This window comes from Carya illinoinensis, chromosome 3 (assembly GCF_018687715.1).
Source record: "Carya illinoinensis cultivar Pawnee chromosome 3, C.illinoinensisPawnee_v1, whole genome shotgun sequence".
NCBI lineage: Eukaryota > Viridiplantae > Streptophyta > Magnoliopsida > Fagales > Juglandaceae > Carya > Carya illinoinensis.
Window position 1 is genome coordinate 27,107,574 of NC_056754.1, and position 144,179 is coordinate 27,251,752.

General features: G+C 37.8%; 4 protein-coding genes and 1 non-coding gene across 12 annotated transcripts; 4 read left to right on the forward strand and 1 right to left on the reverse strand.

The window, feature by feature from the left end:
* The first annotated feature begins 30,045 nt into the window (after positions 1-30,045).
* LOC122303995 (actin cytoskeleton-regulatory complex protein PAN1-like) lies at positions 30,046-35,082 on the forward strand. 2 transcript variants are annotated; one of them, XM_043116000.1, is made up of 3 exons: positions 30,046-30,313; positions 31,462-31,749; positions 33,692-35,082. In XM_043116000.1, the coding sequence occupies exons 1-3, from the start codon at positions 30,161-30,163 to the stop codon at positions 34,835-34,837; spliced, it is 1,587 nt and encodes a 528-aa protein (XP_042971934.1). In that variant the 5' UTR covers positions 30,046-30,160; the 3' UTR covers positions 34,838-35,082. The 2 variants fall into 2 exon arrangements, with proteins under 2 accessions (XP_042971934.1, XP_042971935.1); XM_043116001.1 differs by having other exon boundaries at positions 30,047-30,313; positions 31,465-31,749.
* Positions 35,083-38,144: 3,062 nt separating this feature from the next.
* LOC122303997 (callose synthase 12-like) lies at positions 38,145-44,100 on the forward strand. Its single transcript, XM_043116003.1, has 2 exons — positions 38,145-43,593; positions 43,821-44,100. Exon 1 carries the CDS (start codon positions 38,266-38,268, stop codon positions 43,585-43,587), a length of 5,322 nt encoding a protein of 1,773 aa, XP_042971937.1. The 5' UTR covers positions 38,145-38,265; the 3' UTR covers positions 43,588-43,593; positions 43,821-44,100.
* LOC122305931 lies at positions 41,228-41,307 on the forward strand. Its single transcript, XR_006241362.1, has one exon. It is a non-coding gene; the product is annotated as a small nucleolar RNA J33 (small nucleolar RNA).
* A 2,926-nt stretch (positions 44,101-47,026) lies between the features above and the next one.
* On the forward strand, positions 47,027-94,932 carry LOC122303998 (two pore calcium channel protein 1A-like). Of its 7 annotated transcripts, none has more exons than XR_006240885.1 (25): positions 47,031-47,441; positions 48,819-48,962; positions 49,107-49,214; positions 49,566-49,661; positions 50,457-50,587; positions 54,878-54,938; positions 55,349-55,515; positions 61,739-61,844; positions 62,035-62,112; positions 63,315-63,376; positions 72,467-72,539; positions 73,259-73,324; positions 73,429-73,569; positions 76,112-76,169; positions 77,213-77,320; positions 77,621-77,684; positions 80,280-80,448; positions 80,857-80,921; positions 81,158-81,248; positions 81,997-82,083; positions 83,113-83,190; positions 84,205-84,242; positions 84,340-84,427; positions 87,236-87,699; positions 94,531-94,932. XR_006240885.1 is itself a non-coding variant. In XM_043116004.1 (24 exons), the coding sequence occupies exons 1-23, from the start codon at positions 47,316-47,318 to the stop codon at positions 84,425-84,427; spliced, it is 2,205 nt and encodes a 734-aa protein (XP_042971938.1). In that variant the 5' UTR covers positions 47,031-47,315; the 3' UTR covers positions 94,531-94,932. The 7 variants fall into 7 exon arrangements, 2 of the variants coding, with proteins under 2 accessions (XP_042971939.1, XP_042971938.1); XR_006240884.1 differs by having other exon boundaries at positions 87,236-87,591; XR_006240887.1 differs by lacking the exon at positions 84,205-84,242 and having other exon boundaries at positions 47,029-47,441; positions 87,236-87,591.
* On the reverse strand, positions 69,696-71,923 carry LOC122303999. The gene is made up of 2 exons (XM_043116006.1): positions 70,190-71,923; positions 69,696-69,908 (listed from the first exon to the last, which is right to left on the reverse strand). Exon 1 carries the CDS (start codon positions 71,108-71,110, stop codon positions 70,199-70,201), a length of 912 nt encoding a protein of 303 aa, XP_042971940.1. The 5' UTR covers positions 71,111-71,923; the 3' UTR covers positions 69,696-69,908; positions 70,190-70,198.
* Positions 94,933-144,179: the final 49,247 nt, after the last annotated feature.

A 144,179-nucleotide genomic window follows, 5' to 3' on the forward strand; every position in this document is an offset into this window, starting at 1 on the left:
AGGCCCAATCTGTGCATCTTGCAAACTACATAATAAGTTCCAAATTTCTTTTCTATGACCAACCTTAGGGTGACCATAGATCATTGTACTTCGCCAAGTTAATGGCCTCTGAGCATATGAAATGCACGCATCAAAATGTTGCTTTAAATAAGAAGACAATACTAGATTTACTTCTGTGAGCCAAAATAAGCAGATCCCACCACTTCATCCATCACTAGCAACTGCTTAGTTACATTAAAATCCCAATTTGAATCTTAGCATTTCCGTGATGAAAATGAGATCAAAAACTTCCCTTCAGACAAGGTCACAAAGGGCACAAACTCCCCAAGGGTTCCCAAGCCCTCGAGAGTTTCAACTCAAGATTTTCAAGGCTGTCGGCAGGGTTGAATGTCAGTCTCTGTTGATAGCACAAGGGTTTCCACCAAAGACTCATCTTCCACAAATTTCTACTTCTTCATATAGGAATAGACAAGAGATTCCTTAATGGCTGGCTCTCGAGGATACCTATTCACTGGAACCATTGGTGACCTAGATTTTTCCACCTCTCAAAATGGTTCTTGAGTCTATCGATGGCAAGTCCCTAGTTTGGAGATAACACCCTCCAAGAACATATCAGCAAGATTTTAGACTGCACCCACAATAGGATATTGTCCCATCCTAGAAGAAAAGTTGGGAGGCCCATCTACGGCCCGTGAATGAGATCGTTTCATGATCGTTGTTTACTTATGCTCAACAACAAAAGACTAGTAACCACTTTCGCCTTAGAAACAGCTCTAGAAAACACCATCGTCGTAGTTGATGGTGACTCAATGACCATATGATGCATAACCTCTAAAAAAATGGGCACATCATCCAACTTCTCAACCAAAACATTTGTTTGTCAGACACAACCCTTAAAGGAGGAACTGCAACGCACATCCATGAGCCATAAGGGTAACCTTCCTTCTCAAACTAAGTCCTTTTGTTCAACCATAAGACACAATCTCTATCTCCATGGCCCAACTGCTGACAACAATAACAAAAGATAGGAAGGTGTTCATATTTGAAGTGCATCCAAATGACCTCAGAAGCACCCACCACTACACGTTTTCCTCGAGGCAGTTGCTTGGTTATATCTAGAGAAATCTGAACATGCACACATTCTCTCCAACTCGATTTATCTTTAATGAGATCAATATCCTCAACCAGGCCTAAAGTATCGGCAATTCTTTGGATGACATGAGAATGCATAAAATCTAAAGGGAGATCATACAAACGAACCCATAAGGAGGCTGTTAAGGATGTAGTTCACACCACCAACTGCACAGATACCTACAATGAGATAAAAGGGTGGCACTGGGTGCCCAATAAAACTCTGATGCCTAAGTTAGAGAGGTGATCTTGAGTAAGTATATGAATGAATGTAAATGTGTTACCTTCGAGTACTATTTATAACGGAGTTAAGTATAAAAGATAACCATCTCCTGAGTATATCTTGAAGGTTTTCTATATTAATTGGAGTGATCCCCTTCCTGATAAATTAGACATATTGCCTATCATCTTTAATATGAATCCATAATACTCATCTTCGTATTTGTACTTCGGCTATTAGGCTTTTATCATGACAGGCCCATGGGTACCAAATATCCCTTCCAGTTGCCCCATTAATTTTCTTCATGGCAATACATGGGAAATTAGACACATCATGTCTTCTTTCCTAACCCGCTGGTTTTGGACACATGGTAACCCTAGGATTTACCCCGTTAGCTTTACACTAACTAACGGGACACCTTATGTAGGTGAATTCCCTACACGCATCAGGCTTTAACAAGAGTACATAACTGTTCCTGCTCTTCACTCTTTGTTTTTAAGAATGATAATTGATGCCACACAAGTAACAATTCAACTTCCCAAGAATCTCTCAGAATCTCCCATCATTGCCTTCTTCCCGCTGTCTTTCCCTTTCTTTGACTCACTGCCATATAGAAGTTTTTTTTCTTTCAAACCTTTCAGTCTTTGCATTTTCTTTCGATTGTTTGCATTTCTTGTTCGAAAACTTACAATCCCTCACTTGTTCAAACTCATTCTCTTTAAAACAATCGTTGGATGGCTCATCACAACTCTTCCCATTACTCTCCGGTGGAGACCTCTTCTAAGGTTTCCAACCATTCTGAAGCTGAGTCCTTTGAGGGCCAAACGCCCCCTTCTTTTGAGGGGTTTATTTGGAGCTCCACCATTACCGCTCACGAATTGACAAAGTTAAGGATTCCATGCCATGTTCTTGATTCAGTGAAGTTCCTAATTCCTCCTGAGAATACTGGTGCTGTTGATGAAGAAGGTTTCTCTTGAAGAGTTGCTCTCATGGTTTGTGCACTGTCACAAGGATTATGCCTCCCATTCTACCGCCCCGTTCCCTGGAGTGGGTTTGAATGTTGAGAAGTATTGAGGAGAGTTGTGAATAATAGTAAAAAGTATATAAAAAGTAATAATAAAGTAATGAATAGTAATAAAAAGCAAGTAAAAAGTCAGGAATAGTAATAAAAGTAGATGAAAAGTAATAATAAAATAATAAATAGTAGTGAGAAGTGTTGAGAGTACCTGAGGTACTCTTAGTACCCAAACGCAGCTAGTTCAGATATCTTCCCCCAACTTCACCCACATGGTTGGTGCATGCTTTTAAGTTCCTGTGTGGTGCTCCGCATGGTTCTGGAGCCCCTGGGGAGAGAGATATCCAGATTTGACAACTCAAGAATTCTTTTCTTTCTACTCTATTAGCCAATTACAACTAATATTTGTAGTTTTCACGTTCGAACCAATTGTTAGCGATTGGTGACTTTTGAACCCCATTATTCCAATGCTATGGCTTGGACCAAGAAATCTTCCTTTCTTGCTTGGAATAGTTGGGAATTTCTCACCTCTAAGAAAGATATTCTTGATTTTCCTATTTAGGACAATTGGGGAAAGGTCCCCGATGACAAGAAAATTCTCATTGACCCTACCGGTCATGAACAAGCACAAATTGATGCAGTTCTTCATTGGGCCAAGGATCATGATGTAAAGGCAAGGAAGGTGCCTTGTGGATAGATAAGTTGTTGTCGCCCACCAATATAGATAGATTTCTTGTTGTACCCAACCCCTCCGATATAAAGGGGCACAAACTAAAGGCTGTGAAGAGGGCCTCCTCCAAGAAGAGGCATGCTTTGCTACCTTCTTCTGAAACTCTTGTGAAGCATCCTTGCCAAACGGAGGGCAAGATGCCTATTTGCCACCCAAGTGAAGGTGTTGAGGGTGCAGCTATTGACGTGGGTCTAAATAGGATCCCTGATTCTGGCGCTGAGCTAAATTTGGGAAAGAAGGTGCCTAATACACCCACATTGCTGCCTGCTTCTCCTAGGTTGGACGATCTTGATGGACTTATGGGCCAGGCCCTTATGAACTTGGCCACTGCCTTTGATTTTGAACTACTTGCTATAGGGTTGGATTCGATGGGTACTCCACCCTTCGAGTTTCCTTCCCCTCTTGCTTCTACGCCTAGAGGTGGTGACTCCAACTTTGAGATTTTCAACGCCTTCCATGAGTGTGGCTGGGATCATGACACTTAAGATAGCGCCCATTACAACTGGTGCCGACCCAATTTCCAGTCCCAATACTTTACCTACAACTATTCCTAGGGGCATAACCTTGTCGATAGACAATGAGCAGGTCTCTATCCCCTCGGCCCCCCCTCCTCCTTCAGCAGCGATGTGGAAACTTCAACCCTTAGGGAGGGGGGTGGGTCATTGGGGGGAAATCATGTGGTAGGTGGTTTTGAAGAAGAAGAAGCTAATGGAGGTAAAGAGGACCTCAACGCCACTCCAGCCTCTGCCAGCTCCTCATTCCTAAAGATATTAGCTTTGGTGTTTGTTTCTCGAATAGTTGTGTCAATTCAAGTTTTTGTAACCAAGACTTTTATATTCTTTTTGGAAAAATTGGTGTTGATATTTTATGATATTGTGTATATTCTTGTTTGATTGAACTTGTGCTTTGTATGTATGTTGCCTCCTTGCAGCTAAGTATAAGGGTCATGTGGTCTTTTGACCTCCACGCCCATTTGGCTGCACCATGAGTCTCTGACTCATCTTTAGTGGCTAAATGTAGGGGTCATGGGGTCCTTTGACCTCCACAACCATTTGGCTACACCACGAGTCTTTGACTTGTCTTTGGTGGCTAAGTATGGGAGTCGTAGGGTCTTTTAACCTACATGCCCATTTGGCTACACCGTGAGTCCTTGATTCAACTTTAGTGACTAAGTATGAGAGTTGTGGGGGCACACAAATTGGACAACCACTTGCGTTTATTGATCTGTATTGATTGATTACATAGAAAAATGAAAATTAAAGGTAAAAAGCATAAACTAAGAGTAAAATTTCTTCAAATGCTCAGCGTTCCAAGGATTCCGTAGTTCCTTTATGGGGCTGTCTTTGAGGCAGTACAATCCTAGTTTGTGATTGACTATCACTATATACGACCCCTCCTAGCATGGCCCAAGTTTCCCTTCAGCTTGTGTTGTCACGCCCATCTCTTTGAGGACCAGGTTGCCTACTTTGAAGGATCTAGGCTTGACTCGTTTGTTGAAGTGTTGCTTTGTTCTTCTTTTATGGAGAAAATTTTGGATCTCGGCTTCTTCTCTTTTTTCCTCTAGGAGGTCAAGGTGTTCTTCTAATGCTTCGTCATTCTCTATTTTATTAAAATGGCATGTTCGGTGTGTATACATACCTATTTCCATCAACGCAACTGCTTCGCTTATAAAAGCTAAGGTGAATGGTGTCTCGCCTGTCGTGGTCTTAATCATTGTTTTGTATGCCCATAATACTCTCTGGAGTTCTGCTTCCCACTCTCCTTTCTTTTCTGTTAGCTTCTTCTTTAAGATTCTAAGTCTAGGTTAGGTTTGGGAGTTTTTTCAAACCCAAAATTTTCATTTTATCTCATCTTATCATTATAATTTTTTCAAATTTTCATATAAAATATAAAAAAAAAAAAATTGACTTTTTCAAATCTCAAAACAATAATAATATTAAAAAATAATATTTTATTCAACTTTTAACTTTCATCTCAAACTAAAAATTCTTATCTCAACATCCAAACCTAAGAACTTGTTAGTTGACTCTGCCTGCCAATTGGCTTGTGGGTGCCCAGGTGATGAGTATTTGGCTTGAATTTCCAGCTCCTTGCACCATTCCTCATAATGCTCTGAGTCAAATTGTTTTTCATTGTCTGATACTATATTGTGAGGGATTCCAAATCGACAGATGTTGTTTTTCCACAATAACCTAGTGACAGTTTTTGTTGTTATAGTCACTAGAGGTTCCACCTCCGTCCACTTTGTGAAATAGTTCACGACTACTATACACCCCCTTCCTTGGGAGAAGAGGTCGACTAAATCAACTCTCCCCATTGGGCGAATGGCCAAGGGGCCATAATAGAGAATAACTTCTCTAGGGGGCGATGAGGGACAAGGGTGTAGACCTGGCACTTGATACAATTCGTCCTAAATTTCTTGGCATCCTTGAGGGCCTTAGGCTAATAATAGCCCGCCCGAAGTGCTTTTCTTGCCAAATATTTTCTGCCCAAAGAGTTCCCATAGATACCTTCATGTATTTCAGCTAGAACATATTGTGCCTCTTCTAATGAGATGCACCTTAGTAAAGGGGCGACAAACCTTTTTATAAAGAATTCCATCCACCTTGGCAAACCATGATGCACTTCTCTTGATCTTCCTTGCCGCCTCTTTTTCTTCAAGGAGCTTACTTGAGTCTAAATACTTAGAAGTTTCCTTAGCCCATTTTTGTTCTGCTGGCCCTAGGTGTTTCACTTTCATTCCAATCACTGGCATTTCTATTACCCTTCTATGTACTTCCCATGAGAGGTTGACTTCTTCCTTCACGAAGGCGGCTCTAGCCAGCCTATCTGCTATGGCGTTGTCCTCTCTGGGTATCTATTCCATATTAAAGTAGTTTAATTGGTCACAAATTTTCCATACTCAGTTCAAATATTGCTTCAACTTCTTCCCTTTGGTGGCATGGGTTTCATTGGCTTGATTTACCATAATTTGGGAATCTGCTTTTGCCTCAATCTCCATTGTGCCCAATGCTTTGGCGACCGAGAGTCATGCTATTAGGGCTTCATACTCAGATTCATTATTAGTGGGTTTGAATGTGAGCGTCATCATATAATAATGCTCCTTTCTGTTTTCTTCAATGATGTAAATTCCTATTCCTCTTCCTATTTGATGAGCGGACCCATCGAAAAAAACTTAACAGGGTTGCTAGTTAGGTGTGGCTTGAATTTCAGCTGGGAAGTGAACTTGACAACAAAATATGCCAAGACTTGCCCTTTGACTGCACTCCTGGGCACATATTTGATATCATACTCATTGAGTTTGACAAACCATGCAACCAACCTGCCTGCAGAGTCGGGCGGGCTTCTGTAATAGTCTCCCAAGTGGGTGCTCAATCAACACTTTCATGGGATTGGCTTGAAAATATGGGCATAACCTTCTGGCGACCATTACTAAGGTAAACACCAACATCTCCATTCTCAAGTATTTGGGTTTGGTGCCTCTAAGTGCGCAACTCGCATAGCATACGGTGCTTGGGCAGCACCCTCATCTTTTACCAATATTGTGAAGATGCATGTAGAGATATTGCCAAGTATATGTACAGGGTATCCTCATGATTAGTCTACTTTAGTAATAGTGGGTTGGAGAGGTATTGTTTCAATTCTCGAAAAGCCAAGTCACATTCTTCATTCCACATGTAGATCTTTCCCAAAACCCTGAAGAAAGGAATGCATTTGTCTGTGGACCTCGAAACAAACCTGTTTAAGGCTGCTATTCTGCCCGCCAGCCATTGGGCATTGTTGATGCTATAGGGTAGCTTCATGTTTAGTATGGCATCGATCTTTTTAGGGTTCGCTTCAATCCCCTTTTAGAGACTATGAAGCTTAAGAACTTTCATGACTCTACACCAAAAGCACACTTTGTAGGATTTAATTTCATCTTGTATTTGCGAAGTACACCAAAGGATTCTCGTAGGTCAGCTAGGTGCTGGGTAGGTTCTTTGTTTTGCCAGTAGGTTGTTGACATACACCTTCATAGTTTTTCCAATCTGCTGTTTGAACATCTAGTTGACCAACTTTTGGTAAGTTGACCCGGCATTCTTCAACCAAAATGGCATTAGTCAATAACAAGAAAGGCTATTGTTAGTGATGAATTTCGTCTTCTCTTCATCTAATTTGCTCATACGAATTTGATTATAACCCGAATAGGCATCCATGAAGCTCAACACCTGGTATTCTGCTTGGTGTCTATAATAACATTTATCCACAGTAGGGGAAAGCTGTCCTTAGGACATGCTTTATTCAAATCTGTGAAGTCAACTCACATCCTCTACTTCTCGTTTGCTTTCTTCACTAATACCATGTTGGAGAGCCACTCTAGGTAATAGGTTTTCCTTATGAATCATGCTGCCAACAAATGATCAATCTCCTTATCTATATAACTATGCATTTTTCTGTGCTGAAGGTTCTTTTCTTTTGATGCACTTTCTTCATCGTTGGGTCGACACATAGCCTATGCTCCGTGATTGCCTTTTCAATGCTTGTCATATCCTCGTGGCTCCAATCAAATATGTCCTGTGTTCAATTAACAACTGCTTCAAAGCCTCTTTGTATTCAAGTGCAAGTCTTGTTCCCACCTAGGTTGTGTCGTTTGGAAGGTTCCAATGGAGTGTTACTTGTTTTAAAGGTTCATCTGCCTCCACTTGCATCAGATTGGTCTCATCTCTAGCTTCAACATCTTGGTCGGTGATGACCAAGGGCGGGGGTGGTGACTTAGTGCTTGGATCCTCTACAACCAATATTGATGACGCTGCCACCTTGATTACTTGCACATAACATTCTCTTGCCAAAATTTGTTCTCCTCTTACCTCGCCGACACCTACCTCTGTTGGAAACTTCATTTTAAAATGGTAGGTGGAGGTGACAATCTTCAAATTATTCAAGGTTGGATGCCCCAATATGGCATTGTATGATGATGGGGCTTTGACAACCAGGAAATCTATCATCTTCGTAACCTTGCAGTCTCCTTGACTCATTGTAATTGATAGTGCAATGGCATCCATGGGCTGGACAGCTTCGTTAGAGAATCCCTTGAGGGAGGTGGGCGATGAAGGCATCCCAAAATAGAATGTCGACGGTGCTCCCATTGTCAACCAAGATTTGTCTGGTAGTGTAATTCTTGACCAATAAAGTGACCACCAAGACGTCGTCGTGGGGTTTTAAAACATCCTCGCAGTCTTCATCTCCAAGGGAAATAATGGAAAAGGACCCTACCCTAGGGTACTTGGAGGGCCTATCCGCCGAGTATACTTCATGACATTTGGACTGACGAGTGTGAGCCTTTCTGCTAGATGTCGTCATGCCGTTGCCAGCAAATCCTCCTGCTATGGTTTGGATTTCCCCCAAAGGGGCTTGGTCTTGATCGCCTATTTGGCGGCCACCCAGGGGGGGAGGGGGAGGTTTCTTGCCTATGTTCTCTATCCTAGCATTGTCTTTTTGGACTTCTGCTCTGTTTGGGCACACGCCTACGACCTTATTCCCTCATTGGCTTCACATGGGCTACTAACATCCATTCGAGCTCCCCGCTTCCCTCCAATTCGACTACTTTTTTAATATGGTTTAACAGTCTTCGATCCAATGAATATTAGATTGGTGATATTTGCAACAACACTAGGCCCTAGGGGGGTGGGCATGTATCTTTTCTTGCGGTCCTTGACTTTTCTTGCATGTTCAAGTTGTTGCAGATAAGGTGGGGCCCTTGATCTTGATGGGTGGAGTGTCTCTCACGCCCTCTGCCCTGATGACTTGACCCAGCTTTCCTATCTCTATTTGAGTTCCTAGATTCAGTCTTCAGTTCCTGCTTCCTTGGCTCCAACATAGTCTATAATGTGTCTTTTGCATTGACATGGTTGTTAGCCCTATCCATAAACTCCCTTAAAGTTGAGGGAGTTTTCCTAGCCAGTTCGGTCATGACTGGGCTTTGAGGCCAGATACCTACCAGTAAGGCGGCGAGTGTGATTTTTTCATATTGATTGTCGGTGGACAACCTCTCTTTATTAAATCTGGTCAAATAGGCTTTTAAACTTTCTCCTTTTCTTGCTTAATGATGAGAAGATAGGTTGTAGGATGGCAGCGTCGCTTGCTCGCCATGAATTGTGTTAAGAATTACTTGGCCACTCTTTGAAATTGTTGATGGACCCTGACCTTAGATTTCCAAACCAGCTGTGTGCAATCCCTCTTAAGGTCAGTGCGAAGGCACAGCAGGCAACTTCTTCTGGAAAACTATGGAGAGACATGTGTGCTTTGTGATCCACCAAATCCTTGGATCCATCGTACATATCAATATGAGGGACTTTGAACTTAGGCGAGAGTGGTACCACCATTACTTCGTCACTGTAAGGAAGGTCTGTTCGATTCAACAATTGCTCCAAGGAGGAAGAACCTCCCTTCTTTCTCACCATCTCTTCATATTTATTAACAAGGCTCTTCAGCTCATCGTGTAGTTTCTTCTTTTCTAGTTCCTCGTCATTGACCCTGCTTGCACTATGGGCAGCTCCTTCCATCTGTTTGTTATTAACTGGTGGCGTAGTAGCGTGCTGACACTTTAACTCCTCATTCTCTTTTTTGAACTGCTTTATTAGAGCCATTGCTTTCTTCAACTTATCTTCTATATCCTCCAACCTCGCTTCCATCTCTGCCATGTTCATCTCTTGGTCTTTGGTTACATGTGATTGTGTGGTAGTTGACATGTGAAAATCACGTTGAAGTCTATAAAAACTATCCCACAAACAGTGCCACTGTTAAGGATGTGTTTCACACCATCAATTGCATGGATGCCTGCAATGAGATAAGAAGGCGGCACTGAGTGCCCAGTGGAACTCCGATGCCTAAGTTAGAGAAGTGATCTTGAATAAGTATATGAATGAATGAATAAATCGGAGGCATTTCTTATCATCTTTAATATGTATCCATAACACTCATCATCATATTTGTACTTTGGCTATTGTGCTTTTATCATGACAGACCCATGGGTACCAAATATCCCTTCCAAAGGCAAACAACATTGGTACATTAGAAAGTTGGAGACTGCCATCATATTCTGTCATTACTACCAGACTCTAATCATATATCCAAGGGCCATTCTGCATGACACTTTCTTTATCACCCTCAATAGAAAACTCTGTAAGGGAAAGGTTATTTCCCAAGTCGTAAATATGAAAGCCCGGGATGGAAGTCATAGATTACTCATCATTGTTTTAAATGCTTTTCAATTAAAGAATTACATAGATAACAGTTTGATGAGAAAACAATGCTCAATCAGAGACATGGCACACAAAAACAAACTATCCTAAATCAAAACATCACCCCGTTCTACGTCTGATAATGTCAAAGACTTCTATCGTTCCAAGAGTTCATCATCCATTTTAGAAAAGTAAGAGTCAAACACCACCAACTGTTTAACACAAACCTAAATGATCAGGAAAAAGAACTTGTTTACACAAACTGTGATACCCCATATGATAGGTATAATAATAGCTGGTGTATGGGATCCCACATTGCTTGGAAATGATAAGTTCTTGCTCTTTATAATGTTTCAATGGGGCTCCAATTGCATTATTGATTAGTCCTTTTGGAATATAGGCCATGTGGTTTGAGCCTTCCATTAGGGCGTTACAAATGGTATCAGAGCCTATCCCAACCAGAAATGTAGGACTTGAGCCGTGCTACCTATAATGGACAAGCCTGACAAGAATGTTGAGAATTTAAGGGTGATAGATTGTGATACCCGATATTTTAAGTATAATGATAGGTGGTGTATGAGATCCCATATTGCTTAGAAATGAGAAGTTATTGCTCTGTATAATATTCCACTGGGGCTCAAATTGCACCATTGACTAATTCTTTTGTAATATAAGTCATATGGTTTGAGTCTTCCATTAGGGCGTTACACAAACCCTAGATCTCCAAGTTCAGAGATCATTCGCTTGCCAACCTCAACCTTACTCTAATCTCCTTATATTTGTACTCTCTTGCAACAAAGCCCTTGGATCCTTGATCTCCCTGCCCCCCAAATCTTTCTCTCTTTTCTTTCTCTTGTTCCTTTTTTAGTTCCTTTTGTGTGATAGTTTTCAAATGAGATTGTTCTTCTTCATTACTATGTTTTGTGTACTTGATTATGTATGTAACTCTTTTCTCTTTTTAAGTTGCGGTCTTGACATTCGAGAGCTTGATTATGACATTCTGAGCTGATTATTGGTGCGAAGACTTGGGTTCTCTTCGCAAAAGCTTTTTTTTTCTAACGATCTGGTTCTTGGTCATGACTACTGAGTTTTGTTTAGTTTAGGTTGAACTCAATAGTCACCAATGAGGTTGATTTGGACGTGATCAAGTGGATTAGTATGTGGCTGACTGATAAAATAGATGCTTTTTTTTTTTTTTTGAAAATTTTGGATAGAGTTCGAGGATCCAGATTCATGGGTACTGATCAGGTCATATAAGTCCGAGCAAGTACATATAGGGTCATAATCCAATTAGTCCAAGCGAGTACTTGGGTCGTATTGTATACTCGAATATGGGTATAGACATAGCTAGTACCCATAGCTAGTACCCAGACCGTACCTTGGTGAACCGTCATAAAATTTATATATTATACCTCATCATTCCGTTTCGTTCTAAATTATGGCCCATTCCAGTTCATTTCGATCATTTCTGTCAAAATTGGCATTCTGGGTACTATTCCATTCTGAACTGTTCTAAAATTTTAATGGTAGTTTTGTAATTTTTTTGAGTTTGGATGGCATTTTTATAAATTTTAAATCTAGATGGTATTTAATTAATTATAAAATATAAAAATATATTTATATAATCTTAGTTTTTTTAACTTTAAATATGTTCCATCATTTTGTCTTTTTTAAAATAGAATTCTTTTTAATAATTTCTCTATTTTTTAATTTTTTCTTTATTGTTTTGTGTCTCAACTCAAGTTTGTGATTTTTTTAATATTATCTTTTGACACTAATATATTTATTTTCTTAATATTTTCAATGTATATTTATTTTATAAATCATCAATTATTCCACACACACGCGCACACACACACACATGATGCACACTTGCATATACATGTACTTATTTTATTAGTTGTTAGTCTATATATACATAAACATTTATATATAATATAACTAATTCCAAAATAGTACACCGATATTGAAATATTTCGTTCCAATACTTAAACCGAAATGATCACTAAAATAAAATTTAAAACATTATGTTTCAAATTCAACTTAGAAAGATTACATTAATTGTCATTGATTTACTAAAATTTAGAGGTTTAAATCCCTCGTGCACAAAAGGTAGGTGTGAAAAAAAAAACCGGTGAACAAGACGAATCGGAGGTTCGGTGTTGGTTTCATTTTTCTCAAAACTAGTCGAAATTGGCTTGATTCTAGTTTTCATTTTTCCAACACCAGACCGATTGATATATATATATATATATTAATTTTTTATATTATATAAAATATTGTTTATATGATTTTTATATAATTTATATATAATATATATAATTTTATATAAAATAATTTTATATTATATACTAAATTATTAATTAATATAACATTAAATTTTAAAATTCTATTATTCATGTATAATAATAATTTAATAATATAAAATTAATATAACATTTGATATGACATAAAATTAATCTTATAAATCTTAATATAACACTTGGTGTAACCTTATCTTTAAAAATTTAAATTAATTGATCATATGTTATTAATATAAACTATATATATATTAAGGATAAATACATTTTATAGCATAATATATTATAATATATATTTTTTTTTAGAAATACATTTCTATACATTTGATCATATTATCACAAACATATATGTAACCAAGTATATTATCACTAACATATATAATAAAATATATAAATAAGTTAGACACTAACATATTATCACTAGCATATTATTATTAACATACATAATCAAATACTATATCACTATATGATAGTATTATATATATATATATACACACATGTACACCAATACCAATACTAATATTACTACTAATCCAAAAGCATGTTTAAATTAAAAAATATTTCAAAATACCACCTGGGTTCTAGTGAGAGAAGCTACAACATCTCTCTAAGAAACAAAACTTAGAAATTTGTTTGAGAGAGGTGGGAGCCTCAGCTTCTCCCTCCCTCTATCTCCTTATTTGGTTTCTACCTTTTCCTTGATTTGGTTTGTATATGTTAATAAAACGTCGTTGGTTGTGGTTACGGTGGCTTGAAAGCTTCACCACCCAGTCATGGATCCTGAAGCCGGCCACCATAATAAATCATGCAACTAAACGAGGTGATATTGCACGATGGAGGTGGAGGGTCTTGGCTTCATTTTGGCTGTGGGAATGGTTGTTTGAAAGCACGTAGCTGGGGGGCAGTGGATGTGGTTATGGTGGCTTGAAAGTTCCACCACCTGGTTTTGGATCCCGAGTCGTCCACCGTAATAATACACGCAATTGGGCGGGGTGATATTGCACGATGGAGGTGGAGGGGCTTGGATTCTTTTTTGGCCATGGGAACGGGTGTTTGAAAGCTAGTTTTTTCTAAGTTGACCACCATAACAATACCATTTAGCTGGTCCTGGTGGTAACATGGAGGGTTTCTGGTGTGGGCAAGGTTAGTGCGTCTTGCTCTCAAAGGCGAAGGAATGCATGTAGGCTTGGGGTGTACTCCTACAGGGTTTAAGGTACTCTATTTTATCCATGGAAAATAGATAAGGTTTTTTCGGGATGCATGCTGAGGTGCATGGGGGGATAAGGTGTTTTCTGGGGTGTAGCCCAATCATAGTTCACAGCGGATATTCTCATGGATGGTGATCGAAGAGGGGTGATGGCGACGATTGCTTACAGTTTTTGTTCGGTGTTTTTTCCAATCTAGTTTTAGTTTGGTGTTTTTTTTCCAGCATAGCTTTTTTCTTGTTTTGTTTGTTTACAGTTTCTTTTCGGTGTTTTTTCAATCTAGTCTAAGTTTGACATTGTTTGGGTGTCTATAAATAAGGTTTTCGGTGGTTGTGGTCATGGTCACGAAAGGAAGGTGCTGGCTATTTTCAAACTAAGGCTTTCCGTAAGCCATGTTCTGCTCTATTTTCGTCTACATATGGGTGTTTGGAATTGGGGGAGGCAAGGTGATGGTACTAGAGGCAGGGAGTGCGGGATGCGGTAGGCTGGCCCACTCAAGCTATGGTGGCGCTCGGGTTGGTGGAACTCGATTTACTACTTTTGGGGGAAGGTACGCATGCTCCCTGGGTTGGTGGGTTGCAATGCTATTGCTGGTGTTGGTTGGTTCTTGGTTGTAGGAAAACATGGGGGAAGGCAAGCGTGGTTGCTACCCATGTGCAAGCACTGTAGTCCCATGCATGTTTGCGTTGTGGGAGAAGAATGAGCATGTTTGCTGTAGGAGAATGTGGTTGTTTGTCACGCGCTATAACCAAATGGACAAGTGGGCAGAATGTGGGTGGAGGGCCAGAATGTTTGTCTTTTCTTCATTTTTATTTTAATGTTCTAGTCTTAAGGTTTTAAATAAATAGGAATAGACTATTGGACTTTGTTGTCCATAGTAGACTAATCTCTCTCCTCCAATGGAGTAGGAGGGTTGACTCCCTCTCCTTCTTTGGAGGAGGAGGTTTTGAGTTCCTCGCTTTCTTTGGATGATGATTTGTATATGTTTTTTTCAAACAAGCCGAGATTGACATCTATGTTGTTACAGAGTCTCACATCTTAGAATGGTCTTGTCACTAGAGAGTCTATTGAAGTTTAGACAATGTCAGGCATGAAAAAATTTGTGTGCGGGGGAGCCTATAACAGATGAGTAGTTGGCTTGTAATCAGGACTTGTTACCTAGATTTCTTAGTCACCGATATAACTTCCTTCTTTCATGAATGAATAGAAGTCTATTTCCCCTAAATAAAAAATAAAAGAATAAAATAAAATACTACTACTAATCCATTATATATAAATAACTATAAAAATTACTACAGTTTTAGTAGTTAACCATGTACATATTATTATATCATTATATCATTATCACTACAAGAAGACTGTTTAGTTATGACTAATTATTTCTTATGAAAATAACTATTTTTTTGTCAAAATAAGTCTATTTTAATCACAAATAGTCATTCTAATCACATATAATCCTTCAAACATTATCATTTTTTTATAATGTATATAGTATATATGTAGTATTAGTATAGTATACTAATACTATATATAATAGGCCATAATGGGTGTGGATTACTAATAATATATATTAATATTAATACTAAGTATACTATTAGTAATCCACTATATATTATCACTATAGTCAATAGTATTAGTATCAATGTTTTAAATTTCATACCGTACCGGCCGATATTTCTTGTACCGGAATAGTGACCAGTACAAAAAATATCTGTTTTGTATCGGGTCAAATACTAGCTGTACTAGCCTGTTTCGGTCAATACCGACTGGTTTTCGGTATACCGGTCGTAACGTACTTGCCGAAATTAGTGAATTTTTAAGATTAATGTAAAAATTTTATTTTTTCATAATTTTCATTCCAATTCTCACATCTGAAGACTTTTTCTTAACTTAGAAATATTATTAAGTTTTATTAATATATGTTTTAATTTTTTAGGACTTGCATTGATATTATTTTGAAATATAATTTATACATATATAATTAATTTATTATATATAGACTATTGAACCCAAGGTTTCAAACTTTGTATAATTATATATCTACACATGAATTTTGATGATAACAAATGAATTCAAAGAATAAAGAAGTTTCAAGCTCAAGTTGTCTACACAATGGAGTCAAGCACATCAAAGAAACAAGCATAAGCAAGAAGAGAACAAGTTCACATTAAAGTTATAGAGTAATGTTGTAAATCTCTTCAAAATTCGAAATTAGGATTAATGCTCAAAATTAATATTTTATCATAAATCATTAAAATACATTTTCCACATGTGTATGAATATTTTTAAAAATTAAATTTGAAAATTTTGAAACATGATTGATTATCATCTTTTACATGTGCATGCCTTGATTAAAGGATTAAACTTTGAAAATATTAAAGATGATTGATTGTCATCTTTCACATGTGCGTGTTTTATTTGAATATTTTTAAAAGTGATTGATACTTTTTTTGACTTATGCAAAAGGTAGATGATTTTTTTTTTAAATATTTGAAAAGTAAAGTGTGCTCCTTTTGTCATATGCAAAAAGTAAAAGATTAGGTTTGAATTTTTTGAAAAGTAAAGTGTGCTCCTTTTGTCATATGCAAAAAGTAAAAGATTAGGTTTGAAGTTTTTGAAAAATGAATGATGTTGTCTTTGACTATTGAAAAAGAAGAACCTTTTATTTGAATTTTTTTTGAAAAAGTGAATGATGTTGTCTTTGACATGTGAATCTTTTTTAATTTGAATATGAAGTTTCATATGCTTATAAATAGATCATTTGAGAGCTTCACATTCACAACATCCAGAGCATACAACATTTATTCAAAATTTTCATTCTCTCTTCTCTAAGCATTGAGCTTTAATCCTTGTTCATTTTGAGAAATATAGTTTGCGTTGTATTGTTCTTATTTCACTCATTGAGGAGTGTTTTCTGATAACCTACCCACTATCAGCTCTTGTATCAGAAAAAGGGTGTGTATAACTCTTGTGCGTGTAGAAAGTATTCTACACGGGGAATAATTAAATCACCACGTGTAAGGTGATTGCAAGTGCAGAGGGTGTTCTACACGGATCCTTTGTAGTGGTGTTGTTCAAAGATGTAATAGGTTTCTATCTCCACATGAAGGAAGTTGAATAGTAAATTTGGGAATCCTCAAGGGGTAACTTGAAGCGAGGACGTAGGCAGTGGGGCCGAACCTCGTTAACATACTGAGTTTGCTTTTCTCTTACCCTTACTCTTTATATTTATTGTTATTTCATATTTTGTTTATATTTTATATTATATATTTGATTTATAATTGTTATTTTTTTTAATACAACTCAATTCACCCCCCATCTTGTGTTAGTCATCTGGGCAACATAGACTATCCCAAAATAGCACCAGTACGGAAATATTTCGTTTTAGTGGCTTAACTGAAACGGTCACCGAAACAGTATTCAAAACATTGATTATTATAACTATATTATAACTATATCGCTATATATTATAATTTATCACTATATTATATATTATAATATATTACAATATATTACTATATTATCAGTATAATATATATGGTATATTATATATACTATATATATATATATATATATATATATATATAATATTGAAGAAAACCAGACCAAACCAATAAAATTGAAAGTACTGGTTTAAGGATATAACTAGTGCGGTATTAGTTCTTCAAATCTCAAAACCAGTATATACCCTTTCAATTCTAAAACATGTCCAAAATTAGATTGAATCAAACCGTTACACTCGTAACAAAAGCCTAGAAAGATTTCGTTCCAGTACTTAAACTAGAATGATTACCGAATTGAATTTCAAATTTAACCTTAGAGATTTAAATCCCTTGTGCACAAAAGCCCAAAAAAATTACATTAGGGTGTGGTTTGGATAGTGAGTTAATATGAGATGAGTTGAGATAAAAGTTTAAATTTGGATAAAATAATGTTAGAATATTATTATTATTTTGAGATTTAAAAAATTTAAATTATTTATTATATTTTGTATGCGAATTTAAAAACATTATAATGATGAGATATAATTAAATGAGATAAAACACTCCTTGTATCTAATCTGGGCCTAATGGTCAGTGATTTTCTAAAGTTTTCATTGTTGCAGGCTCATAGTAGAAAATACTAAAGGGATTCTTCGAAGGTGGAAACTTGCATTTGGAAGAAAGTGGCTAGATTTGTTGTGCGTCCATCATCTATTCATAAACAATAAAGAGCACGATCTCAGCTCAGTTCAAGTATAATTCAATCAATAAAAGATTTGTTTTTAAAAACTAAAACCCACCAATTAAAATGGAATTCAAAAAATAAATATTGTATGTGTATTATTATTTTTTATGCTTATTTTTATCACTACCCCTGCAGAAAAGAGTAAGGCTTACAGACTTTGAAGTTATGTATCTCCAAGGCACGCCTATACACTTTTCATATTAAAATGTTATACAAATATTGTTATCACAAATTATATTTAATTTCCTTTCTCAAGATGAAACTTAGGATAAAAAAACATCTTACTAAAAAAATGGCAAATTCTCCTGACTTTTATATTTCCCTTTCTCCAATGAAAATCATATAAATTATTTCTTTCTTATATAACAATCTACCCAAAATACTAGTTTAGTCAATACTTTAATTTTTTTTTATTTAAAGAAAGATGCTTTATTGCTCAAACAAAAATTCAAAGTTTCCTGCAAAACAATAGAATGGATACAATCAAGAACAACTTCAACATCTATTAAAGCCTCTAGGTGATTAAGAGCATCTTTGGCAAGAAAATGGGTTGCTGCATTGGCTTCTCTCCTTGTGTGATTAATTCTCCATTGAGCAAAAGAATTAAGCAACAATTTGGTGTCCTCTAGGAGCAAGCCAGCTGGACTCCAGCCATGCCAATCCTTCTTTAGATAATTTACCACTTGAAGAGAATCCCCTTCAAGAATATTAAATCTTCTATCCCCATCTCCATAGAGAATTTCGCTGCTAACTACACTGCAATAGATTCAGCAATAAAAGAATCTGCATAAAGGGCTCTAGAATCCCGACAAGATCCTATGACTTGGCCCATGAAATCCCTTATAATCACTCCTATACCAACCCTGCCTCTAAGCTTATCAATCGTTGCATCCCAATTCACTTTAAAACATTCTGCAGGAGGTTTCAACCAAATAGAATTCTGAGTAGTAGAACTTCTCGCTCTCTTGAGCATTTTGAAACATTAAAAGGTCCTCATTTGCTTTATGGATCAAGTAGTTAGGAGGATGGAATTATTTACCATGAATAAAATAATTCCTACTCATCCATATTAGCATAGTGATCACAGCAACTGCTTCTAGTTCCTCATTTTCCAGCTTTTGGACTAACTCACATCATATATATGCAAATCCATAGCTTTGGAAAGACATCTTTAGGAATCTTATACATCTTATACTCCAAACATCATGTGAAGCCACACAGTTCCATAAAGCATGCCTCACTGTTTCTTAATAAGTTTTGTAAAATGGGCATATGTCATCTTCCATAACCTTTCTTTTACACAAATTCAAAAGTGGGAATGACATCTCTAGATGCTTTCCAGATGAACATTTTAACAGAGTTGGGAACATTCAATTTCCATATGGACTTCCAAAAACTAGTGTTGCTTCTCCCTGTAGAAGTACCTGCACTAAGTCTGGTAGCAAGCTCTCTATGAAGATGGGAATCACTCTTTATTGTAAATTGACCATCCTTGGAATAGAACTATACTAGCTTGTCATCTCTTCCTCCTGAACTAATAGGAATTTTGAGAATCTGATTAACTTTCTGAGGCGTGAAGGTCTGAATTAATAGCTCTTCATCCCACCTTAGCATCATCCTATCCAAGTTCTGAAATTGAAGATTGAATGCTATGATTGAAAGGAATTGGTAGCCACTTGTATTTCCAAATCCTCACTGTTTCCATTTCCACTTCTCCAATATAAACCATTTTACAACAAGCTTCTAAGTTTCTAACTGCCATGATACTTCTCCACACATATGAAGGTCTAGGAGAATAGTTACCTTATATTATATTAATAATTAGTAGTACACTAGGGGATTATTTGGCAATCAATATTAATAATTCGGATGATGTTTAAATTCAAATGTGTAACATGCTGTGGGGATGGGTTTTGCAATATAATATTACTGAGAAAATGACCAGAAAATATTTACATAAAAATTATAAATTACTATAATTACACACGTTTTTCGTAAGTCTATCATCAAACACGTTAAAAGTGTCGTTAAGTGTTTAAGACAAGACAAGGAAGATTATTTAGAGCTATAAAATATTATGTATTTTCAATCTTCATGGAGATTGCCAAATAGACTTAATGATATCTGTGAATGGGTTAAAATGGGCCATACTGAATTCAATATCTCTTTGTATGAAATGGACTTGATTCTCGAATATTAGACTTGTATTTTTATATCTATGAAATATTGGTACCACCACAATCACTTCTATTGTACTTTATACTAAAGTCGTATCTTAGCACATGCATTTCACCATTTCCCAATTCCGCGTGCTCCATTAAACACATCTATTATTGTTGTCGTCGTCTTCGTTGTTTATCATTATTATCATCTGGACGGAACACAATCTTTCCATGGCCTACATAAATTAAAGCTTGCAAGAACTCTCAAAGGATGTTTGAAAATATATTCCATCTCATCTCATCTTATTTTATTCATAAATATCATTAAGATACAAATACGTTCAATTAATCATTATATTTTTTTTAAATTTTTAAATAAAAATAAAAAATAATTAAAATTTTTAAATCTCAAAATAAAAATAATATTAAAATATTATATTCTAACAATATTTTAACTTTATAATATTTTTAAAAAAAATTCTATACATCATACTAATATCCTACTTACATCCCACTAAGGAAGATATAGCACATTTACTACTATTGAATGATCATTTATTACATGTTTCTTTATCATCAAATGGTGATATATGCGCCAAATCTTATATAGTGGAATGTAAGTAAGATGGTGGTGTGATGTATAACATTACTCTATTTTTTATTGAACTTTTTCTATCTTCTTTCCTAAAACTCAATAAATACTTAACTACAGTCTCACTACTATTTACAAACTATCTTATTACTATTTACAAAATTTTCAACCCTTATGTTTCCATAAACATCCCTTAAATGGGACAAGATAGATAGAAGACTCGAGAAAGAAAAAAGTTGTAAAACTGGTGAAGCTCTGCATCCTGTGAACTCTCTCCCAAAACCCATCTTAAATATCTTTCCCCTCATTCTAAGGGGGGTTGAGTTTCGGCTCCTTCTTCCCTCCTATTCTCTGATTCCTTTCAAAGCTATCTAATGATTTTTGATTAATTTTTTTTCTTGTTTCTCAAAAATAACATAGATAGACCTATCTACTGCTGTTCGACTATCGGAAAAATTTCATCCATTCGAGTAACACATGAATCTATGCCGCACATGAGATCCATGCGCCACTTGCACCATGGTGTATGTTCTTCCACCATGTGTGGTAAAAATGGGATCATTTGCCTTAGATTTTGCATATTCAAACATCATCCTCTCACCAGAATTGAGGTATTGACCATCTTCCGGATGTTATTTTTTTATATTTTCGCTTCCCTTAACCAAAGATCAAGAGAAAGAGGAAATAAGAGTTTCTTTCAACCAAACTGAACTAGTAAATTGTAGCACAAAACAACCTAGTGCAACATTTTGTTATAGTATTGCAATTCAACTTTCAAATTGCAACAAAACCGTTTCAAGTGGCTTCTTCTTGTGAAAAATGGGTGGAAACTAAGTCATTGGTTCCAAATTCTATTTTTTTTGTTTCTTATATTGTATTAGCTGGTTTAAAATGACTGTTGGGACCTCCTACCCATTTGAATATTGTATCTTATAAGTGTTTTGATATATAATATGCTTAGAAAAAATTAATAAAAAAAAGACAATAAAAGAGATATGGAAAAATTGAAGAAAAAAGGGGGAATGATAGATTACATGGGATGTTCTTTTTCTTGTACTCCTTCGTCTCTTCAATTGAATATTCCTCACCCATTTTCTGCCATTAACGGGGATTTTGATTCTATTACTTGTAAGTGAAAAAACATGTGCAGACAAATAAATTTGGAATTAAACAAACCGGGCCCCGAATGGCCAATTCGTATTAAAAAATGCCTATCACCTACAAAGATAGCTTCTGGTTCACAAGGATGGGGAAATATTGTCTCACCGGCAAATGTATGGTAACTTATGGAGTCATATGAAAGCCATAAATGCAGTTAAAATGTTTCTATGGAAGGCTTGTACAAATGTTGTACCCAAATATTAAATTGAATTTCAAGGGGTCTAGTCTTCTCCCTTTTCTCTTTAGGAAAAGGGGTGAAGTGGAGCGAGGAAGCGGTTATAACAGAATTTTGGTGGTGGCCCAGAGCAGGAGTGGCTTTTTCTGAGTGGAACAGCAGCTTAGTGGTGGTGAATCTAAGAAGGCTACGGCGGTACGTGGTGGTTGATATCTCTGGAAAGCAGAGTAGAGCCAAAAGAATGCTGATGGATTCCCTTGAGGAGAAATGGAAGGGACTCAGACTTATGGAAGATGAGAGCACTAGCATAGAGCTCGATGAGGATTCCTCGACTGAGTTGGTCTACAAAGAGAAGAGAACAGTGCTGGGAAGAGCCTGTACATCGAGGACAATAAGCAAGGAGGTGCTGGGATCGACTATGGCAAAAATCTGGAGAATTAGCAAAGCTGCAAAGTTCATAGAGGTAAGCCCGAATACTTTTGCCATTGTTTTTTAAACAGTTGCTGATAAAGAGAGAGTTTGGGAAGGGAGACCTTGGTTGTTCGACAACCAGGTTCTAGTGCTGAAGGCATTTGAAGGGTATAAACCATTGCACAAGGTGTCATTTGATACCGAAAGTTTTTGGATGAGAATCCATAACTTGCCTATCTCTTGTATGACAAAAGTTAGAGGTGAACAGATTGGGGGTACGGTGGGCCAGGTAGAGAGAGTGGATGTTCAAGAAGATGGGAGTGGCTGGGGTAATTTTTTGCGAGTTCAAGTGCATTTGAATCTGACCAAACCAATTGCTAGGGGGAGAACTCTCACACTGAAAGGGAACAGTTTCTGGGCCCCCTTCAGTTATGAGAAGCTCCCAAAAATCTACTTCTCTTGTGGCTGCATAGCCTATGGAGTGGATGGATGTTGTGGTGGTCAAGGGAACAATGTGGAGAAGGAAGAGCAATACGGTTCTTGGTTAAGGGCAAAACAAATCCCTAGAGCTAAGAACTTTTATGGTGCCAACTGGTGGAAGGAGGAGGGGAGTAAATGGAGGCGTGAGAGTGAAATAATGGAAAAAAATGAGAGTACTGTTGGAGCAAAAGAAAGGAAAAATGGCATGGAAAATGATAGGGATGAGGGACAAACGTGTAAGGAAGGGCATGGAAGGGATGGGAAAGAGGGAGAAAAAGAAACAGAGGGAGAAAATGGGGGTAGAGAGAATGGAGAAATGAAGAATAGGGGAGAAGATAAGAAAGACAAGGAGGCAATAGGGGAGAGTTCAGAAAATGGGATGGGAAAGGCCTTAGAAGAGGTTTCTGAAAACATGGTGGAGGTGCCTATTAAAGTTAGAAGAGGATGTGGGGAGGAGAATTATCCAAAAAAGAAAGGAGAATGGAAGAGGAGAGCCAGAGCAAAGGGAACACAAGTGGTTTCCAACTTCCTTAATGCAAAAACAAGGAAAAGGGGCTGTGTTGTTCATGAGGAAGGTGAGCTAGGAAATATGAAGAAAAAAGGGAAGGGGGATATGGAGGTTAGATGCACTGATTTAGTGGCGGTGGCTGAGTTTTAGCCCCGCCAAACATTATGAAAATCCTTAGTTGGAACTGTCGAGGGTTGGGGAACCCTCGGACAGTTCAAGATCTCTACAGGATGGTAGAGAAGAATAAACCCAACTTAGTTTTTGTAATGGAAACTAAGTCTTTAAAGAAGAATTTTGACAGTTTGAGGAGAAGGCTACAATGTGAAAGTTGTTTTGTTGTTGAAGCAGTTGGCAAAAGTGGAGGTTTAATTCTGTTATGGAACTCAAGTGTGAAGGCTAAAATTGCTAATTACTCCCAACGACATATCAATGTGTGGGTAGAACATGCAGGGGAGAAAAGATGGTTGCTTACCTGCTTCTATGGACAGCCAGATACCAACAAAAGAAAGGAATCCTGGTCTTTGTTGAGTTCTCTTAAACCTGCAGCTGATGTGGGATGGTGCATAGTGGGAGATTTCAATGAAATCCTCACAGATGATGAGAAATGGGGTGACAAAGCAAGACCAGAAGGCCAAATGGAGCTGTTTAGGGAGGTCATGAATAAAGGCAACCTCTTTGATCTTGGATGGAAAGGGGACAAATATACTTGGAGTAATTCACATGGGGATGACACTTTTACTAAAGAAAGGCTAGATAGAGCTATGGCCTCTCATGAGTGGATGCAGTTACACAAAGAAACATGGGTGGAAGTTATGGTGACAAGCACTTCAGATCACAAACCTATACTAGTACATGCCTTAAAAAAGAAAGATAGATATTGGCATAGGCAGAAGGGTTTTAAATATGAGGCGAGTTGGGCATTGGAGGAGGAATGTGAAGAGGTCTTGAAGGGGGCTTGGAAGGACAAACAGACCAGCTCAGTTTCTGTGTTACTTCAGAGGAGTGGGGCTGCTTTACAAAGATGGAGTCAGAAAAGGAGAGTGGGAGGTGAAAAAGAAATAAAAGAAAAGACTGAGAAGTTACAAAAGTTACAAGCAGAAGAAAATAGTGGTAACATTCAAGAAATAAGGAGATTGAAAGAAGAACTGAACCTTCTACTTGAAATGGATAATATTAAATGGAAACAAAGAGCCAAATGTAATTGGTATAAGCATGGAGATAGGAATTCAAAATATTTCCATGCTTGTACTAATCAAAGAAGAAGGAAGAATTTTATTAGAGAAGTTGAAGATATGAATGGTAAAAGGGTTGAGGGTCAGAAGGAGGTTGAAGAGTCTTTTACAGCTTACTTTGAGAATCTTTTTCAGTCTACAAACCCAAAAAATGAGGATTTCGAGTAGTGTTTGGTTGGAATGGAGAGAAAAGTCAGTGTAGAGATGAATGAGTTTCTGAGCAGGGCCTTCTCTAGGGTGGAGGTGGAGGAAGCTTTGAAACAAATGGCTCCCCTTAAAGCCCCGGGACCAGATGGGTTTGGACCATGTTTTTTCCAAAACCATTGGGGGGTGGTAGCAGATGAGGTTTGTAAAGCTGCACTCTCAGTTTTAAATGGCTGTCCTTTAGAACCTGCACTGAATTACACTTTCATAGCCTTAATCCCCAAGGGTAAAGAACCAAAGAAAGTTAATGAGTATAGACCTATAAGTCTATGCAACGTTTTGTACAAAATAGTGTCCAAAGCCATCTCAAACAGACTCAAAAAGATCCTGGCCAGCATCATATCCCCAACACAAAGTGCCTTTTTTCCTGGTAGGCTGATCTCTGACAATATAATGGTGGCTTTTGAATTGCTCCATTCCATGAAAACAAGGAAAAGGGGAAAGGTGGGAAGCATGGCTATAAAACTAGATATATCCAAGGCCTACGATCGTGTGGAGTGGGATTTTTTGGAAGTAGTGATGAAAAAACTGGGGTTCAATGAGAAATGGGTGAAGCTAATCATGAAATGTGTGAAGTCTGTCTCATATTCTGTCCTGGTTAATGGAATCCCAGGGAAGAAGTTCTGGCCTAAGAGGGGTTTGAGACAGGGTGACCCCTTGTCGCCTTACCTATTCATAATGTGTGCTGAAGGTTTGAGTTCTTTGTTGAATTTCTATGAAGCTCAAAAGTTTACAAGAGGAGTACAAGTGGCAAAGGGAGGAACTAGCATTAATCATCTGCTTTTTGCAGATGACTGTATCCTCTTTGGTAAGGCCAAAATAGAAGAATGGAATAGGATTCAAGAGGTGCTTAGTACCTATGAGAAGGCTTCAGGGCAGTTTCTGAACAAGGAGAAGACCTCAGTCTTTTTCAGCAGTAATACAAGGGAAGGTGATAGGGGATTGATTATGGAGGCTAGTAACTCAATAGCCTGTGGCAATTACGAGAGGTACCTAGGTCTTCCTGCCTTTGTTGGAAGATCCAAATTCAATTCTTTTAGAAGTCTGAAGGAGAGAATATGGCAGAAAATCACAAGCTGGAAAAACACCTTCTTATCACAAGCTGGTAAAGAGATTATGATCAAGGCCGTGCTACAAGCCATACCAACCTACACAATGTCTGTTTTTAAGCTTCCCAAGAGGCTGTGTCAAGAGATAAATGGACTTTATTCGAGATTTTGGTGGGGTAAACAGCAGGAAGGAAATGGCATTATATGGAAAAAATGGGAGAAAATGGGTACACATAAAGGGCAGGGGGTTTAGGCTTTAGGGACTTGGAAAGCTTTAACATGGCTCTCTTAGCAAAACAGGGTTGGAGATTGCTCAAAGGTTCTAAGTCCTTGGCTGCCATTATTTTTAAAGAGAAGTATTATAGGCATTCAGACTTCTTAGAAGCAAAATTGAGTTCTTTGCCCTCTCTGATATGGCAGAGTATTTTATCTGCAAGGGAGCTAGTAAAGGATGGGTTAAGATGGAGAGTAGGAGATGGAAGCAAGATCAAAATATGGGGTTCAAAATGGCTGTCTTCTCCTTCTTCCTTTTCAGTACAATCACCTGTCTCTATTCTGCAAGAAGATGCCAAAGTGGAACAGCTCATTGATAAGCAGAAGGGGGAGTGGATTGAAGAAAGGATCCGAGCTATTTTCTCAGAAGATGGGTGATTAAGATCCTAAGTATTCCTCTAAGTAGAAACCAGGCCCAAGATAAGCTGTTTTGGGGGCCATCCAAGAAGGGTACCTTCTCAGTAAGCAGTGCCTATTTTCTGCAACTAGAAAGGCTTAAAAATATAAGAGGAGATTGCTCGGGGGGGGGAGGGGGGGGGGGGCTGCTATGGATGAGAGATGGAGATATATTTGGAATCTTGAAGTTCCAAGTGTAACTAAATTGTTCTTGTGGAAAGTTGGAAACAATCTACTACCTACAAAGGAGAACTTATTTAAAAGGAAAGTAGTTGAGACTACAAGCTGTCCAATCTGTAATGCAGAAACTGAAACCATTATGCATGCATTATGGGTTTGTCCAGCAGCCAATGACATATGGGCTGTGGCAGAAGGATATGTGCGGAAATGGGGACAAATAGAGGAGGAATTCATGGTGTTTTGGGAAAAGATAATGGATAAGCTGAGCATGAAGAAGATAGAAGAAATGGTTGTGTTGCTCAGAAGGGTTTGGCTTCGCAGGAATGATTTTGTTTTTGAAAAAAAGCTAGGATGTCCCAAGACATTGGTGAAGATAGCTATAGAAAGCTTACTTGACTACAAGACAGCTCAGTCACTTACAAAACCAGTGGCTAAAGGGCAGAGCAGCAGTGTGAGAAGAGGCATGAGATGGGAGAAACCAGAGGATGGGTGGGTAAAGGTGAACTGGGATGCTTCACTAAACTTGAAAGAGAGAAGGATGGGGGCAGGGATTATAATTAGAGATGAGCAGGGTGAAGCTTTAGTTGCTGTTTGTGATCAAAAGTCCAATGTTGATAGCCCAGTGGTTGCAGAGTGTTTTGTTTTGAGGATGGCAGTAGAGCTGTGCAGTGAACTGAACATACACAAGGCTATTTTCGAAGGAGATGCAAGAGTTGTCATAGAAGCTGTGCAGAATATTGAAGAGGAACATTCAAGTTTTAGTTCTTTAATTCATGATGTAAAGTTTTTCTTTCAAAATAGACCACACTGGAAAATTCAATTTGCATATAGAGAAAAAAACACAGTTGCCCATACCTTAGCAAAGTCAGCTTTAGATTTGTTAGAAAGGACAGTTTGGATAGAAGATGTACCGGATTTTGTTGTAAGAAGTCTGGAAAGTGATAAAAGTTGTATTACTTGACAATTAGAAATGAAATACAGAGGTATTTTTCAAAAAAAAAAAAAATTGAATTTCAAGGAAACCAAAATCATAGATGACTACTCCCCTTTCCCAGTTTTTAAAACAAAATAGAAGACAACGATACATAAAGTTATGTTATATACAGTCATTTTTACTTATTCTTTATATAATTCATTAATGTAATTAGTTGAAATAGTTATTTTATATTAAAAAAGAGTGACATAGTTAATCACATTAGTAAAATGTATAAAGAATATGTAAAAATGACTATACATAAAATTTTTGTAATGTATATATTATGAGGACTTGTCCCTCGACGCAAGAACAGAAGTGCTAGATGCAGTCGGCACATGTAAGCTGGATGTAAACGGTTGTACGGAATGAATAAAAAAAGTTATAAAAATAATTTTTTTTATATGGATCCCATATTAATTTACTTTTTTTCAAAATGATTGTACGCCACTTGTACAACCAAGACTGCAAATATCATTTCTCACGCAAGAAACATGTTGATACATGAGGTCAGTCTTTTTCACCCAAATATTCTCTATAAAAATGCCGTGTAGTCTCTTCTCTAGAGACTTAATACTAAAAAAGGGCAATGGAAGTAGTAAAAAATAAAAAATAAAAGAATTAATAAAAATTGGACTACAAAATCGAAATGGGAGGTCCTATTAGAAGTAAGGATTAAAGTTACTGACTAATAATAGACACGCCTCTTTTCACAATTATTTACAATTTTATACAACTATAATTTAAAAGAATAATGCTATTTTACCTTTTTATTTTATTCCATCATTTGACTGTTCACGTATTTAATATTTTTTAAAAAAAATTCTTTTACTTATTGATTAAAGAATTAATTATTAGTGTATTGATATTTTTTATATTTAAAAAAAACTAAAGTGTTAAAAATATATAAATAAAAAATAGAAAAAAATTAAAATGTGAGTTTTGCGTGGAGGGCATGCTCGGAGGTCACTGTTGGGCGGCACCCTTACACCACTCATTTTAAAATGAGAGTCTATTTATAAATTAATAAAAATCTTATGTTATTTTGGAATTTATATAAAAAAAATTAATTTTTTAATAGTAAATTCTATTTTTTTTTCAAAAGGAGTATGTGCGACTTATACAATCTATGATTGTATCTAACATTACTTTTTTAAAAAAAAGTCTCATTTTAAAATATAAAAAATAATTTATACAAAATTCTACAATTACAAAAAAGATTCCACAAAAATAAATCTATAAACTGACGTCGATTCATATTATACGTTTGATTTATTTTATAATAAAAATAATTTAACGTACCATATCAATCCACGTTAGTTTATAAGTTTATTTTTATAAAAAAATTTTGTGGTTAAATTATTTCTCTTTATACAATTATAGATGCAAATCTCACACATATCCTTTAAAAAAGTAAATAAATCTGATACTTAAAAAAAAAAAAATACTTTCTAATAATATATCCAAATTTAAAATATATATATACATACAAGACTTTCACACTTCATAATATTTCTCTTAAAACATAATTATATAAAAGCCATAAAAATTTGTATTTCGTATTTTTTAAACTTTTATGAGAGCATTGGCATTGGATTGGCCATCTCAATATCTAAAATTTGAAGAATATGTCATTTTTTAACTTTTAACTAATCATTCAATACTTAAAATTTATATTAAATTAGTTATCATATTCTCTATAATAATAAGTGCTTTTATATAAATAATAATATAAAAATATTCTCATATTATATAAATAAAAATCTTATATGAACAATCTATAAAAATTCTATATATATAATATAATAATATCAAATATAGGATGAATGTGAGAAAAAATAATAAAATGCTAGTTTGAAGAAACTATAGTTATTTTCATATATGAAATGTGGAATAAATTTAATCTAGTTAAAATTTTATATAAAAAATATTTAGTTAATTTAATGTAAATTTAATTTTATTAAGATTTTTTAAAATATAAAAAGCAATTACATTTAGCTAACCCAACGCAAGTATTATGAGAATCGAGAAGTTGTATATTTAAATACAAGGGGTATAGGCTATATAGCTGCTATAATTTAAATACAAGGAAATCAAAGGGTATAGCTACAAAAAGTAAGCATGGTCGGTGAGCGTCATCCTTATCCGACCGCAAACCCCAACGCAAATGTTCTGCCACTGGGATTATTATTCTATAAATTCCACGAAAGTCCCCTTACCCAAACAAAGCTCAACAGACTCCTCCCCTCTCTCTCTCTAACCCTAACTTTCTCTCTCTAGAAAGCCACTGGCCTATCTCGATCCTTCTCTCTACTAATGGCGTCCGGTTCTTCGGGTCGGGCCAACCCGGGCTCAAAGGGATTCGATTTCGGATCCGATGACATCCTCTGCTCCTACGAGGACTACGTGAACCAGGACTCTTCCAATGGCAGCCACAGCGACCCGGTCATCGGCTCCAATTCCAGCAAGGTAACTGGTGCCGGCTGGCTCTCTAGTGTTTCAGTGATTTTCGATTGTAACGAAACTTTTTCCCGTCTCTCAGAGGCATTTGAGGAATCTGGGATTGTTTGAATTGTGATAGGGGTTTGGTGTTGTGTACATGGTTCAAGAGATTTTTTTTTGGCCTATGCCGTATGCTGCTATTTGTTCTCTCTTGGTTGAAGTGTAAATATGAGGTTTTTCATTTGCTATTTGTGGTTGTGGAATCAAAGCCCTGGTTCCTATATACGGAAAGACTTTTAATTTCCAAACCCTAGAAGTTTCCCATTGCTGACCTTCGTAACAATTGGGGTGTTTTCATCTTGAACAAACTCAAGAAGCAAATAGCATTCTTGTTCCTCTTGCTTTTTTGGTCTCAAATTTTAGGAGTATGGGGATGGTAGTAGTAATACCTCGCGTGGTAGACATATTTTTTCCTTTCCTTTTAGTTGTTCTTCGTAACAATTTGGGTTTTTTTTCATGTTGAACAAATTCGAGAAGCAGATAGAATTCTTCTTCCTCCTATTTTTTTCTTGGTCTCGAATTTTAGGCGTATGGGGAAGGGTAATATCTCGCGTGGTAGATTTTTTTTTTCTTTTTTTTTTTTCCTTTCTTTTACTGATTTTTTTGTAATTCATACCCGTAAGCGGATATGTATGGCTTTGAAAATGATGCAAGCTTTGCCCATTTTCTTTTGTGGAATATTTCTGTTCCTGTTGGAGATGTAGTTATAGTATTCTTGTGATGCTACTTTTTCATCCTTGGTAGCTTTTTCCGTTTGGAACTTCTCAGATATTTTTTGGGCAAGTAACAATGACAAGAATGCACCAATAACAATAGACAATGCTTACAAACATAATGGAAGATCGTCTCAATAATTAGATGATCTTCTAAGATTTTGCTTACGTGGTTAAAAAAAAAAAAAAACCAGAGATTTTGCTTACAAGGTTTTAAGGGTTTTATGTCATATTACTTTGGTTCAGAAAACAACTGGCGGTTAATTCTCTGTCATGTGCTCATTTGGCATGCTTGGTATTTGCTTAAAATTCTAGTTTGTTTTATCATATACTGTTTTTTAAGTGCCTATAATGGAAGAGCGTTGACTTCACTTTCTAGAATCTGCTGTGTTCTTTTTGAAGCAGGATTTCCAGAAAAGCAGAATGGCAAGATCAGCAATGTTTCCTGCAGTCTATAACCAGCCTGAAGATTCTTTCAGCCAAGATGTGATAGCAACTGTTGAAAGAAGTATGAAGAAATATGCTGACAACCTGCTGCGCTTTCTTGAGGGTATCAGTTCACGGTTGTCACAGTTGGAATTATATTGCTATAATCTTGATAAATCAATTGGGGAAATGCGATCGGATCTAGTTCGTGATCATGGAGAAGCAGATTCAAAGCTTAAAACTCTTGAGAAGCACCTTCATGAAGTGAGTTGCAATTTCTTAAGTTCCAGCGATGAGATATAAAATGCAGCAACTTTGTATGTTACTGTTAAATGGCCTTTATGATAATACAGTCTTGCTTTAGTGTTTTGAAATTTTGTGGTTACATCAAAGGATCGTTGGGTTCTAAACTTATTCTGTTGTCTGTAGGTAAATAAAGGTACTGGAAAAAACCTTTTTCTACCATTGGGGGTAGTGAGGGTTAATGTCATATTTGTTGGATTCATTAGGTTGAATATATGTAATGCCCTAGCCTACATTGGGAAAAGAACTGATGCACATAAAATCGATTAGCTATAGGGATATCCATAGTTGTTGAGTCCCACATTTGCTACTTGCTAGGTGATATTTTACTGTATAAGTAATTCTATGTAAATTTCATATTGACTAATATTTTTGTGGTTATAGCACATGTGTGGGCTTTTTGTGGTTAGCACATATGTGGGTAGCACTGTCCCTAGAGGTCTTTTAATATGGTATTAGAGTCAAGTCGTAAGGTCAGTAATGTGATACTAGAGCATTTGTATGACATGGCTTTGACAAAGAAGTCAAGAGTTTAGTTTACACTCCGCTCTCGCATTGGGAAAAGGAAAAACTCGTGTGTTAAAGTTTTCAGGTAGTCATGGGTGCTAAGTCCCATATTGACTACTTGGTGAAATTGGGCTTTATAAGCAATTTTATGGTAGGTCTGAATTGACTAATCTTTTTTGGGGTTATAGCATAGATGTGATTAGCATTTTTCCTAGGTTGTTGCAACATATTTTCCCAATCAGAAAAATAGTATTTATTAATAACTCTTAATCCCTAGGGTTGGCTCAAGTGGTAAAGACCTTGGGCTTGGGGGTGTGCTCCTCTTAAGTTTAAGGGTTCAAATCCCCTAGAGTGCAAACAATCTCTAGGAGCCATCAGACTAGGGGATTTTCCATTTAAATTGCCCGAGGTGCACTTACGGGAAACTCCTTGTTGAGGGCCTACGCACCCCCATGATTAGTCAAGAAGAGATTCAACACTCTAACTGGACAGAGGATCGGGACAATGAACACAGAAGTTTATGCTTGATATGGGATGCAGGCCATGGTAACTGTTATTTATGGAAATATAATTAGATATTTCTGCTGTATATGACCTTATCTTTTTTGGGTTGAGAGAATATGGTAACCTCTTTTCTTCTCTACATGGTCTGGTTGGAGATACAGTTTTACCTCTTGAAAGTATAAGGGCCCGTGCTTTATAGAGTTTTTTCTGGCCTAATGAAAGATGTCCGTGGGACTGAAGTTTGGGCACTACACTATTGTTTATTTTTCCACACTCATTCTTTTTGCCCGTCGGCATGGTGTTGTCCATCTGCTTCGCCAACCCCACACCCTTCTTTTCAATTTGTTCGTTCAGATCCCTTAAATTTAAAATTTTCCTATGTAATTAGGCTTATGCCTTCAGCATTATTTAATAAAATATTCAATTACTTATAATAAGAATCCTTGAATTTAAAATTTTAATAGCACCTCTGAGAGATGGGCAGTGTGCTTTCCAATTTATATTTCATAGCAGCCACTGGATTGTAAAGGGTCTATCGGAAGAATAACTTTCAAAAGTTTTCTTTTCCAGAAGCCTGCTAGTGCCATCCAGATACCAATCTTTTGATCTTAGTACCTGTTTTTTAAAAGCAAATCAGATTGTATCAGGTCTTGTCAAATTAAAAGCAATTAATTCTTCTTTTTACCCTTTTCAATTTGAACCTCGTAAGAAGCCATATATATATATATATATATATATATATATCCTAGAACTTTGGTGCTTGGGAGGTTCTTTGCGGTTCATTAGCAGGCTGAAGTCATTTCCGTGATGATGCTCCTTGATCTTCAAGTACTGCTACATCTTCTTGCCATTTGCCACAGGAGATTAACTTATTTGATATTTCCCAATGCAGGTCCACAGGTCTGTACAGATTCTAAGAGACAAGCAAGAACTTGCTGAGACCCAGAAAGAACTAGCCAAGCTTCAGCTTGCACAAAAAGAGTCGTCTTCGTCAAGCCACTCGCAGTCCAACGAGGAGAAAACTTCAGCAGCGGCTGTTGATTCGAAAAAGACTGAAAACACATCTGATGCACATAACCAGCAATTAGCTCTTGCCCTGCCTCACCAAGTGGTACCCCAGCAACAGTCTGCACCCCCTCCACAAGCACTGGCTCAGAATCTAACTCAACAACAGCCCTATTATCTGCCTCCAACTCCATTAACAAATCCACCTGCACAAACACAACACCATCCTCAGAGTCAGTATCAGCCTTCTGATTCCCAGTACCGAACACCCCAACTGCAGGACATCTCCAGGGTGGCACCCCAACCAGCGCAGTCTCAAGTAAATCAAACGCCACCAGTACAACCATTCCCACAGTATCAGCAGCAATGGCCCCAGCAGTCACCCCAGCCAACACAGCAGTCCATGATGCAACCCCAGATCAGGCCCTCTTCGGCGGCAGTTTACCCTTCCTACCCACCAAGTCAATCAACGAACCCATCTCCTCAAGAAACGCTGCCTAGCAGCATGCCAATGCAAGTGCCATTTGCAGGAATCCCTCAGCCGGTGTCGAGCCGTGCTGATGCCATGCCATATGGATATGGTGGTGCAGGTAGAACAGTTCCGCAGCAGCCTCAGCAAATCAAGAGCAATTTTGGAGCACAACCAGGCGATGGCTATGCTGCTGTTGGGCCCCAGCAAGTACTTCCTCCAGGGAGTTCTTATATGATGTATGACAGTGAAGGGAGGGCCCACCATTCGCCTCAACCTCCTCATTACGCTCAAGGTGTATATCCTCCAACAAGTGTCTCTCTTCAGAATCCACAACCATCAACAGGCCCAAATATTTTGGTCCGGAACTCGGCCCATTCACAATTTTATCGCAACCATCCTTATAGTGAGTTGATTGAGAAACTGGCGAGCATGGGTTTCAGGGGTGACCACGTTGCTAGCGTGATTCAGAGAATGGAAGAGAGTGGGCAACCTGTTGATTTCAATACCGTTCTTGACAGGTTGAATGTGCATTCTTCTGGAGGTTCTCAGAGAGGATGGTGAAAGGTGAATAAATTACCCAAATGCTTGAACTTGGAATTTCAGTTACAATCATTGCGTGTTTTATTATGCATTGAATAAAAGGATTGATGTAATATGCACGGTGTTCTTGTAAATGTGGTTTGAGAGATACAAAGATTGATGTATATCTGCGACCTCATTCCAATACTACTTTGGTTATCTATCCTTTCTCTGATAACATCCTCTACTTTTGTACTTATCAAAAAAAACATCCTCTACTTTTGTTATTTTGTTTTTATCTTTGTAATGTTTCTAACTCTCCACCATCTGGCTAACGGAAAATCTTCAGCATGGTCGAAGTTAAGTAGCCTATAGCCACTGACCATCGAATTAAAATCACAGCCCTTGGCTAACTTAGAATTTCTGTGTTACTTGTCTAAGCACCTTCATTGTCATGTATCTGCTAAAGGGGCTTATTTTTGCAGGAACAGGCTCAGTGCTGCCTAAGCTGGCATTAAGGCTAGGTTGGTTCTTAAAATGTCTTGAACAGTATACTTATTAAAAAAAAAAAAAAATTGTCTTGAATGGTATATAAACAGTAACCCTTCTTCCATGCAAATTATTTGTGTTGCATGATTCTTTTCTCTTGGAGGTCTGTCATTCTCAATGAATCGTAAAACTAACGGAAGATTGGTACGTGGCATTAGAATGTTAGGTATTAGTCTTTAATTGGTTATTGTGATATTAATATTTTAATAATGAAGGATTGACAAAAATATTTAATTACAAGTTTTTTAAATTCTAAATATCAATTTTACGAAAACATCAAACATATACCCCTTTTAAGAGAAATATTTGAACCATAAAATATTTATATAAAAATAATTTTATATATTGATATAATTTGATCTTATTCATCAGATTATAAAGTTTTTTATTTATTATAAAGTAAATCTAACGGATTAAATAAAGTCACGTCAATTTATAAGATTATTTTTATGTAACTCTTTTATAAATATAGTAGTACTCTTTATAAAAATATAAATAACAGAAGTTAAAACCCAATATATTTTAATCTTAAGGGTGTGCTTTGGGATTTTTCTTTTTTGTTGTTGGATGAATTTTGTGGTGACTATTTGGTTGAAGAGTAATTTTACTCATTACCTTAATTTTTATCATTTTTTATTATCTTATGATGTGGTATTTTAGATAATGAGAGATTATTCATTATATATTACTTAGAGCATCGTTAATGGATTATCTAAATGTAAAAATAAAGTCTCATTTAGCTATTAGAGATGAAAAATTGCTTGCAATAGATTATACAAACTCAAATTAAATAGATTATACAAACTCAAATTAATTGACTTTAAGCTGCAAATCAAATTTACTTATTATTGTTTAAATAGCAAATGTTTATTTTATTACTTCATATTACTCATGAATACTAATTTAATTAGAATATGATTACTAATAAATATAATAGTAAAATATGATGGAATAAAATAAATTAATAATTAAAAAAATTAAATATTTTTTAATTATTAATTACTCATTACTATATAACAAATAAATAGATAATCTATTGTAGCGATTTGATATGAATAGTCAAAGTCAAATTTATCTTATATTATTTTATTGTTATATAATGAAAAAATTACTATTCCAACTTGAAGATTTATGCGAATAGAATAGTCAAAAATTAAATTCATCTTATATTCATAAAAAATATCTTTTTTTAATTTTAGATAATTTATTGAAAATATTTTTATGAACTTAATATCTAATATTATTTTATAAAATAATAAAAAAATGATGAAAATTAAAATAATAAATAAATTTTTTCTTAATTGCATAGACAAGAAGACCGTCCTTTAGTGGTCAAATACTGCTTAAAATCAATCGGGAGGTACCAGATCGTAGGAGAGACGTTGCCTACAGATTGATGCTGACTGTTGCATTTAAAGACGGAAAATGTTAGATCCTCGCTCCCGCTCTGAGTGTTTATTTATTTATTTTAATAAGTAAGAAAAATTTGTTTAATATTATTATAAATTTTTAATTTTTTAAAATGTTTAAAAATATTAAAAAAATAATGTGAAAAAAAAAAAAAAAAAACTTTTAAACCTAACAACAGCTCGATGGCCGTAAAAGGCTCCAAACGGATCATGACCCCATCGCTGGACCCACCCATCCTCCCCCTCGAAAACCGGTCATTTCAAATTCAAATCTTTGCTTTCCCATTTTTTGAAAAGGAATCGCTTATATTTTAGATTTGCGCGTACGTTGAGTTTGACTTCAACAGCCGCGAACTGGATCTACACGTCTTAGCTCTTTATTGGTCCCTAAGGCCGCATAATTTGGTTATTTTCGCCGCAAATCGTACGCAAAGATTTCCTTCCTTATTAAGGCACCCACGGGCCACGACATTCTCTTTCCCCAGATTTCATAAGGTGCTACTATACCGCCTGAATATACTGCTAGCCGTATCGTTAAGTTTAAATTTTTTAATTGTTAAATAAAAATATATATTAATATATTTAAAATTATTTTTTTAATTATTAAATAAATGTTTTTTCCTGAACGGTATACTTAACAGTATCCCAAGCGACCAAGGAATTTTTCTCTATTTCATAATACATATTACCATAATTATTCTATTTTTAAATTTCAATTTAAACATTTGAATTTGATTATCAATATTTAAATTTAAATATATTATTTATACCGATGTATAAATAAAATTTTTTATATTATAATAAATATAGTGTTATATGTATTTACACTTTTATTTATATTTATAAGACTCATTTTACTATTTTTTTAAATTTAAATTTTATGATTTTCGATATATTTGACATATAAAAAAAAATATTTTTTATAAATTTTTGTTAAGTACATTTAATATTTTTCTTATAATAATACTCTATAGTGCCACCTTTTAAATGCTCATGCAATAAGAAAGATTTAGAATCCATTTGAAAAAATATTGGAAATTTCCATTATTATATATTATAATACCACTTTCTTTTTGTGTATTTTAAATAATTAGATTTTCTACATGTTACTGTGTTAATTTATTTTTCATTGTTGTTTTGCATAATTCTTTCTTGATTTAATATTGTAATATATTCCACTTTAATAAAGGAGAAAAGATTCTAAATAGACCTTTTAGAAGAAAGTCTTTTTTTTTTATAAGATTGGTATGAAATTAGCATATATTTTCATGTACACTAACAAAATTGATTTATTTTTATTTTATTTATAAAAGGTAACAGAAATACATAAACAAATATTAATATAGCAAAAATTATTTAATTTTCTAATCAATTAGAAAGCTAAGAAAAAAAAAAAAAAAAAAAACTGCAAACACGTCCCGTCCATCGGTTTTCACTGTCTGCCTGTCGTTCCGCTGTGCTGGTACTCCGCACTCATCTCAAGAAACCTCCACTTCGATATCTCCACCTGCGATGAGTCTCCCGCAGCGGCCGTCTTCGGCCCAAAGCCGGCATACTCCACGACCACACTCCGAATCTGAGATCTACAACATCATCCCCATCCACAATCTCCTCGCCGACCACCCTTCCCTCCGTTTCCCGGAGGTTCGCGCCGTCACCACCGCTCTCCGAGCCGTTGGAGATCTACGCAAGCCCCCCTACTCTCAATGGGCCCCGCACTTGGACCTCCTGGACTGGCTCGCCCTCTTCTTCGGTTTCCAGAGCGACAACGTCCGGAACCAGCGCGAACACCTCGTCCTCCATCTCGCCAACGCCCAGATGCGCCTCTCCCCTCCCCCAGACAACATTGATGCCCTCGACGCGACCGTTTTGCGGCGGTTCCGCAAGAAGCTCCTCCGTAACTACACTGCCTGGTGCTCCTACCTCGGCAAGAAATCCAATATCTGGATCTCTGATCGCGGCCAGGCCGACTCCGAACATCGCCGCGAGCTACTCTACGTCTCGCTTTACCTACTCGTCTGGGGTGAGTCAGCCAACGTCCGCTTCGTCCCCGAATGCATTTGCTTTATTTTCCATAACATGGCCATGGAATTGAACAAAATCCTAGAGGGTTACATAGACGAGGACACCGGCCAGCCATTTATGCCCTCTATTTCGGGCGAGAACGCGTTCTTGAACTGCGTTGTGAAACCAATTTACGAGACGATCAGCGCCGAAGTTGAAAGTAGTAAGAACGGGTCTGCGCCGTACAGTGTGTGGCGCAATTACGATGATATAAATGAGTATTTTTGGAGTAAACGGTGTTTTCTGAAACTCCGCTGGCCGATTAAGTTGAACAGTAATTTTTTCATGACGACTGGTAGACGGGGAAAACATGTGGGGAAGACTGGCTTTGTGGAGCAGAGGTCGTTTTGGAACTTGTTTAGGAGTTTCGATAGGTTATGGGTGATGCTGTTGTTGTTTTTGCAGGCGGCCATTATTGTTGCATGGGAGGGGAGGGATTATCCGTGGCATGCATGGACGAGTAGGGAGGTGCAGGTGCGTCTTTTGACTGTGTTCTTCACGTGGAGTGGCTTGAGGTTCTTCAAGTCCTTGTTGGACGCCAGCATGCAGTATAGTTTGGTCTCCAGGGAGACAATGGGGCTTGGGGTGAGGATGGTGATGAAGAGCGTGGTTGCTGCCGCGTGGATTGTGGTGTTCGGGGTATTTTATGGGAGGATATGGTCGCAGAGGAATGCTGATAGGAGGTGGTCTCCCGAGGCGAATAGAAGGGTGGTGACTTTTCTTGAGGTAGCGTTGGTTTTTGTGTTGCCGGAGCTTCTGGCAGTGGCACTGTTTATTCTTCCGTGGCTTAGGAATTTTCTTGAGGAGACGAATTGGAGGATCTTTTATATGTTGTCATGGTGGTTTCAGAGCAGGGCTTTTGTGGGACGTGGGTTGAGGGAGGGTCTCGTGGACAATATTAAGTACACTTTGTTCTGGGTTGTGGTTCTTGCTACGAAATTTTGTTTCAGTTACTTTTTGCAGATCAAACCTATGATAGCCCCAACAAAAGAGATGTTGGATCTAAAAGTTGTGCATTATCAATGGTATCAACTTTTCAAAAGGAGCGACAGATTAGCAATTGGGCTATTGTGGCTTCCTGTTGTTTTGATTTACCTCATGGATATCCAGATTTGGTACTCCATCTACTCATCTTTTGTTGGGGCAGCGGTTGGGTTGTTTCAGCACTTGGGTGAGATTCGAAACATTGAACAATTGAGGCTGAGGTTCCAGTTCTTTGCGAGTGCCATTCAGTTCAATCTCATGCCAGAGGAGCAGCTGTTAAATGCAAGGGGGATGAGGAATAAGTTTAATGATGCCATCCACAGGTTGAAGCTTAGATATGGGCTTGGTCGACCATATAAGAAGCTTGAATCTAACCAAGTTGAGGCAAATAAATTTGCTTTGATATGGAATGAAATTATTTCAATTTTCAGGGAAGAAGATATCATCTCTGACAATGAACACGAGCTGTTGGAGCTGCCCCAGAATTCTTGGAATGTCAGGGTCATCCGCTGGCCTTGTTTCCTTCTCTGTAATGAACTACTGCTTGCACTTGGTCAAGCGAAAGAGTTGGTAGATGCTCCAGACAAGTGGCTCTGGTACAAGATATGCAAGAATGAGTACAGGCGCTGTGCTGTGATTGAAGCTTACGACTGTATCAAGCACTTGTTGCTTGAGATTACCAACAGCAGCACCGAAGAGCATTCCATCATGACCATCCTTTTTCAAGAGATCGATCACTCTATTGAGATTGAGAGGTTTACTAAGACATTTAATATGAATGTACTGCCGCAGCTCCATACCCAGTTAATAAAACTTGTTCAGGTATTGAACAAGCCTGTGAAAGATCCTAGCCAGGTGGTGAATTCACTTCAGGCCCTTTATGAGATTGCTAAACGGGATCTTTTCAAGGAGAAGAGGAGCATGGAACAGCTGAGGGAGGATGGTTTAGCCTCTCGCAATCCTGCTTCTGCTCAGGGGCTGCTTTTTGAGAATGCTGTCAACTTGCCAGACCCCGGTAATGAGACCTTCTATCGGCAGGTCCGGCGGTTGCACACAATTCTTACTTCTCGGGACTCGATGCACAATATCCCAGTAAATCTTGAGGCAAGACGCCGAATTGCTTTCTTCAGTAACTCCCTCTTCATGAACATGCCCCATGCCCCCCAAGTTGAGAAAATGATGGCCTTCAGTGTATTGACCCCTTACTACAGTGAAGAAGTACTCTATAGCAAAGAACAACTTAGAACGGAGAATGAAGATGGGATTTCTATCCTGTATTATTTACAGACAATTTATGCTGATGATTGGAAACATTTTATTGAGAGGATGCGCCGAGAAGGAATGGTGAAAAATGAAGAAATATGGACAACGAAGCTGAGAGATCTCAGGCTTTGGGCATCATACAGAGGCCAGACACTTGCCCGCACTGTAAGGGGAATGATGTATTACTATCGGGCTCTTAAGATGCTGGCATTTCTGGATTCTGCATCAGAGATGGACATCCGGGAAGGATCACGAGAACTTGGTTCAATGAGGCGAGACAACTTGGATGGTTACAATTCAGAAGGGTCGCCTTCTTCCAGGAATTTGAGCAGGACGGGCAGTTCAGTGAATTTGTTGTTCAAAGGACACGAGTATGGGACTGCTTTGATGAAGTTCACATACGTGGTTGCCTGCCAGATATATGGGACTCAAAAGGCAAAAAAAGATCCCCGTGCTGATGAAATATTGTATCTGATGAAAAACAATGAGGCCCTTCGAGTTGCCTATGTTGATGAGGTTTCCACAGGGAGGGATGGGAAAGAGTACTACTCTGTCCTTGTGAAGTACGACCACCAAAAGCAGGAGGAAGTGGAAATCTACCGGATAAAGCTGCCCGGTCCTTTAAAGCTTGGGGAGGGAAAACCGGAGAATCAAAATCATGCCATCATCTTCACCCGTGGTGATGCTGTTCAGACTATTGATATGAACCAAGACAACTATTTTGAAGAGGCACTCAAAATGCGCAATTTATTGGAAGAATTCAGGCATTATTATGGCATCCGGAAGCCTACAATCTTGGGAGTTAGGGAGCACATCTTTACCGGATCCGTTTCATCACTTGCTTGGTTTATGTCGGCTCAGGAAACGAGTTTTGTCACCTTGGGACAGCGTGTTCTGGCAGACCCCTTGAAGGTTAGAATGCATTATGGCCATCCAGATGTTTTTGACAGGTTTTGGTTCTTGACTCGTGGTGGCATCAGTAAAGCTTCCAGAGTGATTAACATCAGTGAGGACATTTTTGCTGGCTTTAATTGCACATTGCGTGGAGGCAATGTAACCCACCATGAATACATCCAAGTTGGCAAGGGAAGGGATGTTGGGTTGAATCAAGTATCCATGTTCGAGGCCAAGGTAGCAAGTGGAAATGGTGAGCAAGTTCTTAGCAGAGATGTCTACAGGCTGGGTCATAGGTTGGACTTCTTCAGGATGCTGTCATTCTTTTACACTACCGTGGGATTCTTTTTCAACACAATGATGGTGATTCTGACTGTATATGCATTTCTTTGGGGACGACTCTATCTGGCTCTCAGTGGTTTTGAGGATTCTGCTTTGGCAGATAACACAAATAGCAATGCAGCACTTGGTACAATCTTGAATCAGCAGTTCATCATCCAACTTGGTTTGTTCACTGCCCTTCCTATGATAGTGGAGAACTCTCTTGAGCTTGGGTTCTTGCAAGCTATTTGGGATTTCCTTACAATGCAGCTCCAGCTGTCATCTGTTTTCTACACATTCTCTATGGGAACTCGTGCCCACTACTTTGGCCGGACTATTCTTCATGGTGGTGCAAAATATCGGGCCACTGGACGTGGTTTTGTTGTGGAGCACAAGAATTTTGCGGAGAATTATAGACTCTTTGCTCGAAGCCATTTTGTGAAGGCTATTGAACTTGGACTGATACTGATAGTTTACGCGTCGCACAGTCCTATAGCTGGCAACACATTTGTTTACATAGCCATGACCATCACTAGTTGGTTCTTGGTTGTGTCCTGGGTTATGACCCCCTTTGTGTTTAATCCTTCTGGATTTGATTGGTTGAAGACTGTTTATGATTTTGATGACTTTATGAACTGGATTTGGTACCGTGGCAGCGTGTTTGCAAAATCTGAACAGAGCTGGGAAAGATGGTGGTATGAGGAGCAGGATCATCTTAGGACGACCGGCTTTTGGGGAAAGATAATGGAAATTATCTTAGACCTCCGATTCTTCTTTTTCCAATATGGGATAGTGTACCAGCTAAATATCGCTGCAGGGAGTACCAGTATTGCTGTTTACTTGTTGTCTTGGATCTATGTGTTCGTGGCTTTTGGCATTTATGTGGTAATAGCATATGCTCAGGATAAATATGCGGCAAAAGAACACATCTACTATCGTCTTGTCCAGTTCCTCGTGATTATACTTGCTATACTTGTCGTGATTGCCCTGCTGCAATTCACGGATTTCACATTCATTGATATTTTCACTAGTTTGTTGGCATTTATACCAACTGGGTGGGGCATGATTTTGATTGCCCAAGTATTCCGGCCCCTTCTGCATCACACTATACTTTGGGAGACAGTTGTTTCTTTGGCCCGACTTTATGATATAATGTTTGGAGTCATTGTCATGGCTCCTGTGGCTCTACTGTCATGGTTGCCTGGTTTTCAATCAATGCAGACGAGGATTCTTTTCAATGAAGCATTTAGTAGGGGTCTCCGCATTTTCCAGATTGTTACTGGGAAAAAATCTAAGGCTGACTTGTGATTGGAGGTAATTTCCTTGGCCTATTTTTCCATCGAAAACTTTTATAATTTCCCAATATTTTTTCTTATTTTCTGCTTACCTTACAAGTCTTTAGCTAACAATGGAATTTCGGTCATACGGTGTCCATGTTAATTTCTTCAATTACAAGTTCCAGTAGAGTTTGATTTATTTTTTGTATCTAAAGCGTATGAAGTTTTAACCTGTTTCTGAGAAGGTTGCATCATGCTTTGCAGGTTTCATTTATGAGGTGTAGAAGAACAATAGAAGTTGAGAGAGAGGGATGATTCTCATTTTTGCTTGGTGCAGGTTCTTTTGTGCGTATGTCAGGTCTGTAGGCTTGTAGCTTAGCTCGCATTATCACATACCATTCCACTTCGATTGACATCACAATTTCGGACAGATACTATTTGATTCTTCACCAAGGCTTCCTTTTTCCTTATACGATGTAATTAATAATTTTCTTTTTATCATATTTGGTTGGAGAGCACTTAATTATTGTGCTTCGCTTCCCAATTGCCCATATTTCAAAAGGTACAGGCTCTTGGCATAGTGTCTATACCGAGTATGGAAGGAGCATATAAAATTAATATTAATATTTTTTAATTCAAATACACCACAGTCAAAGCAATAGTCAACAAGTTTTTTTTTTTTTAAAAGAAAATAGTGTTTCATTAAGTGGTTGTACACGACTTGTCGTGTACTAATTGATTCCCTACCATTTTTGTTATTGGATTATTTATTATTCTTTTGGTTAGAAATTGAGCTACCATTCTTGCTATACATTAAATGATTAAAAATTACTTATTATGTTTTACTTTTAAATTTATTATTTAATATCACGTTAAAAGATATTGAAAGAAAGATAATAAAAATATATTTCTTTTTTGTTTGATTTATTCTATTTTTAAATTGGTATGTAAAGTATATCATCTATATATTTAAATGAAAAGATTTGATATGAAAGATTTAAAATAATCAAATTATAGCGTGTTAACATTTTATTAAGTGAGAGAATATAAAATTTATTTTTGTTTACTTATGAGCTATGCTTATAAAAACGCTGAACAATAGAGCAGATATTCTGTCTGTGGTGCCATCTTTATTCCTTTTTTTTTTTCTTTTTAATCATTTGGCTGCTCTTCGATGGAACACAACACAAGCTTCTGAGCAGGGACTTGTGTATTGTCTTAACAATAAATAAATGAAAGAATATATTTTTTCCTTGGATCGATGGTTGGTTGTTGTGGGCCCTTAGTTTTGAAAAGGAAACAGCTGGGCCCATCTCTTGAATTAACTCTTTATCCTTATCCATCCTCTGCCGACTGAACAACGAGGGATACATCCAGAATCTCACACGTCATTCATTCATTTATTAGTAGACAAACGAACCACCGAATATTTATAGTAGGATCCGATGTTTGGAAAAAGCAAGCTCCCTCTGGAGCTTCCCTCTCCATTTGCTTTTTTTTTTTTTTTTTTTTTAATATATTTTTTATTATATTGAGAAAATATTATTTAATAATATTATAATTTTTTTAAAAATATTATAAAATAAAATAAAAAAATAAAAATAACTAGCAAGAGCTCTTAAAAAATATAAATAATATTATATATAGTCGTAAAATATATAAATATTATATATTTAATTTAAAAAAATAAAATTTATTATTAATTTTTTTACTGTAAATTTTATATTTATTTATTTATTTTTAAAATAATTATATGATATTTATATACTCATAACTGTAAATGTTATTTTTATTTTATAAAAATTAAGTTAATTATTTAGACAAGTCACTGTCACAATATATTCTATAATTATATTTTAAAATAAAATATATTTTTATAAAATATTTTATAAAAATAATATGAATTCGTTATTATTTTTTTAATTCAAATACACTACACTTCAAGCAATAGTCAACAATGTTTTTTATAAAAATAGTGTGTCATTAGGTGGTTATGCCCTTGTCGTGTACTAATCTACCATTTTTGTCATTAGATTATTTGTGTTAATTTTTTGGTCAGAAATTGTTACGTGTATTAAATAATTAAAAATTATTTATTATATTTTAATTTTAATTTATAAGATTATTATTATGTTACATTACGAGATATTGAAAGGATGACAATAAAAATAATTTTTTTGTTTAATTTATTTTATTTTTAAGTTAGTGTATAGAGTATATAATTTATATTATTTAAATAATAAAATTTTATTTTTAAGATTCAAAATTTAAATTTAAATTTTAAATTAAATTAAGGTGTAAGTATTTTATTAAGTATGAGAATATAAATTTTGTTTTTGTTTACTTACGCTGACTAAACGGTGCCATCTTGATTTTTTTTTTAAAGCACTTGGCTCTCTTTATTGCCATTCGATACAATAAATAAAATGATCCGATTGGGGAATCGGGATGATCTGACTTTTGTATTTTCTTAAAAATAAATAAACAAAAGAATATATTTTTTTCCTTAAAAATAAGGGGGATGGATGGTTGGTGGTTGTGGGCCGTTACTACTTTCTGAAATGCATTGAACAGTATTGCTCCAATTAAAATACGCCACCAAAAATTTGGAAATGGATAAAGATGGTGCTCCGAGTCAAATAGATAGATAGATAAAGACAAGGCCGAGGAAAAAAAGAAAAAAAAAAAGAATAGATAAAGACGAGTTAAGATTTAAGATATGGCCCCAGCTGTGATTCATCAAATTTAACGCCGATTGGTTAGAAAAAATTAAAAATATCATACCAACTCAGCTATTTTCATTTCATCTTATTTATATAACCAAACGAAATCTATGTAACCGCTGCCAATGCTACGAGCTTTCTAATATCAGAAGTTAAGTGTTGTAGTTATGGCTGCAAACTATAGATTGCAAGTTTTAATTTTAATCCTACCATCTGTATTAATTAAATGCCAACAATAAGAGTCAATGTGTTACAAAAATAAAATAAATGGCACACAATGAAAAGAGTAAAGTCTCACTCTCCTCAATTTTAATCATTTCAATTGTGAAAAATTAAAACATTCAAATTAATTCATTTTTTTTATCAGAAAAATTCAATAATATGAGAGTTTTTTTTTTAAAATATATATAATTTCTTTGAAGTTTCTAGCAACAAAACGTGTTAAAATCTAAAAAAAATGGTGATGCTGGTGGCTCATGATAAGCGGGTGAGGCCGCTGAGACTGAAGTACCCACGCCTCTGCCGACTCTTTTTTTTTTTTTTTTTGGAAAGCTCTGCCGACTCCTAAACAACGAAGGGATCCATCCAATATCTCACACGTCTCTTCAATTATAGTAGGATCCGATCCATATCTGTTGAGAAATATCAGAGCGTAGATTCTCGTACTCAGCTTTCATGATTAATGATTGTATATCCCTAGTGGGTGTATATTATCACTCGTGGGTTTAATGTCTTGGACTCTTGGTTTTGAAAGGAGAGTGAAAGTGCATGGGAATAGGCATGAGGGATAGCTCATGTTAGTCCAACTCGGAACACGTAACCGCGGACAAACAGCTTCCAATTACACACGCTGTCTCAATCAGGGTGTCACGAGTGTTCATTACGTAACTAATCTCGCTGTTCGTCGGACCATCACCTTTTTCTCACACACACAATCTCTCTCACTCCGCGTATGAAACTTTGATTGGAAGAAACTGGTGATTTGTTGTCAATTTCTTCTCTCTCTCTCTGCAACTATCTTCCTCTCTCACAGATCATGGAGACGACTCTGCTCAGTGGAGAAAACAGTGGGACTGTCAATCGCCGGAGAGAGCCGTCTACTCGGTCTCATGCTATTGCTCACGGCTCGCCTTATGAAAAGGCTGCCGCACTGGTTGATCTGGTTGGTTCCATTCCTTGTTTCACCTGCCATACTGTCATATAACAAAATTCTTCTCATTGTTGTTCCCTTCAAATTTTAGTTTTGCCGGAGTTATGGTCGATTTAGCTGTGACTTGGTGATTTTTTGGTGAATTCAATAGTGTGTTTGTGTTTGATAATATTTGAAAGCTAATGAATGTTATTTGTTTGGACTTTTATTTTTGGTTGCGAAATTATGGACAATTTGAATGCCACTTGATATTTCTATTCAAGTTTTTTTTTTTTTTTTTTTTTTTGTTCTTTTAAAAAAAATTAATATAATTTTTTTAATTTTATAATGGCTTTACGTTAGGTGATATATGCACTGCAATGAACGATCTTCCTAATGGTTGTTTAGATTTATTTTGTTTGTTTTGGATGTTAAATTATGTTAGTGAAGTGAATTTCTATTGGGTATATGTTTCCATTATATGCAGCGTAATGAAAGATCTTTTGATAATATTGAAGCGAATTTTCCAATGCGTTTATGTTTGCTAATATATGCAGTCTGATGAAATATTTTAGTGATGTTTTTCTAAACTTGTGTTTTTATTTTTGGTTTGTGTAGGACGTTATGAAAATCTTAATGTAACTTGAGGATTCCAAAGTTAAATCTTATAATGGATTTGCTTTTGATTTGAGGAAGTTTGTTGAACGTTCTTATGTGAGGGTTTTTAAAGTTCTTTTTGTTGTCTTGATTGTGGACTGTGATGGATTTGGCTTTGAGCGTTAGTGTTAAACGTGAGTTTCATAATGGTACTGTTTTACAATAATCAATCGAGTTACCTAGTCGTTAACTTCTTTAGTGGATTAGTGTTGGGCATATATTCTCAATAGATTTTTCATTCTTCAGTTGGTGATAGAGATGGCGGCATATGTAATATTTTTGACATTTAGTGCATGCTAATTTTTTCTTCATTCTTCAAAATTGCCTTCTAAGTCAGAAGTGCAAATTTGCAAGATTTTGTTTAAAGATTGCTTCAAAGTACACAAGGAAATCAATAATATATTTTTAAATCTTTTTTAATAAGTTTGATGTGTAACTAACCCAAAAATGCTTCTCAATGCATATCTCAGTCTTTTTTTATCCTCCTAATGTTTCCATTGTATTATCCATGGGATAGAATCCACAGTCATGTCATGTCCGTCTCACTGAACTTCTATATAATATTGTTAGAGAGTCTTAAGCATTAGTTTATTAAGAATTTTATTTTCAAATACTCTCTCTGAACTTTTATATATTATTGTCTGAGTGTCTTATTGATTACTTCATTAGGAATTTTAATTCTCAATCTTTATTCATAATTCTCATTCTTTATTCATACAAATAATTAGTTTTTATCCGTTAAAAATGCTTCAGGCTGAAGATGGAATTGGTCTACCTGAACAAATTCTTGATCAATCAAACTTCCAGAATGCTGCAAAATTCTACTTCATATTTACTCGGCTTGATTTCATTTGGTTCCTTAATTATTTTGCATTAATAATCCTAAATTTCTTAGAGGTTAGTACAATTTCCCCTTTAATTTTGGTTTCAGTTTGCATTTCCGTTCAGTGCATTGGTTTATAAGGCCTTTAGGCAAAAAGAAATAGATATTGTATTCACCTTAAGTTGTTCATTTATTTTTAACTAGCTAACTGTGTGCAGAAACCTTTATGGTGTACCAACTATTTCAAGTATTCTTGCAACAATAGGGAGTACTTTTATCTTGGGCAGTTGCCCTACTTAACTGGTGCGGCGTCTCTTATATATGAGGTAAGAGGGAGATATTCAGTGTTATTATATAGGACTTGTAAACTATTTATGATATGTGCTGTTATTTTATCAATTTTATTTCTCTGCATGTTATTGGATCTAGTTTTACATGGATGGTGTAATATACGCATTCTTTCCTTGTGTCTAAAATGAACATGGCATTTATAGGCATTCTTTCCTCTTCTGCTCAGCACCTGTTCTTTCAATATGTTACCTTTATCTTATTTTATTTTATCATTACTGGCGATCTTTATGGTTGAATTATAATTTGACCTGATTCCAGTTTCTCGCCCTCCACAATGTGTGATTTAAACTTAAATTTATCATCATGGTTGAAATGTACTTATGCAGGCCACAACTCTCATCATACTCATCGTACATACTTTCTTTCCATTATCATTTGAAGGTTACCATCTCTATTGGAAAAGTCCCCTTAATCGAGTAAAGGTACTTCTCACCAGATTCTTTCTTTTGTAGTTATTCTTTTGTTTCATTTTTCAAATCTACATGATGCCTTGATTGACCACTTATACCTTAAAGAACTGTTGTTATAACTTTTTGGCATTTCTCTTATAGACTTCCCATATATCAAAATCATTACTTATATATAGAAAAATATTTCTTATTTGATGGTGGTTTAATGAAGGTAAAAACATTGATTATGTAATGCAGCCTTGATTTGCCTTTAATATTTAGAACTCCATATCAGTTGAATTTTCTATAACATAGAAGAAGGTCTACAGGAATGGTCTAGGATTCTAAGCTGTGCAGAGATAGAAATGAATAATTGGAAAGGAAACAAAATGAGTAGAAGTGATAAAATACGCTTCATGAATTAAGATGGAACCTCCTAAAGTGTGTTACCACTGATGTTTGGATTCGTTAAGAGCATTAGTAGTCGCATCAACATGAAGAATACTAAAGTGTGTTACCATTGATGTTTGGATTTGTTAAGAGAACCAGTAGCCGCATCAACATGAAGAATGAAAATATCAACAGTATACATAATGATGAGTAGCCAAAATGAGCAACAGTGTATCTTACAAATCATTTGATCTTTGAGTTTGTAATCCAATTCGTCAGTTCACCCTTTTCTGTGAAAGCTAGAGAAGAAAAAATTGACTGGTACCCAAATGAGGGGAAAAACCAAGTTGACATATTTGATATATCATTGTACAAGTATAATATCATTATGTTTTGTTCCTTAAGTCTGCTTTAACAGTTCCTTTTTTCATTTTTCAGGTGGCTTGCTTGTTACTCTTGGTTGCTGATATATTGGTTTATGCCCTCTGCTGGTCTCTCGAAGCCTATGATTTTCCTTCTTTTAGAATCTCACCATATATCAGAGTCGTGTTTTTCATGCTGAACTTTAGGTAATGAGTCACCATATATATATATATATATATATTCTTTTATTCATGAGAACTATCCATGCATGTTTCTAAATTGAGGAAACATAGCCATACACTCTGATTTGTAGATGATCTTATGAACTTATGTTTTGAGAGAAGTACATCATCATAGTGAGAAAAAATCTCTTTCCATTGTGAGAAAAGAAAGAGATAATAGAATGTGATACCCATATGATAAGTGATAAGGGTAGGTAGTATATGGGAGATCCCACATTGCTTGGGAAATGGAAGTTCTTGACCTTTATAATGGTTCCAATGGAGCTTCAATTGTATCATTGACTAGTCATTTTAGAGTATAGGCGAAGTGGCTTGGGTCTTCCATTGAGGCATTCAAATGGTATCAGAGCATATCCTAACTAGAATATGGGACTTGAACTGTGCCACCTAGAATGGACTAGCCTGACAAGGATGTTGGAAATTTAAGTCAGGGGGGGGGGGGTCCACCAAGGCACTCTGCCCACCCATGGCTGTTGGAAAAAAAAAAAAAGCACAAATTCACAACAAAGTGTCAAAATCCACAAAAAATCCAAACCAAAATACAAATCCACCTTCCACAATAAAAAAATCCTAAACTACTAAAAAAAAATTTAAAATCCTTACCAAACAACAAATCAGTCCATCAGAAAGAGAGAGAGAGAGGGAAGAAGAGAAGGAGATTCCGAGGAGGAGGAGGACGGCGTAGTGGTGAGAGGGAGAGAGCCTCTGAGTCTTGAGGGAAGAACCACGAGAGAGGAAAAAGAGAGAGGAGGAAGAGAAGACTGCCACCTACAATGCAGAGTTCAAGTCCCCCACCCAAAATGGCAACGTTTCGTTGTTTTTAAAAAAAAAAATGAATTCCACCCAAAATGATAACGTTTCATCATCTGTTTTAAAAAAATTAAATTCGTTACCCAAATGATGTTGTTTTGGTAACGATTTTAAAAAAATATATATATGCATGTATATATATGTCTATATAAATACATATAATTGGGCTAAGAAGCCTAGCCAGGGGTGTGGAGGGGGCGGGCCTGGGACTAGACCGCCCCCCGCCCCCTTGGGATTTTTGCCTACTGGCAAGGGCCCTACATGGGGTGGGCAGGGTTGCCCGTGCGGTCTACAACTTCGCCGCCCACTCCTAGTGATACATACCCCATATGACAAGTGATTAGGGTAAATGGTGTATGGGATCCTACATTGCTTGGGAATGAGAAGTTTTTGATCTTTGTAATCATTCAAATGGAGTTCCAATTGTATCATTGATTAGTCCTTTTGGAGTATAGACCATATGGTTTGAGCCTTCCATTGGGGCATTACATAAAATGAAGATGAGAGAAGTACATCACCATGTGTCTTCCATGCCTTTGATTTACAGGAGATTAGAGGTAAGATGAAGGGGGAGAGAGAAGGGAGAAGAGAAAAGACTTTCCAAAATTCTGCTGCTTTTATTTATCGGTTAGGCTTCTTCATTAGACTGGGACTATTAATTGGCTTTGTCAAACACTAGAAAAAGTAGAGAACTTCTAGAACTCATAAGAAAATTGGAGTATTAGCAAAAGTATAGCAATCTTTAGCACTATACTTTAAATATGAGTACTATTAGGTAACCTTCCATGGTCTTGCCAGGATCCATTTTTTTCTGTCAGTAAGGTAATCTAGCTGGAGTGTCATGTTGAAACAGATGCATATCATGAAGCTGTTGATGAGTGTGCAGTTACTTATGGCCTTTTACACGTTTCCAAAATTTTGAGCATTGAGGTAGGGTAATCAAAGGACCGGCTTGCTGCTTATTTCTTATGAGTAAGTTACAATGCTTTTGATAAAACCAAATAGAGTGCTACCCCAGTACACAGGGAATATAAAGTAGATACAACTAAACAGAAAGAATGGTTGGTGCTCATGCTGCATCTAAATTGAATCTTTGGTCAACGGATAGGTGTTGTATTTACACAAGGAAGTGCTTTTGTTCCTAAAGTCATTGATGCTGCATAGGCAAAGTGGTTGCTTGAGATAAATAAATAAAAAGTTCCCCTAAAATTGTTAAGAATTCTAACTTTTACAGGTTTGATAGGAAATGTAAGATAACTATTTATATTTTAATTTAGCAGTATTGCTGCGAGATTCTTTCTGAACAAATTGCCACATATGGTGCCAAATTAGCCTTCTCTATGGTTTTTTCGTTTATTGTTATGGGCGCAAGTTGTGTTCATTATTTTATCTATATTTCAGGTGCAATGGTTGAAGTTTAGGACTGACTCATAAGGGAGGGGGGTGCGTTAGAATATAAATAAAATATTTAAAATCACATCTTCCTATTAGTTTAAACTCTAGATAATTGGTGACTTAGCGTGGTCACATTGCAATTTCAATATTATGATTTGGAAGAAAGTTCCACTTTCTGTTATGAGGTTGATTTTGCGGGAAAAGAAATAATTGTAAACCCCTAGGGGTTGGCTCAAGTGGTAAAGGCCTTGGGCTTGGGGGTATGCTCGCCCTAGGTCTAAGGTTCAAATTCCCTTGGGTGCAAACAATCTCTAGGGGCCATTGGACTGGAGGATTTTTTTCTTTGAATTATTTGAGGTGCACTTGCAGGAAACTTTTTTGCCGATGGACTGTGCACCCTAGGGATTAGTCAGGATGTTGTTTCGGACACCTGGTGCCGATAAAAAAAAAAAGAAATAATTGTACATTTAATGATATAGAGCCCAATGGACCCTCGTACCCTCGCTAAATTCATTTACGTAAAGAGAAAATCTAAAATTAGGACCTAGTATAAACCGGGTCCTTTACACCCTCCAATAGAAAGTTGATGAATAGAAATCTGGGGAGGCTCCAGAATGTCCAAAACGGCCTAATTTTCCTGCACCGATGCCTGGGTGGCACTGGATCTGCCGGACCCAGCCACTCCAAGGCCAAATTCAATGCCGGAAAATATTTCAATAGGCTACGACTGCCGCTCTGAGTGGCGGCTACAGCTAGTACGTGGTCAGCCTGCCAGCCAAAGCATCGGCTGGATTAATTTTTTTGTGATGATCCCAACTGTTTCTCGGTGTGGCAACCACCACCTCAAGTGACAACTGGAATGGTGTTTGGTGATTGTCTTAAAATTAATTAGCATTAGGGATTTTAGAAATTTAGGGTTAGATTTTTCCTTTTAAAAAAACTAATTCAGTGTAGTTGAGCTTATTATGAATTATTGAGAGGCTGAGGTGGTGCATTAGGATTAGAAGGTGTAAGACCTGGGTTTTACACCCACAGCACCTCCCTTTCATAAATCCTTGTGTGATTATATGTGGATTAAAGGCGGTACTCATTGTGATTCATTCCTGCATTTTATTTAACTTTCAAACTTTTAGTTGTATTTTGTTTGGGGAATTTTTTTTTTCCCTTTCTATTTTATACTTATTCCTTTACTTCTTATAAAAGAAAAAGAAAATCATTGTGGTCTTAGAGTGATTAGGTGATTGAAATTTTAATTACTGAGATCTAGAGTAGTTAGACAAAAATGAATTATTATGGAGGAAAATTTTTTGAGGAAAAGTTGGATCTATACGCCTAAGATGTGTAATATAAAGTCCAACTCTGCCTAGGATAACAATAAATGTGAGGTGCTAGTAAGATTGACTGAAGTGATACCTGATGGCCAGCACAACCATCCAATTATTCGATTGAATGTGTACAAGAAATTATTGATAATATCTCTTAATCTGAGAGGTTGTCAACTTTGAAATTGTAATTCAAATAGAAGAAATGGCTCCATTGAACTGAAAAACCATGGAGATGGAATTGGTTGATACATATTAGTTCTGCATCTTCACTTGAATGTTGGTCACTTGATACTCCTGGATTAAGGTTTCATTTATGGTCAATCCAGTTCTTTGATGTGTCTTTATGGGGTGAAATAAATTTGAATTTTTCCTGTATCATTATCAGATCCCATACTTGATTATTCCTTGTTTTAAATTCTTTATGAAGTATAAGGCTGAATCAGTTTGAGATATGCAGTGTTGTGGGGGAGTCATTCCATTTCCTCAAGGACTAAATTAAAAGAAGTACGACTGTAATGTTTTATTGGAGTAAATTAATTCTTGATGGGCTGAGGGCCCGACATTGATTAAATGCACCTGTAAACCATGGATGATGCTAAAGTTTTGGGATCAGAACTTTCATAATATGTTTAAATATCTGTACACGATAGTCTTAAACTGTATGTTTCACTGTTAAAGCAATTTATGTTATATTCGTTTTCATGTTTTCATATTTTTGTCTTAGGGAATTAAGAGCAACCATCATAATCCTGGCTGGAATGCTTGGCACATTCTTAAATATCTTGGTAGGCTTCCCATCTTATAATTGTACCTTTATCTATTCTGTTTTTGAGCCTGCGAAATTTTCTGACTTCTAAATATTAACATTAACACACTATCAAGAAAAAAACCATCACATTGATTGCGTTGATTTTTCTACCGTTGTGAAAAATATCTGTGATATTGTGTATGAGTGGTCAATTACTATCGGCAGGACTTCTATTCGTTCAGTAGACCTTTTAGATGTCTTAAACGGTAGTTTATGATTCATTGGGGGACTGTTTTTACACTTTTTCCATCCTTAAGTGCCCCTTCCCCTTAGTAGTAAAATTATTTGTTTCCTATAACAAAAAACCTCTTTTTTAGCATGCCACTCTCACTCACATTTGCATCTTTTTTCTTGTGCTTATTTCTGAATGATTTTCTTCGAATGCAGGCTTTAGGTCTATTGTTTCTTCTGTTTTCGAGTTGGTTAGCCTTTGTAATGTTTGAAGATACCCAACAGGGAAAGACAGTATTTACTTCATATGGCACTACTCTGTATCAGATGTTTGTTCTGTTCACCACAGCCAACAATCCAGATGTCTGGATTCCTGCATACAAGTAAGTGGAAGTTTTGAAAGTCATTAAGATGCCTAGAAAAGATATATAATTTGTAGTAAATTTCCAGCTTGCTATTGGTGAATTGAAGAGTGTCCATTTAATGCAGTTTGTTGCTTGAAAAGATTGCATACTCACTTTGAAGCTATTTATACATTAGATCTTTGATATTGATAGTGCCAATAAATACATTATCATAATAGAAATGCAAAATAAAAATCTTGTTTTTCAGGTTCAATTGTACGTGATCTGCCTTGCGGAACTTTGTGTTCGTGATGCTATAACTGGTTGGTCTATTGGTACAGAGTGTTTAAATTTTCAGCACTCTATTGTGGTCTATTGGTTCTTATTTGATTCGAGTCAGGTTTAAGAATGAATGGAGTCCTAAACTAGGAAGGACTTATAAATTTTAATGAAAAGTTTCAGGTCTGGTTTGCTGCGGGCAGCAAATCAGGTCTGTAGAAAGAAAGTTTTAGTAACATCGGTTCCAAAAGCTTAAGCTATTAGAGAGTAGATTAGTAATGTAATTCAAGCTGAAAGATACATTTACCCTAAAACTTCCCCTCCTGATTGGCTCACCCAATGACACTGAAGGAATTGCACGCCTAACATGTTCAGTACAAGTAGAAGAAACCAAAAAATGGAGACTACAAGTGAATCTAGGATCTCACGCACAATGGAGGCTCTGATACCACATTAATAACTTAGTTCTAAAAGCTTAAGCTATTAGGGAGTAGACTGACAATGTAAATCAAGCTTACACATATATTACCACCAACAGAAAAAAAGAGGATGAAACAAAAAATTGGCCTAGGTCATTACACCAAGAACTTAGGAGAGATAGAAATCACAAGCTCAAAGAAGCTTCAATAGCTGCCGCATTGATCATAACATCTTCAGTATAGGCTGTTGCCTTCAATTCCTAAGAGGATCTCATTCCTAAAGACAACAGAATAAGAACAAGTAAACTTGGCTAGAAATTACTAAACCAAATAGGAATGACACAGACTAAGAATAAGAATCATGTTTACTGCTAGAGGCCATTCCGGCAATGCTGGAACCAGCAGCATATGGCCCTAAAGGAAACATATGCTAAGACCCCAAGACACTACAAAACTAGAAAACTCCGAAGGCATTGCATTGAATGTAAACCAATTTTCTAAATTTTTCAGGCAAACTGGTTCAACCAGCCCGGATAAACCACTTCTAGCTTTGGTTTCACCCCCACTTTTTCCATCCTCACCTCTGCCCTCACCTCCGCCCTCTTTGGTCTTTAACGTGCTGTTCCTGAGTTTTTGTGGCTTGCACAATACTTTTCTCCTCATGCTTGGATGTGTATCGATGTTGAGAAATTTTATGCTTTTTTCTATATTAGATTAAATGTTGAGCATTTTCTATCGTAAGTGTTAAGAGGATATATTTGTAATTAGTATAAGTGTGTGACGGTATAAGTGTCAAGTTTATGTAGTGTATATGTATATGTTTGTACATCAATTAAATGAGAGTGAAGTATTTTTCCTCCATAAATGTCCACATGGTATCAAAGCTGTTGTTTGAGGTTTTGGTGGTTTTTTCTGAGCTTTCCGATCAGTTTGTGGTGATTGGTGGAAGTGTTTCCAGTGGCCCATAGCTCTTTGAAGTGTTTTTTGGCCACTTTCTGGCGTCATCTCTGGTACTGGGCACCGAGGGTAGACTCGCCGGCCTTTTCTGTGGTTACCGGAATAGTCATCGCTACTGGGAAAGGCCTCCGTCGCCAGCCAAAGGTTGAAGTTCGGGGCTGTTTGGTTGCAGGTACAAGTTGTCCAATCTTGAGTTTGAATATCCAAAACCTGGATTAAGAGTGTATTCCTATCTGGAATAACACCTGTTTGGTAACATGTATAAGATAAACCCAACTTACCTTATCCTTGGTTAGGAATAACCTATTCTCGTTTCAGATTAGTTTTTGAAGCCCGTATTTTGCCGAAACCCGATAAAGGCTGGTTTAGGCCAAAACAGTCTGAAACAAACCCGAAACAGGCCTGAAAGTGTTATTCTCACTAATGGTTCTCTTGTTAAAGTTATAGGCATTGGATCCACTAAGCTCATTGACTCTATATCCTTGTCATCTGTTCTATATGCTCCTAGTTGGACCTTTAGTTTGCTATCCATCAGTAAAATTACTCAAAGTCTTTAATGTTCAGTGACATTTTATCCCTATTCATGTGTTTTTCAGGAACTCAAGACAGGAAACAAGATTGGTACGGGGCATGAATCTGGTGGCTTGTATTATCTTGATGTTAAACAGTCACCCACTCAAGCCCTTACATCCTCCTCATCATCTGCTTAGGAATGACATTGTCGTCTTGGTCACCCCCCTCTTTCCCTTTTGAAGCATCAGGTCAAGAATTTAGGAAATGTGTCTCCCGTTCCTTGTGAAGCATGTCAAATTAGTAAATATCATTGTCTCTTTTATACCTCGAATTGATAAAAGAGCCTCGAGTCCTTTTGAATTGGGTCATTCTGATATATGGGGACAATCAACATTGAATCAAACACATTTCAGTATTTTGTTACATTTATTGATGACTACTTTCGTGTGACATGGTTGTTTATGATGAAGGCAAGATCTGAACTTCTTTCTATATTTAAAGTATTTTAGAAATAAATTAAAACTCAATTTAATAAAAGGGTTCAGGTTTTGCATTCTGATAATGCTAGAGAGTATCTATCTAGTGCCTTTGCTACTTAAGTAAAAGTAGCAAAGGAATTGTTCATCAAACTTCGTGTTCTTATACGCCCCAACAGAATAGGGTGGCTGAACACAAAAATCGTCATTTGTTAGATAACCCGAGCACTTTACTGCACATGCATGTTCCTAAACAATTTTGGAGTGATGGTGTTCTTATTGCTTGTTACCTTATTAACCGTATGCCTTCATCAGTTCTCGAAGGTTCCTCTCATTTTTCCATCTTGTTTCCTTCATCTCCACCATTTATCCATCCTCCAAAAATCTTTGGATGTGTTTGCTATGTTCATAACCTTGGCCCGGGTTTTGATAAGCTTGATCCTCGTTATACCAAGTGTTTTTTTGTTGGTTATTCTCGGACTCGAAAATGATATCGTTGTTGTAGTCATGTTCTTAGACTCTACTTCATTAGTGCTGATGTTACATTCTTTAATTCCATATCCTATTTTTCGGACACAACCTTGAGTGTTGAGTGTGATTTTGTACCATTACCCACTCTTACACTTTCTCCTCCTGTCGTTGGTCCTTCACCTCCACCCGCTCCCCTAGTTCCTTTACGGGTTTACCAGCATCGTTCACGGCTGCCGGCTTCCATGCCTTCACCAACTGTGTCTCCATCTTCGGATCCTGCATTATCTAGTACTTCAAACTCTCCACCTATTACTCTCCACAAAGGTACTCGATCTTGTGTTACTTGACATCCAATTAGTCAATTTGTCTCATATCATGCCCTATTTCCTCCATTCTCATGCTTTACCTCTCAACTTTCAAAATTTTTTGTTCCTAAGACAATTCAGGATGCTTTATCTGATTCGAGATGAAGGACAACTATGAAAAATGAAATGGATGCCCTTCATCATAATGAGACATGGGAACTTGTTCCACTACCACCTGGTAAGCAACCTATTGGCTATAAATAGGTATATACAATCAAGTTTCATCCTAATGGTTCGGTGGAATGTCTGAAAGCTCGTTTGGTTACTAAGGGTTACACTCAAACATATGGCATTGATTACGAGGAGACTTTCTCCCCAATTGTCAAAATCTCCTTGTTCAAGTGTTGATCTCTCTGCTGCTAATTTAGACTGGTCTTTATTTCAGCTGGATGTTAAGAATGCTTTCTACATGGTGACTTGCCTGAAGAAGTTTATATGGAGCAACCACCTGGGTTCGTTGCTCAAGAGGAGTATTGAGGTACTGTTTGCAAGTTAAAAAAGGCATTATATGGTTTAAAACAATCTCCTTAAGCATGGTTTGGGAAGTTTTTTGATGTTGTATTGGCATTTGGTCTCCATAGATGCCAAACAGATCATTTGGTATTTCACCTACGTAGTGATGCTTGTCACATTTTGTTGGTTGTATATGTGGACGACATTGTAATTATTGGGAGTGACTCTATTGGAATTGCTAGGCAAACAGTGTTTACATGATCAGTTTCAGACAAAAGACTTGGGCAAGCTCAGATATTTCCTTGGAATTGAAGTCAGTAGATCTAAAGAGGGTATCAACCTATCTCAGAGCAAATATGTTCTTGATCTTCTGGAAGAAACTGACATGTTGGGTGCACAGCCAATTGACACCCCTATGGACCCAAATCGTAAATTCTTGAAAGAGAAAGGGGAATTGTTTGGAGATCCAGGTAGATATCAAAGACTTGTTGGAAAATTGAATTATCTCGCTATCATTAGACCAGACATCTCTTATGCAGTGAGTGTACTGAGTCAATTTTTACAAACCCCTAGGGTCTCACATTGAGATGCTGTAATTCATATTTTTCGTTATCTTAAGCTAGTACCTGGCCTTGGATTACTGTGTCGACCAAATGGACATTTTAGGGTTGAAGCCTTTTCAGATGCTGATTGGGCAGGATCACCTTCAGATAGAAGATCTACTACTGGATATTGTACTTTTGTAGAAGGTAACTTGGTTACATGGAAGAGTAAGAAATAAGCAGTAGTAGCTTGGTCTAGTGCAGAAGCTGAATGCAGGGCAATGGCTCACATTACTAGTGAGCTGACATGGTTGCAACACTTCCTTCAAGAGATTGGGTTTCCAGCTCCTATCCCTCTCGAGTTATTTTGTGATAATCAAGCCGCAGTGCATATTTCCTCTAGCCCTGTGTTCCATGAGAGGACTAGACATATAGAGATTGATTGTCACTTCATTCGAGATTAGATATTAAGTGGTGACATTGTTACACCTTTTGTGAAGTTTTCTGATCAACTTGCAGATGTGTTTTCTAAGTCTTTGTGTTGGAGTCGGTTAAAACTGATTTGTTTCAAGCTGGGTTTATATGATATATATGCCCCAGCTTGAGGGGGAGTGTTAAAGAGGATATGTTTGTAATTAGTATAAGTGTGTGAGGGTATAAGTGTCAAGTGTATGTAGTGTATATATATATGTTTGTACATCAATTAAATGAGAGTGAAGTATTTTTTCCTCCATAAACGTCTACAATAAGAAACTCACACAGTGATTACTCATCCTTTAACTTATTTGTTATTAATGTGACTGTCGTTTGGGAATTAAATGATGTGACATCAGCATAAAGTATTGTGGAACAAAACCTAAGCCACATTAAAGAAGCCCATTAAATTGCCAAAGATTAGATTTTTAGGATACCACGCTCATTTTTTCCGCCTGTATTAAGTATTAAATATGCTAGCCAATAAGCTATACTTCTCATATAATTAACATTTTCTCCTTTCTGTATAATATTTTGATTTTTGAGGTGTTTGAAGATGAAACTCGGCTGTAGCATAATCCTGAAGTTAAATCTCTAATGAGTGCACTGACAAATGTTTACCTTATCCTTGTTCGGTTTCATGTAACAAAGGGTGTTTTAAAGTAGCATGATTTGGAATTTCCACAATGTCTAGTGTAAGCTATTTGGAAGGGAATAGCTGGACTTTTTTGAGTATCTAGCTACCTTGATATAAGCTTCTTGTTTTGCCTTTGGTATGATATCTTGATTCTAATATCTTTGTTTGATTGGTTGTCTGCTTTGTGCAGTATCCTTTCGCTTCTTATTTGCAATTTGTGGACCTTTTAATTTTAAGATTGCAACCTTTGTAGGGAACATTTTGTATGCTTGCATTATATATTATTTGTTTAAGTACCTTTTTTCCATATATAATTACATAAATCATTAAATATGGCCAAGAGTAGAGTGCTAATAAATATCTAAGATGAGAAGGTCAGCAGGAGGGGTGGTAAGTGTTGGTCAACAACCTGGAGTGCTAATTGAACTTGTATGGAAACTATGAGGGCTATCATGTATTATTATGGTAACCGTAGGGTATCCAAACATCAAAAGCCTTTCTGTAATTTGCTTACCCTTTTTATTTCCTTAAGTTTTACTCATCCTTTTTCTACATTTCTGTAATTTCTCGGACAGTCATTAGAACCATATCACTTCATTGATATTTCTCTTTTTTGCAGTCTCAAAAATTCTGTACCTTGATCTAATATTTAATCAATTTATATTTTCTTTTTAAGGGCTTCGCGTTGGTATTGTCTGTTTTTTGTTCTCTATATGCTATTGGGGGTTTACTTTGTCACCAGCTTGATCCTTGCTGTCGTATATGACAGCTTCAAAAGTCAGGTATGGTTTGTTTCATCTTTTAGCTGCTTTTCAAAAGTATAAACAACAGGATAGAACTATTGTATCTGTGCTCATCTATTCATTTCAGCTGGTAGTATGTTGTTAACTTGCTGCTTCAGATATAACCCATGTTTAGCAATTCTTGTGTCTCAAGAACATAAATGTGCATGCTCACATGTCTTTGTTGTAGCTTGTGAAACAAGTTTCTGAGATGGATTCTACGAGGAGGCGTGTATTGGGGAAAGCATTCAATCTCATAGATAAACATGTAAGTGTTGTGATCACGGACCTGCTAAATATCCTCTTAGCATGCTTCTGTGACAAGCTTTGGAAATTTTCTTCATCTGCTCATAAGGATGTATGTCTCTCTTATTCCTGTCATTTCATTTTCTCCTTTATACTTGGTTTTCACTTGTAGACAATTTTATTTAATAGGACTATTTATATCTTATAGGAATTTTTTACTTCTAGACTCCATAAGAGAAACTCTTTCTTAAGTACAAAAGCAATGAAATTTGATACTATGTTTGCAGCTGTTAACATCCCTAGAGTCATAATATTTAAGGGCCTGCATTATACATGACATCCACAATGTTAACAAGTGGTATTTTTCCAACAATTCACCCTCAGCATTTAAAAGGCTCCCCAGAGACCCCAATCTAGGTGAGGAAGGGATTGAAAGGAGACCCTACTGGTGAGTTGCTCCGGGCTGATCCCTAGTCCTTGCGAACAAGGCTCCACGGTGAAGGTGACAAATTTGCTGGCGGAGACGTCTTTTGCCTCGGGGATTAGTCGAGAACCAGAGCCTATTATTTAGCAGTGAAAGTTCTCGGATACCTCGTCATCAAAACAAAAAAAAAAAAGCATTTAAGCTATTAGGAAGTGGAGCAGCTGCTATGTATCTTAAGATCATAAATTAATCCTCACTTGCATTAGCCCAAAAACAGTGAACCAAACGAGTGAGCCTTGCGCCAAGACCTGAACCAAGGCCATGACAGACAACTAGGCTCTAATGTTTTGGACATAATTAAGGTAAAAAAAGCAGCTATTGGGTAGGTGGGCCAACAGTGTATCTAGCTCATATACACGCACTAAAATGGAATAACTCCGGTTCTCTAATTTTCTGGATTTGAAGGAAGTTTTCTTTTGTTTTTCATGTTCCCCTCAAATGGATGTTCCTTGTTGTATGCTTCTTGTGTACTTAGCTTGCGCCTCCTATGTGCTCTCATTAAGCTTACTTTAACATGTGTGTGTGTGTGGAATGAGTTATGCAGCCCCCTGCTTTTGCCATAGTCCTTGCGTTGTCATCCTAGCTGTTGGCAAGATAGTAATTCTTCTTTTTTCTGACATTATGATTACTTTTATATGATGATTTAGCTTGGTTTCTTATGCATTAAAGTATAGTCACGCTTATTGTTTTTTACATCAGATTTTTATTCTTTTTCGGGCCTTTTTCTTGTACTTTAACAGAATCGTGGATTTATTGACAAAGAGCAATGTGTTCAACTGTTTCAGGAACTAAATAAGTACAGGTATTCATGGCAGCACTATCTTTAACATGCTTTCAACTTTTCTTTTTCTTTTAAATTCTTCTGGTTAATAGAAAGATAGAAGGAGGTTCCAGTGAGGATGAATACTTCCTCCTTTTCTTTTTATTTATTTTTTTGGTGTCAAGCAAAATAGCCTCCTTTACTCTTGAAAACAAAAAAGGTTATCAGGAACTGATGACATTCTCAAAGAATAGCTTGCAGCTTTCTGGTTTTGGCTTTTGTAAATTTTCTCCCATCTCAGCTTCCAATAAACGAACATGTTGTTTTTCTCTAGCCAATTTGCATTACACACTACAGGTTGGGACTGCTCTGTTTTTCTTTTACTGACACATAGTGCATGTCAGTAGGTAGTAGATAGTACAAAAAGCCTGGCTCTGAGCAAGAAATTGGGATGACAGTTTACAGTTGTTCTTTTTTTTTTTTTTTTTTTTTTCTCCTTCAGGTAGAAGATCTTTTAAATATGGTTGACTCGACCAGATACATTCCAAAATTCCTCTGCTTTCCATAAACAAAGGTCGTAGTTTACCTACTTTTTGATGCGTAAATACAACCTATCCACATGTGTGGAGTGAATCTATGATTCCTTCTTCCACCCTTAGGGGAAAGATATGCCATTTAATTCAAGTTTCAAGCATTCACATTCAACTTTCAACTAGTAGAGTCTGCTTATTAAAAGGAGAGATCTTGTTATGAGTTGCTTTTCGGTGTTTTGTAAGTAAAATACTTGGATTCATTCAGATGTAGTTCAAAGTAATTAATCCGAGTAGGAAAGCACCGAGTAGTAGGTATTGTCATTTTAATTTATTTAATTTGAAAGCCATTCATGCAAGTTCTTGTCTGTGGAGACTGAGTTTCCCACATAATTGTTGTTGTCTAACTAGTAGTCATCCACTTGCAAATTTCCAGATTCCTCTGAATTTATAAAATCCAAATTTGTATCCATTTTTCTTGTAAATTTATATGATCACTGTTAATATTACCTTCATTACTATCACATCGCTTCCTTGTGAAGGAAATTTCCACTAGGAAACTTGCAGAGGCTTAATTGCTTTCATAAATTTTTGTTTTACCTAATGCCAGTTCCATTACCTAAGATAGATCCAATTTAGCTTCAACAAAATTTGTAATTAAACAATCTCTGAACAGCCCTTGACCTTTTCTTGTCTCATCATGGAGGCTTTCTTTTCAAACCACTTAAAAGTGTAAGGGTGGTTTATATTTTCACCGTTCATTGAATTTGTTCTATCTTTTTTATTCTAATAAATGAAAAGTCAGCCATAAAAATGGGACAGGGTGAGAGAGCACCCTAGATTGAGATTTAGGATGCACCCTAAAGGCAACAGATGCCACAACCTCTAGAGCATTGATGTTTGGTCATGGCATCCCAAAAATTGGATGCAGAGTAAAGAAACTCAGTGAACATGATGATTGGAAATTTACTGTTTTTATCCAACTATTAAATTTCTCTCTCTCTGACCTCTTGGGTTCATATTGGCATTTCAGGAGATAATCTGCTGTTTTTCCTGCCCTTATTATCATTTTATTGTTTCACTCATCTTTTTCTTTCCTTTTCTCACTTTCTATTTTCAATATGGATTCACGAAAGAATTTGTTGATCGGCTCTTAACATTTTCAAATTCCATCGTGAGAGAGGTGCGTTATGGTGGATTATGGAGAGAAGTCATTAGGTTACTAAGTTCATCGTTGTTGGTAACTCTACGGTGGAATAGTTGGCAAATGTGGTGGAAACTTGTGGTGCATTGATTGGAAGTTCTGAGTTTTACAGGATGTAGTGTTATGGGAATCAAGCTCTGTTGGCTCATCAGTGGTCAAATTGTTATGGTTGTTATCTGTCTTTAACCAAGTATGGGAATGAGGTGAGATGCGGATTCATTGCAATCCTGGAAGGTGTGAAGGGAGTTGGATGGCTAAGATTTGCCAGGATGCTCAGGGAAGTTTCTTCTCCTTACTCTGTTTCTAGGATGGGAAACGGAGGGAAAGGAGTCTCTAGAGAAAGGACTTCATTTGATATCGAGGGTCATGTGCTCTCGAAAAGTGATCAGTTTTCTGGAGTGTTTGAAGAAATCTCCTCATCTTCCAGTTTCCTAGGGCAGTTTTGAGGTGGGTGGTGGCTCACAGGAAGCTAGTGGGGTTGGTTGGAGGTGGGGCAGGAATGTTTGATATGCAAGGTGGTTCCCTTTCCAAAAATCTGGCTGGCGATGGTTGGTCTTTTGAGGGAGGTGTGGCAGAGGGCAGGGATTGTGTCCCGTTAATGGCCTTGCAGTGGGAGCTATTGGCTATTAAGGAGAAGATAATTCTCCCTAGGTCGAGTGGCAGGTTAAGTCTCTTACCGAGTCTGTTTCTTGTGTTTCAGGTTCAGCTTCTTCTTGGTTCGTGCACCATCATAGTTTGAGTTGCCACAGAACTTATTGCTGGTGGCCAGCGACCCTATGGTCTATGTGTCACTGCTGGAAATCTCGCTAGAGAGGGAGGATGTACCTGTCTTGAATCAGAATGACTCTCTGACTGCTATGGTTGGTTGGGATGAGTGGTTATTCTTGCCTGCTGGTGGTTCCCTCTCTAGTACCCCTTCTCTTCCTTGTGAAGGGTTTTAGGACAGAGGTGCCCTTTCTGTTGGCTTTTGCATTTGAACTCCCTGCTGGTTTCTTTGGGTTGTCGGGAATGAATGGAGGAAAGTGCTTTGTCTGGTCCTCTCGTTGGGGATCCCCATCACCCCATCATTCAGGATAGGCTCGGGAGGTGGGTGCTCTAATGAGGCGCTTTTTTTTTTGGTGGGGGGGGGGGATGTTATGGAGTGGGTTTATGGAAATTCATAAGGGTTGGGACTGTTTTACCAGTCACATCAGCTTTGCGGTGGGAGAGGGATCTAGGGTCAGATTTTGGCCTGGTATTTGGTGCGGTGATCTCTCACCCTCAAAATGCTGTTCCCTGCCCTTTATCGTTTTGCTTCTGATCAGGAGCCTTCTATGTCAAACCTTTTGGTCAGGACTAATGGTTCTTATCAATGGAATGTTAGTTTTTCAAGAGCTGCTCATGATTGAGAAATTGGAGCTGTTTCTGTGTTGTTCAGTCTCTTATATGCTATGAGTTTTGGTAGTACTGAAGGGGATAGGATGCTTTGGAGGCTCAATGGGAGCAAAAAGTTTTCTGTTGATTTTTCTACAATGCCATGTCATCTCAGACTCATATTTCTTTTCCTTGGAAGTGTATTTGGAAGTTCCAAAATTTCTTTGGTTTGAACTGCCTCTCTTGGAAAGTCTTGACAATTGACAATTTGAGGAAGTCTAGTTTCATTGTCATGAATTACTTATCAAAAAAAAAAAAAAAGTTTCATTATCATGAATTGGTGCTACATGTGTAAGAGGAATGGTGAATCCATGGATCATTTACTATTGCATTGTGAGGTGGCAAGGGCATTATGGAATGAGAGTTTTAGTAGATCTGGAATTTCTTGGCTGATGCCTTCGAGGGTGGGGGATCTCTTAGCTTGCTGGAATGGGCTCCATGCTTGTTCTTGTCAGTTTTGGTCTTCATACCCTTTCTCTGCCCTCTCTTTCATTTATATAGAAATTACATATACATAGGATGCTCAAGTATGTCAACAATTTACAGCAGTCGGCTACCTAATTTACGACTAATTCTACCTAATTTACAACCACAAAACTAATCCCATAATTCTCTCCGTAATTATCTCGTAACACCCCCCCTCAAATTGATGCTTGTTGATCTACCAGCTTCAATTTGTCAACTAAGAACTGATGTCGGTGCCGAGAAAGGGCTTTCGTAAATATGTCTGCAGTTTGCATTCGGTGGAGATGTGAGGAAGAGTAATAACATGTTTGTCAAATGATTCACGGATGGAATGACAATCAACTTCAATATGTTTCGTACGTTCATGAAATACAGGATTAGCAGCAATTTGAATAGCACTGGTATTATCAGCATGAAGAGGAGTGGAATGCAGTTGAGGAAAACCAAGTTCTCCTAATAACCCACGAAGCCAAGTGATCTCCGAGCATGCTGAAGACATAGCACGATATTCTGACTCAGTAGAGGACTTGGAAACTCTATCTTGCTTCTTACTCTTCCAAGAAATAAGTGCATTCCCTAAAAACATGCACCGGCCAGTAACAGAGCGACGAGTATCTGCACAGCCGGCCCAGTCAGCATCACTATACCCTACTAACTGTAAGGGAGAGTCTTTAGGAAAGAACAACCCGTGTGTAGGGGTTCCCTTCAGATAGCGGATAATACGACGGACAGCAGCTAAATGAAGATGTCGTGGAGCCTGCATAAATTGACTAACTTGCTGCACAACAAAAGAAATGTTAGGACGAGTAATCGTCAAGTAGTTCAAACTCCCAACAAGCTGTCGATATAAGGATGGATCTGATAAGAGCTCGCCTTCCTCCTGACGAAACTTAAGATTGACTTCTATGGGAGTAAGAACAGAATTACCCGATTGGAGACCAGCTAGTGAAATCACTTCCTGTTTGTATTTGTGCTGGTGTAACAACGTACCAGTCGGAGTAAGCTGCACCTCAAGACCAAGAAAGTACTGCAGAGGACCAAGATCTTTCATGTGAAAAGAGGCATGGAGATGCTGTTCCAATTGCTCAATTAACTCATTATTAGAGCCAGTAATTACAATGTCATCAACATATACTAGAAGCAATACAATTCCTGCAGATGTCTTGCGCAAAAAGAGAGAGGAATCAAACTGACTCTGAGTAAAATGAAAAGCAAGTAGGGTAGAACGAAATTTATCAAACCATGCACGTGGAGCTTGTTTTAGTCCATACAAGGATTGGCGTAGCCGACAAACTTCGGAGGAAGGTGTAGCAAACATGCCAGGAGGTGGAGACATATAGATTTCTTCTTTCAAGTCCCCATGCAGAAAAGCATTCTTCACATCCATCTGCCGAAGAGACCATCCCTGCGATGCAGCAAGTGCCAAAATAGTTCTTACAGTAGTCATTTTGGCAACAGGTGCAAAGGTCTCGTCATAATCAATACCATACTCTTGTCGATTCCCAAGAACCACGAGACGGGCCTTATATCTGTCTAATGACCCATCAGACCGAAACTTGACTGAGTACACCCACTTACAACCAATAGGTTTGACACCAGATGGACAAGTCACAAGATCCCAAGTGTGATTTTCTTGAAGAGCTTGGATTTCTTCTTGCATGGCCTGTTGCCAACATGCTTGGGTGGCTGCCTGGGTATATGAGTAAGGAACAGAAATAGTGTCAAGAGTGGCAGTAAGTGAAGTAGGTGGAAAACCATACCTATCCAGTGCATGTATATCCCGGGTGGAGCGTCGGAGTATAGGAGCCGCAGAATCAGATGACGGACCAATATCTAGAAGGGGCGTTGAAGTAGGGGAAGGATGTCGATGGTATACCAAACCTGGTTTAAATCGCTTAATAGAAGAAGACACATCATCAAAATCAGGAAGAAGAGTGATAATAGGATCAGAAATAACTTGAGATTGAAAGAAATATTGATTCTCAAAGAAAATCACATTTCGTGAGATTCGGAATTTGTTTGCCTGACCATCATAACAAACAAATCCTTTCTGAGTAGGACTATATCCCATAAAGGCACACGTGACAGACTGTGTAGCAAGTTTGTGACGCTCAACAGGTGGCAGATGAACAAAACAAACACACCCAAAAGTATGAATGGATTGATACTTAGGAGATATGCCAAATAAGCGAAAATAGGGTGAATCAAAATCTAGAGTGGTAGTTGGCAAACGATTGATTAAATAGACAGCAGTAGATAGAGCTTCTACCCAGAACTTAGAAGGTACAGAAGAATCAATCAACAAAGTACGGACAACATCTAAAAGGTGACGATTCTTACGCTCAGCGACTCCATTTTGTTGAGGAGTATAAGGACAAGAACGTTGGGAAATGATCCCCTTTTCTTGAAGAAAATTTTGAAAAGAATAAGACATGTACTCCCCTCCTGAGTCGGAGCGTAAAATTTTGATACACGTATTAAACTGTGTCTCGACAAGCACAACAAATTTTTGAAAAACAGAAAATACATCAGCTTTAGAACGAAGAAAATATATCCAGGTGAATCGACTATAATCATCGATAAACGTCACAAAATAACGATACTGACCATGAGAAATAACAGGACTCACACCCCAAACGTCAGTATGCACAATCTCAAAACAGTGAGAAGCCCGACTACCATGCGCAGGAAAAGGTAAAGTTTTACTTTTACCAAGACAACAAGTGGCACGCTCAAAAGATACAAGAGAAGAAGAATATGAGTCTTTATTGCCCAAAAAACCATGTCTCAGAAGATGAGTCAATACAACAGAATTAGGATGACCTAATTTCTTATGCCAGATTTCATGAGTATTGGCAGTAGCCGTACAAGCAAGAGAAACATTATTAGGAATAGAAAATTGTAAGGGAAACAAACGTCCTACTTTAGGCCCCTTCACGATCACCGTCCCCGACACCTGATCCTGCACAAGACAACCACCACGAGAAAAATGAACATCACAATTATTATCTACCAATTGTCCAATAGAGATTAAATTGGTAGATAATCCAGGAGAGATAAAAACATCTCGAAATGAAGCGCCCAAATTACCAACAGCAGTAATAGGAAGAGTACTGCCATCAGCGATCTGAATATTTTGCATGCCACTATACTTACAAACACCATGGAGACTTGTCATATTACCCGTCATATGATTAGAAGCGCCCGAATCAACAATCCAAGAAATTGAGTTAGTGCTCGTACCTTGCATGCCTAAGGCTGTAAAAGCAGACACAATCGTTGGACCATTGCTGGTGTAAGAACAGATGAATCACAGCTTACAGTAGAAGGCACAGAAGAAGAAGCAGAGGACTGAACATCAGCCTGAAAAGCTTGGGATTGGCGGTTCTGAGGCCGTATTCGACAGTCTTTGATGATATGGCCCTCTTTCTTGCAGTAATTACAAACTTTCTTTGGACAATTGCGAGTAATATGACCAAATTCCTTGCAGTTGAAACATTGTAACTTGTTCCTCCCCCTCCCATGTGCTGCATAGGCTACATTTACAGTCTCAGAAGTCATACTTATCTGAGTGGATAGCCGTTGTTCTTCACGCAATAAATCTCCCAAACAAATGTCTAAAGAAGGAACTGGATCACGGTTCACTAAACCAGCTCGAACAGGCTCAAATTCGGGTCGAAGTTTCATTAAAAACTGATCGCATTGACTCTCAGCATGAACTGCTTGAAGAGCCGCGAGGGCCGCAGTAGGAACCTTTGCATGAGCAATGGCAGAATACTCGCTCCAAAGGTTAATAAAACCGGAATAAAATTGTGCGATAGGTAAATTGCCTTGACTATAATTACTAATTTCCAACTCTAATTGAAACTTTCGAGCACTATGATCTTGATGGTAAATACGGTGAAGATAATCCCACATAGCCTGAGCTGTAGTAAAACAGCGAAGATTGGTCACAAGGTGAGACTCAATGGTCCCCAATAGCCAGGAGATTACCTTGGCATCCTTGATCTCCCATTGAGCAAATTCTTTTTCATCAGTAGGAATCTTTGCAGAATTATCAATATGATTTGATAATTCTTTTCCTTTCAAAAAAATCTTAAATTGAAATTCCCATATAGGAAAATTTTTGCCAGTAAATCGTACAATAGTATTTTCAATAGACATTATGAAAGTCTATGAACAAAAAAAATAACCCAATAAGAGAGGCCCAAACACGTATTGCAACACAAGGTTTCCAAAATGATAATAGGAATATCAATTGGGCTAACACAAAATGATCCACTCAAAATTAGCCCATGGAAAGAATAATAATAAAAACTCACGGCAAGAAGCTCTTCACTATTGGGCTTTGTATTTTATTTGCTCTCTTATTGAGCAAAAGAGACTCACGGCCCACAAAAAAAAGACCCACAAGAGAGAAAATATTGTCCACGAAAAGGAAACCTGAAAATGTTTCTTGAGAGAAAAAGAAACCTGAAGATGCCGTAATGACAGGAAAAAAATATAAAACATGGCACCACAAAAAATGGATATGACCCAGAAAGAAAATACTGCCGATAGCCACACAGAACCTTCCGGTGGCCTCAAAGCCACCCACAAATGCTGTCAACCACCACAGGAAATGTCTATTGTTGCAGAAACATCACCTGCAGCTGCCGACAGCCACTTAAGAGGACAAACCCACAAGAAACTCAAAAAACTCACCCCCGTGTGAGAACAGAAAATTATTGTCGCAACTCAGAAATTCTGAAGGATCAAGACCACAGAGAAATGATAATCAGAATAGAAGCTCTGATACCATGTCAGTTTTGGTCTTCATACCCTTTCTCTGCCCTCTCTTTCATTTATATAGAAATTACATATACATAGGATGCTCAAGTATGTTAACAATTTACAGCAGTCGGCTACCTAATTTACGACTAATTCTACCTAATTTACAACCACAAAACTAATCCCATAATTCTCTCCGTAATTATCTCGTAACAGTTCTCAGGTGGCTTTGGTTTGGAGAATGATTCATGTGCCTTATGTGGTGTATCTGGACATAAAGAAATGATAGGTGCTTTGAAGATAGGGTGTGACTTGGAAATCTTTTTGTGCACACCCTATTGCTTTGGTTTTCTGTCATTGTGCTCAATGGAACTAGTGTTCTTGATTTTCTTGTTTCTTTTTCAAGTTCCTAGAATGTATTTAGGTGTTTTCTTTTGGAGTATATACTCCCTGCATACTTGCACAACACCTATTTCATTTGTATTAAAAAGTATTTTTACTCATCCAAAAATAAAAACGAAACTCAGTGAACTACTCACCCTTTTAGTCCTCTGCACAACATTGGACCTACGGTCTAGGAAAGAAACCAGTAACGTGTTTTTTTAATGTTGAATTGGCTCTTTCCACAAGAGATCAGCATCTCTTTAAAAAAATGGAGATCCTTATAGTTGTAGCTTTCAGTAATTGTACCTCTAGCTTGTGATCTATATTTTGTGGATGCTGAAGGATGTCTTATAATGGTTTGTGTAGGACTTTGCCTAATATATCAGCGGAAGAATTTGAATTGATTTTTGATGAGCTGGATGATAGTCAAGACTTCAAGGTATAATCATTTACTTGAACTCTTGTACTAAATTCCAAGTAACCTATATACATGTGTTGAAATTTGCAAACACGATTCCCTCTCTCTCTCTCTCTCTCTCTCTCTCTCTCACACACACACACACACACACACCTAAAAAAGGTTTTTCATTAGTGATCCCAAAACTATTCTTTGCATCAGTTAGAAAAATCCATCAGTGGTTTAAAAATTTATCCTATCCTTATGATTGTAAATTTTGTTACTGATTAAAAAAATGATTGTAAATAAACTCCTAGGGATAGTGCAATCGGCGTGGGACCAAGGAGTAAAATTAATATATATTTGTTTCAGTGATACAACACTGGTAGTTATTTGAAATTGCAAGTAGCTTTCTTCTTCAAGCCATTATTTAAGCGATACATGGTGGACAAAGGAGGAAAATTCTTTTCATTCCTTCCCCTATGTTGCCTTCTTCCAACCAGGACGAACTAGCTATCTATTTGTTTTCTGTAGCTTCCATTGGCTTCCTTCTCTTTTCCTACCTACCAGGTAGAGAAGCTTCCAGTTAAATAAAAGTGCCACTAAAACTTTGATCTTCAAGATGTGCTGGAAAAGACAATTGTACCGAGCTTTTGGATATTTAAGTCAATTTTTGCAGAAGATATTTTGTATGATTATTTAATTTATTGTAAATGCATTTCTCTCAATTGTTCGCTGGACTTTGTTTTTTTCACCTTTAGATCAACTCGGATGAATTTGCTGACCTTTGCAATGCCATTGCTCTAAAATTCCGGAAGGAAGAATCTGTAAGTCCAATCTGTCCTAGATCTGAAACATAAGGAAGCTCTTTTTTTTCCCCTGCAGCAAAGACCTTTAGACTGTTTCTTGATACTGTGCATTATGGTTGCAGATATCTTACTTTGAAAAATGTCCATTCTACCATTCACCCTTCTCTGAAAAATTGAAAAGCTATGTACGGAGTCCCATATTTGGTTACATTGTATCCTTCATTCTTGTGCTGAATCTGTTGGCTGTTATTGTTGAAACAACGGTATGGCTTCTATTTAAATAGAATTTGTGTTTTCCATTTGCTCCTCTGATCAACCATATAAAGTTGATTGAAATATATTTATTTGATTTTTATGATTAAAGTTCAGTCTTTTTATTCTCGTCTAAAGCCACCATTTACGTAATCTAGTGCTGTAAATAAACTTGCATCTTCCCAATGAGGATTTGATTTTTTGATGCAATTTATTGTCAAATCTCATCCTTTGTGACATAAAAGTAAGTTTTTGCCATCACTGCATGTTTGAAATGAAACTGAGTTCAAATGGTTTTCGGTTTTGTCTAACCGGGTTTTCCATTTGGTTATTGATTGGCTTCCCCTACTCCCTTCTTTCACTCCATGCCCAGGGGGCCTCAAATTAGTATTATAAAATCAAAGAATAAGAACATTTATGCTACGAAATGAGAACATATGGGTAATCTTTTGGTATGTTAGCAAATCTCGTAGACAAGACACTGTTTAGTCTAAGTTGTAAATCTAAAGAAGTGTTCAATGCAGCTATATATCACACAGGCTGCATCAAAAAGTGTAAACATCAATGATTTTAAGGTGCAGGAACAATAAAATGGCTCATAAACCTTGGGAATAACCTCAGGAGGTTAGTTTGACCACATTGTACATAGGTTAAATACTAGTGCCAGCGGCTGCGCACTGAAAATTTATCAACCTGCATGTACAACTACTTGACTGCTCACTTACACAGGTCTACTGCAATGCAAAAACTAGAGTTTCCAGCACAGTTTACTTTTTTTTTAACTTTTAAGGATTCTCCATTAATGGGCCCATTCTGTGTCCCAAAACTTGGTATTTTGAATTCTCTCTTTGCCTTTGAGTTATATTGAGCTTAATCAGAAAAAACCATAAGATTTTCAGAAGTGAGGTGAAGAGAGAATTTTTTGTCATGGCTTATTGTGAGCTTGAGAGTTTTTTATCACCTAGGTAGATTTGCTGCTAGATGTCCTTGTAAACCTTAGTATATCAAACCATCATTTTTCAGATAATTCATCAACATATCGGTAGGAGTCTGAAAAATGAGTTTCTAAGGCCCAAGGGGAATTAACATGGTGGAATAAAACCATGCCAAGGATTCAAAAGTGTGGTGTTCGTAAAACAAATATGAAGGATTATGTGACTCAATTAGTGAGCAAGTTGAAACAAGCATAACAAGAAGATCATAATGAATAGAGTTTTAGTGCTAATCTATGTGTTGGTTCTTTAAATCTGTAACCATTCCAAACTTATAAATGCTTCATTGACACATTTGTTGGATTTAAAGCAAGTTTTTAAATTCACCGCTCTCTAGGTCTAGTTTATCCTTAGTATGTCTTCATTCAAAATTTTCAGTACACAATAGAATTCTGAACTTATCTCAACAGCAGCAGCTCACATGATCTTTGCCCAATTTGGGGGTGAAAATTCTATTATTTTTGGAGCCGGATGGAACTGTCAATTTCATTATGGATGTGATGTCGGACATTATTTGAACATGAATATCGTCCATCTATAATTTGGGTTTGATATTTTCAGAATAATCACATGCACTAAGAAATATCAACATAATAATGTGTAATTGTCTTGGCTTAAATGCAGTACCCTCATCATTCTTTGATTTTTAGGATGGTTGGTGCATCTTATATAAAATGAATAGTTTTAGATCAAGCATTGAACTCACTGATTTTCAACAGTAGTATCCTCTAAAGTGTATCATGACTTCTTTTTCAGCCTAGGTTATGAAAAGTTTGCAACTTTAGTTGCCCACGATTGCAGTGATTTTTATCTGCTGAGGATGCGGCAGTGTTGGATAATCCAAAGGATGTCCTGCAATCGCAGACCACACCACAATCAAGCCTTAAGAGAGGAGTGTTTTTCCATGAAACTAAGACGCCTGTTGAGTACTAATTATGCCTTCAATGCCAGATAATTTTTATGGAATGATCTGGAGTCAATATTCAGAATGATGTTTTGCGTGTCAGATTTAGTTACCACAGGAACAGCCATTTGCACCCTCACTATACGTCATTTGTTTTCAGTTTGGGTTTAGATTAAGGAAATTAGTGATATATCTACCATCTGACTTCTGATCTATTTGATTTCGGGTTACAATACGAATGCCCATTCTATTTGCATTAAAATCTGAGAGAGAGAGAGAGAGAGAGAGAGAGAGAGGCCATGCATAGGTTCTAACCATAGGCAAGAGTTTTTTTTTCTTGCATTTAAATAAACAGAATACTTCCCCCTTACAAACAGGGAAAGGGATGAGGAAGTCTTTCTAACCATAGATGCCCTGCTTCTTTCTAGATGAAAGAAAATCTGAAAGAACCAACAATGATATATTTAAATTCCTTTATCAAAGATTTTTATACATAATTGACACTTCATACATGTATTTGGTCCTATAATTGTTTTATTAAAGGTTTGTGCTTTCTTGACTACTGGCTCCTGAACAATTGATTGTCAATTGACTCATTAAAATTGTATCCCGGCTCAATCATTGGTATGGCTAATGTGAGAGATTTATTTATTGCAGCTTGATATTGAAAACAATTCTGCTCAAAAGGTGTGGCAAGAGGTTGAGTTTGTCTTTGGTAAGTGCTTGTTGAGGAGTAACCTATATTCATCTATGCATCTGTGCTGCACTAAAAACTTATGGTATAAAATTGTTTCTGGTGAGCTTCTGAGTTGACGCAAGTCTAGCTTTCTCATATCTAGAGATGTTTAGACAATCAAGTATCCAACATATATTTTTCTCCAGTATCATGGTTGCTGCTAAAATGGTCTAAACTTCCTGAATGATTACTTGTTTCCCCTGTGGAGAATTATGTGCATTTTCATTGGTTTAATAAGCTTTTAGTCATTCAATATATAATCATTCAGTTATTGCCAATGGCCATTTAAGTCTCTGGTAACAGCTTGAAATGATCTCCCAAAGGATTCTTAGTCCAAGCTCTCTCATACCCATGAATATACCCAATGGTAGAGACGTTGAATTGCTGTTTCAATCATCAGTACTAATGCTTGGAACAGATATTTAATGCCTTCCTTGATACCTTGCCAGACACTGAGTGGGGGAGAGCAGGAATTGTGTTATAGTTGAACCAAAACTGTGCTTAGGGGTTTAGTTCATGGCATGGGAGGAAGAGTACACAAACACAAGTGCATAAGCATACTAGCATCCGTAACGATAGAAAAACTTATTATGACACTGTTGTCAGAAGAATTTTAGAGTTATTGATGCATACTGGCAGGAGAATGAATTAAACAAAAGACTCGGGTCCATTTTTTATCCTTTTTAAGATCTCTTCGAGTGTGTTTAGCACTGTCCAGTCAGTCTTCTTCAGTGAAGTCTGTTTTATGATGAGAGTTTCAGGTAGTGTTGGAGTTAGTAGTGATTGAAACTCTTAGAATTTTGCGTACAGCTAATAAACTGAGATCATGATACAAAATATGTCTGAATCGGCCTGTCGTTCCCCTCGTCTGTTTTGTATAAGAGACTCCTTTGGAACTGTTTTGCTTATTAAATCCTTGATCCGTATGAATATGGCCAAGTTACTTAAGCTTTTATCTGATATATTGATACTCAGTTTTTGCTTCTGAAATTAATAGGTCAATTTTTTTTCTTGTTCCACAGGGTGGATATATGTATTCGAAATGGCTCTAAAAGTCTATTCATTTGGATTTGAAAATTATTGGAGGGATGGTCAAAACCGTTTTGATTTTCTCATCACATGGGTAATAGGTAATTGGCTTGGAAGAATATAACCTTTTATCGCACTACTTAATTATTTCTATAACATATTTTTATTTTTGATAAGTTTATTACTTCTACAACATATAACTTTTACAAAGCATGGTGCCAGCTTATGGGGCATCAGAATCAGAATAAGAATAACTGGCCACAGAAAGTCGTAAATGCATTAGGTGTTTTATTTGATTCATGGAAATGTTAATAAATCCACTTCTGCAATCATAATTGGTCCATTCTTTGATTATTTCATATTTAGAATCATTTGAATTTTTTACTTTTGTTATTCTGCAGTTATTGGAGAAACCTTAACTTTTGTGACCCCTGATGGACTAGCATTTTTTTCCAATGGAGAATGGTAGGGATTTTTTTTTTTAATTTTTCTGCGTAGCATGAAATTATTTATTTTCCCTCACTATATTTTTCCTGATTGTTTGCTTTTAAATTTTTTGGTTTAATGTGAAACCTTTTGAAGTTTCTTAGTCTAGTAATGATGAAAAATCATTGGGAGTAGCTTAAGGGTTAGCTGCTAAAACAGTTCCTGTGACTTGTCTTTTGGACAGATTAGTCTCTATACTCTAATTTTGTACTTCTGACTTCCTATGCGGTCAACTTCGATAAAATCAGACATTCCGTTAATAATTTATTAATTATTTGCTAAATGGCATGTCAGCACCAATCGTTAAGTGCTGCATGCCATCTAATAAATAAAAAATTTAATTATGAAAGAAATCAATTAAAAAAATTAGATAGCCTAGGTGGACCTAGGCATGGCTACCTTGATGCCCCAGGCATGGCTTGGGACCTAGGTGTTGGTTTTGATGTGTCTCTCAATGATTGGTACTGACGTGGAGTTTTAAAAGATTATTAATAGATTACTAATGGAAAAACTAATTTGATCAAAGTTGAACGCACAGGAATTAAAAAAAAAAAAAAATTCAAAATTAGAGTAGAGGGACTAAGGTTCTGTTTGGTAAGTGAGATGAGAATTTTGAGTTTTAAGATGAAATATTAAAATATTATATTTTAATATTATTATTGTTTTGGAATTTGAAAAAGTTAAGAAAAAGTTGAATTATTTATTATATTTTGTATGAGGATTTGAGAAAGTTGTAATGATGAGATGAGAATTTTGAGTTTGAGATGAAAATTTTATGGTGTCAAACCAAACCTAATTTTGCAAAAGGCAAACCATAAGGATCATTGTCATATTCAACACTAATTTTAAATGACCTCCCCATTGTCTTCATCAAGTTTCTCTCAGACTAGGATACTTCTCAATGATATTTAGAATTTTTCGGGGTCTTGAGGGGCTTGGAAACACTTAGGAACTCTTGAATGGAAATTGAAAGGAAATGTGACTCTAGTTCCTTTGGAAATGGTAAGATCTTTGGCACAAGAAGAATAGGTTGGTTCGTATCATCTTGACTTGGTTCTGCTTTATCTATTTTTTTACGAAGAATTCTATCATAGAAGTGGTAAAGGTGATATGAAATAGATTAACTGAGGAAAAGGGATAGAGCATCTTCTCATTTCTAAAAATGAAGGATAGCCCCTACCAAGGAGCAGATTGCTTGAATGCAGGAATACTAGCACTCGTGTCATTGGTAATGCTTTTAGCTTAGGATCTGCTGTCAGATTTGGCTGAATAATCCATTTTAGGTGCTTCCTTCTCATTATATAGAAATAATTACAAAGATAAGATTGAGAATTCAAATTTGAATCTCAACAAACTACATCTTTATCTCTATCTAATCTCAACAAACTAAATCTTTATCTCTATCTAAACTAATCTGATTTTATCCTATCTAAATATGTACAAGTTGAATTTAAATACAAGATAACTATTAGAAAACATATCCTATTAGGAGACTGCCACATCTTAAGAAAAGAAAACCCTAGTTTCCTTTGATATCTGCATCATTAGGTGTATTTTTTCTTTTGTATTTCTGGTGTACCTTTTTCCATTTAAATTGCAAGCTTTTATTTTTCATCCTAAAAAAGGTCTTAATGTCTAGCTTTTTAATGTGGATCTTTACCTAGCTAAAGATTGCACTAGAGACAATATTTAAATCGGAAGCAGATGTAGCTGATGAAATCTTGAGTCAGATAGGATGTGACTGGGGCAGGAAAAATGATTTGTACACCTTGAAATCTGGCTGAGAGCGAACTTTGGGAGAAGAATTCAGGCATTCATAGTTGCATCAAAAGCCAATGTCTATGGTTGCCAGTGGGGTTGGTCCAAGACCTTTTAATTTACCAAAACTTGTATGAGTCTGGTTTCAAGCTTTGCTATCTTTGGATCTCATAGTAAAAAGGATGAACATCCTTGATGTCATTCTATTTGTCTATTTAGTTTTTCAGCAACACTAAACAATGTGTTGGCAGAGAGTATGCCTTTAGAGAGGAGAAAATGACTGAAAAGATACACGTGGTTAACTTATATGTTGAAAACGGGTTTATGAAGGTAACCATAATTTTGTTGGGACTAGGTGTAGTTCGATTGAGTTCAGTTTTCTTTGATTGATTTATTCAACAGCACAATTGGAAAGGAATTATACCAGTATCAAGCTTCATTCCATTAATCTGCACATAATTGGTTTCTTCTGATGTTAAAAAATTCTGAAGTTACAAGTTTTAAATGGTACTTCTTGTTAGTTTTCTTAGTTTTGGTCTCAATGCCCTTTCTCTCGGATTTCTTTCATCTATATAGAAAATATATTTACATAGGATGCTCACATAGGAAGGTACATATGTCAACTATTTACAGCAGTCGGTACCTAATTCTACCTAATTTACAACCGCGTCTTCCAGCCTAATGTTACAAAACTAATCCCATAAAATCCTCTCCGTAATTCTCTCGTAACACTTCTATGGTTATAATAGCTAATTAAGCGCTTGCTTACCTATGAATGCATATCAACTATTAAATCTCATCATTCTATGTCAACAGGATTCGCTACCTTCTCCTTGCAAGAATGTTAAGGTTGATAAGGCTACTGATGTATGTTCAGCGTTACCGTGCCTTCATTGCCACTTTCATAACCCTTATACCAAGCTTGATGCCATACCTTGGGACCATATTTTGTGTCCTTTGTATTTATTGTTCTCTTGGTGTGCAGGTAATTCTTTTGCTTGCTTTCAAAGAAAGTAAAAAGATGCCCTTTCTGATGACCTTCTTCATTAATTTGTGCTTCTCTATTGTTGGGATTAAGAAAATTTTATAACCTGTACTGATCCTTTATTTCTTAATTCAATATATTTGGAAATATTAAGTTTATAGTGTCCCAAATCTGCTCTTGGTTATGTATTTTTGCAGTTTTAAAATTAAATACAGTGTAGGTCATCCTTATGTATAATTGATTGTCAATGTGTCAAAGGCTCCAAGGCATCTACATTTTAAAGGTTGAAATTGTGGTCTATCGATTGTTGTTACTTAAAGTGGCATATCTTTTGGACATCTGATGTCTCCTTTATGTTACTGTTACAACATTCTTCCCAATTTGTTCTTTTTTCTATCTGATTTTTAGATCTTTGGTGGAATTGTCAATGATGGAAATGCCAGTTTGGAAGGAACAGAACTTGCTGATGACGAGTATCCTTTATTTACTGAAGGAAGTATTTCCTTGGCTTTGATTCAATCCATCCATCGCATGACTGTGATATCTTTCTGTATGATACTGACAAAAAAGGCTAATTAAGTAATTTTAGGCAATTCTATTAGTTATCGTTATTTAATCTCATTTGGCTTGTTTCTCGTTCCTGCAAAGGTTCTAGTGCCAGAGAGAATGCTGATATCTTCAGTCACTTTAGTTTTCTTGACAAAATCAGTTATTTACTGTTCAATTTCAACGACTATCCAAATGGGATGGTGACACTTTTTAATCTACTAGTTTTGGGAAATTGGCAAATATGGATGCAGGTATGACTGCTGTCTACAAACAATTTATAAGTAGTATATACTATTCTGCGTTATCATCTTTTTCTGATTAGTGAATGGTATTCTAGGTTGAGTTGTTCTCTCATGATGCTTGTTTGCTTGTTCCCATGGAATCTATCAGGGAAATTGACTAACTACTGCCTGTTTCTCTTATATATTTTCACATGTGATCATGAGCATTTGGACTTTTTTTATTCTAATCCATAGTGATGGAAGATTGAGTGGCTTCTTTGTGCGAGAGGTAATGATAGGTTAACAACAATGAAGTACCTACGGCAAATACGTGGATAGGAAGTGTAAAAACTATGAGAGTTTTTTTTGCCATTCATTCCAAAGATTTCACAAATCCAAACCATCAATGCATGCATCTCGAAGCTATGCAGGACCCTAGGGATTCGTGTAGGCACCGCCTAATGTATCCTGTATTCGGTATTACTTGATCTTGTGCCATCAGGCCCAGTACCAAGTCTAGAATCCTTTTGGCTCAGTGAGGTTACTTGGAACAAAAGCATTACCTGATACAGGTTCCTCTAGAGAAATTTTTCACGGTTTGAACCATATGTAGTTCATACAGCTGATATTATGAATTTATAACATGTTTGAGCATTCCTTTGTTTTCAGCAGGTTATCTTCAATTCTGTGCTTTTACTTTTATGGTTTGATTAATTAAAGTGGAATTGTAATTTAGTCTACCCTTGGGTTCATGAATTAATTGTGTTCACCATTTCAGAGCTACAAGGAATTAACCGGAACGTCATGGACACTCGCTTATTTTGTCAGCTTTTACTTAATAACAGTGTTACTGCTCTTGAATTTGGTAAATTTTATTCAATAATACTTCCCTGTTTCATTTACCTTGTCGTTTATGTTATATTATTTTGAAAAGTAATATCCACACCCAGTGAGTTTTGCACTTACTAAAGAGGGAGATGTCATTTGAGCTAAAGCTCATTGGCTTGTAGTCTAAGGCCCTGTTTGGATAAGAAGTTGGTTACTTGGTCCATCTCATCCCATCTTATCTCAACATCCAAACACTACTCAAACACAAATACTTTTCAATTTCTCTTTTTCATACTTTTTCATCTAATCATTACTAATTATTACAACTTTCCCAATCTTTCATATAAAACATAAAACAAAATTCAACTTTTTCAAATCCCAAATAAAAAATAATATTAAAAATATTATATTATAACATTATTTTAACTTTATAATGTATTTATTCAACCTTTTCCCTCTAATTTCCCAAAACCCAATAAAAATTTTAACTCAAACTATTTCACTACTATTCACAAACCATCTCACTATTATTCACAGATTTCTCATTTCATCTCATCCGACCATCCAAACAAGGCCTAACTGTTGCAGAAGCACAATGCCTGCCATTAGTTTGTTTTGTGATTTATTGGGTAGATCAACTTGTTTTTTGAAATGGGTGCTGCAGAATCATATTTTCTGAGCGGACTAAACCAGAAGTTCAAATATATCTTTACTATTATATTTCCTCTAATTTCACCCGGAGGACATTAATTACCTTTCTCTAGGAAATACTATTGAATAGTAGCCTTACATGATTCAACCGAAAACCCTTATAGCTGTTTGTTGGTTTGGTTTGGTTAGATAAGGGTCCCTGGTTCTGATATCCAGATTTTACTCATGATTTTGGACAGGGTCTTTAAGAGTAACTTCCTTTGAATGTTTTTGGGATCTTTGTATTTTGGGAGTATGGAACATGACCACTGTAGCCTTCGCTGCTGTGGGTGTCTTGTCTTTATCTTAATTGTTTTGCTTATTGCAATTCATAAGTAAAATTAAACTTGAAAACTTCTCTTCAATGCAATTTCAGATTATAGCTTTTGTCTTGGAGGCATTCTTTGCTGAAACGGATCTTGAGTTATCAGAAAACTGTAATGAGCAGGACAAGGTTTGTAGTTCTAAACTTTTTATTACAATGGAAAATATACTGCCATGTCCCTCTGTGAAAAACCGATCATGATGCAGATAAATTACTCCCCTTTTACTTAATGTTATCTTAAGAAAATCTTTGATGAATGAATACAGATGCAAATCAAGAAACAAAAATATGGCATGGATGCTGTCTAACTTGTGAATTTTGGGTTTTAATTAACCATCGGACTAATCCTTTTGATGGAAGAGATTCATTCAAAAGTTAAGGGGTTTGAGTTTTAATGCATACAACCAAGGATACTCCTAGGTTTGCCTACTGCTGATTTTCATTATTAATTCACTCTCATGTCAACAGTTATATAATAATGCACGAAATTTGAAGTTTCTTAAAGCTAAAATAGTTTGAAAGGTTGTTGGTTTACAGAATAATGTTGCTCAAAACTTCAATGGTGTTTATAGAGTTATGTTGGTTCAAGATGGAGGTTCTGCTGCAAATTGCTCAGCATCGCCTATGTGTTCTGAAAGTTACCTTGTGTCTAGATATTTTGCTAATCTCTTTGGTAAATCATTTTATGGTGTTAAAGGACACAGTTAAGTGAAATTTCTTTGCATAATAGAAATGTTTAAATCATTTCTATCCGCACAATGTATCATCTCCATTAGAATTGCTTAATGAGTTCTGTTAATTGTACAAGTAATACCGTGAACTTGTCAGTCAAAATGGCTCAAAATTGTTTAAAAATACTTCCCAATTGTACAATTTGTCACTGAAACTTGATTGAATTTTTCCGAGTAGGACTCTACAATTTGTCACTGAAACTTGATTGAATTTTTCCGAGTAGGACTCTTAAATAGTAAGAAAATTCTCGAGCAGCAACAGATTTAGCAATAAGAATATTCACTAATTTGTTTCTTGTAGTAGTTTTCTTTCCCCTTATAGTGGTGTCTAATATTTTCTCTCACCTGATTTTATTGTTCTAGCAAAATGGTTTCAAATTTTAATTATTATTTTTTTGCATTCTCAAACTAGGAAGTGGATGGAGGAAAGGGGCGCCGACGATCTGTGGGGTACCTATGCTAACTAGTTGTCACTCTAGAAAGCTCACATTTACTTTTATTTTGGATGTTAAAGATAACCTGGTCTCATTTTTTTGGTTTGGTGCAGCACAAAATCACGAAGCCAAAGGGTTGATGCTCTTCTTCATCATATGTTGAGTGCAGAGCTCGAACAACCTGAGTCTTCTAATCCATAGGTTGGCATCATTCCAATTTTCATAACTGAATTATACCTAATGATATTGTTGTGAATCATAGAGAGAACACAAACAAGAGGGAAAAACCATTTGTTCATGCTTGTGTTTATTCATAAATATTCCACTATATATGCTAAACATACAACTTATCGGGAAAAAAAAAAAAAAATTGCTAAACATACAATTGGGGAGATGGTCTCATAACCAACTCCATAAGTTTGACTGTAAACCTTAGCGACCAAGCGTGCTTTCAGATGTTCCACATAACCATTAGGATGGAATTTGACTTTATACACCCATTTACAGCCGATAGGTTGTTTACTAGGTAGTAGTGGAACAAGAACCATGTCCCATTATGGTGAATGGCATCCATTTCATTCTTCATAGTTGTCCTCCACACCGGAGCATCCTAGACTATTTTAGGAACAAAATGCTTTGAAAGTTGAGAAGTAAAACATGAGAATGAAGGAGATAAGGCATGACAAGAGACAAACTGGCTAATTGGATATTGAGAAACGTAAGAATGAGTACCTTTTCTGAGAGCAATAGGCTAAGAATCTGAAGTACTAGGTTACTTAGGATCTGAAGATGGAGATGAGATTGGTGGAGGCATGGGAGCCAATGGCCATGAGCAACGCAAATAAACCTGTAAGGGAACAATGTAAGGTGCTGGAAACTAGTGGTGAAGAGTGGGTGAGGGTGAGAAGGAAGGGTAATGGTAGAAGATCACGCTTGCCAATTGAAGATGTGTGTGAGAAATAGGGTATGGACTCAAAAGAATGTGACGTCAACGTAGTGAAGTAGCATCTAAGAACGAGATTGTAGCATTGATATCATTTTTGAGTCTGGGAATAACCAACAAAATACATTTGGTAGCACGTGGATCAAGTTTATCAAAACCTGAGCCAACGTTATAAACTTAACAAACACACACAAAAATTTTTTGGAGGAAGAGAAAATGGAGGAGATGTAGGGAACAAAAGAGAGAAAGGATAGGCACCATTGAGGACTGATGAAGGTATGCGGTTAATAAGGTGACAAGTAGTAAGGACTCCATCACTCCAAAAACTTTTAGGAACATACATGCATGTGAAGAAAAAGTTAGGTTACATCTAAAAAATGACGGTTTTTACTTTCAGCCACATCGTTTTGTTGGGGGTATAAGAACATGAGGTTTGATTGACAATTCTTTTATTACTTAAGTAGCAAAAGAATTAGATTGATATTCTTTAACATTGTTATAACGCAAAACTTGAAATTTCTATTCAAATTGGATTTTAATTTCTTTCTGAAATATTTAGAATATGGAAAAAAATTAAGATCATGCCTTCATCAGAAACAACCATGTCATACGAGAATAATCATTCACAAATGTAACAAAATACTAAAACTTATTTGATTCAATATTGATTGGTTCCCATACATCAGTGAATCAATTCAAAAGGGACTCAAGGCATGATTATCAACCCGAGGTACAAAAGACACATGATGGTCTTTGCTAAGTTGACACGCTTAAGAGGGAAGAAAGATACATTTCCAAGATTCCTAATTTGACATTTCAAAAGGGAAATGGAAGGGTGAGGAAGGCGAAAATGCCATCAAAAGCAGATGATGATAAGGATGTGAGAGCTCGAGTGGGTGAATGCTTGAAATCAATATAATACGCTTACTACCTTCATGGTCCATACCAGTCTTCTTGCATTGTGATCATGAAAGATACATAAAGAGGGGTAAAAACTTACTGAATATTTGAGATTTTGAGTAATCTTACTAATAGATAACAAATTAAAAGGAAATATGGGAGCATATAAAAAAGGATATAAAGTCGGTAAGCATAGTGGATTCAACGTTTGCAACTTTAACGAGAGAACTATTAGCAAGAGGAACACTCTTTGGAGATATTACATTATTTAAATTTGATAAGGAATAGGTTAAAGCGGTCATATGTTCTTTAGTTCCTGAATTGATGATCCATGGATCTTGAGTGGATAAGAGAATACATGCAAAAGTTGTATCTAATCAAGCAAGAGTAGCCGTGGAAGATGAAGGAACCCACGTGCGAGACAAAAGCTGAGCATACTCATCCCTTGGTATGGTGTATCATATTTGAATCTGGAGGTGGATTGGAGATAGCTGATGGTGAGCTAGTATCTTGACAAATGACCTGATTAGTGGACCCAGGTGGTCTACCATGTAAATCCGAACAATAGTCTACCAAGTGATTACTGCAACCACAATGGGTACACTTATGAGAGTCATGGCCTCGAGTGCAAGCACCCTTGATGTTATAGCCCCCAGGTGCACCTTTACCGTCGTAACCTTCACACCCAACAGGAGGAACATTGTGATTCCTATTAGAGGCAACTAAGGCAGATCTCTCACTAGTCTGATAAAAAACAACTGAGATCGATGTCCAAACAATGTGGCATATTGAAGTAGAGAGAACATATCATGAAATCAGAGAAGCTATGGACTAGCCAAAATTTGGGAACGGACAAACTCATATTCTGGCTTCAAGCCAACAAGGAACTGAACAACATTGAAGTCTTCACGTTATTGTTGCATACGTGAAACATTAGAAGTAATAGGTTGATACATTTTGAGCTCTTTACATATACTCATCACTTGAACCGATATGTATCAAGTTAAAACTGATATGAACCGACCAATATTGAATCCAAACCAGTATGAAACCTGTATGTACCAGTACGGATGGCCTTGTACCAGATCTAATCTGAAACTCGGATTTAATTTATCTTAAACTAGAATAAGTGGGCTATGGGTTACCTTATTTTTGTTACAAAACAGGTGCTATTCAAGATAGGAGCAGACACCCTCAACCCAAGGCTGAATATCTAAGCACCGTCACCAAACACGCCCTCAGTTTCAATATTATTGGCAAAGGTGGCACTACTGGCAACCTCTGGCGACGGGAAAGTCACCGGATAGTACAGAAGATCGTGAGCTCAAATCTGGCAGCCATTACCTCATATGATGCTGGAAACAACGTCAACCCAAGTGTTGCGCTAGAAAAATCCGTTCCAACCACACCCAACGGCACCGTTGCACCACCAATCGCCACAGAAAGTGTTGCGGCAACCACAATTGACCCATACCAACTGAAAACTGACGGTGTCAAACAACCACCACCCGGAAGAAACTCAGTTTGTTTCTTTTCTTTTTCTTTCTGATATATGCAATCAAACGGACAAAATCAAATGGAATCAGCAACAATCTAGAAAGCACACTCTGATACCATGTTGTAAAACATGGTGAGAACACAAACAAGAGGAAAAAGCCATTTATTCAAACTTGTGTTTATTCATTATGTTTCCATAAACATACAATTGACGATTATAATCTCATATTATAATCTCATGTATTATACTTATTATAATAATGCCCTCTAATAGATATAATTTATTAAAAAATATTTGATGGCTTTGTGAGACTATTAAAAAGAAGGGTTAAATACTAAAATAATTACCGTGGTTTGCCTTTTGGATATATTAGCCCATATTCTCTAATTTTTAACATTTTACTCACTAGACTTTCAACTTTGATCAATCAACCCCCCCTTTTTTTACTTACTAGACTTTCAACTTTGAAAGATTTTATTCCCAAGAAATAGGCATAAGCCCAAGTACATATGACGTATACAAAGGAAATACCTACTACTTTCCAAGAACTAAAACAGAAACTGGAAAATGTCTTCCGTTACAAAAACTTTAGCCCACATTCTCAAAGCACTAAAGAAGAAATCCCTAAGATCTCTCAATGATCGTTCTTTGTTTTTGAAGCATCTCTCATTCCTTTCAAGCCATAGACACCACATGAGACAAGAAGGAATCATCTTCCAAACATGAACAACATTCTTACTACCCTTCAAACCTTTCCACCCTACTAATAAATCCACCACTTCCTTGGGCATTATCCAAAAAAAAAAACCAGCTCAATTCAAAACCTCATTCCACAAGAATCTAGCCACTTCACAATGAAGAAAGAGGTGATTTACATAGTCTCCATCCTTCTTACACAACACACCAATTAGCAATGAACATACCTCTTATTCTAAGATTTTTAGTAGTCAACATATGTGGTACAAATCAATCCACTATCCAACTTCTCTTTTATGAAGTGTCTATCCACTTCAATGTGCTTTGTTCTATCATGTTGAACAGGATTGTGAGCAATGTTGATGGCCAACTTCTTGTCACAAAATAATTCCATTGGTCCTTCCCATCTCATTCTAAGGTCTTCTAGAATTATCTTGAGCCATAATAATTCGAACACACCTTGAGCCATCGCCCTAAATTTTGCCTCTGCACTTGATCTAGCAACCACATTCTGCTTCTTACTCCTTCAGATGACAAGATTGCCTCAAAGGAAAGTATAGTAACCTATGGTAGACCTCCTATCAATTGGTGAGCCTGCATAATTAGCATCGGTGTATGCTTCAAGAATCAATTTGGCGTTTCTTCTAAAAAGAATTCCCTTGCCAGGATTGGCCTTTAGGTAATGTAGTACACAGTACACTTCCTGTAGGTGAACTTCTCTCGGGCTGTGGATAAATTGACTAACCACACTCATGGCATATGCAATGTTTGGCCGTGTGTGAGCAAGTTATAAGAGTTTTCCTACTAGTTTTTGGTACATTTCCTTTTCTACAGCTGGATCTTCATTTGCCTCTCCAAGTTTGTGGTTTGGCTCGATCGGTGTGGAGACAGGTTTACATGCCAACTTTCCTGTCTCTCATAAAAGACCAGTTACATATTTTTGTTGTGAAATAAAGATGCTTTTCTTGGAATGAGCTACTTCAATTCCCAGAAAATACTTTAGTCTTCCAAGTTTTTTTTTTTTTCAAATTCTCTTACAAGACACTTTCTCAAGGCTTCCTTCTCCTTCTCATCTTAGCCACTGGAGCAAATGCTTCCTGATACTCAACACCATAGGTTTGTGTGTATCCTTTTGCCACTAGTTTGGCCTTGTTTCTCTCCAAGGAACCATCTGACTTTTACTTCACTGTAACCACCCACTTGCGTCCCACAACTTTCTTCCTGGGTGGTAAATCTGTAATTTCCCATGTCTGATTTTTCTTTAGTGCCCGCATCTTTTCATTCATAGCATTTCTCCAATTCTCATTAGATAATGCCTCAGATAAAGTATTAGGAATAGGAATGGTATTTAAGCTAACTAGAAAACTCCTATGTGATTGTGAGAATTTTCTAAATCACACAAACTTTGATAAAGGGTACAATGAGTGTTTAGTGCATTCTCTTGTGCCTTTCCTAATAGCAATAGGAAGATCATGATCATAAGTTGATGGAGGAGAAATATCGGGACTTACCTCATTCTCAAGAAATGGAGTTGAAGCTTGAATTTGCTTAGGATTAGGGTCCAAATATCTTCATCTTGAGTAAAAGTGCACAAATCTTCTAGAGTCACGAAATTCATCATTATCTATCATAGTTTGAGATGGTTCAACAGGTACGGAAGTGGATTGGACATATTCATGGGCTGTGGGAGTGGATTGGACAAATTTAGGGGTTGAGTTTGAGGTTTGAGGAATTGAAGGATTCGATGGTAAGTCAAGTAAAAACAAATCTCTGTCCTTATGTTCAATGAATGACGAGGGCTCCCCTTGAAGATAATGCTGAGTGAAGTATGATTGTTGCTCCTCAAATGTGACATCAATAGAAACAAAGAACTTCCTGGTAGGTGAATGATAACACTTGTACCCCTTTTGGGTTAATGAATACCCCACAAAAACACACTTAATTTCTCTTGGATCCAGTTTTCCTCTTTGATGGCTATGAATATGAACAAAGGCCGTGCAACCAAAAATTCGTGGAATGAGATGATTTGTTATTCTTAGATTGGGATAAAACTGAGAAAGTGTCTCCATTGGTGTTTTAAACCCTAGCACCCTTGATGGCAGTCGGTATATGATATATGTAGCTATGAGTACAGCCTTCCCCCATAAGTTTTTGTAACATTTTGATGGAAAAGGAAGGCTTGGGTTGTGGCTAGCAAATGACCATTCTTCCTCAGAAATGCCATTTTGCTGTGGGGTATTAATGCAAGAGGATTCATGGATAATACCTTCTTTTTGGAAGTAAGGAAATAAGATACGATTGAAATAATCTCGTGCATTATCCGATCTAAATTTTTTATTTTAACACCAAACTGGTTTTGAACTATGTTATGAAAATTTGGGAGCACACTGCTTACATCAGATTTGGTTTTGAGGAGAAAGATCCAAGAGACTCTAGTGCAATCATCGATAAAAGAGAGAAACCATCGTGAACCTGAAACATTTGGAACTGTGGAGGGCCCCATATATCACTATGAATCAAATCAAATGGAACTGAACTTCTCTCATTACTTATTGGAAAGAGTACATGTTTATGTTTTGCAAACTTACATACATCACAGAAAAAAGGTTTAGAATTCAGCCCTTTAAACAATGAAGGAAACATAGTTTTTAAAACTCCAAATGATGGGTGCCCTAGTCTAAAATGATGAAGCCAAATGGTGTTCTATTGGATGATGATAACAGTGACAAAGATAATTTATTCCTGACAATATTTGGTAATAGTAGAGCCTGTCCTTTTCCCTAGCAAATCCAATCCTCTTCCCCGAATCCTGGTCCTGAAATACACAGTATGAGGGATAGAAAACCACATTGCAGTTAATATCATGAGTTTGTTTTTTGGATAGATACTAGGTTGGTGGATAATTTGGGGACATGAAGAACATTTTTTAGGATAAGAGATGGATTGACACGGATATCCCCTAGACCAGCTACTGTAGTGAGAGAACCATCGGCAATGACTATTTTTTGATTGCTTGGGTATGGGGTATAAGTGTTAAAATGTAGTGAAGAGTGAATCATATGATTCGTGGCTCCTAAGTCAATAACCCATAGATTCCTAATAGGTTCATATGAGACATTTAATCCTTGAGAAATAGAGAACTCGCCTGAGAGTGCAAGAGAACATGCATACACCAGTAGGCTTCTCCAATGATCCCAAAAGTCCCCTAAATTTCTCGATCTCTTCTTTATTGAGCTGAACCAGATTTTGGGAATTTTCTTGATGTTGCTGATTTGTGGGTTGAGTCGTGGTGAAGTAGGCTTGATTTGGATTCCTTTGTTGTCCTCCTTGGTAACCCCATTCTTTGCTTGGTGGTTTGCCATTCAACTTCCAACAATTTTTTTTAGTATGCTGTGGTTTCTTGCAATAAGTGCACCAGAGGGCATCTTTGTTATCTCGTCTCGAGTATCTCAATGGATCTCTCTTCACGTTCTCTTGTATTGGTTGCTGCTCTGTTTTAGTCACCATGGCTGAACCTTCCAGAACTTGGGGTTCCAACATAACGCCCCTGCAACCTTCCTCAGCACAAATCAGAGAGAGAGAGTCTCATTGATAGATGGTACCTCTTCTTTGCCGAGAATTTGGACCCTGGCCTAATCAAATTCTACGTTAAAGTCCTGCGAGGAAGTCGTAGACTCGATCCTTCTCAATAAAACTTTTTAAGATGGCAGCATCTGGTGCACATTTAGTCTCTATGCACCGGTAATGATCAAGTTCCTGCCACAGATTTTTCAGCGAGTTGGTATATTCGGTTACAGTTTTACTGCCTTGTCTAGTTGCACTGGTCTTGACCTTGATCTTGTATACTTGAGCTGCATCACGGGCCTTCGAGTACGTCTGTCAAACTGCATCCCAGATTTCTTTGGCTGAGGATGAAAACATAAAAGTGTCACTAATCTCCGGGTTCATCGAATTCCATGATCTTGGAATCTGCTTCATCCCATGCATCGTACTATGGATCTCCTTCCTTCAGTTCAGTCCCTAGGAGATGGCTAAGCTTTCCCTTTCCCTTCAAATAGGTTCGAATAAATTGGGACCACTTCAAGTAGTTCTTTTCGTTCAGCCTATATGCTGCTTGAATGTTTTGCAGGTCACCAAATGACTGATGTGAAAAGGTGTCCTCAGATTGTGCCATAGTATTGGATACTTTGATTTCAGTCATTGATTCATGGCAATGAAGGCCAAGAATCCAAGAAAAGAGCCTAAAGCTCTGATACCATGTGGGAAAAAAATGAATCAATTGTATTGATTTGATTGTAGCCTTTACACGGACTATATATATGCGATTACATGGCTGATTTACAGAGCTAATTACAAGGAAAATAAAATAGGAAACTTTCCTTCCTAAAACAGGTTTCGGGAAGTCAAAGATACATATATATAAGTTTCCTAATATACCAAAGATTGAGGGAATCAATTATCTATTTTCCAACATCCCCTGATCTCCTAGGGAAATGAGTGAGATTAAAATCCCCACCAAGGTAAATTCCACCATCCACAAACACCCGACATCTCATCCCATAATAAAATCCTACTACAATCCACAGTAGGACCATATACTCTAGCAAATGCCCATTCAAATCCATCCTCAAGACTCTTAGAATGACAAGCCACCAAGAATTCCCCCACAAAATGATCCCTCAACTCCATCACCCTCCTATTCTACATTATTATAATTCCACCCGAAGCCCCATTGGACACCAACTCTACCCATCCCACACTACTACAATTCCACAAACTCTGAACAATAGCCTAATTCACAAATTTCAGTTTAGTTTCTTGAAGGCAAATCACATCCACCCTCCAATTTTGAAACCAATTTTTTCACCCGAAGACGTTTTCGAGGATCATTAAGATCCCTAACATTCCAAGAAATAATCTTTGGCTTCATCTGGAATCCATCACAGCCCTTTTCTTTCCCTTGTTCCTAAGAACACTTCCTCCCTTCCGTTTACTGAGCACGACAACCTTTTGAATTCCATCTCCTTCTTTAAAGCAGATCTGGCCAACGAAGGCTGACCAGCCTCAATAGCAATCGGTAAAGCTCTAAACTGTTCCTCAAACCCATCACAAGACACACCCACACACTTTAATCTCATCCACCTTTCTCAACACCCAGTCTGAAGATTCTGCATCCCACTCAATATCAGGGAAAACAGAACAAAGAGGAACTGGAGAAAATTCCTCTGTTGGATTGCACGAAAGTCCAAACACACCCTCCTCATCCTTTGAACAGCAAACAGGACACTTTGCATCACAAAAAAAGTTATTCTCGGAAAAAGTATCTCCATTCTTCAACAAACCAACAGCATTAATAGCTTGATTTTCCACTCCCTCATTCATAACCACCTCATCCACCATATTTACACCTTCCTCCCTTATTTCTCCCTTACTTGTCTGAGAGAGTTGAACAGGCAGAACTTCTATATTCCTGCCCTGCTTCTTACTCGACCCTCCCATTTTCCATCCAGAAACCGAAGGTGATAGCACATCATCAGTCTCCATCTGACTTCCCACCCTCACGGGCCCTCCTAGACACGTTTCCTCCACCATCGAAACACTCTTTGATGAAGAAACCTTACAAAGCTTTGATCTCAGACCATCTCGTACACTGACAGGTTCCCCACGCTTCCAAAAACTCCTGAGAAGACGTTGCCGTCGAAGTTGTCATCGCCGGAGTACACCCATTCTGCTCGATTTCCCTCGTCGCACCTTTCTGTGCAGACACAACCACCAACAGCTCTGTCGAACAGCTGAAACTGGCATCTTTCTCTTCTATCGGACTGAGAGCTCTCAAATCCGCCCTCTCCTCCGAGCCCTTCCTCGTTGACATACTCCCGGTAGGGGAGATGTACGAAACGACGGCGCTGCTGATGGGTTGGCCCGACGCTTCAAAACTCCCTTATGCTAATACATTTTTTTGAGAGACTACCTACAGGATGTAGGTTTCAACCAATAAGAACAAATCTGTCCACAGGCAAACCACATGGACTATTATAGTATTCAATCCTCAAAATAAAAAAAAACCTACATCCTGTTGTCCATTGAATTTAAAGTCAGATCTTTACAATTTCTCACAGTAGCTTTTGGCAATTTAAATTTAAAGACTATACCTCCTTCCCAGAATCGCATGGATGCTGTGATAAATCTTATAGAATTTTATTTTCTTTAGTGTTTGCTAGCCCTTGCAATTGCTAAGCTGACATTCTCTGTCTTGTTGAACTATAGATATTTCCCCCTCTTTGCGATCTTTATTGATTTGTGAAGCAAAAATTAAAGAGGTGCTGGAACTGACTTCTCGTGGTGAAAAGGAGCAATGTAATAGCTTCAAGCAGTGTGCCATGCACACGCCAAAGAGACCCTTTTTCATGGAATTTGTATGGGACGAGGAATACATATATAGATGCTACTAATTTTTCAGTCTGGTTGAAGTCTGTGAGTATGCATATTTTATGTTCTCCCATAGCACTACCAATACAGTTTTTGTTAGATTTGTATTTGTTATCGTAGCCCTATTGGTGGCACGTGAAAATTAACGGACGGATGTTGGAACATTTATCAGCGGAAGAATGTCTCATAATTTCTCATAATTTCTAGAATAGTCTGCTTTAATATTTGATTGAAGTTAAATTTTCTGTTCACTTCCAACTCTCCTTCCTCTTTTTTTTTTTTTGTCATTTTCTTAATGTGATGAGATTCCTTTTTACCAGTTTTTGGAATATGTTCTTCCTCCCCCCACCCTTCTTTCAAACAATGAAAAGACAAGCCTTTAAAAAAAAAAGAAGACCTGAGGGAAGAGGTGGGGAAAAGAAAAAGAAAAAATTAAAATCATATGAAGCCATTTGCTGAAGCGAAATGATTTTATTTGTGATTGTATAAGATATGCTCTACGGCATCTTAATATTGTGGATGGGTCGTTTTTGCATCTGAATAGAGCCCCAATTGATCGACATTTCACTTGCTTTGAAAGCCATTCACAATCAACGAATGGTCCCTTTGACTAACATCATCTAAAACTATTTTCTTTTGGTTGCCTAGGTACATAAAGTGGGGCCGTCATAACGGAATTCGAGCTAGAATAAAAATAAAAATCTCGGCCAAAGCACTCGTTTATAGAAGTTATATAGCAGCATTGAAGATAGAAAAATCTTTATATAAAAGGTTTTTGTGAAAAATGTAGGATTTATAGAAAATCTATATATATAGGATTTGTAAAAGATGCATGAACAAACAACCAGAAATAAAAATAATACCAACAAATACAAGTAGCATGTCTAAATTACCAAGGGTTTTCTAGTATGGCGCTTTGAAAACTCAAGAGTCGAGACAATTAGCTCTTGAAAGAGTCAGAAAGGGGAGAGCATGGAAGGGAACGTTGATGTGGAAAGGACCGTAGCGAGGCGATTTTGATGCTGCAATCTGAAGCATTCATGTATATTGGTCAATAGTTGTTGCTAGAGCTCTTCTGGAATTGAGGGTTACTTGATTAATTTATCGCCGGAATCATTAGTTGGTCAACGTGTGAGCTCAATGCGCCCTGGCAAAGGTATGTTGGCTCACAAGCCTCGCAAAGTGGCAACTAGAAAAATAGGGGTTGCCGACTTGTAGGGAGTATGGAGGGGCTACACATGTAACAAAATGGTGGTTGAATCTTCGGCGTAGTTGGTGGAAAACCAGTGAGTAAAGTGGGAACAAGGAGATCCTTCCCCATCCCTAAAGCGCCATCAAAGGCAAAGCAGAAGAACCTCTTGTGAGAGAGCTCTTGGAAGTGGAGAGGAGCTTCTGATAGGTCCCAAACTCACGTAATATGCAAATAAATAAATGGGTTTCTCTTCGGGTGAGAAAGTACCGCAAAGTTCTGGAAAACAATTGATTACCTTTTTCTCATTGATATCTTTCGGCTGCTTTAAATAAGCCAAGCCATGTACAAGGAAAACGAAATAAATGGAAAGCTGGAAACAAGGAAACTTGCTAACTAATAACTGAACTACAATGCACGTAAAACAGAGTATAAAACAGAGCATGCAAATACATAAAAATAGAATAAAACTAACGGAAATAAAAGTAACGTAAAACACGTAAAACTCTCAACTATCCATTCCACTTCTGCACGTTAAGCCACGACCCAGTCCATCTAGTGTACTCCTCATTCTTCACGTGGCCATAACTTCTTCCACTACGTCCCACCTTCCTATCTGCATGCCGCATAGCTTGTTACGTCCAACGTTATCCCAATATTTGGAATTTTGGCTTAAGGGACTTACGTGACTTATCAGCTTCCCCCCCTATACGGCTAAAAGTTGAGAACAGAGAAGGAGCTGTACGGGTTGAGAGAGACTAGGGAGCCAAAAACTAAGAGTTTTGTATGAACGCCAGTGGACTCGAACAGCCTTTATTTTAACAAGCATATGCTCCTAAAAAGGCTTGTAATCTTCTTGTTTTTCAATGCACTTTAGTCCAACAAAGAAATCTAAATCATCGGAAGAGGGAAGACTGGGTATTTTGAAGTGTGGTGTTTAGTGCATGCTATAGCTGAATGTGGTGCTACGGATGTTGTCTGCTAATATGCTCTACTTCGCTTTGTTACCAGTATTCTAATATTTACTACATTATCTATTTAGCTTCGTCATGTTGTGCTATGCTATGAATTATTGGTTATAGCTTTGCATTGTTGGGTTGAAGGACCTTCCTGTAGTAGGACTCTTTTGAGTTTACCATTTACCCAAAATTGTCCAAACTCTTCACATCCATTACTATTCTATTAAAATACTGATTTTGGCATTTTTATTTATTTTAATTATAATTATAATTAGAATATTTGTTCATTATTAAAAAGGTACACATTAATTTTCTAACATTCATATTATTCTAAAGGATATAATTTTTTAACAGTCTTTTTTTACAATAAGAAAATGGATAAGATCATTAATCAAATAATCAGTAACCCACCAAATCTTGAAGTGATAATCATAATCCAGCATTGTGATCAGTTTGAACTAATGGAGCCATAAACAAAGCACGCGAGAAAGTGAAGAACAAGCCCAAAAAAATCAAAAGAAATGGTTATTCTGGCCAAAAAAATAATATTTTATGGCCAAAAAATAATTTGGCCAAGGATACGGGCTGGCTAGATTTGGTTAGTCAAAACCGTGATGGTTAAAATTACTGTACATTTGCCTAGTTTGATGTAGATGTTTTTTAAGTAAACTAGTTAAAGTTTGGCCAAAATTTGACTATACCTAGTTTACTACTAGTGCTCATGAGAGATGAGGCTTTTCCTCATAGTTATAAACTGACAATCAATCCCTTCCACAACCAATGTGGAACGATCCCAACAATCTTCCTTTTACACATTGGGCCCTGGGTCGGAGTAGCAATAACTCAATTCTCTTGCAGATTGTTGGTAATCCTAAGCTTTGATACCACTTTATTGGGAGAAATCAATTACCAAATTGGAATAACGAAATTAATCACTAAACATCAGAAACAATTTTCTCACTGTGTGAACCTGTTAGTAAGCAATTAAATAGAGCACAATATAAACCAAAATCACACACACAAAGACAAGCAATTTTTTACGCGGACAACCTCCCTTGTATTGGAGAAAAAACACGGGATCGTAGTCCACCCAAATCTCCACTTTCAACAAATAATAGGTATACAATTGTTCTTTATAGATAGAATTAGAGGCATATAATCAACAATAATCTCAAGAAACAACTTCTTGGCAACCAAACAATGTGATTAGGAGAGATCTCACCAAAAAGCATTACTGTTCACAACTTTAGACACTAGAAATACTACTCCATATCTAATCTTCACTCAGATTGTAGAGCCTTGCCTCATAAATGTGCTTACAAATTTTCAACTCAATCGAACCACAGACGACTCTAATCAAAGCGTATGATTGAAGCTAGATGAGCTCCTCTATTTGGGCTATTGTCTTTTTCTCTTCTAATATCACTCACACGTTTTTTGGCTTTATTTCTAATGATATCAGCAATTAAGTTTAAAACCTAATTAATCTAGGCATAAACCCTCTCTCCATGTGGGCTCAATGGTCTCACACGGGCCATCCTCCATATAGGAGGGAAAACCCAACACAAGAAATCTCCCCCTTCCTAACTATGTGGGAGGACTCACCATCCCAATGTTTGAGCAACAAGTCTCAAGCTTCTCTCCCTCTTTATAGCCTTCATTAACATATCAGAACTATTATCATCAATGTGGACTTTTTTTCTCAAGTTCTAACAATACGCAGAGATAAACCACTCTACCTTATGTTCGTCTTCAATGGCTTCTGCATAACACTCAAGCTTTCCCCCGTCAATCATTAACATATACTCTTTTGTAGAATACCAAGTGAAAGGATGTCGGTCTCTACCTCCCAAGTGAAACATTTGGTGATATCTCTGTTTCTAGCATTTAATCAAGAATCTTATCTTGTAAGGGAGCATCTACATCACCTAGGCTTTGTTGGTCATCTTGAACAACATGTTCAACCTATGCTAGCAAATCTATTAATGGCACCAGATCCAAGTTAATTGGATAATCATTGCACCAAAACACGACTATATTTGTCTTCTCAATATCTTGTATGATTTGATCTTCCATAAATACAATGTCTTGGCTTCTCACTAGTTTCTTATCAACTAGATTATATAATCTATACCAAACTCATCTAGATCATAACCTAGAAAGATGCATTGTTAGGTCTTCACATTGAGCTTAGACCTCTCATCCTTGGGAATAATGTACAAATAGTTTACATCCAAATACAAGAAAGTGATCATAGGTAACATCATTGCCAGTCCAAACTCTGTATGTTACATTGAACCAAAGAGGAACACATGGTGTGAGATTAAGAATATGTATAACTACACTTAGAGCCTCACCCTAAAAAAGATCTTGGCAATTGTGCTTGTGAAAATAATCATCTCACTCTATCAATCAGTGTTATGTTCATCCTCTCTACTAAACCATTCAATTGAGGAGTCTTTAGAGGTGTCTTTTGATGCCAAATACCTTATTGTCTGCAATAATCATCAAATGGGCCTGAATAATCTCTCCTATTATCAGTTCGGATGCACTTTAGTTCTTTTGTAATCTGTCTATCAAATAAGGCCTAAAATTGTTTAAACATTTCCAATACTTGATCTTTTCTTTACAAAGTATAAACCCACAATTTTCTTGAATGATCATATATGAAAGTCATAAAATACAAGGATCTGCCAAGTGTTCTTGTATTAATATGGCCACAAACATCTTAATACATTGGATCAAGTATACTTGACCTTCTTGAAGGAGAAATTTTGAATGAAACTCTATTTTGATTTCCTACCAAATAGTGTGTACACTTTTCCAAAGATGCACTCTCTATTTCGGACAGAAAAATTCCTTTTAGCCAATATAGCCAAGCCTTTTTCACTCATGTGGGCAAGTCCCTTATGCCACAATTATGTTCTGAGCTCATTCTTTATAGCATTAATAATGCTACTGGAGAGTTTTGCCTGAAGCACGTACAAGGTTGAAACCTTCTTGCCTCGAGCTATAACCATAACACCTGTAACGACCTAATCAAATATTCTAAAAACAATTTTATTGGATCTAAATTATATTGATAGGCCATATAAGAAAGCCCAATTGCAATTTCTGGAGAGCCATGAACCCAAAATTATTATGGTAGACTAGAGAATTTTTATTGGACTCAATAATTGGGCTAATGCCCAATTAGTATTTATGGACCAAGTGCGCTTATATTTAATCGGTATGAGGCCCAATAAATTAATTATAAGCCAAAAATACAATACCCAGCCCATAAGCCCATACACATGCACGTCTTTCTCGCCCACTACAATTTCCTACATTGAAGGGTTTCCTAAATTAATAGCTGAGTTGACTGAACTCTGAAACCCTCAATATATATATATATATATATATGCATTATAATTCATGAATAGTGCCCCTAAAGCACGTAGAAAATTTCAGGCAACACTAGGTGTGACGCCCCCAAATCCCCACGCCCGAATACGGGGAAATCGAGACGTCCGGATGGTGACAACCCGGGTCACCATCCCGTCGTCGGGTGCCAAGTGTGTGCAAAGGCAACAAATGTGCAAAAGGAAACGCAGCGGATAACGAAAGCTATAACTAAGTACCAGAATTTTTCTTAACGTAGTACAAGCTGTTTAAAACATACATAAATAAAATATTACAAAAACCCAAATACAGATTTAAACAAATATAAAAGATAGCATCAGCAACCCGGCGGAGCCGCATCCTCGGGCTCAGCCTCCTCCTCTTCGTCCTCTAACTCTGCACCAAAAGCTACGGAACCACGAATGGTACCGCAGGTAAGTAAAACCCAAACACTACCAGATAAAAACACATAAAGCTCAAACAAAATGCATGAACCATGCCCAATGCACAAAGCCCATAAAACCCAAGTTTTCCACACACGCCAAAAACCCATTTGGCCCAAAAGCATATCCTTTCTGAAAAACACGCCAAAAGTCACATTTGGCCGCCAAAAGTCCATTTGGCCCAATATCTCGCCAGAAGTCCATCCGGCCCAATATCTCGCCAGAAGTCCATCTGGCCCACGCCAAAAGTCCCATTTGGCCTCATAAACCATTATCCAATTTTAACCGTATGCACCATGACCTCCCCTAGGGGTCATCCGCACACCCTGGCTCCAGTGTCACACCGTAGAGTACCACCACGCATGTGACACCTAACGAGCGATGCCCAGTTCCGTGCCTCCTGCGCGTGCGTAGCCAAGCATCCTCTAGCCCTCGCCAGCGAAGGGCCACGGAGTCGGTGAGTAGGGCGATGCCCGGTTCCACGCCCGGCGCGTTCGTAGCCAAGCATCCCCTAGCCCCGCTCCCGTCATCTCTCTCGACAACTCAGGGGACATCACTCAGTTTATTCCGCTCCCGAGTGACCAGAGGAGCTCCACCGAGATAATAACCCATCCCGGCTTGGGCTCGTGATACACACGCACCCGCAATACACTTACGCCAATACACAGGCTTTTCACATAAAACCACAACACACGTGCATGCACCATGTAATGCCATAAAAATGCATAATAAAATAATCCAACAACATAAAACAATTAAACAGGCAACTCCGTCCTCCATCCATCCGACCCTCGAACTCCTCGGACTCAGTCCGGAATCAACCAACCAGCAGATTAATTAATTGAAAGCACAATATATATTTAAATCTGAAAGTAGGGTTTGGAAAATACTTACAGCGCTATACGGCAATTTTAGAAAACAAGCGGCGTTGCAAACGGCGGAGGAAAAGCAACGTAACAGTGTAATTTACACTGTTGCCGTGGGTAATAAATTACCCACTTTTGAACGGAGACAATCTAGGACACGAGATTGATAGGGTATGGTCTAGGGATGGTTGTGAAGCTATTGGAAGTGACGAACGGCCGTGGGTGGCGGCGGAATGGCTGGAAATGGCCGGATTACCCAAAACGGAAACTAAGCTCGTAGGAGCTGTTCCGGTGGTCGTTGGAGTCCGGAAATGGGTGGGTTAGGACGGCAAGGGACCGGTGATGAAGTGGTGAAGAAATGGTGGCCGGAGGTGGAGCGACGGCGGCGGATCGGAGCCAAAACCGTGCGGCTTTGTTGGGCTTTTTCCGGCCAAATGGCCGGCCGGTTGGGGGTGGCTTTCGGAGGGGTGGTGCGCCGGAGGGAGGGGGAACTTTTGGGACCGGTGGGGGTCCGGTTGGTGGCCGGACGGCGATGGGCTGGAAGAGAGAGAGAGCCGGCGCGAGGGAGAGGGAGGAGAGAGAGAGAGAGAGAGCACGGGGGGGGGTTTCGGTCGAGCGGGAAGCAGAAAGAAAAAAAAAAGAAAAAAGAAAAAGAAGAAAAAGAAAAAGAAAGGAAAAAAGAAAAGAAGGGAAAAAGAAAAAAGGAAAAAGAGGAAAAAAGGAAAAAGATGTGAAAAGAAATGAGGTCCAATCCTCATTCCGGGAAACGAAACAAACCGCCGAAAAAGATTAAAACCACACAACAACTAAAAGAAATAAAACACAACCTCAAATAAATTAAAAACCAATTTAAAACACAATAATTTAAAATAAATAAACCAATATATTAATTAAAGTAAAAACAACCCTTCAGTGAAAATACACGTAAAAGCGGGTCATCACATCCTTCCCCCCTTAAAACAAATTTCGTCCTCGAAATTTGCAAGATCGACCATCAGCGCCAAACAGATACAACATACAACTCCGAACGTATTTGAGAGATACATATCATCGACAACTCCCAACAAATCCAATGGTTATTAACTTCACACCATAAATTGCTAATATCGACGACGCCTCTGCTTTACCTTCCGAATTTTCATCCTATTCCAACCTTGGTAACCTAATAGCCACCTCCAAAATTAACCATCAATAAACCAAATTGCACGACCAAAAGATTAATCTCCCATTAAAATTTCGAATCACTACTAAATCCTCAACATCAACACAAAATTTGAACTCCTAAGAATCTCCAAAAATCACGCTTTCGTGCACACTCTGATAACTCACCAAAATACATAAAGGCTATATCCTCAAAATTAATATCATGAAGTATAAGCTCAAGCCACACCTAATCATAATAAAACCTTTATCACTTTTCCATAGAAAATCATATACCTCCAAAAACCTCAAATCTCCACTCATTCCTCAGTTGGCCATTGCTGCCCCAATCGAAAACCAACATTCCGCAAAATACATCCATTGATTGATGACAGAACTAGTACTAATCAACCTCCAGGCCCCACTTTGAAAACATATAACATCATCCCCAAAATACACCTGTCTCTTCTAAAGATAAGGAACATCTCCAAAAGACCCAAGTCCTTCCCCGCCAACCAACAAGGGCGCCTATAACCTCTATCCGATATCCCACACTTCAAGCTCATAACCTATATTTTGAATAATATCTAATCTTGCAATAACTAGCTCACTATAAACTCCCATTGACTTCACCTAGACATAATCGAACCGCTCTTGGTAACTCACCCACCTACTTGTACTCTCAAAAACTCTAGTTTTAGCACAACTAATTTCTTCATAGCACTTCACAAATAAATCTCAAGACAGGCCATACTGTTTAAATCTTCAATCCATCAAAAACTATTGAACAACACTCATGGATCCTACTGCTTTATTACTTCATACACCACACATGGTGACCTAACGATCTCTTTCAAGTTAAATAACCATATCCCCAATTCTCCCAATTGAATACTTGATCTCCAAAAAGTATAGCCTCACCAATTTAAATTCCTATGACTTCAAGTCGCAATTAATTCTCAGGATGAATACAACAGTCGTTTCAAACCATCATTCCAATGGGTAACCCGATTCGACTGTACATTCCGTTCAACTTACCAAATGACTCAGAGCCAAAATCTCTTGAATTTAATATTATCACACAGATTCCTCTTCAACCCCTACCAAGCCAAAAATTGCTGAAACTAGGACCAGCACTCCCCGAAATCCATACGCACTTACCATTACTACTCATCGATCTCATGCACTCTTAGCCAACACCAAAAATCATTCAAACGTATAAGTGATCTATTATCACATTTCCATCACCTAGACTTATATCCTCAACTCAACAAGAATCATTCCTGAATCTACTCAACCTATATCCTTAAATCAGCAACTAGCCATTACTTAAAGTTTGGTACCGAGAATGACCTTGAACTTGTTAAGAATCCATTCCCAAAAGTCTACGGATCGTATAACCTCAAATTCAATCGTATTCAATACCAATACAAAATCTACTATTTCCAACACCCTGATGGACCTATATCTTTCGAATCAATAGAATCATTTCCTAAAATCTGCCACTACAACCTCGAGTTAACAATAATTATTTTCTAAACTAGCTCGATATCTTCAATCCTCAAAGAAATACACGAAATAGATCATTACCACTAATCCTCAAAGAAATCTACTCTAGAAAAATTTTCATATCAACAAATCAACTCTAATCAACCCCATTTTAAAGGTTACAAACTAATCACTCACTAGAGTAGATCAAGCTACAGCACTAAGTCTGTAAAACTAAGAACTCAATTCTTATTATCAACCAGTCCTTCAACTCTACCATTCTAAAACCTTAAATCAAATAAGAATCATCTTCCGAAACTTCTAAGATCAAAGAACTTACATCCCTATGAAAGAAAAATCGACTCCCAAATCTTCCAAATTCTAAAACATTAATAGATAATAAATCATTTTCTGAAATTCTCAAGATTGGTGGTTTTAATCCAAATCATTCACCTTAAAAGCTTGTAAAATCTAAAGCCTCAATTGCCACCAAATTACTCATCCAAATCACGAAATCTAAAACTCGAAATTTAATTATTTCCTCCCAAAGCTTGTCGAACCTAACACCTTAATTACCATAAACTTATATTCCTAAAATCTATAAGGCCCCAAACTTTAAAATTTGTCGAAACTTCATAAAATCTAACATCGAAATTTGTTGAACTTACAACCTACTACATTAAAGACCATTTCATAAACTCCACGAAACCAAAGAACTCAATTATTCTACTTCCCTAAAAGATCACCCAGATCATGCCATTCTCTTTAAGCCTCGATAACATATATATAAAACAAAACAAAACCACACAAGGCATTCATCACGAATGATTAGATTAGACTCATACCGGCCATGACTCCAGCATTCTGAGTCGCTGGTATCTCATCATCCACATCTCCGGATGTGACAGCATAAACCCGGGCTTGCACTGCTTGTCTCGGGTTAGTTCTTCCACCGTGTCTACCTCCACGGCTTCCTTGAACTCTGACGGGGCAATCCCGAGCAATATGTCCCACTTGACCGCACCGGTAACACTGGGGTCCACTACTCATCCGACACTCGCCCTCATGAGCTCTATTACAAGCTCCACAAATAGGCACCCGTCCTCCCATACGAACACCCGAGGACGTTTGAGGTCGAGTTCTGTACCGCTGAACAAATTTCTGGGGCGAACCCGAGCTGCTTCCTTCACCAGAAAAACTCCGCCTCTTATGCCCTGGAGGGGAGCCCACACTCAGATTATTTTCCCGCTCCACCAGGGTGGCCACATCCACTAATTCCTGAAAAGTGGATATCCGATGGCTGACCACCGTACGGCGTATGTCATGGCGTAGCCCCTCCTGGAAACGATCTGCTCGCATCTCCTCAGTGGCGACAAGGTGAGGAGCAAACCGCTCAAGTTCTATGAACCTCCGGGCGTACAGCTCCACTGTCGCGCCCCCTTGGACCAGATTGGAGAACTCTCTTGCCTTTTGCTTCCTTACCGATGCGGGAAAGAAGCGGTCATTGAACTCCTTCTTGAAACGCCGCCAGGTCACTGCAGCGAAAGATCCCAATTCCGATTCCAGCATCACCCTCTTGGTATCCCACCAATCAGAAGCGGTACCTTGCAAGAGATAGCTAGCGTAGAGTACTTGCTGTGCCTCAGCGCATCCACACACCTCAAAGGTTCTCTCCAGATCTTTGATCCATTTTCCAGCCTGAAGTGGATCCTCATTTCCAGTGAAGTGTGGAGTCCTATGCGCCAGGAAGCGCTCATAGGTGCATCCGGCTTGCACCATGCTACTGGACCCTCCTTTAAGAAAACAAATAAAACCATCATAAAACCAAAAACCAAAACCAACACCATACAGCCAGAAACAAAAGAAACCAGCATGCAATAACATAACTAAATAAATAAAAACAAGCAAACAAGCTCAAATCAATAAACCAAATAAAACATGTTAAATAGCAACTTTACTTAAAATAAATTTTAAAACACAACTTTAAAAACATTCTGGTACTACCTACGGGACATGTGGTTTTACCCAGAGCCAAACCGCTCTGATACCACCTGTGACGCCCCCAAATCCCCACGCCCGAACACGGGGAAATCGAGACGTCCGAATGGTGACAACCCGGGTCACCATCCCGTCGTCGGGTGCCAAGTGTGTGCAAAGGCAACAAATGTGCAAAAGGAAACGCAGCGGATAACGAAAGCCATAACTAAGTACCAGAATTTTTCTTAACGTAGTACAAGCTGTTTAAAACATACATAAATAAAATATTACAAAAACCCAAATACAGATTTAAACAAATATAAAAGATAGCATCAGCAACCCGGCGGAGCCGCATCCTCGGGCTCAGCCTCCTCCTCTTCGTCCTCTAACTCTGCACCAAAAGCTACGGAACCACGAATGGTACCGCAGGTAAGTAAAACCCAAACACTACCAGATAAAAACACATAAAGCTCAAACAAAATGCATGAACCATGCCCAATGCACAAAGCCCATAAAACCCAAGTTTTCCACACACGCCAAAAACCCATTTGGCCCAAAAGCATATCCTTTCTGAAAAATACGCCAAAAGTCACATTTGGCCGCCAAAAGTCCATTTGGCCCAATATCTCGCCAGAAGTCCATCTGGCCCACGCCAAAAGTCCCATTTGGCCTCATAAACCATTATCCAATTTTAACCGTATGCACCATGACCTCCCCTAGGGGTCATCCGCACACCCTGGCTCCAGTGTCACACCGTAGAGTACCACCACGCATGTGACACTTAACGAGCGATGCCCAGTTCCGTGCCTCCTGCGCGTGCGTAGCCAAGCATCCTCTAGCCCTCGCCAGCGAAGGGCCACGGAGTCGGTGAGTAGGGCGATGCCCGGTTCTACGCCCGGCGCGTTCGTAGCCAAGCATCCCCTAGCCCCGCTCCCGTCATCTCTCTCGACAACTCAGGGGACATCACTCAGTTTATTCCGCTCCCGAGTGACCAGAGGAGCTCCACCGAGATAATAACCCATCCCGGCTTGGGCTCGTGATACACACGCACCCGCAATACACTTACGCCAATACACAGGCTTTTCACATAAAACCACAACACACGTGCATGCACCATGTAATGCCATAACAATGCATAATAAAATAATCCAACAACATAAAACAATTAAACAGGCAACTCCGTCCTCCATCCATCTGACCCCCGAACTCCTCGGACTCAGTCCGGAATCAACCAACCAGCAGATTAATTAATTGAAAGCGCAATATATATTTAAATCTGAAAGTAGGGTTTGGAAAATACTTACAGCGCTATACGGCAATTTTAGAAAACAAGCGGCGTTGCAAACGGCGGAGGAAAAGCAACGTAACAGTGTAATTTACACTGTTGCCGTGGGTAATAAATTACCCACTTTTGAACGGAGACAAACTAGGACACGAGATTGATAGGGTATGGTCTAGGGATGGTTGTGAAGCTATTGGAAGTGACGAACGGCCGTGGGTGGCGGCGGAATGGCCGGAAATGGCCGGATTACCCAAAACGGAAACTAAGCTCGTAGGAGCTGTTCCGGTGGTCGTTGGAGTCCGGAAATGGGTGGGTTAGGACGGCAAGGGACCGGTGATGAAGTGGTGAAGAAATGGTGGCCGGAGGTGGAGCGACGGCGGCGGATCGGAGCCAAAACCGTGCGGCTTTGTTGGGCTTTTTCCGGCCAAATGGCCGGCCGGTTGGGGGTGGCTTTCAGAGGGGTGGTGCGCCGGAGGGAGGGGGAACTTTTGGGACCGGTGGGGGTCCGGTTGGTGGCCGGACGGCGATGGGCTGGAAGAGAGAGAGAGCCGGCGCGAGGGAGAGGGAGGAGAGAGAGAGAGAGAGAGCACGGGGGGGTTTCGGTCGAGCGGGAAGCAGAAAGAAAAAAAAAAAGAAAAAAGAAAAAGAAGAAAAAGAAAAAGAAAGGAAAAAAGAAAAGAAGGGAAAAAGAAAAAAGGAAAAAGAGGAAAAAAGGAAAAAGATGTGAAAAGAAATGAGGTCCAATCCTCATTCCGGGAAACGAAACAAACCGCCGAAAAAGATTAAAACCACACAACAACTAAAAGAAATAAAACACAACCTCAAATAAATTAAAAACCAATTTGAAACACAATAATTTAAAATAAATAAACCAATATATTAATTAAATTAAAAACAACCCTTCAGTGAAAATACACGTAAAAGCGGGTCATCACACTAGGGTTGTCGACGACCCACCCTGCTACCAAGTACAGAGATCACACGACAAAACAATCATCTTCAACTTAGAGTTGCTGCTGCAACCATTGCCCAATGCCTTCATTCCGCACAGTTCCCCCACCCAAGGCAAACCGTGGCCCTCATAAATTGTCTCGCAAAATGGTCCCCATAGCCCGTGGCCCAATGAGAACTATACCCCGCCTATAGACCACATTGTGAACCCCTCGGTTAAGTCCTCTATTTTTCATCCTCAAAATAGAGCAGCCACTTCGACCACAAAAGGCTGCATCAGCTTGAAGGAGGACCAACAACCATCACGAGAACCGCCCCAACGCCCGGAGACAATGTCAGCAAACACCATTGTAGAAGCTAGCACCATCCAAGGACACCAAATGCAAACCACCTTGCCTACAACGTTGATAGCACATAAATTGCAACCCCTACTTCTCACTGCTTCACACCCAATGGCTTCTCTTCAGCTCCTTGTCATATGAAATGATCGCCTCCATGAAAACCCAACTGCTGCACAAAGCATCATTATCGAGAGATTTTTGCCACCACCCCACCCACGAAAGCAACCACCGACGTCGATTAGAGGCCATCACGTCGGAAACAACTGAAAATGGGCCATACATGTGAACCCTAGATAACCACCAACCTTCTTGATAGAAGCCACCAGTAGAGCCACAAAAACTGCAGTCCAAGCACTCTTCTTGCTTTGCTGTTGTGCTTGTCGCCACTGAACCTCAGAATACACCACACGTGGCCAACCTCCTACAAGTCGACATCCCCATGTACAGAAAGTGTCAACCAACCACCATTATTGTTTTCAACTCAATCTAACCACAGCTCCATCGCACAATGTCCCTCTCTTCCACGATATGCCTTATGTCACCAAACACTTTTCTCTCTTATGTTTGTTACTCTCAAGCTAAGGGACTTTATGGACCTCCCTCAGAAAAGACATTTGCAATCGTGAATTGTACAACCGTCATGTAATCGTTTTGAAAAAAATGAATAAAACATGAGATCCACATGAAAAAAATTAATTTTTAATAGTGGACCTCACACTTTTTAAAAGTGATTATGCGATTTTTATACACTTCACTCTCATGGTTGTATGTAGATTACTCCTCCCTCCCATAACCCTATTGTTTACAAAGGGTAGAACTTAATTACCTTATTGCCCTTATTTTGTAACCACTAGGGGTGTAACTGGTTTGGTCTGGTTCGGTTTTGAACAAAATTTAGGACCGAACTGGCATGTACTGGTTTTACATTTTTAAAAATCGATTACGCACAGGTTCTCCTCTAAACTGGTATATCCGGTTTTACCGATTCAGTCTAGTTTTTCGGTTTTAATATATTAAGTATATTAGTATTACTAATGTATTTATCAAAAAAAATATATTGAGAATTTATTAGATAATAAAATGTATTTAATATATATATTTTATATTTAAAATATATGATCAAATAAATATTCATGTTTAAGATTAAAATGTTATGTTAAAAATTATAATATATTATTTCATACATAATTATATATTATATATAATATAAAACATATTTTATATAATATTAAAAATTAATAAAATATATATTGTCTGGTTCTGTCCGGTGTTGGAAAATGTAAAACTGATTTCATACTGGATTTGACTCTTTTTTGAAAATGAAAGAACCGATTCTGGATCGAACTGGTCGAAAACCAGACCGAAACAATTGGACTGATCCGGTCTGAGCTGATTTTTCGGTTTAGTTTTACACACCTAGTAACCACAACAGATTATAGTGGTCTGGATTTAGTTCATATTTTTCACTTCGGCTTTGCTTTTATGCTTGACTCTTGCTTTGGGCTCGATTTAATGGTTACACAAATTATTTTAAGTTGAGACTTCATTTACTTCTTGATAGCCTAAAAACTTTATTTTTCCTATAGAAAATAATTAAGGATTTAAATTATATAATTTAGTATTAATTTTATAAGTAGATTTCAGTAGTAAAATAGTAAGAGTTTAATATTTATTTTGAATACTTTAAGGTGATTAAGTCTAGTTTATGAAATGAATGTAGTTGTTTATTTCGTCAGATTTGATAAAATCTGTTCTATTATAGTTATAATTAGAAAATAAAGAAATGTGTAAGAATATTTAAATGATATTAATATTTATTATACTTCTTGTAAAATTGAATAAATATGTTAATTATAAGAAAGTAAACATATTTTAAGAATTTAGGTTTTCATGACACATTTTAATAGAATTAATATAGCCCAAGTATTCTACTAAAGTATAATTTGAAAATGAGAATATGTTATTAGTATTTAAATAATTTAAGATATTAGCATTCATTGATTTTCGTATTAAATGAAACATTTAATTGAATATTTCCTCTAGTATGAATTTAATTAAGGGGATATCAGGACACATTTTTCTAGATAGATTTAGTAACGTTTAATACTTTGTATAGGTGATGAGCTACGAAGTATTACGACTAAAGGTGTAAACAGTTCGATTCAATCCAGTTTTGGAAAAATGTTAGAATTGAATTAGTATATACCGGTTATGAAAATTTAAGAATCGATGTTGACCGCTTCATCACTAAAATTGAAAATTTCGATTTTTCTAGTTTCGGTCTAATCTGTTCCCGTTTAGTATTTACACAAGTGACACTATATAGTTTAATATTATAATTTTTTAATATTTAACTTAATTATCAGAATTTAGTATTTATTATTAAAAATTACTAATTCATTAATGTTCAGTTATACTAATGTAATATGACTAGTGTTTAACTTCTTAGTGAGATTAATAAACTTGAATAATAAGATTAAAATAGTATAACTAGTGTCTAATTATACTAGTATATTAATTTTATGTTATAAGATTAATAGACTTGAATAATAAGATGTTATATTAATTAGGAATTTAGCATATAATATATATAATAATATGAAAACTTAAAAATATATATCGGTCTGCTTCAGTTTAAGTTGGTTTTCAAAATATGAAAATCGGTACTGCACCGGTAGCTCCCCTTGCGGCCGTGGGATGTGGGGCTAGTGCACAACATTTCACAAAGGGTTAAGTGTGTTGGCTAGTCCGAACAGTCAAATCAATCAGATAAATTAAATTAGTCAGTTAATTCAGATAAATTAAGACAAGTCGTGCATAGCATAAGTATCAATATGATCAGTCATGATTTTAAACTCTTAGCATTAAAAATTTTATAAAAACCTTACGTTTATTATGTTTACTCTATGATGGGTTTCTTACTGAGTTTTCGACTCATTTTAGTATTATTTCATATTTTTAACCACCTAGATGAGGATGATGATCAGCACGAGCAGGCGAGTCAAGCTTAGATGGAGCAATTGGATTTAGTTCTAGGCTTTATTTATTATTTAGTTTATTTATTAAATTATGAAATCTTTTGCCTAATTTTATTTATATAAGCACGTGACATTCCTAACCCTAGGGAAGGGGGAAGAGCGTTTTACACACCCCTTGTAAGCTTCCATTAGTCATTACTAAAGGTATTGCAATACCTTCATCATCAAGCTTACTTGTAGAAATCAAGTTCAAACGGATATCAAGAAGGTGCTTTACATATCTAAGAATGGACGTCATGCTATTATTCATCTCCAAGCACACATCTCCAATGCCAATGATTTTAGCCAAGCCACCATTGCCCATCTTTATTGAGCCAAAGTCGCCAAGTATATAGTTCGTGAAGAAATCCTTTCAGGGTGTAGTAAGAATGGAAGCACCACTATCAATCACCCAGCTAGTTTCATGAGAAGTAACATTTACAACATCATTTTTATCATAAACAATGAAGAAGTCTCCGGTAGTGGTGGCAACTTGATCATCATCCTTTCCATCGTCATTCTTCTTCTCATTCCCTTTCTCCTTGTATTCTCTATTCTATTTTTTGCAATATTTTTTTATATGCCCCTTCATGCCACAATGATAGTACTCAACATTAGCAAATTTGTTTGACTTGCTTCTGCCCTTATCTTTGTTCTTTGGACCTTTGCTTTTACTCCTCATCCTCTCTTCTGTAACCATGACCTCTGACTGCAAAGAGGGACTCTATGATTTTCTTCTCAACTCTTCAATCAAAACACTACTTTTTTCCAAATCCATACTGATTACACTATCTAGGGCTAAGTTAGATAATGACATTCTGAGTGTCTCTCAAAAGTCTGGAATTGTATCAAGCAAACACAATCCCTATACCTCATTGTTGATTCAAGTTTATTCCACAGTGTACGTGCATATGTCTCCCTACTAATATGGTTCAAAATATTATCATCTACTCACTGCCTGGTAAATGAAATTGCTTCACAAATAAAATGGCTTCCATTTTTCCTTTACACAAAACACTCAACGATTATGACCCTGCTCTGATGCCACTTTGTTGGATGGTCTTGGGCCTTCTCAAACCTAAAAGTTAGCTCAAGAGGTGGGGCTTTCCCTCACATTTATAAATTGACCACCAGTCCATTCCACAACCGATATGCGACAACCCTAACATCAGATGCCCCAAACAAAAGCTTCATTACATTGAAACTAGTGTTAGAAAAGAAAATTAAGAAGACATATTATGGTTGGAGGTAGTTACCACAGCGATTGATTGTTTTGATGTATTAGTCAGAGATTACATGCCTCCATGATCTTCATTCTTCATTTAGGAAAATTAGTTATAAATAGTATGATAGTTTTGATAAACTTGTCTAGAGCTTTGGTGGAAATTGAAGAACCCTCAAAGGAGATGCTTGCCTGATTGAGTAGAGTACCTCAAAACAGATGGCAGCCCCGGAAGTCTGAGGCTTTTCAAGCTCGGCCTCGATATCGATATCTCTCACTCTCAAAAGCTTAATTTTTTTATGCACATGAACTCACTCTTTGTTTTGTGTGTGTGTGTCTATATATATATATACTCTCCATCATTGCTTTTAAGCTTGAAAAACATTGAGGATCACATGTATGAAGATGACAACGTAATTTGATATGCTTAATAAATCTGTTTGCAAAACTCTTTATTGACATTCTTCTAACAAATATGTTATCCGCAACCATCATCTATCATGTGAAGAATCGACTTAAAAGATAGAGAAGGTGAAGATGAGACAGTCGGTGACATACCTTGTCATTGGACATGATCTGCATATCATGTATGGGTTTAGTCATCGGAAAGGAGCACAAAGAGAGAGTACGAGATAGAGACGTAAGCACGGATGGAGCGATACACCCTTTCTTGACTTGGAGTCTTCTGGTTGTTAGAACCTAGCTTTATTTATCAATTTCAACAAAGGCTTCTAGGGCAAAACACTCAGGAATTCTGAAACTTGAGCTACCCTACTACAGTCGAAGAAGATGAAATTGACCAAACTGGATGGACTCTCTTGATGAGGGCATCATTGAAGCTGATCTTGATGAATTCTGTGACGCCCCTAACTACCACGTACGAACACGTGGAGATCGAGGCATCGGGATGATGACAAAGTCAAATTTGGAGCCTTCTTCTCCTTTTACCCTTTAATCTTCTTCTGCCATTACCCTTTATTCTCTTATTTAATCACAGTGGATTGGGGTTTAGAGATTTAGAAAGTTTTAACCTTACAATGCTAGCAAAGCAAGATTGGATACTGATCCAAAAATCCTAAATCCTTAGCTTCAAAGTGCTTAAGCTAAAATATTTTCCTCGGGTTTCTCCTTTCCAAGCTAAAATTGGGAACAAAACTTCCTTTGTTTAGAGGAGTATTCTAGCAGCGAGATCTTTAATAGAGGAATGTATTTTGTGGAAGATTGTCAATAGAGAACATGTTTGGATATGGAAGGATAAGTGAATACCACAGCCCACATCTTATAGGATTCATAGTACAATTAGAATATTGGATGAACATGAAAGAAAACAAGCCCTTATTGATTCAGATACCAATAAGTGGAAGTATGCCCTTATTGATGAGATTTTTTCTAGGAGAAGCTGAAGGTATATAAAAAGAAAAAAAAAATCCTTGTTAGTTTTCATAATAGTCCAAACAGGTTAATATGGAGAGGCACTGCAAATTGAAGAATTTCATAAGGAGTGCTTACCAAATGCAAAAAGAGATGAAGGATAGTCACTACAACAGATTGAGCTTTTCGTGGCGACGTAAAATCGCCGAAAAAACCATATAAATCCCCGCTATATACCTATACCAGTGATTATCTAATCGCCGCAGCTTCGCCGGTACTATTCTTCCACTTTATATATACCACGGCGAAACAAAGGGCATTCTTCAAGCAATAGCAGAAAAGAAGGAAGTTTGGTCTAGAATCTAGAAGCTAACCATACCAAACGCCAACAAAGTTTTCTTATGGAGGGCATGGCATGAAGCCCTTCCAACAAACTTGAACCTTTATAAGAAAAGAGTAGTGGAGACCCCAAACTGTTCATTATGTTTGGAGGAAATAGAAACAATGGAACATATGTAACTCTGGGGTTGTATTGCAACACAAGATGTATGGGGCAATGCTCAAAGCAAATAAAGAAAAGCAAAATGAGAAATGAGACCTTCAAGGAGTTACTCGAAACCATGGGGGAAAATTCTAAAAATGAACAACTGGAAGAAGTAGCAATAATTGCTAGAAGTAACAGTAATTTATAGAAGGCAATGGCAGAGAAGGAATGGTTCTATTTTCAAAGCAGATTTCATACACCCAAATAGTGTGGTGCAGTGTTCAAAATCTTACTTGATGGATTTGATCGATCTGAAATATTGTATATTTTATATATTTAAAATTAATATATTTTATTATATTATTATTAGTTTTAGATAAAAAATAGTTAAGATATATAAATTCAAGTTGTGATTTAAATTAGATAATAGTATGATTTATGTTTAATTTTATAACTTGTGATTTAAGTAGACTATATATTTTTTTCACATGCATAACACATCTTTGATCATTTATTCTTCATTTTTATTTTTTTTATTTCTATTTTTATTTTTTTATTATATAAATAGATGGAGCATGTGGGTTGAAAAAGATAAAAGTAAAAAGAGTATTGGGTCTTTGACGCAGGAGGTCTTCGGCTTATTCCTATACGCACGGGACGTTCTTTTTGGTTGAGCCCAATGATCACGCCACACGTATTTTCATTTTGAAGCTTTGGCACACCGCACAGAACATGAATTGGAAAGTTGGGCTTTTCATTTAATTCATTGAACGCCGCAGCTAGAAAGAATGATTTTATTCTAGTGGGGAGACTTTGACCTGGGGCAAAAACATTTTATTATTCATTCAAAGCATTGGAGCACCGGATGAACTACAGTGCCGTTGAAGAGCTCCTTGAGGGGTTCAATTGTTGCTTACAATCCAGCTTCCTTTACTGCTTTCAATCTCCACCCCTATCCGTTTGGCTTACTCTTTTCATTCCCTACTTTTTATCTAATTTAAATTTGAAGTTTTGGTGTATTCTTGATTTTTTTGGCTTAAAATTTTAGGTATTTTATTTGCTATTTATTTTATTTTATGTTAGCTATTTTTCTTGTTTCATTAAGCTTTCATTAAAAAAAATAATTTCAATTTTATTATTTAATTTTTAGGTTAATTAATGATGATTGTTTATCTTAGTTGATTCTTTAATTGTTAATTTCAATTTGTTTGTCTTTTATATTCCATTTTGACGCTCAAAAAAATTTAAAAATATGAATCTAGTCTATAACTAGTGCCATTTTTATTTCCGTTGCACTCTTTTATTCATTGTACATACCACCACTTTTTTTTGTGAAAAATTTCACCATTTTATACGAGTTTTGTGATGACCCACTTTCGCGTGTATTTTCACTGAATGGTTGTTTTTATTTTAAATAAAATATTAGTTTATTTATTTTAATTTATTGCGTTTTAAAAATTGGTTTTTAATTTAATTGATGTTGTGTTTTATTTCTTTTAGTCATTTACGGTTTTTAAATCTCGTTTCGGCGGTTTAGTTTTGTTTTCCCAGAATGAGGATTAGACCTCATCTTTCTCCTACATCTCTTTTCCCTTCTTTCCTTTTTTCTTTCTTTTTCTTTTTTTTTCTTTTTTCTTCTCCTTCCTCCCAATCGGCCCGTCTCTCTCTCTCTCTCTCTCTCTCTCTCTCTCTCTCTCTCTCTCTCTCTCTCTCTCTCTCTCTCTCTCTCTCTCTCTCTCTCTCTCTCTCTCTCTCTCTCTCTCTCTCTCTCTCTCTCTCTCTCTCTCTCTCTCTCTCCTCTCCCACGCCGTGAAACACCAAACCCCCCGACCCACCGCCGTCCGGCCGCCGTGCGGCTCACCGCCCCCACCGGTCGACTCCCCTCCCTCCGGCGCACCTCCCCACCAAAACTCAGCCCCATCCGGCCAGCCGTTTGGCCGGAAAACCCCCTTAAAGCCTCCACTGTTTTCTCCTCGATCCGCCGCCGTCGCTCCACCTCCGGCCACCATTTCTTCACCACTTCATCACTGGTCCATTGCCATCCTAACCCACCTATTTTCGGCCTCCAATGGTCACCGGAACAGCTCCCACGAGCTAGCTTTCCTTTTTGGGAAATCCGGCCTCTCTCCGCCGTTTCTGCCGCCACCCACGGCCAACCACCACTTCCAATAGCTTCATAATCATCCCTAGACCATTCCCTATCAATTCCAAGCCCTGGTTTGTCTCCGTTCAAAAGTGGGTATTTTACAACCCACGACCACAGTGAATTTTCACTGTAACGTTGCTTTTTCTCCGCCGTTTGCAACGCCGAGTATTTTCTAAAATTACTGTATAGCGCTGTAAGTATTTTTCAGACCCTATTTTCAGATTTAAAAATATATTGCTCATTCAATAATTTTATCTGCTGGTTGGTTGATTCCGGACTGAGTCCGAGGAGTTCGGGGGTCGGATGGATGGAGGACGGAGTTGCTTGTTTTATTGAATTATGTTGGTTGTTTATTTTTGTGCATTGATGTGGCATTTACATGGTGCATGCACGTGTGTTTTTGTTTAAGTGTGAAAAGCCTGTGTATTGGCGTAAGTGGACTTTCGGGTGCGTGTGTATCACGACCCCAAGCCGGGATGGGGTATTATCTCGGTGGAGCTCCTTTGGTCACTCGGGAGCGGAATAAACTGAGTGATGTCCCCTGGGTTGTCGCTGGGCGACAATGGGAGCGGGGGCTAGGGGTTGCTTGGCTACGAACGCGCCGAGCGCGGAACCGGGCATCGCCCTACGCACCGACTCCGTGGCCCTTCGCTGGTGAGGGCTAGAGGATGCTTGGCTACGAACACGCGGGGCGTGGAATTGGGCATCGCTCGTTAGGTGTCACATGCGTAGTGGTACTCTATGGTGTGGTACTGGAGCCAGGGTGTGCGGATGACCCCTTGGGGAGGTCATGGCGCATACGGATAAAAATGGTTTTTGGTTTGAGATGGTTATAGAGGCCAAATGTGACTTTTGGCGTGGTTTTTGGAAAAGATGTGTTTTCGGGCCAAATGAGTTTTTTGGCGTGTGTGGAAAAATATGTTTTATGGGTTTTGTGCATTGGGCATGCTTCATGCATTTTGTTTGAGTTATATGTGTTTTTATCTGGTGGTGTTTGGGTTTTACTTACCTGCGGTACCATTTTTGGTTCCGTAGCTTTTGGTGCAGGTTTTGAGGATGAGAAGGAGGAGGCTGAGCCCGAGGATGCGGCTCCGCCGGGTTGCTGATGTTATGCTTTATATTTGGTTTAAAAATATATTAGTGTTTTGTAATATTTTATGTATGTTTTAAACAGCTTGTAATACGTTAAGAAAAATTCTGGTACTTAGTTATATGACTTTCATTATCCGCTGCGTTTCTTTTGCACATTTGTTGCTTTTACACACACTTGGCACTCGTCGTTAGGGTGGTGACCCGGGTTGTCATCATCCGGACGTCTCGATTTCCCCGTGTCCGGGCGTGGGGATTTGGGGACGTCACAGGTGGTATCAGAGCGGTTTGGCTCTGGGTAAAACCACAAGTCCCGTAGGTAGTACCAGAATTTTTTTTTTTTTTTAAAGCTGTGTTTTAAAAATTATGTTAAGTAAAGTTATTTAATTTGTTTTATTTGTTTTACTTGTTTTATTTGTTTGAGCTTGTTTGTTTGTTTTTATTTATTTGGTTATGTTTTTGCAAGTTGGTTTCTTTTGTTTTCTGGGATGTGGTGTTGGTCTGTGGTTCTATTTTTGTTTGTTGTTGGTTTTATTTGTTTTTGTTTTCTGAAAGGGGGTCAAAGGTTGTGGTGACAGGAAAAATGGGGAGACCAAGGAAATCTACTCAGGAGCCACGGGACAATACCTCAAGGGATGACTCCATAGCCGAAGCAATACGGCAGATGATGGAGTTCATGCAGCAGAATATTAGGCCACAACAGACAGGGCCTTGGCCACAACAAGGAGGACCTTGGCCACCACAAGGGGGTCCCTGGCCACAACAAGGAGGGCCTTGTCCACAGCAAGGAGGGTTTTGACCACAACCAGGAGGTCCTTGGCCACATCAGGGAGGGCCTTGGATGTACCCGGGAGGGTCCAGTAGCATGGTGCAAGTCGGATGCACCTATGAGCGCTTCCTGGCGCATAGAACCCCACACTTCACTGGAGAAGAGGATCCACTTCAAGCTGGAAAATGGATCAAAGATTTGGAAAGAACATTTGAGGTGTGTGGTTGCACCGAGGCGCAACAGGTACTCTACGCTAGCTATCTCTTGCAAGGCACTGCGTCTGATTGGTGGGATACCAAGAGGGTGATGCTGGAATCAGAATTGGGATCTTTCGCTGCTGTGACCTGGCAGCGCTTCAAGAAGGAGTTTAATAACCGCTTCTTCCCCGCAGCGGTAAGGAAGCAAAAGGCAAGATAGTTCTCAAATCTGGTCCAAGGGGGCGTGACAGTGGAACAGTACGCCCGGAGATTCATAGAACTTGGGCGATTTGCTCCCCACCTTATCGCCACAGAGGAGATGCGAGCTGATCGTTTTCAGGAGGGACTACGTCATGACATACGCCGTATGGTGGTCAGCCATCGTATATCCACTTTTCAGGAACTAGTGGATGTGGCCACCCTTGTGGAGCGGGAAAATAATCTGAGTGTGGGCTCCCCTCCAGGCCATAAGAGTTCAAGACTCAGTTGCAAAAGCTGGTAGAGAAGGGATTTATTCAGCCTAGTATTTCACCGTGGGGTGCACCAGTTTTGTTTGTTAAAAAGAAAGATGGAACCCTCCGTATGTGCATAGATTATCGGGAATTGAATAAGGTGACCATCAAAAATAAATATCCTCTCCCGCGGATAGATGATTTATTTGATCAGCTTCAAGGAGCAGCCGTGTTCTCTAAAATTGATCTGAGGTCGGGATACTACCAGCTGAGGATCAGAGACAAGGATGTGCCTAAAACTGCCTTCAGGTCGAGATATGGGCATTACGAATTTAAGGTGATGCCGTTTGGGTTAGCTAATGCCCCTGCTGCTTTCATGGATTTAATGAATCGAGTATTTTGACCTTATCTGGATTCCTTTGTGGTAGTATTCATCGATGATATTCTGATTTATTCCCGAGATGTTGAAGAGCACGTGTATCATCTTCGTCTGGTACTTGGGAAATTGAGAGAACACCAATTGTACGCCAAGCTCAGCAAGTGTGAATTCTGGTTGGAAGAAGTTAAATTTCTTGGGCATGTAATTTCCCGAGACGGAGTGGCTGTTGATCCTAGTAAGGTAGAAGTCATTTTGTCATGGCAGCGCTCGACTACAATGCGCGAGATCCGGAGTTTCTTGGGGCTGGCCGGATACTACCGAAGATTTGTGGAGGGATTTGCTCGCCTATCCAGACCTCTCACGGCTTTGACTCGGAAGAATACAAAATTTGTTTGGTCAGATAAGTGTGAGAGAAGCTTCCAAGAATTAAAGAATAGGTTGACGACGGCACCAGTGTTAGCACTCCCAGAACCGCATAAGCCATTCGTAGTCTTCAGTGATGCGTCTAAGTTTGGTTTGGGTTGTGTCCTTATGCAGGAAGGACGGGTTGTTGCCTATGCATCTCGTCAGCTAAAGGACCATGAGAAGAATTATCCGACGCACGATCTAGAATTGACTGCGATTGTTTTTGCTCTCAAGATCTGGCGGCACTTCTTGTATGGGGAAGCTTGTGAGGTATCTACTGATCACAAGAGCTTGAAGCATTTGTTTTCCCAGAAAAATCTGAATATGAGGCAGAGGCGATGGCTAGAGCTAATCAGTGACTATCAGTGTGAGATCAAGTACCATCCGGGGAAGGCTAATATAGTTGCTGATGCTTTGAGCCGGAAGTCGCACTTGGAAGATGAAGCCGAGCCGTCGGATTTGCATTCGCTGCTTTGTGGGATGAGAAGGCTCCTTATTGAGAGTTCGCAGCAAGAAGAGATTTTATCTTCAGTTCTGGATATTCGGGTAACCGATTTTGAAGAATTGAAGACTCTTCAAAGGAAGGATCTGAAGCTGCTGAATATCAGAAAAAGAGTAAGAAAATCTCGAGGGCCGTTGCATTTTAGCATGGATAAAGATGGGATACTTTGGTTCCGAGATCGCAGAGTGGTCCCAAAGGACTCAGATTTCAAAGAACGGATCATGGCAGAAGCTCATGTGGCCCCTTATTCAGTTCATCCCGGCAGTACAAAGATGTATCGGGACTTGAAGAAAAATTATTGGTGGGATGGAATGAAGAAGGATATTGCCTTATATGTTGAGAAATGCCACACATGCCGTCAAGTGAAGGCCGAGCATCAAAGACCTGCAGGTATGCTCCAACCCCTCCCTATTCCCGAGTGGAAATGGGATGACATCACGATGGACTTCGTAGTGGGTTTGCCGAGAACGCCTAGTGGGAAAAATTCTGTTTGGGTGATTGTTGACCGGTTAACGAAAAGTGCTCATTTCCTGCCTGTTAATAACACCGACTCTTTGGGTAAGTTGACCCGCTTGTATGTCAAGGAGATAGTGCGGCTGCACGGCATACAAAAGAGTATAGTGTTAGATCGAGACCCGAGGTTCACGTCGCAGTTCTGGAAGAGTTTGCAGGCAGCTTTGGGTACTAAGTTGAAGTTCAGTACTGCATATCACCCGCAGACAGACGGCCAGTCAGAGCGCACAATACAGACCCTTGAAGACATGTTGCGAGCATGTGTCATGGAATTTCAAGGGAGTTGGGAAAATCATTTGCTGCTCATTGAGTTTGCGTATAACAATAGCTTCCATGCGACCATTCAGATGGCTCCCTATGAAGCTCTTTATGGGAGAAAGTGCAGGTCGCCCTTGTGTTGGGATGAAGTCGGGGAGAGTAGGATAATTGGACCCGAAATAATTCAAGAGATGCAAAGCCAAGTCCGGATCATCAGAGATAAAATAGCGGCAGCTCAGAGTCGCCAGAAAAGCTACGCTGATACCGGGAGGAGAGAGTTGTCTTTTGAAGTTGGTGATTGGGTTTATCTCAAAGTCTCTCCCATGAGAGGTGTTAAGCGTTTTGGTAAGAAGAGGAAGTTGGATCCGACGTATGTCGGCCCTTTCCAGATTCTGGAGAAGGTAGGGTCCGTCGCCTATAGAGTTGCTTTGCCAGGATATTTTGGGGATATTCATGATGTCTTCCATGTATCATCCCTGAAGAATAGCTTTGGACAGAAAGAGCCACACTTCGTCGACCCAGCGGGTATTCAGTTGCAACCGGATCTCACTTATGAAGTTGTTCCGTCGCAGATCATGGATTGGAAGGAGCAACAGTTGAGGTCCAAGATGATACCTTTGGTTAAAGTGGCTTGGGGAGATCCGTTAGCTCAAGACTTCTCTTGGGAGCGAGCAGTGGACATGAGGGAACAGTACCCGTACTTGTTTGAAGGTTGAAGGTATGTATCTTAATCTTGGTCACTGATGGTTTGTGTGTTTTATGTGGCTTCTTTAAGTTGGTGGTTGATCTTGCAAATTTCGAGGACGAAATTTGTTTTTAAGGGGGGGAGGATGTGATGACCCACTTTCGCGTGTATTTTCACTAAATGGTTGTTTTTATTTTAAATAATATATTAGTTTATTTATTTTAATTTATTGCGTTTTAAAAATTGGTTTTTAATTTAATTGATGTTGTGTTTTATTTCTTTTAGTCGTTTACGGTTTTTAAATCTCGTTTTGGCGATTTAGTTTTGTTTTCCCGAAATGAGGATTAGACCTCATCTTTTTCCTACGTCTCTTTTCCCTTCTTCCCTTTTTTCTTTCTTTTTCTTTTTTTTCTTTTTTCTTCTCCTTCCTCCCGATCGGCCCGTCTCTCTCTCTCTCTCTCTCTCTCTCTCTCTCTCTCTCTCTCTCTCTCTCTCTCTCTCTCTTTCCTCTCCCACGCCGTGAAACACCAAACCCCCCGACCCACCGCCGTCTGGCCGCCATACGGCTCACCGCCCCCACCGGTCGACTCCCCTCCCTCCGGCGCACCTCCCCACCAAAACTCAGCCCCATCCGGCCAGCCGTTTGGCCGGAAAACCCCCTTCAAGCCTCCATGGTTTTGCCTCGATCCACCGCCGTCGCTCCACCTCCGGCCACCATTTCTTCACCACTTCATCACCGGTCCCTTGCCATCCTAACCCACCTATTTTCGGCCTCCAATGGTCACCGGAACAGCTCCCACGAGCTAGCTTTCCTTTTTGGGAAATCCAGCCTCTCTCCGCCGTTTCTGCCGCCACCCACGGCCAACCACCACTTCCAATAGCTTCATAATCATCCCTAGACCATTCCCTATCAATCCCAAGCCCTGGTTTGTCCCCGTTCAAAAGTGGCTATTTTACAACCCACGGCCACAGTGAATTTTCACTGTAACGTTGCTTTTTCTCCGCCGTTTGCAACGCCGAGTGTTTTCTAAAATTACTGTATAGCGCTGTAAGTATTTTCCAAACCCTATTTTCAGATTTAAAAATATATTGCTCAGTCAATAATTTTATCTGCTGGTTGGTTGATTCCGGACTGAGTCCGAGGAGTTCGGGGGTCGGATGGATGGAGGACGGAGTTGCTTGTTTTATTGAATTATGTTGGTTGTTTATTTTTGTGCATTGATGTGGCATTTACATGGTGCATGCACGTGTGTTTTTGTTTAAGTGTGAAAAGCCTGTGTATTGGTGTAAGTGGACTTTCGGGTGCGTGTGTATCACGACCCCAAGCTGGGATGGGGTATTATCTCGGTGGAGCTCCTCTGGTCACTCGGGAGCGGAATAAACTGAGTGATGTCCCCTGGGTTGTTGCTGGGCGACAATGGGAGCGGGGGCTAGGGGTTGCTTGGCTACGAACGCGCCGGGCGCGAAACCGGGCATCGCCCTACGCACCGACTCCATGGCCCTTCGCTGGTGAGGGCTAGAGGATGCTTGGCTACGAACACGCGGGGCGTGGAACTGGGCATCGCTCGTTAGGTGTCACATGCGTAGTGGTACTCTGCGGTGTGACACTGGAGCCAGGGTGTGCGGATGACCCCTTGGGGAGGTCATGGCGCATACGGATAAAAATGGTTTTTGGTTTGAGACGGTTATAGAGGCCAAATGTGACTTTTGGCGTGGTTTTCAGAAAAGATGTCTTTTTGGGCCAAATGGGTTTTTTGGCGTGTGTGGAAAAATATGTTTTATGAGTTTTGTGCATTGGGCATGCTTCATGCATTTTTTTTGAGTTCTATGTGTTTTTATCTGGTGGTGTTTGGGTTTTACTTACCTGCGGTACCATTTTTGGTTCCGTAGCTTTTGGTGCAGGTTTTGAGGATGAGGAGGAGGAGGCTGAGCCCGAGGATGCGGCTCCACCGGGTTGCTGATGTTATGCTTTATATTTGGTTTAAAACTATATTAGTGTTTTGTAATATTTTCTGTATGTTTTAAACAACTTGTAATACGTTAAGAAAAATTCTGATACTTAGTTATATGACTTTCGTTATCCGCTGCGTTTCCTTTGCACATTTGTTGCTTTTACACACACTTGGCACTCGTCGTTAGGGTGGTGACCCGAGTTGTCATCATCCGGACGTCTCGATTTTCCCGTGTCCGGCCGTGGGGATTTGGGGATGTCACAAGTTTGGATTTAAACAACTTTTTCCAAGTAGATGATTTAAAATTTTAATTCCTAATTATTACACGACATACACCTTCACTTGGGATATCATTTGTACTACTCATTTTTGAGTGAGTCAAGTTTTTAGTGCCGTTGCCAAGGATAGTTATCTAACTTAAATTTCAACTCGTTATTTTTTTATTATTTTCTATTTTTTACTATCTTATCTCTGATTACACGTTTTACTTGCCATCTATCACTCAGTCGCTTGAACCTTATTTATGCCATTTAGACTGATGTTTCATGTCATTGGTGAGAAACAGTTCAAATAGGTTGCTTAGAGTCACATCGAGCATTGAGAGTAGTGTACACAACTCAGAGATAGATAGCTCTTCTATCTCTTCTATGAGCGAGGATATTGAAATTGAACAAACCATGGCTGCACCTGCACCACGCACTCTTAAGGATTATTTGCAACCCACTCACACCACTACACCTTCATGCATTGTTTTACCCGATGATGCACCTAATTTTTATATTAAGCATGGTATGATGTCAGTTATATGTCAGTTTCACGAGATGGATTCTGAGAGTTCTTACCAGCATCTGACAGATTTTGAGTTGGCTTGCACTACTTTTATTACTAGGGCCATTACTGATGAATTTATTATACTTCGTTTATTTCCTTTCTCTTTAAAGGATAAAGCGAAGATTTGGTTTAATTCTTTGAGGCCTAATTCTATCTCTAGTTGGTCTGATATGCAGCAAGAATGCTTATAAAAAAAAATTTCCTTTTCAGAGAATTCAATTTTTGCAAAAGCAAATCATTCAATTCAATCAGAAACCTAATGAGACTTTTGGGGCCAATTGGGAAAAATTTAAAGATTCGGTTAACATCTATCCACATCATGGTTTCGAATCTTGGAGATTGGTGAGCTATTTTTATACTGGTCTCACTTCAAAACGCAACCAATTTGTTCAGACAATATGCAATGGGGAATTCTTTAGCAAGAAACCCGATGAAACATTATCATTTTTTGACTATCTTGCCGAGAGAGCACAATAATGGAACACTCGGATTGATCGAGTGCCGTTAACAGTACAACCACTAAAGGCTATTTCTGGTGGGGGCAGATATGAGCTTAAAGAGGATATTGATGTTCAAACCCGAATAGCTGCATTAACTAGAAGACTGGAGGTCATGGAAATGGAAAAAGTGAAGGCTATGAAAGTAGTAGAGGCATGCTCTATATGTGCTGATTCGAACTATAAGACCCAGAACTGCCCAATTATGCCAGTATTTCAGGAAAGTGGGTCTGAGTTAATGCAATCAGCTAACTGGATTAACAGAGCACATAATCATCCTTTTTCCAACACATGTAATTCGAGATGGAGGAATTACCCAAATTTCTCATGGAGAAATGATCAGGCTGGCCGGTCTCCACTATCTTCACAGCAGCCATTTCATCAAGGTGCTCCTCAGCACCAATATCAGCCATATCAGAGTTCACAGAGCTATCCTTTTGTAGTGTCTCCTGGATTTCAGCTTCATATAGCTACACAAAATTCTCAGCCTCAATCATTTGCAAAGAAGTCTCTAGATGACAGTATGGCACAAATGGCCAATACACTTCAGCAATTCATGCAGATTCAAGCCACTACAAATAATTAGAACACTCAAGCCGTAAATGAGTTGCGTGGCACCATTAATAAGATGAACATGACATTGAGCACTTTGGAGAAGGGGAAATTTTCAGCACAACCTCAGCCTAATATTTAAGTATACAGGTAACACCAACAGCAAGTGTATAATGTCTTAGGCACATTATTGAGACAGCGAAGACAGTTCCTCTATAGAAAGAGAAGAATGAATAATCCCCAAGAGAAAATTTTGTGCGGCGTTGATGAACTGGGCTGTACGAAAAGAAGTGTGCGGCGTGAATTGAATGCCCAAGAGAGAAATTGTGTACCCGCAACATTTTTCTAGAAAGAGATGCGAGACCAGTTCGTGATGCACAGCAGAGGTTAAATCCTACCATGAAGGAGATGGTGAAAAATGAAGTGCTGAAATTATTAGTTGTGGGCATCATCTATCCTATCTCCTACAGCAAGTGGGTAAGTCCGATACAGGTAGTTCAAAAAAAAATTGGTTTAACTGTTATTGAAAAGGCTAATGGTGAGTTGATCCCGACTAGAAAGGTAACGGGCTGGAGAATGTGTATTGATTACCGAAAGTTAAATTCGGTCAGTCGAAAAGATCACTTCCTATTACCTTTCCTAGATCCGATTTTAGAAAAATTAGCGGGTAATGCTTTCTATTGTTTCTTGGATGGCTTTTTTGTTTATTATCAAATTTCCATAGCACTAGAGGATCAAGAGAAAACCACCTTCACTTGCCCCTTTGGTACTTTTGCTTTTAAAAGATTGTCATTTGGTTTATGTAATGCACTTGCTACTTTTCAGCGTTGTATGATTAGCATTTTTTTTAAAATGCTTGATAACATGTGTGATGTTTTTATGGATGATTTTTCTGTGTTTGGTAAATCTTTTGATGTCTATTTAAAAAAGCTTCCTGATGTGTTGAAAAGATGTGAGGAGAAAAATTTATTACTTAATTGAGAGAAATGTCAGTTTATGGTCACTAGTGGTTTGGTACTTAGACACTTAGTTTTTGAACACGGAATAGAGGTTGACAGGGCCAAGATAGAATTAATATCTCAACTGCCTATTCCTAAGACAATGAAAGATATTTGTTCTTTTCTTGGTCATGCTGGCTTCTATCGGCGTTTCATTCAAGACTTTAGTAGTATTGCAAAACCATTATGTACTTTGTTACAAAATGATGCTACTTTTGTTTGGACTGATGAGTGCCAGCATGCTTTAGAGATCCTGAATGAACACTTAACGGTTGCACCTATTATGCAAACTCCTCAATGGGTCTTGCCGTTTAAGATTATTTTCGATGCTAGCTATTTCACTCTTAGTGCCGTTCTTGGCCAAAGAGTGGACAATAAGGCTTTAGTCATTTATTATGCAAGTCGTAATTTGAATGATGCACAGAAAAATTACACCACCACAGAGAAAGAGTTATTAGCTATTGTGTTTACATTAGATAAATTTCGTTCTTATATTATTGGGTCTCATGTTATAATTTTTACTGATCATTCTGCTCTTAAGTATTTTTTAGCAAAGAAGGATGCTAAACCCAGGTTGATTGGTTGGATTCTTTTGCTCCAAAAATTTGACACACTATTTGGGATAAGAAGGGAGTTGAGAATATGGTAGCTGATCACCTATCACGACTGCAGCTACCTGATGTGTCTACATCCATTCCTCCCTTAAATGAAGATTTTCCTGATGAGCATCTTTTTGCAGTGTCGCGCGCTCTATAGTTTGCGGACATTGTGAATTACCTTGTCACTAACAGGATGCCAGAGCACTGAACAGCTCAAGACAAGCATAAGTTCCTTCCAGAAGTACGATTTTATTATTTCAACACTTCTTATATTTTTAAGTATTGTGCTGATCAATTGGTGCGTCGATGTATTCCTAACAATGAGTTTACCTCTGTTTTCACGTTTGCCATACTGGGCCTGTGGAAGCCATTTTGTAACCAAGAAAACTGTTACCAAAATTTTGCAAAGTGGACTCTACTGGCCTATTATTTTTAGAGAAGTGCAGTTTTTTTGCAAGACATGTAAGCCTTGTCAGAAACTTGGAAAAATCACACCATGTAACATGATGCCCCTTTCTCCTATTCTTATACTTGAGATATTTGATTGTTGACGGATTGACTCTATGGGGCCATTCCCAAATTCATTTGGGAATTCTTATATTTTAGTTGCTATGGATTATATTTCAAAATAGGTAGAGGCCATACCTTGTAGAACAAATAATCATAAGGTTGTCATCCATTTCTTGAAAGAATTGTTTGCACATTTTGCCATGCCCAATGCGATTATTAGTGATGGGGGTTCACATTTTTGTAATAAACATTTTCAAAAACTTATGCAGAAATATAGAGTAACCCACAAAGTCTCTACTCCATATCACCTCCAGACTAATTGTCAAGCTGAGTTGGCCAATAGAGAGATCAAATTTATTCTTGAAAAAACAGTCCATCCCACTCAGAAGGACTGGTCTGAAAAACTAGTTTATGCTCTCTAGGCTTATAGGACTGCATTCAAAACTAACTTAGGGATGTCACCTTATAGATTGGTTTCTTGTCGAGCATATCATTTACCTGTTAAGATTCAGCATCGTGCTTTATGGGCTATTAAACAAATTAACTTTTTACTTGATGCTACCAAAGGTTTAAGAAAGTTGTAGATTTCAGAGCTTGATGAAGCAAAGAGGGAGGCCTACGACAATTCTCACTTGGAAAAGGAACAAATGAAGGCCTTGCATGACAAGAAGATGCATGACAAATATCTTGTCCTTGATCAGAAAGTACTCATCTATAATTCAAGACTACATCTTTTTCCCGGAAAGCTGAAATCCCGATGGAGTGGGCCATACATTGTAAAGGAGGTTCATCCTCACAGGGCAATAAACATTGTCAATCCGAAGAATGGCAATAGCTTCACTGTCAATGGACAACGTCTAAAGCCGTTTATGACTGCCTTTGATGTAAACAAAGAGATCTTGTTTGTGCAAGGCCCAAGGGAAGTTTCTTTATTCTGATTTTGATTTATTTATTTATTTCTTCCTTTTACGACTTTCTTTAATTGCATTTTATCTTTTATTTATATTTGTTGTTTTGCTTTCATTTTATATCATATGATTGGTTGTCCGTGTTGCACACTTATTCTTGTGCACTTTGTTTTCTTTCATTCGATTCATTGAGAACCATGTCTCTCACTAGTTAGGGAGTAGCGTGTGTGCACAGATTTAAAAAAAAAAAAAAAATTGCATTAATATGATATGCATTTTTTTTTTGAAGAGAAAACCTGATCTCATTAATAAAACAGTTACCAAATACACCCAAGTTAGCCTAAAAGAAACAAATCAAGCTAGAGAGTATACAACATTTCCTTGGTAACTATAGTACTGATACATGATGGACACACTTCTATATCATAAAGATCCTCAGAGCACAACAGTGCATCTTTCGCTAGATAGTGAGCTGCTGAGTTAGCCTCCCGAAGAACATGTGATACAGACCAGAGGCTATAATCATTGCGTAGCTATCTTGCATCTCCAATGAGGCATCCACCTAGACTCCAGTTCAGATTGTGACTCTTCAATAGATCCACCACTTGTTTTGCATCCCCCTCTAAGTAGATACTTTTCAGGCCAAGCTCTCTACAAAAAAACTGCTGCTAAGAGTACACCATATGCTTCAACATCAAAGGGAGATCCTTTAAGGGCCCTGTTTGCATGAAGGGCTCCAATGACCCGACCTTGATGGTCTCTGACAAGAACTCCTATGCCTATTTTTCCTTCCCTTGAGTTAACCACTGAGTCCCAGTTGACTTTGGATCCTTCAGCATCAGGTCTTGACCAGGTGAGATTCTTTACTGGGGCATTACCATTGGGACGTGTTGGTTCTTTGAGTGCCTCCATATAGTCTGTCATTTCTGTTTTTTCCTGTTGATACACACACGTGGGATGTGTGAAGCCTTTTCCATGAATGAACTCATTCCTTCTAGTCCATATTCTTCTTGCAGTAATGGCTATCTTAGTAAGGTCTAGTGGTTCTATGGAAGCTACCATAAAGGACCAGATATCGAAGAAGAAGTCACTATGGTAAGACATCTTTTGCAACTTTTTTCCCCCTTGATTCCACACATCTTTGGCTGCACTACATCCCCATAGAGCATGTCCTGAGGTTTCTGCCTCTTGCAAACATATCAAACATGTGTTGTCTTCCACAATCTTCCTTTTTTTCAGATTGGCCTGGGTGGGAAGGGCCTCATTGCAGGCTCGCCATAAGAAAATCTTTGTTTGGTGGGTTGTATCTAATTTCCAGATGGCCTTCCAAAACAGCTTATTCTTGTTTCTATCTGATGTCTCCCCTTCTACTTCTCTGTCTAGCTCTTTACTGAGGTGATATCCACTCTTAACTGTGTATAAGCCATTGTTGGTAAATTCCCACACCAACCTGTCTTCCCTTCCTCCCATACTTAAAGGTATAGCTTTAATGTTCTCAATTTCCTGTTGGTCGAATAATTCATAGAGAAGAGAGTCTTTCCATTCCAGTCTTTGGGGATCTATGAGGTCACTGACTTTTTCACACCAACAATTTTCATCTCGGGTTGATAGTACCATGTGATTATGTGTATGAGGTATCCATCTATCAGTCCATATATTCACTTTGGTTCCATTCCCTATCCTCCATATGAGACCCTTCTTTAACAGATTTGCTCTTGCATTGATACTTCTCCATACAAAGGAAGGCCCTAATCCTATCTGTGCTTCTGTGAAATCCACCTTACTGAAATACTTTTGCTTAAGAACCCTGGCCATCAGGGAGGATGGGTTTTGTATAATCCTCCACCTTGTTTGGAAAGTAATGCTAAGTTGAATAGCCTCAAATCTCTGAAGCCAAGGCCTCCTGAGCCCTTTTCAGTGCTGATTTTGTCCCAATTAACCCATTGTATTTTTGAGGTCTCCTCATCAAAGCCCCACCAGAACTTTCTGAGCAATTGATTCAGCTTGTTAGTGATGGACAATGGAAGAAGAAACATCCCCATGGTGTAAGTAGGGATGGCTTGCAAGACTGCTTTTAGAAGAACTTCTTTCCCAGCTGTAGAAAGGTGCTTTGTCTTCCAATTGGCTATACGAGTCCAGGTTCTGTTTATGAGGGAGTGGAATGTGGCTACCTTTGTTCTGCCCACCAGTGCAGGAAGGCCTAGATACCTTTCAAAAGTCCCAGAGGATTTAATCCCTGCTACTTGCAATAACTGATTCTGTGTCGACTGGCTTGTATTCTTGCTAAAGAAAATAGATGATTTTTCCTTGTTTAAAACCTGTCCAGATGCCTTCTCATACTGGATAAGAATATTGAGGACACAGCTGAGTTCCTCAGGGGCTGCTTTGAAGAATAAGATGCTATCATCTGCAAAGAAGATGTGGTTCACAGTGACAGGTCCTTTTCCAATTGGGACAGGTGTGAGGTTACCACAAAGCTCGGCTCTATTGAGGAGACATGTAAGAGCTTCAGCACAAAGAATAAACAAGTAGGGGGACAAAGGGTCCCCCTGTCGAAGGCCCCTGGAAGGCCAGAAACACTGCTGGGCTTCTCCATTTATGAGGACTGAATATGACACTGAATTAAGGCAAGTCTGGATGATGTTTGTCCAGTGGTTAGGGAATTCCATCTTTTTCATGATAGCTTCAATAAAGCTCCATTCAACCCTATCATAAGCCTTACTCATGTCTAACTTGAGTGCCATGAAGCCTTTTTTCCCTTTCATTCTAGAGTTCATAGAGTGTAAAAGTTCGTAAGCCACAATGGTATTATCAGAGATTAACCTGCCAGGCACAAAGGCACTCTGATTGTGAGAGATAAGCCTAGGGAGAATTACTTTCAATCTGTTTGCTATTGTTTTTGATATGATTTTGTACACTACATTATAGAGATTGATGGGTCTAAATTCAGTAACTCTTTTACGGCTCTTGACTTTGGGAATTAGAGTAATGAGTGTGTCATTTATCTCAGAAAGGGAACCACCTTGATTAAGGGTTTGGAGGGCTAGCTTGTATACATCTTCACTCACTACTTCCCAGTGTTTTTGGTAAAAATGGGCTGGAAAACCATTGGGGCCAGGAGACCCCAATGGATTCATTTGAAAAACAACAGCTCTGATCTCCTCTCTAGTGAAAGGAATCATAAGCCAAGTCTTCATATCCCCTGCTAGCTTAGTATCCATGGCACTTAAACACTCATCAAAGGTAGAAGGTTGAGAAGTAGTAAAGAGAGAAGAGAAATACCCTATGAAGACTGCCCCAATCTCTGTCTGTTCAGTGATAGTTCTCCCATTTGGATCCTCTATTGCTTTGATAGTATTGGTTTTCCTCCTTTGGCTGGCTTGCATATGAAAGTACTTGGTATTTCTGTCACCAAGTTTGAACCAGTGTTGCTTTGCCCTCTGCCCCCACTTTAAGTCATTCACTGTCAAGTTTTCCTCCACTTCCCTTTGAATCTGTTTCATTTGGGACAGGTGATCACCTGTGCCAGTTTCTTGGAGGTAACCAAGTTTTGCCATTCCTTTGTTGATTGCCTTGTGACCTTCCTGTTGCCTCTTGTTGTTCCAGTTCTGCAGGTCTCTTTGACAAATACCAAGTTTCTGCCTTAACTGTTTTACCTTTGTCTCTCCTCCTCCATCCTTCCTCCATGCCTCGGATATTGTCTTCAAATAGTCTTCTCTCATCTCCCAGGCCACCTCATATCTAAAACAGCTTCCTCTTTTCTTTCCTTTAGGGCCTTTTGTGTGCTTTTCAATTACTAGGGGGGAGTGGTCAGATTGAATTGCTGGTAGTGCAGTGCTTGAGCCATTCTTGAAAAGGTCACTCCATTTCTTATTAGCCAATGCTCTATCAATCCTTTCTTTTATGAAAGCTTTTCCACCTCTATTGCTGGACCATGTGAACCTCAGTCCCTGTGAATGGATGTCATTAAGACCACAGTAGTCTATAGCCCTTTTGAAAGATTCAATTTGTCAATATGGCCTATTTGCTCCTCCCACTTTTTCCTTTTGGTGCAGTATCTCATTAAAATCACCTGCATAGAACCAGGCCATGGGGTTAGAGGGTTTTAACATTTGCAACAATTGCCAGCTGCTACTCCTTTTAGCCGATTCAGGGTGTCCATAGAAGCCAGTGAATTGCCAAGTTGGTCCAAGATCTCCTTCTTGAATTAGTGCACTAATATGCCATCTTGTGTAGTTGATTATTTTGACCTGCCATGCTTCCTTCCACAGCAATGCAATGCCTCCACTCATTCCCACACAGTCCACAGCAAAACAACCCTCCAACTTCAAACTTCTTCTCACCTCTTCAAGTCTTGATTTTCTGCTCTTAGTTTCCACAAGGAAGACTAAGTTGGGCCACTTTTCCTTAGTTATATTTCTAAGAACACTAACTGTCCAAGGGTTCCCAAGCCCTCGGCAGTTCCAAACAAGTATGCTCATTGGGATTGGCAGGGATGGATACCAGCCTCTGCCATTTCATCGTGGTTTTCCTTATTACCATAAATTCTCTTAGTTCTTTTTCCACCAGGAACATTCTCATTCACTTTCCTCTTACACCCCCTCTTATAACTAGTTCTCGAATCTTGGTTTGAGATATCAGCCAGAAGCTCTGCTGCATTCACTTCATTGTATGAACCTCCTTGTCTTGCAATTCTTTTCCATTTCTTAGTCTTATTCTTCAAACTAGCCGTACCTTGTGTCCTATATTCACCTTCTTCTTGCTAGTAAGCTATCATCTTGCTAATGCTAGAGTTCTTGATCTTAGGACCACCTTGCCCCACCCTAGACCCTTCCTTACTTTTAGCTGTTGTTTTGTTCATTTCACAATCTAGCACGTGTGCCATAGTACTAGTATCAACCCCTATTCCTCTAGGTGTTGTTAAGTCAGGCTCTATTTCCATTTCCACGTTAGGACCCTGTGGACTTTGGGAACTAGTTTTTTCCCCTGCTACACTATTTCCCTGGACGTGAACTACCTCATTGTGATCTAAAAGTTCACTTTTGGCCTGAACTGATTTAAGGACATCTAGGAAAGGTCCAACATAGTTACCTTTATCCGAGCTTCCTTCATTTAACTGTTGTGTGCTGCAGGCTCGAAGACCCTTTTCCTTCTTTTCCGCTGGTAGACTTTCCTGCTTTCCTGACTTAGCCTATTGATTGACAGCTTAAGAGTTTTGCCATGTCTCTTCTCTGACACCTCCCTCTCTTTCTCTTTGTTGCTCCTCATACTGTTTTTTTCCCCACCGGAGCCACCATACTTGCTACTGTCAAAGATGTTTATGTTCCTCAGTTGCCCACGGAGCCAAGGCCCAAACTGTGTTAGAGCTTCCTCCTCACCTCGATGCTCCGACCGCAGTCTGCTGCAATCTTTGCCTTTGTGAAAAAGTACCTCACACTGAAATCAGAAATTCTGCAGCCTTTCGTACTTAAACGAGATCCAATGCTTCTTTTCTCCAAACTTAATCCATTTCCCTCTCAAGAGAGGTTAATGGATGTCCACTGCTACCCTTACTCTCAAGGTTCTCCCCCATGCACGCCCATCTGCTTCAGTGTCCACCCGTATTACGTTACCAATGGATGCCGCAAACTGTTCTCCAAGTTCTTCTGTCATGGTGGCTAGTGACAGGTTGTGGAGCTGAACCCAGAAGGGTTCATATGCAAAATGTAGCTCGTTTATTGATGCTGTACCGTCCACTTCTAGCATCGTGAGGAGGTGTCTGTCGAAAAACCAAGGACGACCACTAAGGACTTTCTCTTTGTCTACCTGAGTTTTGAACTCGATCAGAAAACTCTAGTCTCCCAACTCTTTAAACCTGACCCAGCTTCCAACCTCCAGATTTGAGACATTGTGATTCTGAAAGCTTCACTATTGATTCCTTTTTCTGTCATCGCTCTACCGACTATAAAATGCTTTCCTCTTCTTTCCTTCTCCATTGAAAAATCTTGTTTGACGTGGAAACATGACTTTTCTTCCCCCGATAGGTGAAGTCTCTCCCACCTCTTTGCCAGCTCCTCTGCCTCTATTTAATTACTTCCAGTCGTGATATACAAAGAACACTTGATACAGAAACTAAGTAACAAACTAAAAACTCACAGGGTGTGAGACGTAAAGCCTTTGAGACCAAAGGCACTGGACAACCTCACACTTTCTCCTAAGGGAAAGGGAGGACTCGTCGGAGACCAATTCCTCAGTGAAGTCTTTTCATTCATTAATATGATATGCATTGATATATATATGATTGACACATACTTTATTTATAGTATTTTGTGAAATATAAGTACCTTGGTAGACTGGTTAAGTAGAATTATTTTGTAAAAATTTATTTTCAAGTCTGAGCATAGAGCATGATTTCTGATGCATCATATTTTGTTGATATATGGTTTGAAACACCGGTTTGCTATATTTATTGAGATGAGACTTGGTAAAATTTATATAGAATGAAGGAAAAAGTTTGAAAGACATTTTGCACATGCTTACTCCTGTAGTATTCACCATTTACTATCCACAGATTTAACACATGAGAAGTAAATTGCAGGACTACCGAGCCATGCTATAGAGAGAGAGAGAGAGAGAGAGAGAGAGAGAGAGTGAAAAAAATAAAAAATAAAAGATTCGAAAAGAATCGAGAAAAAGAAAAAGAAGAAGAAGATAAAGACAACTTAGTAAACTTTCCTAAGTAAAGGCTAGAAACAATTACCCTAACTTTGGGGGCTTGAGTGTTCAATCTTTAAACAGAGTTGGCGTGAAAACTACCAGTCCCTTGGACTTTGAGGTAATTAGAATCAGTAATGATTAATCTTAATGTTGAAAAATCTTATGACAAATCTTGGCTAGTAATGAAGAATACACAACCGTATAGCTATACACACATATGAGTTCTAAGACATTTTTTTCAATTTTATGTGAATGATTGTTAAGACAGTCTTGGTGGCTATAGTTCCTGGGGTTGAGTAGTCATGGATCATCTTTTGTGAGAATTCAAAATTGTGTTTGATTGCTTTTGTTTGAATTTCAATCTTTATGCAATGTTCATTTCAACCAATTTTTACTATTTTGATCAAGGATTAGCAAAACGTTAGTTGGGGGGTGTGATTGAGCTGAAATATTGCATATTTTATATTATTATTGATTTTAGATGAAAAAATAGTTAAGATGTATAAATTCAAGTTGTGATTTAAATTGGATAATAGTATGATTTATGCTATGAAGCATGTGGGTTGAAAAAGATAAAATTAAGAAGAGTATTGGGTCTTTGACGCAGGAGGTCTTCGGCTTATTCCTATTCGCATGGAACGTTCTTTTTGGTTGAGCCCAATGATCACGCCACACGTATTTTTGTTTTGAAGCTTTGGCACACAGCACGAAACATGAATTGGAAAAGAGGGCTTTTCATTTAATTCATTGAACACTGCAGCTGGAAAGAGGGATTTTATTCTAGAGGGGAGACTTTGACCTAGGGAAAAAACATTTTATTATTCATTCAGAGCAGTGGAGCGTTAAAGGAACTACAGTGCCATTGAAGAGCTCATTGAGGGGTCCAATTGCTACTACAGTCTAGCTTCCTTCATTGCTTTCAATCTCCATCTCTATCCATTTTACTTGCTCTTTTCATTCCCTACTTTTTTTTTTATCTAATTTCAATTTGAAGTTTATGGTGTATTCTTGATATTTTTTGGCTTAAAAGTTTAGACATTTTATTTACTGTTTATTTTATTTTATGTTAGTTATTTTTCTTGTTTCTTTAAACTTCCATTAAATAAAATAATTTCAGTTTTATTATTTAATTTTCAGGTTAATTAATGATGATTGTTTAGCTTAGTTTATTTTTTAATTATTAATTTCAATTTCTTAGTTTTTTACATTTCATTTCGACACTCAAAAAAATTCAAAAATATGAATCTAGTTTATGACTGGTGCCATTTTTATTTTCGTTGCACTCTGTCATTCATTGTACATACCACCACTTTTGTTTGTTGAATTCACCATTTTATATGAATTTGGATTTAAACAACTTTTTCCGAGAAGATGCTTTAGAAATTTTATTTCTAATTATTACACGACATCCTCCTGCACTTGGGATAACATTTGTGCTACTCATTTTTTAGTGAATCAGGATTACAAGGTTGCTCAACTTGGGAAAAAGAACAAGAATCAATTAGCAACAAAGATGGAAAGCTCCTCCTAAGAATATTATCAAAATCTACTGGGACTCAGCTGTGGACAGAACTCATTGCAAGATTGGCATAGGAATCGTTATGCAAGATTGGAAGGGAAGAGTAATGGCTGCCATGAGAAAAAAGCAAGATTGCTTCCCTGAACCTATTAGCAAAAATGATTGGTGCTCTCCATACCACAGTTTTTGGGGCTGAATTAAGACTAAGATAATACTAGAAGGAGATGTTCTTCAAGTGATCAAAGTGATGTGCTGGGTCCCTCCATGTGAAGGGAACCGCTTAAGCCATTGTGATGGCAATTATGTAATTATTTTTGCTTGTCTCTTGTAATATCTATATATATGGTGATAGGTAGTGGGTGAAAAGGAGTGTACTTTGGGCAGAAGAAAAGAAAAAGTGGCGTGAAAAGGAAAAGACAGAAAAGAAGAGAGGAAGTTGTACGTTGTACTTGTACATGTATGAGGATTTCTCCTCACATTTTCATCAGAGATTTGAGAGATCATTTGTAGTCCCATATTTGAAGAGATTTCAGTATGTTGTTCCTAATGTCGATAACTTCATTTTGATTGGTACTGATCGCTGAGATTAGGGGGGAGATCGGTCCGGTCCGGTCCAGTTCCGAGGGGTTTGATGGACCGGACCGGACCTATTCGGTCCAGGGATTCCCTACCCTGGACCGGACCGAATCTCAATGGAACCGGGCGGTCCGGTCCCATTCGGGACGGTCCGGTCCGGTCGGTCCAATCGGTTCGACCGGACTCCAAATGGGCCAATGGCCCAATTTTTTTCTTACATCAATTTCGGCCCAACAGTTAAAATCCACTAATAATTTATCTAATTTGAAGCCCCAAATACCAAAAAAATACTTAGAAAGAAAAATAAAAATAACCATTAAAAAAAATTATCTATATACAATAAATTTGAATAAAATATTTTACTACCAAATGAAGAAAAATTTCTATATACGTTCCAAACAATTTAAAGATCAATCAATTATAGTATATACTATTTAATATTTATCATATATCTAAAAAAGGAAAGAAAGCTCTTCTAACAAGAGAAAAATATAGCAAAAATCGATTTTCATGTATCTTACTTTACATACATGATACATGGTACATCAAATGATTACAATCTGCATTCTAAAAGGCCAGAAAAATAAAAATCCATTCCCAAGCAATCTGCAAGCATATTTAAAAAATTCAAACTTGCAAGCATATTTAAAAACTAAAAATTAAAAAGTCTTAAAAAAAAGAACTATCAAAGATTAAAAGTTATATTTAATAATTTACATCAAAAGCACTTATGCACAGTGCACTATAACAGACTAACACTAGCATAAATTACGTAAAAAATAAAAAAAGACCAACAGTAGCATCTAAAAGTTAACATAATTACATCAAAACAAAATACAAATTATACAATTAGGTAATTGTTTAATCAGTCCCTGACTATTAGCAAATTCCTCACGATCAATTTCTCCATCAAGGTTGAGATCACGATTCACAGATCTGCAGATAAAAAAGTAAAAAACCAAGGCGTTAACCTATTGGTGAACATAATAAAAATCAACCTTTAAACATTAGGTTAGTCTGTTATAAAATAAATCAACTCAGTTGGTGCAGCACTTGAGTTGGTACAAAACAAGATGATATTGGTGAACATAAAATAAATCAACCTTTAGTTAGCCTTTTACACAAGCTGTAACTGAGTCTTTTTACCATGCACTTCTTCAAAGTGCAGCAATTAATGACACAAGGCATAGATAAGATGGTTTTAGGAGAGGATTAATGACACAAGGCCTTGATATGTACAGAATCACTATAAAACAAGATGTTTATTGAGTTTAACTTGTGAATTTTTCAAGTATTAAAGTCCAAATATAATAGAGAAGCAGATTTTACAAACAAATCACATCTAGAAAGAAATAAAACTGGGAAAAAAAAATATAGATTTTAAACAGAATTCATGTCTTACATCAACATTGGGTTAAGACTCGGTAGCCATTTCATTTGATCCTTCTGCAGAATAAGCCAATTCCCCAACAAGTTCTCCTTCAATCCATAAAAATTTAATACAAAACAAATGAAATAAAGTTAAAATAATATAGAAGATAAAACAAAATATACCACAAAATAAATCAAAGTTAATTGATTACATACCCATATCTATCTGCTTCTCAAATTCCTCCACTTCATCCATTAAAGTCCTAAGGCTTATTGGAGTAGAGGAAGAACGGAGCCAATTTTGTGCACATATGAGAGCCTCAACCATCATCGGATTTAAACTACTTCAGAAAGGGTCAAGTACACAACCCGCAGTGCTGAATGTAGATTCAGAGGCCACAGTAGATACCGGTATTGCAAGTACATCGCGTGCAACCTTTGAAAGTATGCGATATCTAACTGAATTCACCTTCCACCAATTTAGTAGGTCAAAATTATCACCTTCATCCTCACATTTTTCAGCTAGATATTTATCAACCTCTGACCTGCTTTCCAAAGAGTCTTCTGACTGTAACTCTTGCTTAAATTGGGCCATCAATGCAGCATGTCTATTCGTAAACTGAGTTGTGGAAGGACTCGCATCTTCACGTGGGGAACTTGTGCGTTGAGAAGAACTCCCTTCTTCATTTTGGATGTATGCCTCATACATGCGGATAAATGCATTTTTCACCTTCCAACTCATATCAATGATTTTTGATTGATCATATGCATACATTTTTCTCAACCCAAAGTCAAGATATCGCATCTTGTAACGAGGATCAAGAACAATCCCAACGTACAACAGCATATTCTGATTATCCATATTCTCCCAATACTTTTCAAACTTTCTCTTCATATTTGAGGCCATTAATCCCACCACGAGACTTCCTTCTTCACACTCTATGTTAATGGCATTTTTAATATTCACCAACTCCGAAAAAAAGGTATTGCAAGTTACATACTCACCCCCCGAGAAGCGTAAAGTTGCATCATGAAATAATGCAAGAAACTTCTCAAACAACCGTACCTTATCCCAATCGGATGCATTGGGAGGCCCTAACTTCTTTGACTTTCTTCTAGTTACCACATCACCTTCATCATCATCATCATCATCATCTCCAATACTACTTAAAAAGCACATATCTTCTTCCTCCAACCGATCAAAAGCTTTTCTAAATTTCCCAGCCCTCTCCAACATAAGATAGGTGGAGTTCCACCTAGTCGGTACATCTAGGCAAACATGACTTTTGCATTTAATCTCTTCCAATGCCACACACTTCTTAAATGTATCCCACCTTTGAGGGGAGGATTTAACATACTTCACAACACCCCTCACCTTCGCAATAGACTCCTCATACTCTTTCAATCCCTCACGCACAATTAAATTTAGAATGTGTGCACAACATCGAACATGCAAGAATTCATGTTCCAAGACCGTATCCCTCCTATACTTGGTTTTTTTTTTCAAATAAGAAATGGCCCCATTATTAGAACTTGCATTATCAAGAGTGATAGCAAGTATTTTCGGTCGCCCCCAATCATGCAAACACAACTATATGCCCTTACCAAGTGTATCACCCTTGTGATTTTCAACCAAAGAAAAGGAAAGAATCCTCTTATGTAGCTTCCAGTCATCATCAATAAAATGTGCTGTGAGACACATATAATTAAGATTTTGCACGGATGTCCATGTATTCGTGGTGAGGGAAATTCGTTGCCCTCGAAGAGCACTTTTTAATTTATTTTTTTCACTGATAAACAAATTAAAACAATCCTTCGCAATCGTCCAACGGGATGGAATCCCTACCCACTTAGGGCAAACCACAAGCATAAACTTTCTAAAACCCTCCCCTTCAACAAACCTAAATGGCAACTCATCAACAATAATCATCTCTGTTAAGGCTTGTCGGCAAGCCTCAACACTAAATGAAATGGGCACAAGTCCCCCACCACCACTACCTCCCTCCATTTTCCAACCTAGAGTCGTCTGGGACTTATCCTTATTCTTAAATGGACCTTTCTTACATTGCTTCTCAATGTGATGCTTCATAGACTTTGCACCATTGATCTTTGTATCACACGCATACGAAGCACCACAGTAATTACATGCAGCCCTAGGTTTAGTGGGATCCCCTTTTGATATTCTTGTAAAGTGATCCCAAACCATTGACCTAACTCTACCACTTTGTGACCCATCAATGTTAGATTTATCACTTACATTGGATGAGGGTGGGGGCGGAGGCATACCAGGGCTTTGTATTGACTCTTGCACCTCATTGGTTGAAGTTGACGAATCCATCTAGAAAAATAAACAACCAACAATTAGTGTAATAAGTTTTTCTAGAACAATTGGCTGTCCGTAGCCTGGAAACAACCCTAATATCCACCACTATCCAGCACACAAACAACCCTAATATCCATCCAGGCATCCACATTGGCTTCATCAAAGCCATCTTCAAAAATTGATGAAAAGTACAAGTTTTCCATAAATCTAAGACCTTTCTATCCATAATCCCACATTGGATTAGCCATTTGATTCATCAAAATGATAATATAAATTTATTTTTATAATAATAATTTTATAAAAAAATAAGATTTTTCAGTTCGCTCGAGCGGAATGTCGAGCGAGAGTCGAGCACTCAACTCTGCCTGAGTTCGCTCGAGCTGAAAGTCGAGCGAACGTCGAGCGCTCCACTCTGCCTGGGTTCGCTCGAGCGGCAAGTACGCGAGGCTCGAGCGAACCCATCTGTTTTCCAGAAATGGGCACAAGTCGCCAATGCTCTAAAATCCACAACTATCCAGCACACAAACAAGCCTAATATCCACAACTATCAAGCAAATTAACAAAAATAATAACTAATAGGTAAGATATAAAAATAATAGACAGAGAGAGAGAGAGAGAGAGAGAGAGAGAGAGAGAGAGAGAGAGAGGCACCTCGTTTGAGATGCGACGGAGGGGCAAGTGGGCAACGGCACAGCGTCGGCAATGGGTTACGGCTAGGAGGGGATGCGCACGACACGGGGCTAGGGTCTGTAGAATCAAGTGAGCGTCGAGCGTGTTTTTCACTTGAGAGTTGAGAGAGAAAGTGGAGTGAAGACTGAAGGAGGAGTGGAGGGAATCGGGGGGGAGGGGGGGGGGGGGAAAGGGAAATTATGTGCTGAAACGGCGCCGTTTCAGCACATAATTTCAGAAAAAAAATATATGGGTTGCGTGAAACGGCGCCGTTTCACGCAACCCATATAACTTCTTCTAAAATCTAATTCTAAACAATAAAAAAAAATTAATAAGTTGGTAAAAATATATTTAAGTTAGTAAAAATAAAATTAGGTAAACTATTTAATGTGTATTATTTAATTAAATCATTAAAAAAATCACTAGTTAATTGTTAATTTAGTTAATTATTACTAACTTAGAGAGTTTTTTTTTGTTTTTGAAATTTACTAACTTAGTAATTTACTATTATACTAATACTATTAGTCTATTAGTAATTTAGTATATAGTAAATTAGTAATATTTATTAACTTATTTACTATAGTCTAATAACTAGATAGTCTAGATGTAATAACTAGTAACTAATAATATTAATATGTAATAACACTAGGTAGTAGTTACACTAGTACTAATAGATAATAACTTAAATATATTAATTTAATATATATAACTAATAGTATACTATAATTACTATTATATATATTAGTAATTTACTATATACTAAATTACTAATAGACTATTATACTAATATAGTAATACTATTAGTCTATTAATATATAGTAAATTAGTAATATTTATTAACTTATTTATTATAAGTTTATAAATTATAACTAATAACTAGATGTAAATATCATGTGATACTAATAACTAGTAGTCATTTATTAATATAGACGGTTAGTGATTTAGTCTTAGTCTTAGTAAGTTAGTATAAATATTATTATATTAGTATTATTGTATTAGTATAAAATTATATATATTAATAATTAGTATGATAAATATTAGCCTATTAGGTAAGATAAAAATTATAAATAATTATATACAATTATAAAAATTATAAATAATTATATATAATTATAATTATTATATAAATAATAAAATATATTAATATTCATTCGGTTCGGTTCGGTCCGGTCCGAGGCAAAACCCCCCTGGACCGGGACAGAATCGAAACCTATCGGTCTAGAGAAAATAGGACCGAAACCGACCGGACATTCTACCGGTTCGGTTCGGTCCGGACCGAAACTGCCGGTCCGGTCGGTTTTGCCGGTCCGGACCGTCCGATACTCTCCCCTAGCTGAGATTGATCTTCGTATGTCTTCTACAAAACTTACTTGGTGAAATCTTTCTCGTCACTCTTGTAGTTTCCATCTGTATGGTGATATTTTGTATTGAACTGAGAATATAGATATTCTTGATGTATTGGAACTCTCCAGATATTGTTCTAGAGAAGACAATCTGTAAACTCATTATTATTGATAATGGAAGTTTTAACTGAATTAGATCCCGTGATTTTTTCCTTCATATTGGAGGGTGTTCCATGTAAACATCCGTAATATCTTAGAGCATTGTTATTGGATTATGCATATGTAAAAGACAATTTTAATGAATGTAAGATGAATTTAGATTTTAGCTATTCCATTTACATAAATCTCCACATTGGAATAGCTATTTTTTTTAATTATATAACAATAAAATAATATAAGATGAATTTGACTTTAACTATTTACGTCAAACCTCTACATTAAATTATCTATGTATTTATTATATAATAATAAATAATTTAATTATTAATATAGTAATAAATAATTATTTAGTAATAAATAATTCCCATCAAAATCTCTACCATCAAATTTTCTTGGTATATAGTAAAATAAGATTTAAGATGTGAAAGAAAAAAAGATGGAAGTATTGGCTCAGGTATACAGTCAAGAAAAATAAGAT

What these genes read in the sequence shown, in the direction of transcription:
- LOC122303995 (XM_043116000.1), top strand. Translation starts at nt 30,161, where the DNA reads ATGGCGTCCGGTTCTTCGGGTCGGGCCAACCCGGGCTCAAAGGGATTC. An exon ending in TCGGCTCCAATTCCAGCAAG is followed by an intron (nt 30,314 to 31,461) that starts GTAACTGGTGCC and finishes TTCTTTTTGAAG; the next exon opens with CAGGATTTCCAGAAAAGCAG. An exon ending in TTGAGAAGCACCTTCATGAA is followed by an intron (nt 31,750 to 33,691) that starts GTGAGTTGCAAT and finishes TTCCCAATGCAG; the next exon opens with GTCCACAGGTCTGTACAGAT.
- LOC122303997 (XM_043116003.1), top strand. Translation starts at nt 38,266, where the DNA reads ATGAGTCTCCCGCAGCGGCCGTCTTCGGCCCAAAGCCGGCATACTCCA.
- LOC122303998 (XM_043116004.1), top strand. Translation starts at nt 47,316, where the DNA reads ATGGAGACGACTCTGCTCAGTGGAGAAAACAGTGGGACTGTCAATCGC. An exon ending in TAATCCTAAATTTCTTAGAG is followed by an intron (nt 48,963 to 49,106) that starts GTTAGTACAATT and finishes AACTGTGTGCAG; the next exon opens with AAACCTTTATGGTGTACCAA. An exon ending in CAGGAACTAAATAAGTACAG is followed by an intron (nt 63,377 to 72,466) that starts GTATTCATGGCA and finishes TGGTTTGTGTAG; the next exon opens with GACTTTGCCTAATATATCAG.
- LOC122303999 (XM_043116006.1), bottom strand. Translation starts at nt 71,110, where the DNA reads ATGTCTATTGAAAATACTATTGTACGATTTACTGGCAAAAATTTTCCT.